Source organism: Amphiprion ocellaris, chromosome 21, assembly GCF_022539595.1.
Source record: "Amphiprion ocellaris isolate individual 3 ecotype Okinawa chromosome 21, ASM2253959v1, whole genome shotgun sequence".
NCBI classification, from domain to species: Eukaryota; Metazoa; Chordata; class Actinopteri; family Pomacentridae; genus Amphiprion; species Amphiprion ocellaris.
The window spans coordinates 12,691,614-12,831,941 of record NC_072786.1 but is presented as its reverse complement, the minus strand read 5'-3'; the positions used below and the strand labels follow the sequence as shown (position 1 = coordinate 12,831,941).

At 39.1% G+C, this 140,328-nt stretch overlaps 11 protein-coding genes and 9 non-coding genes across 28 annotated transcripts in view; 3 read left to right on the top strand and 17 right to left on the bottom strand.

Annotated features, from left to right (window-relative positions):
* Window positions 1–22,640, bottom strand: part of bltp3b (bridge-like lipid transfer protein family member 3B) — a 42,957-nt gene extending 20,317 nt beyond the window's left edge. For 2 of the 3 annotated variants that reach the window (XM_023283602.3, XM_023283610.3), the window contains exons 1-9: window positions 22,239–22,639; window positions 8,140–8,302; window positions 6,312–6,350; window positions 4,244–4,335; window positions 3,535–3,724; window positions 3,304–3,444; window positions 2,522–2,689; window positions 1,680–1,860; window positions 1,405–1,488 (exon numbers count right to left, since the gene is read on the bottom strand). In XM_023283602.3, the coding sequence (XP_023139370.2) occupies window positions 1,405–1,488; window positions 1,680–1,860; window positions 2,522–2,689; window positions 3,304–3,444; window positions 3,535–3,724; window positions 4,244–4,335; window positions 6,312–6,350; window positions 8,140–8,302; window positions 22,239–22,282 (1,102 nt within the window). In that variant the 5' untranslated portion in view covers window positions 22,283–22,639. Of the gene's footprint in view, window positions 1–1,404; window positions 1,489–1,679; window positions 1,861–2,521; window positions 2,690–3,303; window positions 3,445–3,534; window positions 3,725–4,243; window positions 4,336–6,311; window positions 6,351–8,139; window positions 8,303–22,238 lie in introns of all 3 variants that reach the window. The other variant, XM_023283594.3, reaches the window with a different exon arrangement.
* A 2,820-nt stretch (window positions 22,641–25,460) lies between these two features.
* ckap4 (cytoskeleton associated protein 4) lies at window positions 25,461–29,486 on the top strand. The gene is made up of 2 exons (XM_023283787.3): window positions 25,461–25,901; window positions 27,924–29,486. The coding sequence occupies exons 1-2, from the start codon at window positions 25,578–25,580 to the stop codon at window positions 29,103–29,105; spliced, it is 1,506 nt and encodes a 501-aa protein (XP_023139555.1). The 5' UTR covers window positions 25,461–25,577; the 3' UTR covers window positions 29,106–29,486.
* A 7,401-nt stretch (window positions 29,487–36,887) lies between these two features.
* Window positions 36,888–43,429, bottom strand: ikbip (IKBKB interacting protein). 2 transcript variants are annotated; one of them, XM_023283866.3, is made up of 4 exons: window positions 42,819–43,429; window positions 42,611–42,728; window positions 39,088–39,309; window positions 36,888–37,579 (listed from the first exon to the last, which is right to left on the bottom strand). In XM_023283866.3, the coding sequence occupies exons 1-4, from the start codon at window positions 43,004–43,006 to the stop codon at window positions 37,013–37,015; spliced, it is 1,095 nt and encodes a 364-aa protein (XP_023139634.2). In that variant the 5' UTR covers window positions 43,007–43,429; the 3' UTR covers window positions 36,888–37,012. The 2 variants fall into 2 exon arrangements, with proteins under 2 accessions (XP_023139634.2, XP_023139624.2); XM_023283856.3 differs by lacking the exons at window positions 36,888–37,579; window positions 39,088–39,309 and adding an exon at window positions 39,466–41,030 and having other exon boundaries at window positions 42,819–43,427.
* Window positions 43,430–43,823: 394 nt separating this feature from the next.
* On the bottom strand, window positions 43,824–55,129 carry arfgap3 (ADP-ribosylation factor GTPase activating protein 3). The gene is made up of 16 exons (XM_023283677.3): window positions 54,964–55,129; window positions 54,058–54,176; window positions 52,105–52,177; window positions 51,853–51,984; window positions 51,562–51,642; window positions 50,938–51,028; window positions 50,795–50,854; window positions 50,646–50,692; window positions 50,381–50,532; window positions 49,990–50,124; window positions 49,753–49,878; window positions 48,780–48,932; window positions 48,401–48,527; window positions 48,035–48,122; window positions 46,471–46,595; window positions 43,824–46,377 (listed from the first exon to the last, which is right to left on the bottom strand). Exons 1-16 carry the CDS (start codon window positions 55,030–55,032, stop codon window positions 46,360–46,362), a joined length of 1,596 nt encoding a protein of 531 aa, XP_023139445.2. The 5' UTR covers window positions 55,033–55,129; the 3' UTR covers window positions 43,824–46,359.
* Window positions 55,130–56,122: 993 nt separating this feature from the next.
* On the bottom strand, window positions 56,123–78,454 carry pacsin2 (protein kinase C and casein kinase substrate in neurons 2). 4 transcript variants are annotated; one of them, XM_023283549.3, is made up of 12 exons: window positions 78,294–78,454; window positions 69,235–69,326; window positions 68,786–68,942; window positions 68,069–68,304; window positions 65,884–66,039; window positions 65,569–65,744; window positions 65,247–65,367; window positions 64,245–64,292; window positions 62,955–63,085; window positions 59,447–59,587; window positions 58,042–58,223; window positions 56,123–57,945 (listed from the first exon to the last, which is right to left on the bottom strand). In XM_023283549.3, the coding sequence occupies exons 2-12, from the start codon at window positions 69,289–69,291 to the stop codon at window positions 57,833–57,835; spliced, it is 1,518 nt and encodes a 505-aa protein (XP_023139317.1). In that variant the 5' UTR covers window positions 69,292–69,326; window positions 78,294–78,454; the 3' UTR covers window positions 56,123–57,832. The 4 variants fall into 4 exon arrangements, with proteins under 4 accessions (XP_023139317.1, XP_023139332.1, XP_023139325.1 ...); XM_023283564.3 differs by lacking the exon at window positions 59,447–59,587; XM_023283557.3 differs by lacking the exon at window positions 64,245–64,292.
* A 2,583-nt stretch (window positions 78,455–81,037) lies between these two features.
* ttll1 (tubulin tyrosine ligase-like family, member 1) lies at window positions 81,038–92,945 on the bottom strand. The gene is made up of 10 exons (XM_023283689.3): window positions 92,582–92,945; window positions 92,319–92,442; window positions 91,229–91,437; window positions 90,909–91,089; window positions 90,506–90,643; window positions 90,158–90,266; window positions 89,616–89,759; window positions 86,866–86,952; window positions 85,718–85,881; window positions 81,038–83,425 (listed from the first exon to the last, which is right to left on the bottom strand). Exons 2-10 carry the CDS (start codon window positions 92,429–92,431, stop codon window positions 83,296–83,298), a joined length of 1,275 nt encoding a protein of 424 aa, XP_023139457.1. The 5' UTR covers window positions 92,432–92,442; window positions 92,582–92,945; the 3' UTR covers window positions 81,038–83,295.
* Window positions 83,561–83,648, top strand: trnay-gua (transfer RNA tyrosine (anticodon GUA)). The gene is given in 2 exon segments: window positions 83,561–83,597; window positions 83,613–83,648. It is a non-coding gene; the product is annotated as a tRNA-Tyr (tRNA).
* trnay-gua (transfer RNA tyrosine (anticodon GUA)) lies at window positions 84,061–84,147 on the bottom strand. The gene is given in 2 exon segments: window positions 84,061–84,096; window positions 84,111–84,147. It is a non-coding gene; the product is annotated as a tRNA-Tyr (tRNA).
* Window positions 84,891–84,977, bottom strand: trnay-gua (transfer RNA tyrosine (anticodon GUA)). The gene is given in 2 exon segments: window positions 84,891–84,926; window positions 84,941–84,977. It is a non-coding gene; the product is annotated as a tRNA-Tyr (tRNA).
* Window positions 85,506–85,593, bottom strand: trnay-gua (transfer RNA tyrosine (anticodon GUA)). The gene is given in 2 exon segments: window positions 85,506–85,541; window positions 85,557–85,593. It is a non-coding gene; the product is annotated as a tRNA-Tyr (tRNA).
* On the bottom strand, window positions 87,731–87,819 carry trnay-gua (transfer RNA tyrosine (anticodon GUA)). Its single transcript is given in 2 exon segments — window positions 87,731–87,766; window positions 87,783–87,819. It is a non-coding gene; the product is annotated as a tRNA-Tyr (tRNA).
* On the bottom strand, window positions 88,159–88,245 carry trnay-gua (transfer RNA tyrosine (anticodon GUA)). The gene is given in 2 exon segments: window positions 88,159–88,194; window positions 88,209–88,245. It is a non-coding gene; the product is annotated as a tRNA-Tyr (tRNA).
* Window positions 88,482–88,568, bottom strand: trnay-gua (transfer RNA tyrosine (anticodon GUA)). The gene is given in 2 exon segments: window positions 88,482–88,517; window positions 88,532–88,568. It is a non-coding gene; the product is annotated as a tRNA-Tyr (tRNA).
* Window positions 88,833–88,919, bottom strand: trnay-gua (transfer RNA tyrosine (anticodon GUA)). Its single transcript is given in 2 exon segments — window positions 88,833–88,868; window positions 88,883–88,919. It is a non-coding gene; the product is annotated as a tRNA-Tyr (tRNA).
* On the bottom strand, window positions 89,161–89,248 carry trnay-gua (transfer RNA tyrosine (anticodon GUA)). Its single transcript is given in 2 exon segments — window positions 89,161–89,196; window positions 89,212–89,248. It is a non-coding gene; the product is annotated as a tRNA-Tyr (tRNA).
* A 1,325-nt stretch (window positions 92,946–94,270) lies between the features above and the next one.
* On the top strand, window positions 94,271–98,001 carry bik (BCL2 interacting killer). The gene is made up of 6 exons (XM_035954566.2): window positions 94,271–94,345; window positions 94,433–94,461; window positions 95,525–95,627; window positions 95,866–96,018; window positions 96,106–96,220; window positions 97,383–98,001. The coding sequence occupies exons 3-6, from the start codon at window positions 95,533–95,535 to the stop codon at window positions 97,497–97,499; spliced, it is 480 nt and encodes a 159-aa protein (XP_035810459.1). The 5' UTR covers window positions 94,271–94,345; window positions 94,433–94,461; window positions 95,525–95,532; the 3' UTR covers window positions 97,500–98,001.
* On the bottom strand, window positions 97,759–103,062 carry mcat (malonyl CoA:ACP acyltransferase (mitochondrial)). The gene is made up of 5 exons (XM_023283703.3): window positions 102,486–103,062; window positions 100,474–100,561; window positions 100,165–100,382; window positions 99,887–100,024; window positions 97,759–98,439 (listed from the first exon to the last, which is right to left on the bottom strand). Exons 1-5 carry the CDS (start codon window positions 102,882–102,884, stop codon window positions 98,164–98,166), a joined length of 1,119 nt encoding a protein of 372 aa, XP_023139471.1. The 5' UTR covers window positions 102,885–103,062; the 3' UTR covers window positions 97,759–98,163.
* A 1,999-nt stretch (window positions 103,063–105,061) lies between these two features.
* Window positions 105,062–116,364, bottom strand: def6c (DEF6 guanine nucleotide exchange factor c). 2 transcript variants are annotated; one of them, XM_035954472.2, is made up of 12 exons: window positions 115,928–116,364; window positions 113,958–114,098; window positions 112,446–112,628; window positions 111,258–111,488; window positions 111,028–111,174; window positions 110,839–110,947; window positions 108,059–108,288; window positions 107,858–107,974; window positions 107,447–107,613; window positions 106,930–107,128; window positions 106,728–106,818; window positions 105,062–105,513 (listed from the first exon to the last, which is right to left on the bottom strand). In XM_035954472.2, exons 1-12 carry the CDS (start codon window positions 116,021–116,023, stop codon window positions 105,305–105,307), a joined length of 1,920 nt encoding a protein of 639 aa, XP_035810365.2. In that variant the 5' UTR covers window positions 116,024–116,364; the 3' UTR covers window positions 105,062–105,304. The 2 variants fall into 2 exon arrangements, with proteins under 2 accessions (XP_035810365.2, XP_023139402.2); XM_023283634.3 differs by having other exon boundaries at window positions 107,858–107,965; window positions 115,928–116,353.
* A 1,257-nt stretch (window positions 116,365–117,621) lies between these two features.
* LOC111568367 (tetraspanin-7-like) lies at window positions 117,622–121,271 on the bottom strand. Its single transcript, XM_023269997.3, has one exon. It carries the CDS (start codon window positions 120,958–120,960, stop codon window positions 119,866–119,868), a length of 1,095 nt encoding a protein of 364 aa, XP_023125765.1. The 5' UTR covers window positions 120,961–121,271; the 3' UTR covers window positions 117,622–119,865.
* Window positions 121,272–124,380: 3,109 nt separating this feature from the next.
* Window positions 124,381–130,898, bottom strand: LOC111568373 (zinc finger protein 665-like). 2 transcript variants are annotated; one of them, XM_023270004.3, is made up of 9 exons: window positions 130,752–130,898; window positions 130,042–130,244; window positions 129,858–129,959; window positions 129,678–129,773; window positions 129,493–129,603; window positions 129,299–129,416; window positions 127,629–128,376; window positions 126,498–126,556; window positions 124,381–126,402 (listed from the first exon to the last, which is right to left on the bottom strand). In XM_023270004.3, the coding sequence occupies exons 1-9, from the start codon at window positions 130,783–130,785 to the stop codon at window positions 124,898–124,900; spliced, it is 2,976 nt and encodes a 991-aa protein (XP_023125772.2). In that variant the 5' UTR covers window positions 130,786–130,898; the 3' UTR covers window positions 124,381–124,897. The 2 variants fall into 2 exon arrangements, with proteins under 2 accessions (XP_023125772.2, XP_035810381.2); XM_035954488.2 differs by lacking the exon at window positions 130,752–130,898 and having other exon boundaries at window positions 129,678–129,768; window positions 130,042–130,077.
* Window positions 130,899–140,328: the final 9,430 nt, after the last annotated feature.

The window sequence follows — 140,328 nt, the reverse complement described above, 5'->3', positions numbered from 1 at the left end:
AGGCAAATGTGGAGAGAAAGATGCAGAGACACCAAGAGAAAGAGCACTAGGAGATACAAGTCCAGAACAGACAGCAGGTTGGATATAGCCAGGCTTTCTTTGTGTTAGCTGGCTCGACAATAATGGCTATCATGATGGGGGTTATCAACTCTCTTTGTTGACAAGGTTTCCCTGCAGTAAATGGACCGATGGCATGCCGCCCACTTCAGCCAAGATGAAGAGTTATGAGGTATATAAAAAAAAATTAAAAATATGACAACAAACAGCACTGCAGATAATGCAGAAGAGGAATGCTGATAGAAAATTGTAAATCCATCCATCCATTATCTATACACCGCTTAATCCTCACTAGGGTCGCGGGGGGGCTGGAGCCTATCCCAGCTGACTCGGGCGAAGGCAGGGGACACCCTAGACAGGTCGCCAGTCTGTCACAGGGCTACATACAAAGACAAACAAGCACTCACACATTCACACCTACGGGCAATTTAGAATAATCAATTAACCTCAGCATATTTTTGGACTGTGGGAGGAAGCCGGAGTACCCGGAGAAAACCCACGCATGCACAGGGAGAACATGCAAACTCCATGCAGAAAGATCCCGGGAAAGCCGGGACGCGAACCAGGGACCTTCTTGCTGCAAGGCGAAAGTGCTAACCACTACGCCACTGTGCAGCCCAAAATTGTAAATCACGTTGGAAAATATATTTATTTTACCACTAAGTGCACTCTCAAATAAGTTGCTTCTTTTCTGGTGTGGCAGCTGCACATAAACATTGAACCTCATAGATTTAAATATAAATTCAAGAAATGCATGCGAGTCTGACACTGTCCCCTAATGAAGGATTCATTGAATTCATTTTAATTGTTGGCTCGATCAAAGAGAAATTAATGTTATTGATTGAACATTCTCTGGGATAAATACAGACTAATAAGTTTTCAAATTAGGACCATCTGCATCACCAACTGAAAGCATGTAGATTTCCATGTCAACATGATGCATAAAGTTTGCCTACTGTAACTGCACAGCTTCGTTCCGTAGCATCAGTAACACACACCTCAACAGGTTTGCAGATACAATGTGTTCCCTCAGCTGAGAGTCTGTATCGCTTATAGAGAACTTGGCCAGACAAAAGACTGGTGGAAGGGAGCTGCTTCTCCATTAAATCCAAAACTCCAAACAGTTTTCAGAGTTTTGGATTTCGCACAGGAGCAGCAGGTGAGCTGTGTAGAATCAGTTGCCATGGTGATCTTGTCGTTTAAAGGAGAGCCACCTTCATGCGACTAAAAACTCTGGCTTTAGGCTCAACATACCTTACAACTTAATAATCTCGCTTCACAGTACATCTCTCTGGGAGAGTTACACAAAGAAAGCAGCAATGTTGATTCTAGCTGTAGGATTCCTACCTGCTCTGTGGAAAGGGTAGTAGTCCAGAGTGATGGAGCTGAAGGAAAGCTGCATGGCTCCACCTGTTACCCGCTTATTGATAACTGCACAGCAGGAAGAAGAACAGTCAATACTTTTTAGATAAATATTTCAAACCAAATAAATTTTTGGTATATATCCCTGTGGTTTGACAAAAAGGTGCTAGATTTAAGCAAGCTAGTGCAAGTCACATTATGTGTCTGCACATTAATAAATATATATACAGAAATGTACAGGAGGTCTAGGTTTGTGCCACCTTTGTCCTTAGCGTGGATGTCGTCACAGATGTGCAGGTCGAGGTGTGTGATCTGAAGGTGGTGGGACGTCTCACACACATCGTAGGCGCTGAACAGCTTGGCCATGGTTGCACTCTGGTCAGCGGCTGTGGACGCCTGTTGGGTGCGCACCTGCTGGGCCGAGGGGGGCGCCGACGACACCTGGTGAACACAGATGATATTTTCAGCGCTTTTTCTGATACTAATGATTGAGCTCTTTGTGTTTTCAGTATCTGGTCTTGGCAGTGTTGCTCCTGAAGAGGTTTCTGTTTTGTTTTCATGTCTATTTATTGCATCGGAGAAACAATAGCCGGTCAGAAAGGCAATCGGTTCAGTTACAGCAGACTCATGCAGTACTCAATTCCTCCACCAGATGGCACGTCAGGCCAAATTACAGATAACAGAATGATTACTGTGTAGGGAGTCTGCTGGGACATGGAAAGGTGGGAACCTGTGTGGGCGATAAATGTCTGTACATTCTATGCGTGTTTAAATGACAAGAAAATAGGGCACAGACTGAAAGATGGTGACAGCAGCAGTGAGAGACAGAGATAGTGTAGGCAGACAGACACCATATGGCATCAGGGGAGCCATACAGGGGAGGGCAGACATGACTTTCATGAACACAAGGACAAACGATTAGACTGTAGCTCATCCACAGAGGGTGGAATTAGGGCATGAACAGGGAGGATGGGGAAATGTTAAAAATGGGATAAGGGGAAGGAGACAGAGAGAAATTAACATTTAGAAAGTGTGTAAAAAAAGAAGCTGAGAAAATGAGATTTTTGCTGTACATGTGGATGAAGTGACTGTATCTGTGCACCTGATCTTCTGTGGCCATGCTCTTCCTCTGTTGTGCAGACTTCTCCATGGCCTCGCTGAGGGACTTTGCATACTGCACCATGGCTTTGAGCTGGGAGTCGGTCAGCACCCACAGCAGGTCGTCCAAGATCAGAATCAGCTTGGAGGCCACCACGTTACAGTCCTTGATCTGTATCAGATAGAGATGTTGTTCTAAACACGCAATATGCAGGTGGAGGTTGCCGGACAGCTTCTAGTAACGTAACACGACACTTGAAGGGATATTTTCTTACTGTTTGAGCTCTTTGTTCACAACTGGTGAGTACAAACTGAATTCAATGGAACTGTATTAAGCTCTACAGCTACAATCCAACACCGGAGGCAAACACTAAGCTCTCTATCAGGAAAAAAACACATAGAATAGACAACATTTGGGACAAAAATGTCTCCACCAATGAAAAAAAAAAGTAATTTTTTTTTTTTTTTTTTTTAAAGCCTAAAGAAACAAACAACAGAAATTACCTCCCCACAATGTACTCAAAAGCCCTTTGTGCTCATAATACAGCATTATATTTAATCTCCAACACTCTGGTTGTCATTTTTATTGAAATAAACACTAAGCTGTTTAAAGAAGCAGTGCTCCTGGCCCTGCAGCCTGTGAGGCCAAACAGAGGGATCATTGTTCAAAGTGGAAGAGAAGATGTTGCTGAGAGCAGTCTGTGTTTCACGCCTGGTCCATCAAATTTCATCAAGTGAATGTCAGATTCTATTTAAAGGGTGTGTATTTGTGTGTGTGTCTCTTACCCGTCTCTTTAGAGTGACTCTGATCTTGGACTGGTTGGTGATGAGGCGGATGGGGGCGCTCAACATCTCGTGCTCGGCACTTTGGATAGCGTCAGCCTCGATACGAATCATCTGCCAGCTGATCTCTTTAAATGTGAGAATCTATAGCAAACAGCGAGGGGTTATGAATTCGAACGTGTGGATAAACAGTAAACACGACCTCCGTTTACTTTAAGAACAGCAGATACCGACCTCTCCTCTCTGAGGATCCTGGATACGAGTGAATCGCAGGTCACTCATGCTCCAGCTGGTGTTGACGCTGTAGACCTGCAGCTGGGAGAGCTCGAAGGAGGCGTTGAAGGCCTTGGCACTGATCCTGATGACGATGGAGTTGATGGAAAGGGACATCCCCTCTACCACCTTCTCAGCAAAGCCATATTCACTGTATATGCAGCAAACAGGTGGACAGCAGTGTCAAGAGAGTAAGGCAATTAAGGTGACAAGAAGTGCCGAGCAACAGGTAAGTGCTGTACATTATTAAGACTCTCTCTTGTGAGATAAGGTTGGGATAACAAAAGATTTCTTTCAAAGAAATAATTACTGTAAAAATGATCCCCCAGATTATGTTAAAGATAAATTTTCTGCTTCTCTCCATATATTTTTAATGTGTTGATCACTCGTAGAGGAAATAAAATATCATAGCAACAAAGCAGGAAAGTTTAAATGTGTTTCATCCAAAAAAAAAATCTTTTTTTAACAAAAAATTTTACGTTCAATATTCTGCAAACCACACGAGTTTAGAATCCAGGCTGAAAACAGACGACACTCCAAGAGATTAATGTATCTGGTCAATAAACAGTTCAGCACAACCCCCGCATTGTTGCGCTTCAAGTTTTGCATGTATTAAACAAATAAGGCAGGACCTGTAAGAAGTATAAAGAAAACAGCCCCAAAAGCCCACCTTTGTCCTGATGCTGTTGCTATGGGAGACGGACCATTGGGAGGACGGGGCTCATCACAGGTACTCATCTCCATCACCACCTTATCCAGCGTCTGAAAGAGGAGACAAGTTAAACACCAGTGCCATTGGAAAACTATTTTTCTTTAATTCAGTAGTAGGTCAACAAAGATGTTGAGAGGTTTGCCAAAGTTGGAAACCTATTTAGAAATTTATTCTAGTGAGTTCCCCACTGTGAAGCATTATTCACATGAGATACTATTACCTGGAGACCTCTAAGAGGTTGTATTAATTGTAAAGGCAGTATGTGATCTTAATCATGTGCAAATTTACCATGTCTATCATTTGTAAAGGTAAAAGAACTCCTCCTAGATCTTCCTCATTGAAACACTTTCAGCAAAAACTGGCAAAAAGTAAAAATTCAACCCCAAATTACCTACAATATTTTGCCAAACCACCCTTTGACTGACATCTTGGTGATCTGGGGACACTTTTCTTACTCCCTAAAAGCTTTTTGTTTTTTTGCACCTTTTCCAGCTCAAGAATTATGGCGGCTGTATTGGAAAAATAAATCAAAGTATAGACATTTTGGAGGTCATGAAGATTCATTTAGAGAACAATCAGGCTCATATCCATTAGAAGAGTAAAATCTTGAAGGATGATTAGATGAATGGCATGCATGCAGTAAGAACAGTTTTTCTGTCTTTCAGCAGGCTCAACAGTTTTCTTTCTATTAATATTATATCCAAGGCAATGTCATGAAAGTGGAGTAAAGTCCAGACTTTGCTTACACCACAAAACACACATATGGGGGTGGGGGACTTTAGACTGTAAAAGGCTGAGATTTTCAATTTCATTTAATTGATCCAAATGAAAGAGAAAGACATTTGTTGGCATCTGCTCAGCCGCCGTGACCCAGATAAGCAGCAAAAAAAAAAAAAAAAACATGGAGGATGGAGACAGGAAGCTGCCTACACATTGTTCACTTACACACAAGCGGCAGCCTGTTTAGTGAGATAAAAATCCTTGAAACGCTGTACATTATGCTGCTACTATTCTCAAATTAATAAAGGTCCTGACACAACAGGCCTTTTATCATGTACATAGCACATACAGGCAGTAGCTATATTATCATACACGCTTTCCATTTTCACACCGTTTCATAATTTTATGGTTCAAAAGCGCTGCTACTGTTGATGCTGTGATAACATTGTGTTTAACAGAATGGAGACTAATAGTCCATTCAACAAAGCACTTGCGTGCTACCATCTAACACGAAGCTCAATAATAACCATGCTTAAATATTTATTAAACAACACTGACATTGTGTGTTCCATTGAGATTCTTTGTTGTAACAACCTGTATAATATATTAATCAAAACAGCACGTGGCAAACACTACAAAACACGGGGTGTTGAAAGTATAATTGAGATCTAAGGATTGTGGAGACAAGTGTTAAGAGAGGGAGCATCTGTCCCTCCTACTATTGCTGTTTCCCAGCAGCCTGTGTGCTGGGAATTCCAGCTACCTGGGGACTGGGACCAGCATGGGAGTCTGGCAACATGACACCTGCGCCCTGCTCAGTGAGGAGGGAGCCACGATGCAGAAAATGGCCACCGTCTAAGCAACCTGCAGTCCTATAAAAGCCACGATGAGGAGGAGTGAAGGATAAAGCAGGCTCAGGATGAGCAGCTAAAGACACTTGAATGCATCACATCCACAAGCGGATCAAAGGTGGCCTCCATCGCTGCATCAGGAAGCTAAGTGGGTCTGATTGAACAAGCTGAAATACCAAAGAATCTTCTCTGATATCAGAAGCAACTCATCCAACCATCTTCACTGCCATGTTCCAAGGTCATTTGCTGCTAATCTGTGGTATTTCTGATGATTAACAGTAAGGAAGTGGTTTTTATCTGAGACAGTTAGTGAGAAGAGCCAGGACGGTGCAACCAGGCTGCTTTACGACGACACCTTTAGTGGTTTTCATCATTTAACACATAATGAATAGTAGGTAAATTATGAAGGAGAGTGATTGATTATGTAAAAAAACAGAGATGCCATGTAAACGTACCAGAGAGATGGGGTGAGTCTTCAGCTTCGTCCATGGTATCTGTCAGTGAAAACAGAACAGTGGCTCAGCATTCTGATCTTTACAACAACCATTTATCATACTGGCTCTCCAAAAACTGGATTACCGGTGAATGGGATGCTCAAATCAAATTACATTCAGCTAAACTGGGCAGAATTAAATAAAGTTAAAATGGCAGGAAAGGTAGAAAGGAAGAAAAAAAAAGGAAATCAATGAGTCTGGACTGACTGGCAGCTCATTCATTCAGCTCCAGAGCTCCATTAATCCTCAACATGAAGCCTCTTTATTCATGTCAAATTACATAGTAAAAGAGATTAAATGCTTACGCTCATTTGCAGTTTTTTTTTATCCGCAGAGCGCTGTGTTCTGTGAGACGTCATAAATCAAGAAGTGAGAAATGCTCTGGATTTGCAGCTCTAATGGAATTCAACCCATTTAATTTGCTTCGACGCTGTTGTAGAAATGCTAGTAACTGCCAGTAGGAGGTACTTTCTCATGTCTGTCACTCAAAGCAGATATATTTACAGTAATACGCGAATTTACAAATACGTAAACCCCATGTAGGTATAGATTGTACAAACCCGGGCCAATCAATGACTTGTATTTGGTTTAATTAGTGGGTTAAACTGAAGAGGTGAGAGTACTGTGTTTAGCGCCTCTGTAACAGGAAGATACAAAGAAGATGGGGATCTAACAAGTGAGGAAGTGAGATACACATCTGTGTTCTCATTTTTCAAAGCAGTAAAACAGCGCAGGACACTGCAAGTTGCATCCAGGCAGCACTAAAGGTGTTAACTCCCCAGATCTGTGTCCTCTCAGAAATCTAGTTCTCCACACACACTTAGATGTAAACAATGTGACTATTTTAGGTGCGACACTGCCTCAGTATTACACACACTGTCACTGACATAGCTAATGATTAAAGTCAATACGAGAGCCTGCATTGATAAAGCATGCGGAATGATTTAGATAAAGTCAGCAAACAAGGGCACACAGAAAGTGTTTACTGTGTTATTCAGACTAGAACTGACCACTGAAAAGGAATTCAAACATGAACACAGGAAAGGTTGAGGAGTGAACACGTCAAGGACAGAGAGACAGTAATGAGGCGAAGGAGGAAAACTAGAAGCGGAAAGTGGACCTTGATCGGAATAAAAGTCCAGTCATGAAGAAAATTATACAGCTCCATTCACTGTTTCCAGGGTGTGTCAGAGTCTGCACTCAGACATGACACTTGGTTGACGATTGTGCCCACATTGAGGCTTCAGCAGAGAGGGCATGTGCAGAGCAAGCAGTTACTGAAGGCGTAAAACACACGTGATAGGTTCGCCTGTACACCTGTATGAAGGATTTTCATTAAAGTGTTTGTATTCATACAGAGGGCAGTCGCACAGTATTCTAGGTTGCCTTTACTTAAGGCCTGAAAGAAAACCATGTAAAATCAGCTCTGTGTAGGATTTTAACTCTGATTTGGTAAAATAAACCCTAGCATTATACTCTGGTTTAAACAGGATACTCCTCTCACATTCTATTGTTGAATTACTATTAATAGTTACTGCCAGCAAATGGGTAGCTTAGCATCAAGGCTGGAAAGAGCAAAGACTCAAGGAAGCTAATGTGCCTGGTTGAATAACGCTCCATAAAACAATATGCCATTTGTACGCTTGACATTTTGTATTGATTAAACAAAGATAGCATTTTTGTGCCCAGTCTTTATGCTAATCCAGGCTGCTGGCAGTAGCTTCATATTTACCGTACATAAAAGTGGCAGCTATCTGAAGATCCAGCTGTATGTATCAGTGACCCTCACCCTGATGGCAGCCTTGTTGCAGCCCACACGGTTGATGGCGAGCCAGGTGGGCAGGTCCAGCAGGCTCTGGAGAACCTCCTCATCCAGCTCCAGGTTGGTGAGCTGGCCCTCCCCCTTCAGCGTGCTCAGGTTGATCTTGTCCGGCGACAGGTTCTTAGCAAACCTGCGACACACAGGAGAGACGCTGTGAGCCTGGAGATATTTATATAAATAGCTTGTCGACAGACCAACGGGCCGGCCAAAGAAACCAACAGTTATGCTTCTGGTGTGTTGGACTGCACCACACACATCACATTTTCAAATGCATGTTTTTAAAAATAGATATAAGGCAATATGTTTTGCTAATATCAGTTCTGTAACTAGCCAAAGCTATTAATTTGAGAATGAATCATATTTAAAAACAAACCCTGACTTTTTAATAACACACTCAAAAATATGCCCTAATTCAGGGTTATACACTGCTGTTGAAGTTGTATTAGACAATAAATCTGAAACTAGCATTTAGAACACTGTTTTTCTATTGCTCGAGGCCTTCATAGTACTTCTGTTTGCTTCGTTTCCACAGTCACTACTTAATCTGTTTGAATAATGAAAAAATCTCCTCAGCACAGATATAGATTTAAAAGGCAGAAACAAAGAGAGTCGAACACTATGTTATATGTTGTAGTTCAGGATAGAATTTCTGAAGCAAATGTACTCAAGCCTCACACTGCATCCTAGGAAAATGTGCCAAAGTCATCTTTAACTATAAGCCAATATTGATATTTCTAACCTCAGTGTCTTGCTGTAATGATTCGGTCAGGTTAGTCTATTTGCTTAAGTAAGTAAAGAGACACATAAACACGATGTCCATGACCCGTGTGTTTTTTGCCCCCCTTCGCAGTTTGACTATTGGTTAATAGTTAGCAGAGTGGTCAGATGCTAGATGGCTTATTGAGCGATGAGTCTCAGCAGACCAGTCTAATGGAATCTCTTAAAAACAGGGGATAGTATCGATTTCACATTCTGCATCTGTGAGGAGCCACACAGCCTTGACTGTATGCATTCCTCATCTTACTATAAACTATGTTTACATCAATGGAGTGAAACAATCAAATTCAACAGATAAAGCCTCACAGAAGGGCAAGATCATAGCTAGCAGTTTATCTAAAATTGCATAAACAACAAGGCCTAAGTCTCTTTTAAACCCACATACACGCTACAGGTAGGCTTAACTTCGTTATTTAGCTAATCTCTCACATAGCAACAGTGTCTATGTGTTCATTGGTCAAATCAAACTTCACACACAGGTCTACCTGTGAGTATTGTGTGAATATCAAGGCCACAACTTGAAGTCAATAGACTGGAGCTTTAGTACTTTACAGGCCTGCTAACCTACATGTACACTGTGAGGAACGTGTTCAACTGTGGCTCCTGACAAAACAGTAGGGCTCATTTGGGACCATCATCTGATTTTCACGACATGATTCTTGTGGCCAAAAGAATTCATGACAATGATACTACTGCGATATCAGTCAAATTCATCTTTAACTTTGTCTTTAAGCTATTTATTTTTTGCAAAATATAAGTGTAGGGAGGTGGAGAGAGGGAGTTTGTAACCAAATCTGTGCTGCATGTTGTTCCTGTGTTGGAGTGTCAACCAGATGTTTACTGCAGCTGGTTTATATACATTATCTTATATGTATCATTAACATGATAACAGTATATTTTTTTAAAAATCAGAGTTATCCTTAATACCAGTACTGAATGAGGTAGTTTAAAGTAAAAAAAAAAATTTAGCTGACTTATGGATCAATACCAATATATCAGCAATGAGCTAAGGCTTTATGGATCTTTTTTTCCTACAGCACTTTTCATTTCTTTAATAAAATGCGCAAATATCACAAACACATCAGTAGTTAATGGTACCTTATCACAAGCAGATGCATGAGAATTTCAAGTACAAAAGGGTAAAAAAAAAAAGTCTAAGTAGATTTAGTTATTAAGCTATGACTGATTCTGAAAAAAAAAAACCAGCACAACATTACACAACACAGTTTTTAAAATTGTGGTCAGCAGTCAGAAAGTACCACAGCTCAACATCCAGGTCCTTTGAACTATTAAGATAAAGAACACACAGTAAAAATAACATGCAAAATATTTCTTGCAAGTTTTAGATTGAAAGTCTTGAATGAAATAAAGAAACAAGGAAGCAAAAGAACACATTTTTTAAATTTTAGTTTAACAAGCCGTCAGTATCCGCTTTAATCACCTTGGCAAGGTAGTAGAAAACCATAAAAAATACAAACTACTTCAAAAATGAAGGCTAACTTTATAAAAAACGCGCATTCACACAGCAATGTAGGACGAACAAAGGTCAACGAGTTCAAGAAAAAGACCGCTTTATAATTAGACAAATGCAAAAGCCACAAGGTGACAATTTGCATTGTTAGTAATTATAAAATAGTGATGTATGACTACGGAGCCTTTCAGTAACTAGATAGTCTCAGGAAGACAAAGGGTTATTGTTCTGATAGTCAGGCTCTTCAGTGATGGAAAGCTACCTGGAGACATTGCAAGGTGTACAGACAGGCAGTAGCTTCAGTCTGAAAGAAACTCTGCACAGTGAATATTGCTTTGTGATTTGGTAGCCCACGTTTTAAATGATTCAGTCTGTCAAATTCCTGCCCCTATCCACTCAACACCTTCTCCTGGCAGCATTAGATACTTCTCTAATTCACCGTCCTGTAAATTATTCAGCAGCAGAGGCATAAACAGACTCTGAGCAGAGCAGAACAAGACAAAACAACATACCCTCTGCCTAACAAAACACAAATAATCTAATGTGCACATGCATTCACATGGGCACACACACTCAGACATAGAAACACAGTTTGTTTCTCAGAGGTGGATGCTGCTGCTGGAATGTCAGTCTTGTGACCAGTGAAATATTCATTCCTGCTGCTGATCAAGTGTCAACCAGCTAGCCAGCTAGTTTCGCTCTCTCACTCCTTATCTGGCGTCTCAGCCTCTCTTGGGGCACCTCTTGCTTCCTCTCTCCTTCTTCCACCTTCATAAATAAATCAATACTGTAACCAAATAAAATTTTGTTAATCAGCAGCCTAATATCAACTCTACCACAGATAAATAAACAAAATTGCACAGACTGATCGTAGGCATCACTGAGCACAAGAGCAAGAGGTAGAGGGTATTAGGTTCACAACCGTCATCTTTCCTTTCATCTCTCCTCACCAGACCACAACCATTATTTCAGTCAGCAGGGCCGAGTTCACCGGACCAAATCCAGGTCCATAAAGAGATTAGAGCAGCCAACTGGCTGGAGGGCAGTTTGTCTGCTACACAAACCCAAAATTAACCACTCAACAGTAAAGGTCATATTCCACTCAAAAAGTTAGCTAGTTTTAAGAAGTTTTATTCACTTTCTTGCTAAGAGATGGACCAACAACATCCTCGAGTCCTGTGTTGTGGCTGTTTTCAACATCGAAGTGTAAAGCACAAACTTAAAGTAAGAATTTTACTGAACGGCAACATTTCAATCAATAAACCAATAGTTCTAGCTCCAACTTTCTATATTCCTGCCGCCTCACTCTCCACTGTTTCCAGGTGAGTCATTCATAATAAGTAGCTGGCACACGGTGAGCCACGGTAATTTACTTTCCAAAACTGTTTCTGCTAACTCTGCAATGTCTCAGCCAGGAGCAAAGCACACCAAATGTTCTGATGTTGGCTGCAAGAGTGAACACAGGAGTTGTCATGCACTCCGAGCATCTGAGAAAGTCAAAACATACTCATAATAGAAAAATCTGGGGTGTTTGTACATTGTGTGGCTAATGTTACTAACAGGTCAGAGATCTGTAGAAACTACAATGTGGGGGGAATATTCAGAGAAAATTCTGAAAACAACAAACAGTAACTGGCTGGGTCACTGAGACTTCAGGTTGCCTGTTTTGCTTCAGTGCAACCTGACATCAGCCAGTGTTTACATCTGCTTAGTTCTCTCCTGCTCCCTGTGCTCACATATATCGTATTTTAATACAGCCGACTTCCAATTAGAGGCTCTCATTTACAAATCTTTCTATTGCTGCTGTCAAACAATGGAAAAAGTATGAAGAGCCATTTCCAAACTGCATCTTTGCACCACTAAACTACGGATTTCATAACCACAGCATCAAGTAATAACTCACCATAAATGAGAGTTAAAGACAATGGCTGTGCTGTGAAATCGGCTATATTACTAGATCACATGATCGCTCAAAAAAGTAGTAAGTAAGTATGAGGTGATAGAAAGTCATCATCTCACATATTCACATCTGTGTTAGCACAGGGAGAGTCTTCTTCCTGAAGGGGGCATGGGCAGCAGGAAATGAGCTGTATTCAAAGCTACAGTCACTAAAACAGCCGATCAGAACAGGACTAAAGCCAGGGATTATAAAGCTATGGTGAAGTTAACCACCTTTGCAGTATTTTGAGTTGAAAAATTGAAAGACACATTCCTAGGTCATGTCAGACTTTTATTAATTTGGTGAAAAGAGGCACAATGTGGGACCTTTAAGGCAGCTAAAAATGTATAATAAAAAAACTGAGCAAATGAGAAAACATTTCTCATCTGAATCTGCAGCTCCACCCACGTTCACAGAGTTTCATGCTAAGTTTCACTGTTAAGCTTTCAGCGTTATGCTACTGGTTCACTCTAACCACTCCCATTGCACTGTGGCAAAATTAGCCACCTCCAGGCTAGTTGTTTACTCCTGTTTGCAATCTTATGCTAAGCTAAGCTAACCACCTTCTGGCTCAGAATTCCTTTCTAACAGACCGATATGACAGTTTCATCAATTTTCTCACACGTCTCACTCAATGTATTCAACAAGGCCAAAAACATGACTCTGTTTTTCCACACCAACACCTGTCACTAATAACTTTGTCTCATAGTTTCTGTGTAATTTTGCCAAATTCATCTTGAAGACGGCTGATCTTGCAACTTTTCCTTAAACCACACACTGACAGCAGGCTTTGGCCAGTCGCATGTAGGCTAATGTCTGTGGATCAAGTCAATGGAAAGTTTCTCCCTGCTCCGTGATGATGCGTTTGTGGCGCACCTTGATGACATCAGTGCCAGAAAGAGAGGTGCCTGAGGGAAGATGGTCGGAGTGACTCAGACGACACCCAGCCATTTTAGCAACCAAGACTATGGCAACGTGAAGAAATAAATAAGGAGAGACACAAACAGTGAGAGGGAGAGACACAAAGAAAGGACAAAAAAGAAGAACAGAAGAAGTGAAAGCATCCTCGGGGAATTCCTGTGGGACTTGGGAATGTGGTTTTCCAAAAAAAAAAATTAAAAAGTGGGATCTGTTATCACATTTTTTCCTGCTGCTCTGACCAAGTCAGCTTGGCTTAACAACAAAAATGGAGAACATGACATTTAAATGGGCCTCAAACTCCTTCACTTGCCCATTAAGCGTCAGCAGCAGAGTGTACTGAGTCTGCTGTAGAAACACAGCATGTGCTAAAGCTTGCAGGATGCTTCTGGTAAATGTAACACACCAAAACAACTCAACAAATCACACATTAAATGCCAGGAAAGTGTGAAACATTAGCTGACAATATTAAAATGATGGTCGTCAGCCGACTTCATATGAAAACAAGGCTCTATTTATGTGGTGCGAAGGAAGTTTACCAAATATTAAAACACATTTTATCTGCTTTATATTTCTCGATTGCACTCATCATAGAGGCAGCATGGCAGCACAGTAAGAATGTTCTGTGTTTGAACCTGCTGGTCAGCCGGGGGCCTTTCTGTGTGACGTTTCCATGTTCACACAGTGCAAAGACATGCACGGTTGGTTAACAAGCAAGTCTAAATTGGTCATAGGTGTAAATCTGAGTGTGAATGGTTGTCGCTTTGCTTTAGCCCTGTGATGTACTGGCGACAGGTCCACCGTGACCCTCCATCACCGTGCGACGCAGCCTTAGCTAAAGGAAAAGATATTGGACAGAAGCACTGCAGTTCTTGGAGACTATCTGCCTTCTGTGTGGGTTTGTTGGCAAATCAATGGAAATCCTAAAACGACCAAACCTAAAAATACCATGCAACAACCCACATGTGTGAACCTGTTCTTAATAACCAGTTTGTGTTGTCTGCCACCTTTACCCAGTAGTCACATTGCATAATACATATCTGAGGATATTGCCTTTTATTGGCCTGCTCTAATGACAGATAACAAAAACCATCAATGCTGCGTCTCCATTTTGTGTTTCAATATAATGGATATTGGATAATAGAGCACAGGTGTCTTTAGCGGCATGTCTTTATCTTTTTATTGCTCAGTGTCTGTGTGGCTATAAAACTGTAAATTGACGAACTGTCACAAGATGCTGTAAGACATTATTAGGCTGTTTGTATTTTATTACCCTGAGCTACCTACTTATTTAGCATGTTTGATGTAAAATGAATCTGCAATACATTTAGCAAATCATTTAAGGCATTTTTAAGCATGAACACGATGCATTGGTGAGGTGAAGTGAGGCAAACTAACTCAAACACATCATGCTTTCTATGCTGCTTGATAGAAAAAGAAAACCTGCACAGTTCTCATTTTCCATGATGATTCTACAAGAGAAATCTGTCTGATGGAGCACAATTTACTCTGATTTAAGGGTTCTGGGATGAATTAAGTTTTATTATATCTTTATTGATAAGATATGGAGTTTGTTGACATGCAGGCTCCATGTGTGCACAGTAAATTGAGTGAGAAACAGGAGAGAAACACTGAAAAGGAAATTTGGTTGCAAAAAGAAATGCAATGTCGGTGTATGGAAATATTCACATCTTTGTATTCTTTATTCTGCAAATTAAATGATGAATCAAAAACAACACAAAGGTTCACTACACCAGGTTTCTAATAGGGTGTCATTTTTTTTCTAAAAATATTTTATTAAATTATTAATTAAAACAGTAATTATTAATATCTATATAGCGCCTCCAGTTTTTCCAGTGTTGGGAAACATCGTAGACATGTTGTTTCAATGTTTTTATTTGTTTTTTTTATTTTGTAGAAGAAGAAAACATAAAATTAAGGAAAATAAAACTAACCCTACTTTAACCCTCCTGTTGTCCTCATTTACGGCACCAAAAAATATTGTTCCCTTGTCTGCAAAAAATCCAGAAATTCAGCAAAAAATTCCACAAATTTCTAAAAATGTTAATTTGCAAAATCTTCAGAAGGAAAATTCCTTAAAAGTTTCCCTTAAAAGTTTTATTTAAAAAAAAAAAAAATCCCCATATTTGGCAAGAAATAAAAAATTAATAAATAAAAAAATAAAAATTGTACATATTTTCAAAAAAATGAATGAAAATCTTCCAAAAAAAAATCCAAAAAATATCTAAAGTGATTCCATATATATCAGTAAAAGTTCTAATATTCTCTTTAGGAACATTCGGGAAAAAATTTTAAAGAAAAATTTTTTTAACATTTATTTTTTCCACCAAAAAATTTTCAAAAAATTTCCCAAAAATGTTGAAAATGTGGAAGTTTTCAATGTGATTTTTTTTTCTCCACATTTTCAAACTTTAAAACAGATCAATTTGACACGCAGGACAACACGAGGGTTAAAAGATGAATCAAAATCAACACCAAGGTTCACTACACCAGGTTTCCAATAGGGTGTCATGTTGTTTTTGTCCGTTCAGCTACATAAAGGACGATGTTGACCAAAAACAGGTTCTTTGTCAGCAGCGTCTCGCAATTCTTGCCACCACACAAGGCAACATGACTAATTTGTTTGTCCATTTGAATCAGCACCACAAAGCTCTTTGTGATGAGTGCAAAGCCAGATGTGAATGCAAGCCAAAGCAAAAAAATGATTTGGGATGCCTTTGCCTTCATTACACTATATGAAAAACTGCTTCCAAACAGATTTTGCTATTAAAAAAAAAATCATTTTTGATGCACATTTACTTCCCAACAAAATCCCCCTAATTATTCTACAATGATTACTATTTTCCCAACTAGAGTTCAAGTGATCTGGTAATGGATCCCATACTTTACATATGGTGTCACTTAGAAATGCCTTTATTTTTGAATTTTATAACATGATATCAATCAGAAATGCAGTCTAGACATTGTTAATGTGGTAAATGACTATTCTAGCTGGAAACAGCTGATTTTTAATGGAATATCTCCATAGGGGTACAGAGGAACATTTCCAGCAACCATCACTCCTGTGTTCTAATGCTACATTGTGTTAGCTAATGGTGTTGAAAGGCTAATTGATGATTAGAAAACCCTTGCGCAGCTATGTTAGCACATGAAGAAAAGTGTGAGTTTTGATGGAAAACATATAGCAGAAAAAATATTAATCGCAATGCCAGCTTTTTGGGGTTTTTTTTGTATAATGCAGCCCTTAAAAAATGCTTAAAATTATCTGATCCCAGTTATTTCTTCTGTAATTCTTACTGTTTTATGAGAGTAAACTGAAAATTCGGGACATTAAAGCGAAACAATACAAGCAATTTGTAGACGTCGTCTTTACGCTCAGCTATTAAGTGCACCTGTGAAGTTTATTAGATTTGATCATTCAAGGTGAAGATGACAATAATAACATTATATTATAAATATAATATTTTTCATTATTTAATTAATTAAAATGTGTCGAGAGGACAGAACATTGTTTGAATTATTTTCTATTCTACATACAAACACCTGCAAACACCTCCACACCAACACGGCCCTGCTAAAGCTAAGTGAGTTTGTTTCGGCGGTGAGGAACCCACAGTCGTGGAATATTTATGGCCCTGTGGGGGCAGCAAAAAGGTTAGTGTGAGGGAGAGAACAATCCAAGACCCAGGTTACACAGCAGCAGAGGACGCCAAGGCCTGGAGGGACCCCAGCCAAATGTCGCTCTGACACACACGCTGCAAAAACGCAACCTACACACTAGAAATACTTCACAGCTACACACCGATGAGACACCCACAGCTCGGCACTCAGTCATGACTCATGCCATAATAGCCTGCCCACCAGCAGTGAGTGATAACACTGGGAATAGTGGAGTTCATCATCGCTGTGGCGCATCATCACACAGTTACTGCAGCACGGAGAGAGTCAGGCCAAAAGAGGATCCTGATGACAAACACAGCAGAAGCAATGGATCCATTTCTAACACTGCGGTTAGCGCTAAACGTCCTGTGATGCAAAAGACAGACACACACACTGCACGTCACAGCAATAGTCAGATGCAATCTCTTGTGCTCATTCTCAGCCGATGCAGAGTAAAAAACAATTCCCAAAACTGTCTCCTCTTCACTGACTGAAAGAGAAGATGAAATTCTGGTGGGATCATCTTATTGAATCATATAAAACAACCACTAACAGGATGGAACCTTCTGGCTTACTACTAAAGTTAATACTACAAATTCAACATTAAATCCTAGAAAGCAGACATATGTGCCATTGTGTCAACTCTCCTTTTACGTCAATCTGTAAAAATGATAACGATGAACTATTAAGTAAATCACAACTTAGGATAACCGATTAATCAGTTTTAATAACTTTCACAATTTAGAAAGTCAAAATTATACGATTCCAGCTGTTTAAATTTGAATATTTTCTGGTTTCTTCCGCTTTTAACACAATAATCTGAATATCTTTGGGTTGTAGAGAAAACAAGATACTAGGGGACCTTATCTTAGGCTTTGGGAAACACTGATTGACATTTTTCATCATTTCATATACCAAACAACTAGTCGATCAATCAATAAAATAATCACCAGTGTCATCAACAATGAAAATAATGGTTAGTTGCAGCCCTAATGTTGGGATTTCACGGGTCCTCAAATACCAGCTTGGCTTTAAGCCTAATCCTTAAGGCCGTGAACTCTGTCTATTAGACGACAGTGATAATCTTTTCATTCTGTGCAAGTTTGCCTATCGACTGCCCCGTAAACACACATCAAGCATCCTCCTCTGCTGCTTAAAATTGCTGCATTCCCATGTGACTGAGGAGGTGAATTATGTCGTCTACAATTAGCAGTAATGCTGCGGTCCTGTGACTTTAATAATCAACCATTTAACTCTGTAACTATGACGCTATGGAACGGGAAACGGTCATTTTAAAGCAAAATCACATTTTCTGGATCAAAATGTCAACGACCCCTCACCCTGCAGGTATCTGTACCAGGACCAGCCTGTATCTGTTACAAAAACTCTTAGTACATCTTGTACTGCTGTGGTTACAATGGATGGAACATCTGTTGTGTGTCATTTGTGTTGCATTAAACTTGGCAGAGATGCAGTTGGGAATCTTTTGAGCAGATTCAATGACATCAGTGTTTACTGACTGTTATGAGGCCATTATTCACCATCTAATTTACAGTTTTTAGTAGGCAAAAGTAAAATATAATGTTTTGCTGGAGTTGCTTAAATCTTGCCCTTGCCTGGTGAGGACAAGTCGACTTGTTTGTCTTCCAAATGTCCACAGATGATGTTGAGTTTGACCTTAAAGTTTTGCAGCAGATAGCAGTTGAATCTGAGGATGTTTTTTTTCAGGTGGAGGTTTCAGTAAATAGCATGAAGAATTTAAAAGGTGATTCTGAGTGTGTTAAATTGAATAGTTCATTCAAAGAAAAAATAAACTCCTGCAACATTACTCTGGATGATTTTTGAAGGGGACTGAGTTTCCCAAGCATGAGATGAATGAAGGTAGCCAAATTGAGTATCTATCCAAAAAAAGAGCAGAAAAGACATTCTATCAATGCATTTAAAGTTGAAACCGTTAATTTGCTAAATTCATCTTTTCATATATGCAGACTTGTAGCTTTTCTCTAGTATATTTTTTGTTCATTTAATATATTTCGGTTTTTGCAGCTGGTAAAATATAACAAGACGTTAAAAGATTTCTGGGTATGCATTTGTTTGTGTAACATTGCATTTCACTGGATCACAAACAGGGGCTAAGAAGGATGGAAAGAAGAACAACAGGAGCAAAGAAAGGAGAAGGACGAGAAGGAGGGACAGAATAAAGATAATCTCATTCGTTAACTCAAAAAACTGCATTTAAGCTCCTTTACCAGCTCCATGTTCCTGCTCTGTAACTGAGTCTGACTTTTCACCTCACTGTGAAAGCAGGAGAAAACTTCTCCAGTGCGACTGAGCATATTAACACCTACCACCTACAACATTAAGACAGCTGACAGGAGAAGTAAAAAAAAAAAAAAAAAAAAACACTAATCGTCTCATTACAGTGCATCCAGCTGGGAAAGTTTGGGTCCTGGCATTCATGTTGGTGTTACTTAGACGTGTACCACCCACCCAAACGTTGCAGCAGAGCAAGCACAAACCCCTCCATGGCAACAACACTACCCAGTGCCAGCGGTCTCTCCCAGCAGCACAATGCACCTCACCACAACACTCCACAAAGCTCATTTGCCAGCACCATGTTTCTGCATATCTGAAGAGTCCAAGACTTTGACTCAACAGATCCCAATCTGATCGAGCAGCGGGGGTTGAGCCACAACAAGCCCGATCCACCACAGAACACCCAGGACTCAAGGGATCAATTGTCAACGGTACCAGACACCACAGGCAACCGTCCAGTCAGGTCCCGCGTCCATGGCCCGATGGGTCAGAGCTGTTTTGGAGGCACAAGGAGGACCTACACAATGTTAGGCAGGTGGACTTCATGTTGTGGCTAATGACTGCATAATTGTGTGTGTGTGTGTGTGTGTGTGTGTGTGTGTGTGTGTGTGTGTGTGTGTGTAACAGGATCTTGCCTTGTCTGGCTCAGAGCCAGAGTCCTGTCGATATAGAAGCCCGTCTGTAATGCAGACGAACACACACTGTCAACAACTCACCCTCAGGGGCTGCCTGAGTCTATGAATCACTTCATCGATACACATTCACATTAGGGCAACGCATGTACGCCAGCAACTCCCCAGCATCCATATTACATTCATCCTTATGCATGAAAAGTCACACACACTCTTAGGGCTCACATTGTACAAAAAGACCTCCTCAACTAGTTTAATATCTCATGCACGCCTCAGTGCACTTGTCTTGGCCAGAGGAGGAACAGTCAGTGCAGACTTCATGGCCAATGAGCTGTAAAGATGCGGTGCTGCCTGACTTGAACACTCTCGTCCTGGTCACAGATAATATTGTGTCCTCTGCAACAGTCAGGCATGGAGGCTGAGCTATGATGTTGACACCCACAACAGAACCTGTAGCTGTGTAAGCACACCTACAGGGTGTATAAATAAGCCGGATTGCAGCACAGCTACTCCCGGCTGATGCTGATAAAGCAGCACAATGCTGCATCTGAGCAGACAAACTCTAGTCTGAATCATCCAAGCATACATAATGACACTCTTCCAGCTGGAGTCTATAAGGTAATGCTGCTTTGGCATTCTGATACCAGCACTTTTATGGTGACATCACTACACCGAGTGGCGCAGGATTGGCCGACCGTCAGACGGGTCGGCTTCCGCACGGCGACAGACCAATCAGACCAGGACGAAGATCAGATGACAAGCCCAAAGACGGATGACATCACTTTTCTTCTAGCCATTTCCTGTCAGTGGTGATGCTAATGCTGCTGAGGGCAAACAGAGTCATGTGCAGAAACGTGCATTATCTCAACACACACTTAAATGCACTAGGACACTGAAGGACAAGCAACCCATGGGCTGTGTGTTGCAGACATTGCATTTTTCAGCCGTGACATTGTGTAAGCATTTGAATGACATACTAAACAGTCATTAAGGTATTAACCACTGGATGACAAATTCATCACAACTCGGCCGCCACAAAGACTTTCCTCACTAAGCACCATCACCTTTTCTATTCAAGAACACAAACTGGTCCAGTGGCATACTGATGAGCTTTTCAAACACTAACTCATCTATGACCTGCAATATAAATATGACAGCTGTCACTTTTTTTTAAACACCACTTCTGAGCTCTGTCCACCTTTGAGTTTAATATACTGCCCTGCAACTATCATTATTATTCAATGCATTCTACTGTTTGAAGAAAAGGTGTTCTAAATTCAGTTTGCTGTATGTTTCAAGCTCCCCCTGGTACAAAACGAGGAAGCAGCCCACTGAAAGTCCCTTGAGGGACAGTGGAAAAGAATAAATAATGCATGTAAAGCAGGGTAGAGCTTAATGCTACCCATAACAGCGAGACATAAAAAAAGAAATGGAGCCTTGTGCAGCTTGTGGCAGTGCCAATAAACACATCCTGAACCTACATTAAGTTCATTCATCTCTAGGTGCATAAGAGGGAGCTTAAAAGTGATGCAACATGCTAATATGTCTAATATTGTCTGTGTAGATTCTTAGTCATCCAGGTCATGGTAATCATAGGAGTAAAAAGCCACTAGACTTTTCTTTATGGTTCGTGATGATGTGTTTGATGTTGATGAATCATCCTCAAGAACCAGAAATAAAAACGCAGTAGCTACTACTGAAGCTCTCAGGCTGTCTAATATGTTCAATCAGGCGGCAGTATAGTGGATTTCCCCTTCTAAATTATATCATCTTGTGTGCTGAGGACTTTGAATGTCCATGTTTACTCTGATACCTGATAGAGGTTAAATTCCCAGATAAACAGGGTTTAAACCTTTGTAAACAAACCTACCAGCACTAACCCTGCCCCTGACTTCTCATTATTACTTTTTATAGCTGCTGTAATGTGTCCCAGTTCAGTGGTTTGTGCTGATTTTATTTGCTGCCGGTAACTGGGGGGTAATTTGTCTATATGGGAATGCTGAGATTGTTGTTTCAAACAATCTGACTCAACCACTCGCCTGGTTCAACCTGCCTTTAGCAAGTGTCGAGGGATTAGCCGGAGCTAACCCCGATGCTAACACGTTAGCAGCCACGTCCCAGGTCAGAGGCTGCATGAGCCGAAAACGCGGCTGACAGTCCGACACACAACACGAACGTGGGCTAAACAACAAAACGGTTCACATTCACACACAACGAAACGCACTCGGAACATTAAAGTGTCATTTAAGGACAGCTAGCTAACTGACAGCTGTATCCCCCGGTCGTCCTTCCCTCCCCGCTCCCTGCCCGTTAGCCTCCGCTCGCCACTGACCTGGAGAGATGCTTCAGGATCTGCTTCTTGATGAGCCCCGCCATGGCCGCGGAAAACCGATATCCGAGCCGCCGCTGCCGGGTGTGTGAGCTGTCTGGGCTAGCTGGCTGCCGAGCCTCTACCGCTAGCTTTTCCCACTCGAGGTATAAACAGCTCAAATTCTGATCCCCGTGTCAGTCTTCATGGTAGCGGCGTTCCCGCTCTATTCTCGGAGAGGTGAGGGAGGGAGACGGCGTCCGAGACGTCCGAGAGACAGCCGGGCTCCGAGACAAAGCATACCGCGTTAGGCCATTTCATGCAGATCCTCTGATAAGCTCCAAAACGGTCCAGATCTCTGCAATATCACACACCGTTCACCTGGACGGCGGAGCGGCGTCGGTTGTCACGGCGTCTGGGCGGAGTCTCGTGAGGCGTTCGTGTCCACTGGGAAAATCTGCACATCACTTCCAGTAAACCATTCCCTCATCCTGGGTGCAATTCATGTCCGTTTGTGTCGATTTTTACAGTTTATGCCCATATATGTGTGTCTCCTGTATGAATGAATAATTTAGTCTTATTTTGGCCATAATTGTTATTTTCTTTTCAATAAAATGGGGCTAAATGAACATAAAATTAAATTCCACTTGGTTTTATTTTGATGTCAAATGTTGTTTTATCATGAACTTGTCTGTAACTCAGTGTTATATTGTTATATTGTCTAGTACAGATCCCTTAGTGTTGTTTGTCAGTGACTCACTGTTGTATTGTTATATGATTTGAGGACAAGTCTCTCTTTAGAATGAAACCCAAAGAATCATAACTGGAAGGGGAAACAGAACAGTTTATCTGGAAGAAACCTCAAGTAGAACCAGGCTCAAGAAGGCTCAACTAGCCAGGGTAAGGGTAAAGGGAAGAGACAAAAGGACAGTAGATTATTTTTGAAACAGACAACAATGGTAAAGGGGAAAACATGTAGCTTATTAACCAAACATACCTGCAGAGAGAACAAAACACAGACTACAGGAGAGAGAAAACACGAAGTTAGTGACATGCACTTGTGGCATATAATTGCATAGACAGAGAAAGGATGGAGAGTAGAGGAAAGGTGCTCAGTGCATCATGGGAAGTCACCCAGCAGTGTAATTTATAGCCGCATAAGTCAGGGATGGTTCAAAGTCACCTGAGCTGCCATAACTATAAGCTTTATCAAAAAAGAAAGTTTAAAGTATAATCTTAAAAAAAAAAAAAAAACTGGAAGCTGAATCCACAGGAGAGCAGCCCGATAGCTGAAATATCTGCCTCCTATTCTGCTTTTGGAAACCTCAAGGGAACCTGCAATCTGAGAGAGAAGCTGTTAGGATAATATGGCACAATAAGATCTTTAGGATACAACACACAGGTGAAGATACATATTAAATTTGTCAACATGAACCAAAGAAATGTCAAAAAATTGTCAAAAGCGGACAAATACAGAGTTTATATTTTTGCATCTTTAATTAATTTATTTATTTGATTTCTTTTGCCATTTAAACTGGTGTGTACTCCACTACCTATGACAACAGGTGTCTAAAATATGTTGACACTCATTCTTGCACATCACATACCCTTTTAAATATCATTTCATTTATGCATCTAGAATGTTTTTTTAATCTCTTTATGGTTACTTAAAGTCCTAAAAACTCAAGTTTGACGTATTAGTTATTATCTATTTCTTTTGGAAATTCTATATTTGTTTTATCTTTTCATAGTTACTACATTTATAGTCTAATCTGACAAAGCATTTGTCTTGTGTACATAATTTATTTGTGTAGTGTACTCATAAAAGAAGCTTTATGCTGCTTTCAATGACCATTTTGTACTGCACAGAACTACTGAATAACAAACTTGTGTCACTTAACCTCTTTTTAAATAAACACCAATAATTAATTTAGACAATTACACATATAAAGCTATCATTTCATGCAAAACAAAACTTTTCATTATTATTTTTTTTTTTTTTTTTTACATTTGTTTATTGTAAAGAAATAATCATCTCATGCAGTAAACGTGCACTAAACGCTCTTTTAGTGACATCTAGTGTTTAAACTAAGAATATACCTTAAACGGGGTACAAATAGTTCTTGCAGGGTAATTGCAGTACACAATTGAGGCAGGGGAATTTTTGCATCCGGGGATATTTTTCTTTTTGTGGGTTGTAAGCTGGATTTTAGGATTTGCCCTGAACACAACACCCGCAATGCAAATTGTGGAGTTTAATGCTAGAAGAAGTTATGTCAAATTAAGACCTAAATATTGAAAAATATCATTATTTAATAGTAAAGAAGGCTGTATAAAGAAACGTGAGAGCATTATAAAGCAATTATTAGCATTTATAAGTATTAATTCCCAGTGGTTTGGGGTGTTTTTCATTGATTTACTGACCTTTAAGTTGAGGGGCAAACAAGCACATTTACACTGAGCAGAAAAGTGTGCATTTACTTGCAAACTGAATTTTAGTGTGACTCTCCTCTTTTGTATTGGAATGCAGTTACAGGAGGACTTTGGGTCTTTGACTCCTCAGTCTGTGGACACAACAGCTGTGAGTTTTCTGCTGTGCAGCTCTGATCCTCAGATATAAGATGTGACAGTCCGCAGTGCTGAGGCTGCTGCTGCCACGTATGAAAGGAGGAGCGAGCTGGAGGGAAGAGGAGCTCCTCCCTGCACTGCTCTGCTTCATGTGAACAGTCTGCGGCAATTTTGCATCAGCATGTAACAGCATTTGTGTGTCAGATCAAGATTAGAGTGAAAATGAGAAGTTTGTGCCTGTGATACACAGATTGGTGAACTTTAAGGAATGTTGGTGCAACTTTACGCACAAATGATGCGTCTTTTTTTTCTTATACTGCAGTATAAAATCGCTGGGATTCACTTTAAAAGTTAAATTCCGTGGTTTTGCATTGGTTAAACGTTGCAAATATTAACTGAAGTTCCTCAAATGCTTCTCTGGATACGATCAGAGGATGATGCTCCTGCGCAAACTTCTTTCTTATCTTTGTTTGTATGACCAAATAATTATGTGATCCAAAGATTGAAACAACCTAAACACTCAGCTCCAAGGATAACACAAATCATTCATTGTTTCCTAGTGGTCTGAGTCACTAAAAAGGCTAATAAAGAGGCTGGAGCTGAACATGGGACGGCCCCCATCCGCATACCTCAGCGCAAAAAGCCCCGTGGAAAGACACGACGCGCTCACTGATACGCTGCTGGTCCAGCCAGTGGGCCTGGACTGGAAACCTTCTCCATCCCATCCACGACTGCAAAACCAAAAACTTCTCTCTCGCATTCTCACACGCACGTCCGACCGAGCTCCAGCTGACGATGACTGCGAAAAACCGACAGAAGAACAGCGAGAAAAGCGCCGCATCCAGCCAAGAAGATGCGCCAAAGAAAAACCCAAAGAGCAGCAGCAGCAGCAGCAGTAACGGGGTTAGTGGCCCCGCAGCTCAGGGGCCACGATCAGGAAGCTGCTTAGGGCTTCTTGTGACGACAGTGTTTTATATCGCGTTGATAGGCGCTGCAGGGTTTGCTGCTTTTTATTTACAACAAGTGGTGGAGGAGATCCGTCAGACTAACGCAAAGCACGAGGAGAGCGCAAAACAGAGCGCAGAGCTGAGCAGCAAAATGGAGAGTGTCTTTCAACAGGTAGGTGGAGAAGGATGGGAATCAATGGAGAGAAGTGACAGAATGGTTCAAATGCTTCCAAACGTTTCCAGATCTTCATATTTAATATCATAGTATGTGCACACTGCTGTTTGTTGTTGGCGAATTTGACTTTGTGCAGAATTACACAACCCTCCATCATGTTGTTGTACTTTATGTTCTGTTGGGGGTTGGGTGCATTTACAAGGATGGATGTAGGGAACTCTATATACTTCTGAAGCAGCAAACTTTCAGCGAAAAGTAAAAGATTCAGACTCACTGAATTTTAAGTCACTCCTATATTGTGTTCTTTTTTTCATGGTTTCTTTTGTATAGAAAAAAGCTGGAAAAAGCAGAAAAGGATGAGTTGTCACTGTCAATCACCTCAATGGAGTCTTAGAGAACATGAGATGGTATTATGAGAAGTCATGTTATCACACAAAATCTTTACCAGGACTTAAAATTGCTGAAATTGCTTTTTAAAAAGATTTTTTAAATAATAATAATGATAATAAAATCCTTGTCCAGTGTTATCACCAGTAAAGTGCCTCTAAGAGTCTCATACTACTGAAGCCCTCCCCTATTTCATTCATTCCTCACTCCTGTAATGATTTCCCTTCATGCACATTGCAAAGTGTATAAGCTCTCTGCATTTTCTTCACTTACTAATATTTACCAGCACTGATTCCAGCTTTGTGATGAGTCATCCTTTACAGAAGCTTTAATCATTGCTACAGGTTCAACTTGTTTATTAAAGTTGGATGACAGCTCACCACTGAATGTTAACTACAAATTTTCTGTTTTCTATAATGTCTTTTTTTAAATTTGTAATCATTTTAGACATTAAAATATTCTACTTTTGCTTTACGTATCAAGCCAAAAGTAGAATCTGGTGCAGGGACAACACAAAAATGCTCTGTTCATGATAAACGTGATAAAAAGCTACGGCTCCAAAAACTTTCAAAGTACATATACATTTTGTAATTTACAAATAAACTTTCAAATATTACATTTAAGGAATGTTCTATAAAGCACAATCATTATATTAAAATGTCAGTTAATATTAAGTAATTGTAATATTTCAAAGTACATTGTGTAATTACAGCACTAAAAAGAATAAAAAGAGATAAAAGCAGCTTGGTAAAAATAATCTTGACTTAAAGTTAAGTTGATATCATTTTCCTGAGATTTCAACCACAAGCCTCAATTCACTGATGAAGACCATTAGATGGTACTGAAAGCTCAGGAAAAGGTGAGTAAGTTGACTATACACTGTTAGTAATTAGTTTTTAAAAATGAGAATCTGGCAACAAGCGGAGGAAAAATATGTTTAAAAAAGGTAAAATACTTTAACATTCAAAAACTCTGACAATAATGACGCATACCTATTTTATTACACAATAACTGTAACTTAACCAAAAGGGGAAATCTGTCAAAAAAACAATTTAAAAAATCTATAAATTAACAAACAATAAAAAACTGTAATTTTATGGTCAAACTGTTTTAAAATGATGAATTACCATTTATAAAAATACATACTTTTTGATGTAGACAATATTTACAGTTTTTTATGGTTAGCATGTAAATTCTACATTTTTTCAGTGGTTTTATTATTTATTATTTACCAACACTGGATATGTTTGTAAAATAACACCAAATTGTTTCCTAAAAACTTAAAAATGTAGTGAAGAATATTTTTTTCAAACTTCAAAATGGAGTTTCAGTTGCACTTTTGTTTAGAATTGTACAGCTGTTTGGGTCATATTTTTATATTACATTTCAGTTTTTCCATAGTTTTTTCCAACTTTGGTCATTTAGAATCATTCCAGGATAAATAATGAGTTCTTTTGAATAAAGATAAGTGTTTTTAAGCTAAAAAAGCATAATCACAAAGCTGAATTTAGGGCATTTTTTTTTCTTCTGTCATGAAAGCTGATGTTTTGGAGATTATGAACAGCGACGGTGTTCATGTGTAAAGCCGTATTGTGTAGATGTCAAAGCCGTGTGTTTCCATGTGTCGTACAGGTGGAGTCTCTGAGGAGCGTTGTGGACGGACTGGAGTCATCACTGGGCATCACCCGGGTGGAGCTGGAGGGAGCCGTCAGCCGGATGAAGAGGGGCGAAGTGGAGACGAGGAGGGTGGAGGAGGCCCTCCAGAAGCTCCAGAACGATCTACTCAGGGACCTTTCAGAGGGCATCAACGAAGTGAAGGAGGCTCGAGAGAAGGACTTCTCCTCTCTGGAGAAGACTGTGGAGGAGCGTCTGGCTGAGGTGAGTCAGTCCATCAAAGCCAGCGTGGCCGAGTTCACCGAAGCTCAGGGCGAAGCGCAGAGCCAGCTGGCCGACCTTAAAGCCCGGCTGGGCGACGTAGAAGACCCTTCCCTCATCAAACAAGAACTGTCCGCCATCGTTGATGCTGTAGCTGAAATCAAAGCAGCCAAAGTAGGAGCCGATGCTTCAGCTGATTCACTCAGAGAGCAGATCGGTGCAGTGAGGGAGGAGCTCCAGACTCGCAACCACGAAGTAGCTTCACTGTCTCAGGAGATAGAAACGGTGAGGTCAGTGGTTCAGGAGGCGACCGGGAGTCTGAAACAGTCAGTGTCTGCTGTAGAGGTCGGAGTTCAGGCGCTGAAGGACAAAACTGTGACACTGGAGAGCAGCGTGGAGCAGCTCACTGATGCTGTTCGTAACGTGGAGAAGCAGGTGAATGAAGCAGCTGATCAGGCGCAGAGAAGATCCGAAGACATAGAAACCAGAGTGAAAGCATCGGAGGAGAGTGGAGACTCACTGTCAGCATCGGTGTCAGACGTCACCTCCAAGGTAGAGTCGCTATTCGCCAAATACGACGCGCGTGAGAGTGAACTGGCTGCTCAGGGGGAGGCTGTGAACAAAGCCACGGGTGGTTTGGAGCAGGAGCTGGAGGCCGTGAAGAGCAGAGTGGAGGAGCTCCAGTCCAACATGGCTGCTTCAGGGGACTCCAGCCAGGTGGAGGATCTGCAGAAGAGGCTCGATGCTCTGGAGGACAGCAGCAGCAGGATGAAGCCGGAGCAGCTGGAGAGCTTGAGTAACATGGTGGCTGGGTTGGAAAGCAAAGCAGCCAAGCTAGAAGGCCACGATCAGGCTATTGCTGCTCTCCAGGAGGCTCTGCAGAAGACCACACAGACACTCGCAGGTTTATCCAAAGCTCCCGAGAAGAAGGTAAAGTAGGTTCACATCAGGGTACTGAGACATCCAACAGCGGGGACGATACTGAATCCAGACAGGTGACTACAACCCACCTCTCTTACTTTCTAGAAGGAGCATTTCTCAAACTTGAGGGTTGATGTCATGATGTTGCACACAGGAAAAACAGAGAGAGGGACCGAGCTGGACTGCTGATCTGTGAATCCAAACCCACACTCATTCTGCACTGTAGTTTGTATTTTCTAATGTTTTTAATGTTTTGTTCAACCTTTTTTTCTGTGCCAGGGCTGTTTTTTGAACCTCCAAATGCAATAACAAGCTCTTTTTGAGCACTCCTTTGTTTACTCAATACATGATGTTGGTTGTTTTCTTTTTTACAAGAATAAAAAATCTTGTCGACTCTAAGCTGTGCAGAATTATTTTGGGGTGTGAATTTTATGACGAAATGATTCCTTAATTTGGTTCAGCTGCTTTTACTGTTACATCATAGGGGATATGTGCATGCTAAGGGTGGGAATGAAAATCTACAGTTCTTGAGAGATGTGATTAAAAACACAGAAATCTCTCTCAACTGAACAAATGATTCTGGAGTTATTGAGCAAACCCACTAATTATTATATCATTACATATAATCTGTAATAAGACATATTCTACGTGTGCAACTGCTGTGAAGTCAAGTTGGTGATTATCAGCTCTGCAGCAACTGAACACATGTTGAACTCTTTAACAAGTGACAGCTAACAGATAGTTTGGACGCCCTTCCAGGTGTTCAGTAAAGTCGTGCCGTCTTGTGCAACACCTGAGGCTCTAGTTGTGCAACCACTTCACCAGAACACTTCAAAGATTTGCTGGAAGGCATTTGGACACGAATAAACTCTTGAGGTAACACAGAGGGGACCAGGAAATGCTCACGTCGCTGTGGAAACAAACTGGAATGTCAAGTTTTATGAGACCAAATTGGTAGAAATGAGGAGCTTCTGTGGAGGCTGGAACCATGTCAGTGTCAATCATGTCCGTCTCTCATCTCTATGCTAAATACCAGCAGCACATTAGTTGAGTTTAGCACGGCTCTGTCAAAACATCTCTGATTAAAAAGCGTCAAAAGTGACATTCTGCCGTTTCACTGGGGCCAGACTATTTCCTGGCCCAAACCACTAACTGTAGCTAGTGATGGCTGATCGAGGCTTTGTTGAAGCTTCGACACTTCATTCAAAACATGGTTCATTACTCGAGGCCTCAATGACACACAGTGCTCGAGTAGGACATCTAGTGGTCAATAATATGAAGTGCAATCAAGACGTGGTCGTCGGTTCATGGATTGTTTTGGATTTGATTCGCCATGCACACATTCCTGTTTGACTACACTAGATGATTGTATGGGTTGTAGTGGACACAAAAATAATATTACTAATAATAATAATGACAATAACTATTGAAGAGCACGTTTCTTATTTCCCATGTTTGTCTGTATCCCTATATACTCTTTGCTTATATTCTGTGTTATGAAACATTTAAACGGTGCTGCTACATTCATGAGATGCTCTACAAATACAGACTGATGTCATTTTCACATGGGGCTGGTGCAAATAAAGATTTTATGGATTATTATGGATTTTGGCAAAGTATGTCTTGGGGTTTATTGGTAAAGAGGTCAGTAAAGAGGGTGTGCTTATGTAACTGGTTATGAGGTTTTATTGAGAAATAATTTATCAACAGTTTTGGGACCACTGTTCCCTCTAAGCTGCGCGCGATACTTGTTTTTTTTTTTTTTTTTTTTTGTTTTGCGCATTTATCATCTATTTTTTTTTTTTTTTTTGCCATTTTCGAGTTTTTTTTAACTTGAGTCTCGACTCGATCGTTTTTCTCAGGAGGTTGGACTTTAGCCTTTGTGCTGGAGGGTTGAACCCTCAGTTCCAAGACTTTCAAAGCCTCCAGACCTCCCGAGTCCTCAGGACCTGAGCTTTCACACAGTCTGAGGGCTGAAATTTTCTAAGTCCCACAGTAGTTCTCTGTTAGTTTGAACCTTCAGACAGTCCAAGGACTGATATCTTCTAAGTTCCTGAGTACTTCTCTGTTAGTTTGAACCTTCAGACAGTCTGAGGACTGAAATCTTAAAAGTTCTTGAGTAGTTCTCTGTTAGTTTGAACCTTCAGACAGTCTGTTAATGTTTTGATTAAATCTTTAAGGTTTTTCTTTTTAAATGTTTTACCACCTTTTAATGTTTAATTTTCTTTTTAAATCCTTCATTGTATTTTCAGTGTAATTCCTATTTGAACTTTTATTGTCTTTAAGATATAATTTTCTAATTAAACATTTAAATTTTTAATTAAGTGTTTTGTCTTTTTTGGCCTTTTATTGGATAGGTGTAGTGAAAGACAGACAGGAAAAACGGGGGAGAAGAGTCGGGGGAAGACTTGCAGCAAAGGGCCACTGGCGGGACTCGAACCCGGGACGCTGCGTCAGGGACCAGCCTCTGTACATGGATCACCCGCTTAACCCGTTGAGCTATACGGGCGCCCATGTTCTTTCTTGTTAAGGGTTTAATAATCTGATTAAATGTTGTGCATTTTTAAAAATGTTTAACATTCTTCTTGTTTAATTGTATTTTTTAAATGTTTAATGATGGAAAATACTTTATCTGTAATTTCTAATATTTGTATTTTAAAAATTTTGTTTAATTTCATAATGACATGTATTGTATCATGTTGAATGATCTCATTCCATATTTTGTCTGTTTAATATAATTTAATGTAATTTAATGTTTAACTCTATTAAACAGACAAAATATTGAATTAGATAATTCAACAACATACAATACATGTCATTATGAAATTAAACAAAATTTTTAAAATACAAATATTAAAAATTACAGATAAAATATTTTCCATAATTAAACATTTAAAAAATAAAATTAAACAAGAATATTAAACATTTTAAAAAATGCAAAACATTTAATTAGATTATTAAACCTTTAAAAAGACAAAACATTTAATTAAAAAATTAAATGTTTAATTAGAAAATTACATCTTAAATTTCTTAAATCTTTTTAACAATAAAACTTTTTAAAAGTTTTATTGTATTAATTTTTTTGTTTGATTTAATTGCTTTTTTTATGTAGTTTATTTCTTTAATCTTCTTTTTCTGTCAAGATTTTAACCCCAACCTTAAAAATGAAATAAACCCTTAAATCACAATGAAAATACTTCTGTTGTCACAATCATGAGTTAGTCAATTATTCAGTTTATCAATTCAACTTTATTTGTTTAGCACATTTTACACAGATGACAAAACTAAACAAGCAAAGAGAAAAAACTATGATTAAAACTCAAAAACATAAAAAAAAAAAAAAAACAAAAAAAACCCAAAACATTTAACATGGTAATAAAATATGTGGTGTCCAGGGGATGGAGGGAGTTTATTGAAGTCTTCTTGGGCTCACATGGGAAATCATTTAAAACATAAACTTGATATTCAGTCTAAGGAAACTGCAGAGCGACAGAAGAACCAACAATATCTCCTGTTTTCTCCTTTAATGAGTCGACTCTTCTTGTGCTTTCAGACCAAAGAACTACAGACTCTTCACAACCTGCTCAAACTCCTGGTACAGGACCTCACCACACGGGTCAAGAAGGTTTCCGTCTCATTTCTACTCTGAAGCTCACCTTCTCCTGCTCAAACTGCTGACAAATGTTTCTGCTGCTCTAAAGTCTGGTCTCCAGAACTTCCTAAAAACTCTCAAAGTCTCTTCTGCTGCAGGTTGCTTTGTAGAACTGTTCCAGAAAACCTCACTAAACCACATGGAGGGGCCTCAAGATAGTCGTCCAAATGAAACCATACAAAAACCAAACTAACACAACCCAAATGCTAAAGTCTCCTGCAGCCTACCAGAGAACCTCTGAGAACAGAGAATCAGGACAGGAACTCTTACCTTCTGGACAACCAACGTTGGTTCTCAAACAAGAATACAGAATGTGTCTGACCAAAAACCTCTGAAGACTCACTACAGCCAAGATAAAGACACAACTCAGCTGCACCAAATCCACTAATCACTGCACACATTAGCACCATGTGCTAACTGTGGCTAAAGAACCACATTTACCAAGACAACTATCCAGTACAAAGCCCTAAAACACACCAAGAAACACATTAAAGATGATTTTACTGCTGGAAGCTGCAGGCCAACGCCTAAAGAACAAACTAAAGCAATGGAGCCAAACCCGGTTCAATGGTGAAGAGAAGCAGAGGAAATGTTTGTCTGCAGCTAAATAAAGCAGGAAGACACTGAGCTGCTCAGGTGTTCCTGATAACACTGAGCTGCTCAGGTGTTCCTGATAACACCAAGCAGCCACCTGGACAGCCAATAGGAACACAGCTTACTGGAAGTCCAGAGGGCTGGGTTAGTGAAGTAAATTTAGTTTAAAGTTGAGGCAGAAAGTTAACAAAGAAAGTTGAAAACCACCTTCTGATACCTGAAATCTCTGAGTTTTCAAACAAAGAACACCTGAACATGTCAAACTGGTTTCATAGTAGAACCCTCATTGTAAAAACGTCATAGTATGGTGTGTTGCTCAAAAAACATTAGGACCCGGCTGTCAGGGGACAAACATGTAAGAAACATGAGAACAGAGAGAATCCAACCAGTAGGTCACAGTTTATCATCCCCCAGTCATCTCCTGAAGTCCATATGGTGAGAGACATCAGTATCTGGTTGTTAATTTACCAGAGGATGCTTATAATCATGCTGATGTGGTCTGTACTCTACAGTATTTTAGTGACTCAATAAATGCCTAAGTTGTTTTGTTTGTTTTTTTTAATGCTTTTCAGTTTTTAATAAACATTTAAGAGCCTATATGTAATCAATAAATGGCCTTTGCCTATCTTAAGAAAAATTCACTCAGAACTCTGATATGTTAACAGTATTAAATAAATCAATAAATACATGCATACACACAAAAATAAGTTAATACATTAACTGTGTTACGATAAGATTTAGATTTTTTAAAAAGTTGTTTATGTTTTTGCAGAATCCAGTATTGCTCACTGGTTGGTCATTACATTTTGTTAGTTTGATTTCACTGTTTAAAATGATGCCACCTCTTTTCAGACAGAACCTGTGATAATAAAACAATACAAAATTTTTAGTTCCGTGTTAATAAAGCACTTAAAGCTTTAAGTATGGCTAAATGCTTTTTTCAAAATTAAATATATCACTCCTTAGGTGGTAGTGGCCCCAAGTTCAGTAAAGTTGGAAAGATATTCACAGATTCGGACTTCCAGCATCAATAACTAGTTAGATATAGGTTGTCAAAACATAAACGGTGCCTCTTTCCCATTGTTGCAAGGCAGACAATGTGCTACAAGCCCAGTTTTATCAAAAGTAGCTGTCTTTCAAGCTACAGGAATAACATTGGTGTCTATGGAGTGAACAGGGTCCATCTGCAATTTGCAAAACCGCTGCAACAGTAAAGAGAGACAAATATTCAATAACTTCACTCTTATACATTGTAGTGTCACTAAAATCACTGCAGCCTTCAACTGGCTCCTGTTGACAAAGTGTTTTAACAGAAATGTAAATGCTGTAATTTGATTCTTTTAATGAACCATGTAACTTGAATGGATGTGATGCTGGTGTGACCACAGTGCACACGTCTGATGTTGTTCACAGTGGTCCAAGGGACGCTCAGGGAGTTTGTGTGTTTGCTCAGACTCATGAAAAATTACAGGGAACATTGTTTGGGACTCAAGCAGTTCCTTCTTTTACTCACTATCTCCCCAGCCTTAGAAAAAAAAAAACCTGTTCACACGGCACAGATGAGGCTGAGGTACACAGGAAATGTTTGGCTCCATTGTACAAGTTTGGGTAAACGGTTTTGTGGGTTGTCCAGTAAGCCAGTGGGTCTGCCGTTCTTTCTACAATTGCATTCGCTGTGGCGCTTTGCATGTGCCAGGCTCTACTTGCGTCTTCGTCTAATAGGCTCCACAGTTGAACTGAAAAATATTGAAGATCATCATCATCATCACCAGAAATGTCAGTCATTCCCTATTCAGAAGAGAAAAAAAAAATACCTGTGGAAGGTGCTGCTGGTGGTGGAGGACGAGGCTGTGGTGGTGCTTGTGACGTAGATGACTGCTGCTTGGCGTTCTTTATGTTAATTGTTGTGCATTCTGTTATTAAACGTTCTTTCACACTGGCTGCCACTCTGATTGGTGAATCCAAAAGTTTTGAACTGCAGAGCCACAAGTGTAGCAACAGTCAGTGAACTGTTCTTTTCTTTGGTTTGTAGTCTGTCAGCTAAGCACCTGACAAGGTTCTGTGCCAGGTGTTGTGGCATGGGGGTGGTGAGTTGGGAATATATATATATATATATATATATATATATATATATATATATATATATATATATATATAAAATCCATCTATCTATCTATCTATATATATATCTATTCTCTACAAAATACGAAATCTGACATACTACTAACTCTCAAAGCAAAAACAACAGCAAAAAAACAATCTATTCTGCGAAAAACAATTCAAATGAACAACACTAAATAGGGATCTCCTATCCCGGAACACTCGATCCCGCTGAGTGATTCACATAACAAACCGAACCAATCAGGTGATTCGAAGCAGTTGAGTGCTTCAAACGTCACTGAAGTGATTCAAACGTCACGAGTCATGTGACCAAACCACGCCTCGGCACAGTGGCTCGATACGTTTGCTTCATGAGCTACAGCGCATGTGTCGAAGCCTCGGGTATCAGAGGAGCATCACTAACTGTAGCTAAAACCCAGTAACAGCTGTTTCCTAATTTTCAGTTTGATTGCTGAAGCTTGATTAACCTTCAACTGTGGTTCCTGTTTTTATCTAAAAGCCTAAAAATGTCCTCCAACATTTTTTTTTTTAATCAATCACTGAAACTGAAAGGGAGGTCAGTTATTAAAAGAGATTGAATCAAGCTGGATTTTAGTGAACAACATCGCTCCTGGTGAAGAACTACCTCCAGAAGACCAAAGTGAACGTTACTTACTTACAAAGCCCTGACTTGAATCCCATTGAAAACCTGTGGGGTCGACTGAAGACCAGGGTTCATGCCAGAAGAACATCAAATCTGGAGGAGCTTGAGAAATTTGGCAAAGAAGAATGGGCTGGGGTTCCTCAGGAGAAGTCAGAGACTTTTAACAAACTACAACAAACGACTGCAAGCTGTTATCCAGCAAAAAGGATACACAACTGACTATAAGCATCAAAGGGGCTGGTAGGTTTTGTTTTTTGTTAAATAATCTTGTTTCTCTGTGCAAAGTAAAATAATGTAAGCATCCAAAATAAAACTAGGATGTTTGGAAAAGCGGTGTTAAAAATTTCTTGATCTATTTAATGACACTTGGGAATTTTTTTAAAAAAACAACAAAAATTTCATAGGGGGGCTAATAATTTTTTCTTCAACTGTAAATTATACTAATTCAGCTTAGTTTCCACACATCCCTACAAACATAAGAGTGGCATTTTCATCCTCTCAGCAGGAATGCAAATAAGCATATTCCACCAAAATGTCAAACTGCACCCTAAAAAATGAATTAGAATGAATGAAAATATGACATTTTTCTATATTTTTAAAACTCTCACTCACATGACACGTGAAAACATTGAAAAATGGGATGAACCAGTCACATGCCCACCAGGGAAGTCCAGCGGAACAGGAGAGGAATCTCTGTCATGAGCTCACACAAACAAACCTCAAAAACATGTAGGAATGTTGACAGACCGGCTGCTAAATTGTTCACACTCATATTTATTAACAGTTGGGATTACTGGTTTTGTAATTCCCTTTATTTCATTTGTAATATTTCTTTGAGTAAATCCTCAAACAGCAGTGCGACAGGTGATCAGATGAAATGGTTAAATGAAAGCCAAAAAATGTTATCAGTGTTTTTCATGTCGGTCTGTGCATCTCTCCCATGTCAGATAAATCGGCTATTTCACTAACCTGTTTAGTCGCAACACTTACATCTCCCTCAACTGCAGTGAGGTTGGTTAAAGTCTGTCGGAGCTCAGAGATCTCCTGCTCTCTCTTACCGAGATCTTCTGCTAGCCGTCCTATACGAAGAGTCAGATCCGACAGCTGAGGCTCAAACGCCCCGAAGTCTCTCTTAATAGCAGCCACCTTCGGCTTAAGGTCGCTGGCAAAGGTCACTGTTCTAAGGAGGCGAGCCCGGCCGCTCTCCAGCTCCCTCAGGCGCTCTGAGATCTGCTTGTCGGCGGCGGCTAGTTCAGGGACTCGCCTCCGGAGCTGTTCTATGGCCTGAGCGTTGCGTTCCGATGCAGCTCGGAGATTGGAAACTCGGTCGATGCTGCTGGCGAGCACGTCTCCGATACGTTTGACCATGTTGCGCTCCACCTGAGCGGTCTTGTCCTCCAGATCCCCCACCTGAGCCAGCAGAGACTCCGACTCCGACTGCAGGCCGTCCATCCTGCGCACATCTGTCCTCACCGACGCCACCTGGAGGGTCAACACAGGAGGACAAGATGTCAAACTGCACCTAGGAAATGTTTCTATTGTTAAAAAGGAAGGGTTGGTATAAAAACAAAACAAAAAACACACATTTTCACCCCCAGAAAAGTGAGCTTCTTTTAACATTTATTGGCCTTTTAAAATTAACAAAAGAGCACTGTAAAAAATAAAAATCTGTAATTTTTTATTTAATTTTCTTTTTTATTTTACAGATTTTTTTCTGCATCTTTGAAGGAAACAAAAATATCAATAAAATTACAAAAACAGACAGCGAATTTATAAGTAAAATGGAAAATAACATTAAAAACCTTTCCTTTACCTGTGAACAACCATAGTATTTTCATTTTTGACATAAAAACTGTGAAAATACACTACCAGTAAAAAGTTTAGACAAAACTTCTCATTCAATAGTTTTTATTTAATTATTTTATACATTGTAGATTAATACTGAAGACATCAAAACTGTAAAAGAATACATATGGAATTATGTTGTAAACAAAAAGATGCTAATCTTCAGTATTAACCTACAATGTAGAAAATAGTACAAATAAATAAAAAGCACTGAATGAGAAGGTGTGTCCAAACTTTTGACTGGTAGTGTACATTTGCAAATTTATTGAAGATTCGCAAATATTTCCTCTTTAATAGATAAATAGATAATAGATAAATAGACAAATTTAACTTCAATATATTAAATATATGAATAAAAGTAGATACAACTATTATATATTAAAGGTAATTTCATGTGCAAAAATCATTATTAAACATTAAAAAGCCAAATGTTACACATGATCTCAAGTAAAATTCAGACTCAAAGGTGTATTTTAATTAAGTGATATTGAATTTTTATGAGATGGTTATTTTCCACCATTTTACTGTATTTTTTTAGCACCCCAGCTGCACAAATATTACCATTCTTTACTGTTTTTGTTTTATTAAGCAGATAGATTTACAGATCTGACATATTTATACTGATTGACATCTGTGGGAATCCATTCCACACCCAATGAAGGTAATAAAATTGTAATAATTAATTTGCACAACAGAAAACATGACTTTAATTCAGAAACATGGACGTACAAACTACTCATTTACCCTTCACTACTAATTTCACATCTTGCGTATTTGTTCTCGGAAATCAACGTGGAATATTTTGGAAACATTTAGTATTTTTATGGAGCTACAATGATGAGCTGATCAAGACAAAATGAATCATCAATTATTCTAATATTCCAATAAGCCATTTTTGGTGATAGTAGTTTCTCAAAGCTCAGGATCTGAAGTTTATATGTGTCTTATATAGCAGTAAATTGGATACATTTTCACGGTAAAATCAAGACGTAAGAGATTGTTTCATTAATTGATTATTCCAGATAAGAACTGCCAGCTTCATCAACAGAAATGATTTTTAGTTGCAGGCTGTAGTTGAATTTTCTAACCTGCATCTGCAGTAATAGAAACAAGGACAGAGTCTGCAACAAAACAAGTGGACTCACCTTGTTGGTAAAGTCCTTGGTGATGGCTGAGGTACGTTCTTCAATCTGTCCCACAGCGTTTCTGAGTGACGTCATGCTGCTCTGAAGCTGAGCTCGTTTCTCCGTCAGCCCTGAGGCCCACTCCTTCAGCCGGCCGACGTCCTGCTCCAACGCCTCCAGCTGAGGCTGCAGAGACCCTCGCTGACCCCCGAGACCCTCCAGCATCAGCTGGACGCTCTCACACTGAAACACAACATACGGTACATGGAGTGATGGATAAAACGGGCGAGTTTAGGCAGGAGATGGAACTACTTGAGGTTTTTTTTCCTCTCTTTAAAAAAAGATTAACATGAGAGAAACTTGTGCCTCAAAATAAATTCAAACAAATAAAACATTACATGTATAAAAAATGTGATTTTATTAAATAAACTCCATGCTGTGGTGGAAACAAATATCAGATGGAAATGTGAAAGATATCAAAAATGTGTCGATTAATTTTCAGATTTACAAAAGCCACTCGGATATTTAGCTGAAGAGCTGCAACTAATGATGATGTTAATTATTGCTTTTCTCTGATTAATCATTTTCTTCATATTTGTATGTCTGTGTCTGGACATTAAGACAATGCCATTTACAACTTCCTAACATGCCATCAAAACACTAATTTTCAACACTTCGAAACATAAATATATTCAGTTTACGACTGAATAAGACAAAAAAACAGAGCATCACCTGGACAATGTTTACGTGATACATTAAATAAGAGACTGTCTATCATCTAATGAGCTAATTAATTATTTCTGTAAAGATCTGCAGTGATTGTTATAAAACTGCAAATGGCCAGCTACAGAGTAATGGAGTGTGTTTTATAAAAATGGTACAGGAAGTTAAATGTCTGTGCTGTACTACAGTGCATGTTGACAACTTTCACAATGACATTAAACTGAGGTACAAACGTAGCAAAACTTTTATACTAAACTTCATTTAAGGCTTTTACAGCACATAATAAGACATGACATCGCTACTCCTTCTCCCTAGCTGACAAAACAATGACATCATTCAGTGAAGTCATCTAGAAGAGGTTGAGTTGATTCGTCCTGCTCATCTTTTTCCCACATCTCCTCCTCGTCTTCGTATTTCCATCCCTCTTCCTCCAGAGTGTCAGTGTCCCCTTGGCTGTCCACTCTACTTTCCCTCAACACCATGGTGAGTTCATGGACCGCCTCTTTAACCACGGACAATTCATTCTTCATCTTCAGGATGCTGTTGTGAGCCTGCAGAGTGTCCAGCTCCTGCCTGATCTCGAGGATTTCGTTCAACGCTTTCAGCATGCTGTCCTCGGTCCCGAACACCTGCAGGGTCACCTCCTCCAGCCTCTTCTCCGCCGCGTTCAGATCTCCGCCCAGCCTGAGGATGGAGCGCACCGCCTCCTCCACCTGCGGCAGGTGCTCTTCACACTGCTGTGCTCGGGGAATGTGCTCCTGCAGCTGAGAGTTCAGCTCAGCCTCCCTCTTGCTCAGGCTGCCGATCAGCTCCTCCAGCTTGTGGATCTGTTTGGTGTTCCAGTCCAGCTGACTCTGCGCTCGCTTGGCGTCGTCCTCCTCTGTGCGCTCCAGAGCTCGAGTGTTCCTCTTGGTGCTGTCCTCCAGCTCCTCCAGCCTCTCGGCCAGCGACCGGGCCCTCCGCTCGGCCTCGTTCACCCGCTCAGTGGCTCCGGCGTGAGCCTCCCTGGACTCGGCCTTGAGGGCAGCCAGGTCTGAGGTGACGACGGCCAGCCGCTGCTGCCACGTCTCCGTCACGTTGAGGAAGTGGGCGTTGACCGTCTGCAGGTCCCGGGAGGCGGAGTTCTCGTCGGCCTGCATCGCCATGACGGCGGCGTGGAGGGTGGAGATGTCCTGCCGGAGTCTTGTTGCCAAGGAGACGGTGGCGAGCGCCGCCTGCAGGTCGTCCTCAGAGGCGGCGAGCTGCAGCCGCAACACAAAACAGGAGGGCTGTTTCTGTGGGAGCTCTATGATCCTCAGTGCTCATATCAGATACATACAGTGAAACAAAGTCATGCAAACACGAGGCAGAGCAGAGGTGAACTTTAGAAGAAAAAGCAACGTGCTGAGAGCCATGAAATGCTTACTGAGATGTAGGAGAGATAGTCCGTGCTCAGCTGAGAGTAGTTTTACTGAATATTTTAAAAAAATGAATGTGGTAATTCTCAATATTTTTCACCTGTGACCCCTTGAAAACAAAGCAAAATCTACTTGCAACCCTTATTGCAAAGGGCTGTGCGTGTTTATAATGAGCGAGAGATCTTTTGTCCTGAATAAGTGGAACTATCCAGAATTTCTCAAGAAAAGCAAAGATATATAAAAAAATCCTAAAAATGTGGAGGCTTTGTTCAGCAAAAACACCACACTAAAACGTTTTTTCTTCTTTTCTATCCTGCGAATCATCTCGTGTGGCTTACTGGGGAATCTCATCCCCTACCTTGTGAACCAATGATGTAAAGAGACTGCTTTTTTCAGGAAACGTGAGGGCGAGACATGCAGTAAATCGCCGTGGGTCGGACTCGAACCCATAACCACTAAGGGACTACAGCCCCTGTTTATGGGTCACCAATTCAACCTGATGAGCTACGGAGGTGCCCTCAAAACTTAATTCAAAATGATATGGACTACTGTAACTCCCTGTATGTGGCTAGACACAGTCCAACCTTATCTAGCTACATATAGCTGAAAATGCAGCAGCCAGGCGTTTAACTGGCACAAAGAAAAGACGGCATATCAGTCCAGGTCTGTAACTGGACTCATAATGTTTGTATTTGCTTTGAAGGTGCTTTAAGGTTTACAGCCACAATATGTACTTTATGTAAAAAAGTACATATACTATATGTACTTTTTTGCACCTAGGTTTTTTCTTAGTTTGTTTTGTTTCTTTGGAGATTTTTGGTTTTGCACTAAGACTTTGAACAATTTCCCTATTAACATGATATCTTGTCTCTTCACTTTTTGTGTCCCTTGGTTTTATTTCTTTCTAAAGCTGTTCTAGCCATAAATAATTTGAGTTCCTTTTAATCGACTGCTGTTTTGACTGCTTGTGTGATCTTAATCATTTAGGTAAGTTTGCAACATGAGTTTTATTTCTCTGTTGTAAAGCATGCTGACTTGACATGAGAACTTTTCCAACTTTAAATTAAGAAGTAAAAAAAAAAACAAAAAAACAAAACCCCCCCTGAAAATCCAAACTTAAAGGATCATTGCACCTGATATAAGAGTAACTATATATTCTAGCAAATACCTCAAGTTGAACTGAACCACTTTTGCAGAAAGTTTCAGTTACGTTTGCCCAAGTTCTGCAATATCTGTCCTCCAATATGACTGATTAGAGCACACAGCAATGGAATTATTCTGTATAATATGAAGAACACACTGTCAGTGGTTTAAATAGGGAGGAATGTAGTTTTAGTGAGTTACATTCAGAGCTAGCTGCATTGTCTGATACTAAGAATCTGTGTGAATTGACCCTTTAAAGCTTCTCTGAGGCTCAAACGTACCTTTTTAGAAACTCTGACAATCTCCTCCTCCATGTCGAACAGACTGGAAGCTTTTCCATGCAGTGATTTGTACTTTTCTTCAATTTGGGAAAACCTCTCATTCTGCTGGAGCACCATCCTGAAACCCAGAAGAACTTTAGTAGACAGAAACACACCACAAACACCCACAAAAAAAAAACATTTATATCATGTTCATATTCTGACTTACCAGCTCAAAGCTCCGCAAGCAGCAAGCGACATTAAACACATCACACTTTTAATGTCCAGACCTGAAGACGCTTTGTTTCCTCCCGTCTCTTCTTCTGTCTTCACTTTCTGCGCTTCGTCTTTTGCGGTTTCCGTCAGTTCATCATTTAGTTTCTGAGTTTTCTTCCTCTGCTTTACTTCTGTTGGCATTTTTAGCAAACTAATAAACCGCTGCTTAACTTTTAGAAAACAAAACACTCCTACTACCAGATAAATTTTTAAAAAACGGGCTATTCGCTACTTTGCCGAGTAAAATAATGTCCCTGCTTCGGATATAAGTTCATAGTGTTGAAAATGACCTAAAAAGGTTTAAATAAAGGCTATTTTTTCGCATGTGTTACCGCTATAAGTCAACTTTAGCTGCACTGTCCCTTGGAGAAGTGCTGCCTTCAGGTGCTCCTCGTAAAAAATACAACCGTTCCCAGAAAGAAGCATCAAAACTGTAAAGCTGTCACAAAAGCTGCATGTGTTAACTTCAAACTCATGCGCATACAAATATTTCAAACGCAAATGACTGCTTTCAGTCTAGTTTCGCATGCTGTTTCACGGGCTCCATCCGTGACTGTCACAATTCCGACAGCAGAGGCGGTACCTTAAACGCGGCAGTCAGCCACGTAGGCGGCTGCCAGCATTTGGTGGATTAATAATGTCTGCTGATAGAACTGGGACATTTAATGGATTGCCCGATCAATCGATTGGCAGAAAATTACCCTGCAATAGCTTTTTTTTTTTTTTTTTTTTTGACTGATTATGTCACCCATATAACAAGCCATTAAATACATAGATTAAATAAACAAACACACAATCCAAAGTAAGGATTTACTATTTTTCTCTGATTTATATAACTGAGAGTTGAATATCTTATGTCTTGGATTGTTGTTCGCACAATAAAATGTAAAATCTACTTAACTGGGAAATTTTCCACTATTATCTGACAGAAGTAAGAGGAGTAATTAAGACAGGAGAGTTCAGCCACAAACCATTTATTTGGCATGTTTTCCAAAATTCTTACCTACATTTTGAGTGTCAAAAATTGTCAAAATTTGATTATCAGTAGCTTCCTATAAATGGTAATTCAAAGCCCTAAACAGCATTGTTTGTAGCAGTTTGTAGCCTACTATACAGCTTTTATTAAACATCTTCTACTCAAGATGTGTATCCTACTAACTACAAGGGCCATGCAAATTACACAAGCCGTTATTCTTCTACGTAACATTCAACAATATTCCACAGCAGAAGACACGATCTTACAAACATCAACAAAACTGAACATGGACACGCAAACTTAGAGGCAACAATTACAGTACATCCAAGCAAAAGCTGCCACATGCAATTTCTAACAAATTATGTGCAAAAAGGTAACTAAAAGACTACACAATATTGCAACGTTCGGGTGTGCTAATTAAAGATCTTTGGGCTAAGGCATAAAGTGATGGGAGTAAACAAATATTTGGTCATTAGAGGATGTACAGCTCTTACTTTATGATCTTTTAGTGTTTTATATTTAGCACGTCAAATCAAACTCCTGAGAGATGTCAATGGTACAGAAATTGCTCAGTAATACTTCATCCTGTGTGACGTCCGGCCTTGAAAAACACTTGTCTCCTAACTGCGCAATCGTACACCAGATGTAGAATTGTTAATACCATGGCAAGCCTTACTGAAATGCTAAAGCATAAGCTGTGTGTTTTAATACCAACACCCGGAGCAGATATCAGCTGCTTCCCTATTGCTATCAAATCCAAAATCCCACTCTGGCGCCACCCATCGTACTGTTCCTGTTTCATCACCATCTCCTTTATTTCTAGGAAACACCTTGGCAGTATGAACTCTGAAGGTTTTAAAGGGACTGTTCACATTCACTTTTGAAGTGGAAATGAGACCTAAAAGCTACAAAAAAGGTCTCACCACATCTGGAAATCCTGGCGTTCAACAGTCCTTAGAGTGTGCCACTAGATCATATATCAAAGGCTACATTTTACAAATTCACTACAAACATCTACATACAGACTGCAAGAAAATGCAAACCAACACCTCATTAAAGGCACCCCTAAATGCAATAAATCTCTCTCTATATATAGCATCATTGACCATATTCTTCATAGTGTCTAATTATAAACAACTGGACTGAAGAAAAATAATAATTTAACAAATAGTGCAACTGACCTTCATCACGAAGGTTCATTCTGGCGCAGTTAAGTTGAATCACCAAGAGTTTCTTTTTCAAGGAATAATTTTAGAGATTTCTCCTATTTCTATTTTGCTGAGAGTTAGTTAAGAAGATGTGACATCCCTTGAATGTTTTAAGCTGATCTATCTCTCATCGGTGAGTAGTAATAGGCAATCTTGTAAATACAACGTTGTATTTTGTTTGGACTGAATGAAGAATATACAATCATATAATCGGTGAGCTTAAGAGACGGTGGCAGGCAGATTTTGCTAGCTTGGCAAGGTTTCTCTTTGATGAGAATAAGCCTTTACTAGTAAATTAAACCCCAATAAAACAAAAGTGGTCTTTGGAGGGCACCGAAAAATTCCTCTATGTAGGAAAACTCTGCTTTGGACAAAGCCAGGCTACGCATTTCTGGTCTTTATGCTAAGCTAACCAGCCATCCTGACTGACATGTGAAAGTTGTGTGGATCTTTTCATCTAATTCTCAGCAAGAGCACATTATTATTCCTTCTGTAAAACTTCCTATTTAGCTGCTTCCACGTGTCATCCTGGCTTTTTGTAACTGCATCTGCAAGGCCAACAAAAACTATTTTAAAAAGGTAGCTATTCACAGAATGAAGCTTATATGCTAAACAGGCCATCAATCATCAGTTTATATAACTGATAGTCAATTAAGAAATATGTATCTGGTCCCCCAAGGCCTCTTTATCAGCTTTTGGTCTTGTCTGTGGAAGAGCAAACATAAGTGCACTTTGGGGACAGAAAGGACACTTTTAAACCTGCATCAACGTGCACAAAAAAAAGCACAAAACAACACTATAGATTGCATGTGATGAGCGAGAGTGTGTTGTCCAGTTAAGTAATAACAACAGAATTGTCTCCCATTTAGGTTTTTATCGCCTCAATGGAATCAAAAGGTATCCCCTCCTTCCAAACACCACAAACCCTCTCTGCTACATACATTTTCCTAAATATTTAAACCCCCCCAAACCTCAAAGCAAATTAAGCAATATAATGTAAACTAAATATTCTTCATGACTGTACTATATACAGAAATCTCTCTTCAAGATGTCTGCAGGAGGAAATAATTCCACTGAAAATATTGTGCTTTGCTCCTTTTGATTTGACTCTAGCATCTGTTGAGTATATACATTATCTAAACTAGATGTAGATATATACAGAGTAATTTTGGGGTAAATTTTGCAGACTGGCTTATCACACTGATCTTTGTTTTTCTGTCTCTCCCAAGATGAGCTCCCATCACTCACTGGATGTGTTATTTAACTCTGAAACAGAGGACGACTACAGATCCAACAAGAGACACTGGGACTCAGGAACCGTAGTGATCCTAAAAAAAAACACACAGACACACATTGTAAGAACTAGTATTCAAGCAAGATGTAGATATACATGATATTGTTTCATACGATGTGTGACTGACCTGAATCGAGCTAACTACGCCGCTGGCCATGACCGACAGCTTTCCTGCGACTGAGCGAACTCCAAGTTTGAGCTGCGACATGTCAGGAGCGCTGGGCAGCACGTCGGTCAGACGGTAGGAACTCGCTGTGAGACAAGACAAAGAGTCGTACAGACAAGTAGATTATATGACAGAATTGTAAGTGTCACCATTTTCTATGCATTTAGGATTTCCTCTTAGTTACAAACAGAACACAGCAGTAGCCAAGACCATACTGTGCCAGTACTGAGTAGACAGTTTGCCCCCATCCTCAAGAAAAACACATTTAACTGAAAAAACACATTTAACTGAAACCTGTAATGCACAAACACTATTAATGCAAACTGATAATGTATGCCTTGCTAGTGGTTTTATTTCTTTTATAGACTGTAATCTTTCCTTTGAATGCTGAGTTTCTGTGTTATCTGGGGCATTAGAAACTTTTCTTGGACACCTACTAGGCTCTTCCCACCATAGACTCCATCATGCTGTAGCCTCCTTGTCTCCAACACAACAGCTGCTCCTCTCTTCTGCTCTGCCAAACTAATCAATGCTGATTTAAGTACAACTTTTGCTATCAGTGCACCAGCGTGGGAATGTCTCCACAAACACCAGATATATAGCAGATATACTGAGAAATACAGAGAGATTTATCTGGTGTTGATAGGTTAAATCAGCACTGTGTGAACTATTTTGGCAAAGACTTAAATGTAACAGATAGAAATACACAATTAAAGAGACAAAAATATAATGATGGTAATAATTTGGGAGTGTAATAAAACCATATTAATAAACTGTACTCAGGATAAATGCAAATAAGAAAAGGCTGTATGGGTTAGTTAGATCATGTGACTCATGAAATAGATGGTCAGTATGTGAAGTCTGAAAAAGAGCTTTTACAAGGATGTTCTGTGAGCTTTCTCTGCATTGTTGTGCTTTGATAGGCAACCTCAACATTTAGTTCACAAAATGTACCGAAAACAAAGATTGTACAGTGTTTGAATGTAAACAAAAGCATGCGAGGATGATCACCCACCTCATAACAGGAGGTCAGAATCAGGTGATAATTAAACTTTGGGGAGAATGATGACGCACGTTGGGCAGGGTGAAGAATTTTATTTACTTTTAATGTTTTCTTCAACATCTTCAGCTGACCTCGGGACCAGCTCGGTTTGTTGTAGGCGACTCTGTGAGGTGTGTGGATTCTAGATAACAAAACCTTGTTGCAATTTTCCTCCTCTCAAATGTGCTCTGATTATTCGGTGTTAAGAGTAATTCAGGGAGTGTAGTAGTCAGATTAAAAATTAACAACAGTAGTATCCTCAAAAGGTATTCATCACATTGAAGCAATCTTTTTTTTTGCTCCATTAACAGATTGCTTGTGACTTTATACACATGCAAGAAAGCTTCACAGAAAAAAATTTACAGTAACAATTGCAAAATGTTCTTGCATGAGATTCAACATTTATTTATCTTTCTCTATTATTAAAAATTAAAGTGTACATGACAGTTTTTTTTGCAAAGGGATGATGTAGATGTGTCTTACCGGGCTGCTTCTTTGGATCATCAAACAGGTCTGCTGAACTTATAGCAGCGCTCCCAGCAAATCTCTCCAGTCGTGTTTTTGCCTCATACTATAAAACAGAAATTTAGAAAATATAAATATACTTTGAAGTTTTGGCGAAAACACATCCTTCATCTACGTAAATTAATTTAAAGCTGAGAAATAAAACCACAAGCAGTGTACTTTTCAGTTTTGGTCATTTTTATGTGACCCAGGTTTTCCAGCATCACCACTATTACTGCATGAATATAAAAACCCATGATAATCATCTACAATAATCACATACTGTATATTTTAATCATGCACAAGATAATATAAGCAGTATAGGATACAGCTGTTATTGTGTACCTCAGAGTTGTCTTGTTTTCCAAAGTACATGTCAGACGAGATGGCTTTGACTTCATTTCCAAACTTTTTCCGAGCTTCTCCTGTGTCTGAGACGGGTACTGGTTCTGGTTTCCTCCTGGAAGTGGGCCTGAACACAGAAAATTGTTGCAAATAAAAACAGTGCATGGAGATTTTTCAGTCGCCCAAGTCAAGGTAATCTTGAGGAGTGTGGAATTACTGAACAACAGAAACCATAAGACAAAATGATCAAATCCTCTCGATATAACAGTGCGGATAAATTGCAACTCCAAGCTGCCTGGTGTTGAATGTTACAGTGCAAACAAGCAACACTCCTGAGCCGTGCAAAGCTCCTGAGAACTATAATGAACACATATCTTACCTGTCATCAAGTGAAGAGATGGTGGAGGACAAGTAGAAGTCCGGCTCTGGCTTCTTGCTCTCTTTCATCCAACCTCCTCCGTCAAGTCCTTCACTCCACCGCGAAGAGAAACTATCTGAAGTTTCTGTTTGATCCTCAAACCGAGACAGAACCCTAAAGAAAGAAGCAGTTTACAATAATGTTCTAACATTACTCTAATGCTAAAGGGCTTTTTGGGCAATAAAAGAATTCAGATACAGTATAGAAATGGGAAAGCATGGTATGAATGATGACATTAATTCAGAATTCACGTTGAAAATATTCTTAGGGGAAAAAATAAATAGAAAAATGACATATATACAGCACAATAGTTGAGATTCTTATCCATCGTACATCTCCGTCAGGGAGCTGTCTGACAAACTATCTTCAGTTTGTTTTGAATAAGTCTGGTTATGACAGAACCCTGATTATAACACCATTGCATTCAGACAGAAGACAATGACACGCTTAAATCCACAAAAAAAACTGTGGAAAGTTTTCCAAGGCTAAGAATGTTAAATACTTTTCAAGGTAAAAGCTGCTTGATTCGAGTTTTTCCTGTTTTTGTTTACGGCATTTTGTATGAAGTCAGCTGTTTAATAAAAACTACTCATGCCATTATTTTTGAATCTCCTCACTTGACTTCAAGAAAACTTCTGCAATACTACATTTAATACCTAACTTCACAATATTTTAAAATCAAACTGCACCAGTTGACTGTTTTGTAATATTTTTTTGAACAGGATAAAAACTTGCAGTAGAGATTATTTTATGTTAATTGTGGATGTGCATAGGTGTTAGTTACCAGTGAACATTAACAACAAAACAAAGAAATATGTAAGACATAAGAATTATTTATGCAACTGCAATATTAATATTAATATTAATACAATTAATATTAATTGTATTAGCAATATAAATTGAAAACACCACATTTTAACTTTCTTTATCTGACCTAGAGCTGAAGGACCCTTCATCCTCCTCTTCCTCAGTAAATCGTCGTCCTTTGTTGGTCTTTGCTCCAAGTGGACTTTCCTGCTGGATGATGTGCATGTCTGACATCACAGAGTGAGAAACTCCACTATAGAGACAAACAGAAAATGAAGCAAAATGAGAGCAAGACTCAGAGAAATGAAAACTATTTCTTAAATCAACTACAGGCTTTTATTAGTGTTGATTTTTGCCATCATACCTCCTGATGCCCAGACCCATGCCCAGCCTCTCAGCCTGCTCCCTCTTCTTCCCCTCTAATCCCTTCATCAATTTCTGCTCCTCACGTTTCCTCTGCTGCTCAAGATCTTTATAGGCCAGTCGCATGGAGGGAGTGCTGAGAGGAGAAGAAAAGCAGAACAGACAAAAAAAAAAATCCAGTAACAGGTGAGCCAAATGTAGCAGATGGGACATGTGCTGATTATGTTCAAAGCCTTTTTCTGCTGAGATAAAGAGTTTAGGGCTATAAACAGACTGAGAGCTGCACTACGATCTTCTTGTAAAGGATGCAAAGTGACTTCCTCTTTTGGAGATCAAGAGATTAATATATGAAAGATTAAGGTTGAACATTTAAGAACAGTAACTCCTCTCACATGGACTCCTCAGGTGGAATATTCTTCTTGGCAGCAGCAGAGTTCTCTTCTTTCTCTCTGAGTTTGTCAGCAGCCTGAGCTTTCTTCTCCAGCTCTGAGAAACTCCGGCTGCTCACCTTCTGGGCGCCCAGACCGCCCTTCTTAGAGGCCAACTACAAACAGACACAATTTAAGAATGCACAGTCCTGCATCCAGTCACAGATACACATTAATATACACAGTTTTTTTTTTTGTTTTTTTTTGTTAAATATTGCTTTCTACATACTGTTTTCTTGGCACCTGCTGGTTTCTTCTTGAGAAGAGAGGAGGGCTCTGGAAAAAGTGAAATACAGTAAAGTTACATCTCCCAAAGAATTAATTGAGATAGAACTCAATTAAGGCAGAGAATCCTAAACATGAAGAACACAAACGAACCTGGATTTGCTTTTGGAGACACGCTGAGCATTTCCACACTAGGTCCCTCCTCTAAATTACCTGAAAATTGAGTGTATGTAAATGTGGTAAGCCACAAAACTGCTTTAAGTGTTTACATGCTACAGTATTTATCAGTAACATACCATTTCGGTCTTCGTCTTTTTCCGTGGTCGAAGGATTCTCTGATGTGGACGAGCTGAGACTCATTTTGGCCATGTTCAAATTTTCAGGTGTCTGGTCATTGCACAGACACACAGTCATTTTATGAGTATTTATAACTTTACAACTCTTCCAGATCAGTCAGCAAGATATAACACGATCCTCTTACAGCTCTTCATGTGTAATAACACCATGTAAAGCTCTGGTCTTTTCTGCCAATAACATTCTTTTGACTGCAATAACAGAATTGTGGGTAGATTATCCTCTATGTCATATCTGTATATATGTAAATTCATCATGTCGTATGTATACATATCCATAAGTAAACTTAACATATCCATATGTAAGTTTCACGATGTTAATGTACTTATCCATATGTAAATTCATCATGCCTTGTATACTGTCCCTGTGAGATCTTTTTTATTATTATATATTATTTTTTAGTCCTGTTGTACTTTTTGTAATTCTTGTGCTTCTTTCTGCCTTATCTGATCCAGCTGCTGTAACGTGAATTTCCCCAGTGTCGGATCAAAAAAGTTTATCTTATCTTATCTTATAAAGGCAGTTATGTGGATAAAAATCACACCTAGGTGAGCACACTCCTGTACCTGTGAATGCAGACTGAAGAAATCCACCTGCTTGTCACCTGGTGATGTCGGAGAGAGAGGAGCCTGACTGTCAAGCCACAACTGTGGAGGAGAAGAGCAGTAAAACTAATTTAACAACCCATGCACTTGCAGATATATTTTAGGAGAGTTTGATAAGACGAGAGGTGTAACACAGGAAGCCAGAGCTTGTTTCGTTCTCTACTTCAGCATTTTTCTTTTGCTCTCTGGAGCAAGTTACAAGTGTTCTTTGTTCTGTTGTTTTTTTACAATAAACCATAATGTTTGCATTACCTCAGTGCCGTGGCGTTTGGTAGCTTGTGTGGCTAAAGTCTTTATCTTCTCTCTATACAGCTGGGCAGCCCGACTGTTGTACTTGGCATTGGCAGCACTGGCTGTGCACCCATGTTGGCTGAAAAATGTGATCTGCCAAAGAAAGGTCAAAAGAGACACAGAAATGCAAACAGGAATCATGAATTTAAATCATTTGAGTTCCACGCAGCGCTCTACTGACAGCGTGCTGATATTTTGTTCTCAGGTACTCACTGCGCTGGCGTTGCCTCCAACTTGCATACATCTTAGCTGGAACCACGACCAATTATAATCCAGCTCAGTGGACCTGTAGAACATAACAGCATTAGGGTTTAAAGAATATGTGATTGGACAAGGACAAACTGCCCCTCAGGTTACACAACCACATCCCCCAGCGTTTGACTACTGAATTTTCTATTCATATGAGGACATTTGTGTTTTCAGCAGCAAATAAATATCCTTAAGGTGAGACATTTTGATTTTTTGAAAGTGATAGACTAAGTGTGTTTTATTAACTATCAGGGGTCAGGTGACACTGGAAGTGAAATTATTAGGTATGCTGAGACTAAAGTCAGAGTTTTTAGGGTCACAAAGGTGGCTCTCTTTTAACCTGCCAGATCACCATGGTAACTTACAATGTTGAGCAAAGCACTTCCTGACTCTTATTTATGACCGACAGAGATTCTCAGCTGAGGAAATGTATTTGCAAACATGCTGAGCTGTACATTACTGAAGTCACTGAATGAAGCTGTGTAGTAACAATATCGGACACTGTATACATCGCGTTGTCATGGGAACCCAACATGTATCTAGTTGGTGATGCATAAATCACATAAATTCAAAAATTCAATTGATATCCTGCATTATGGGACAGTGTCAGACCTAAATATATTTCAATACAATAACAATAAGTTTAACAGCTCTAATGTGCAGCTGTCTGTTAGATATAAGCGGCTGCATGGATCGGTTAAATAAATATATTAATGAACGTGTACTGGTTTTCCACCAGCATTCCTGTCTTGCATCATTTCCAGTAGCAGCGCTTTCTACCATCGCAATGTTTGTTTTAATTGTTCGCCATTAAAACAACCTGCTGATTGAAGCAGCTGCACGGGATCATTTTGTTTTGTGCAGAAGAAGCATCACATGAAGCTTAAATGCACACTGGGGTTTTAGTTTTTGTCAAGGCGACTTACACAAAGAAAGCCCGGCTTTGTCAAACTTGCTTCGTAATACAGCCCTCTGGTCATTCCAGATGTTCCTGCCTGGGGCAACGTTTTACAGGTCCTACTGGTAGATCCAGAGGCGTTCTCAGGCCAGATGAGAAACGTAATCCATCCAGTGAGGTTTGCCCCGGGGTCTCCTAGGTATGCCCGATAAAAGCTTGAAAGGAAGGCGCCCAGGATGACAACCTGATCAGATGTCTAAGGAACCTCATGAAGGAGCAGCAAATTTACTCTCAAAGCTCCTTCCGGATATCTGAGTTCCTTACCCGATCTCCAAGACTCTCTAAAGAGGGGAATAGGGAGAATGAGGCCCCCTCCTGGAGAAGGACCACGAAGGAAGCTTAACAATGAGCGCCTGATAGCCAAGACTTCATTCACGGCCTGAAGAAGTGAAACGGAGCCATAACCCAGGAAGCCAAACACTTGCTGAGATGGAGAGCGAGTGCACTGCAATCTAGACAGGATGTAGGGGTGGGCACCTACATATGCTGACCTCTTGCATCACAGACTGACTCCAGAAACATAGAGCGTCACCTCTCTTGTGTCTTCATTACTGAATTATTGTAGTTCACGATACTGTTGTGTCCAACAATGAGCTATTGCTCATCTGCAGATGGGGAACACATTACTTCAGTGTGGATTTCTCTATTGGCTGCCATATTACTTGAAATTTTGAGTTATTATTTGTCAGACAACCCGCTGAGCACATTTGTACATATAGTGACTTAAAATCTGTGAAATTGGTATGAGTCTAATACAGAGCTTTGTGGGCTAATCTGTGTCACCAAAAAACACTTTTCATGTCTTTTTCATTTTGTTTCGCTTGCCTTACACTAACATCATGTGGTTTTTTTGATTGTTTGCTTTTTAAATTTTGTTGTTTTTGGGTTTCTTAGTATCCTAGCTGTTTCTGCTAAACGCCCTTTCTTGTAAAACATACAATAAACAAGTTGTGGCTTACCTGATGAAGGACAGGTGCACCCCCAGAGATCTATGAGTCCCAGAACAATCTATACAGAGAAATACTCCATAGGTGATGCTGGCCCAGCTGGGGTTTTTAGCTGCACAGTCAAAGCAAACCTAAGAGACAGACAGCAAAGAAGACATGCAAGAATAAACCATTTTTTCTCTCTCTCTCTCTCTCTCTCTTTATATATATATATATATATATATATATATATATATATATATATATACACACACATACATACACATAAGGTAATTGACATTTTAATACATGGTCTTCCAGCTGTCTCCTCTTTCCATACCACAAAACCAAAATCAATAGAATAGACGTGGAAGCCAACAGAGTGAATCGTGTTTGTCGGAGTAAAACAACAGCTGTGAGGGTTTGAAGTGCAACATAATGATCTGTGGCTGCACTGCTGCTGATTCAAACAGCTGTTGACTAAATGGTTTGAATTTCGCAATGAAATTAACTGAAACTAGCACAGCAGCAAGCTGTAAACACTTTTTTTTAATCACTGAGGCCGTCTGTACTGTTGTCTGACATTATTCTGAATGGACCAAAGGCCTTAAAACTAAGCCTAAACAAACACGGCTAATGTAAACTGTCAAACTGCAGCTAGCTAGGCTGTCAGCCTCATGGCTAACGTAACGTCTGCTTACAGTTTCTAAGTTTGTTGACAGTTTATTCTCCCAGAAATGTCACCAGGGCACTATTCACGAGTTTTATTACACATTTTACACGAGCCTGACTTATCTTCAACAAGACACGTATTAGAAAATGGTAAAAATGAAGCTGGTAAACTGAAGCCAGCCTTGTCGTTTCACAAAGTGCGACGTGTCAGATATTTAGTTCAGCTGACTTCCTTGTTAAAGGCAGTCCGCCGTTTATTAAACTCACCTTGTTCGTAGGAACTGAGCGGAGCCGCTTGAAAATAGCAGAAATGTCGTGCTTGCTGGGTTCTGCCATTGTTCTACCTGTTGGTAATAATACCTGGCCGGTGGTTAAAGGTGTAGCATCAAAAACGGCTCCGTGTTTTTCCTCAATAACTGACTGCGACACGTCAGTGGCAGAACATCATGGTCGGCCTCCGATTGGCTGAAAATGCCCCGTGGTTATGTTATTGTAGCAAAGGCTTCTGGGTAATAGAGTTTATGTCGATGTCTGCCGCTCCAACTAAGTGGGGGCTCTGCGTAAAAGAAAGCCATTCAATTATGTACATTTTCTATAATTTTAATTACTGTAGACGGTTTAATCTATACATATTTTATGAAATATGCCACACAACTCTCCTTAATGTGTAGTTACATCTGTCTTAAGTCAATGTATAAACACATTTAGTTAAACTTTTAATCAGCTTTGAATGTGTTTTATGTCACCTCATGTTAGTCTACTTTTGTTAAAATACGCTGTCTATATTTTTCTATGTACATACAAATATAAAGCTATGTAAAACAATTAGCCCCATGCTTTACAATCTGGGAGGAGATACAGGGTACATATGGGTTTGAAGAGATTTAAAAACTCCTTCTTGCCAAATTCGGTAATGCTTTTAAATAGGGACGCCTGATGTATGATGTATGGAATATGTATTACTTTTTTTTTTTTTAGGGCACTTTGGCACAAGTCCAAGACAAATTTCCCTACGGGGACAATAAAGTATATCTTATCTAATGTGCATAATTTTAATGCTTAACTGCATCCAATCAATGTCAAAATTTTTTATTTTTTTTTAAATCCCCCTCAAAAATGTGTGGAATAGACATAAGAACTGATTCTGGGATAATTTTAAATGCATCACTGTGTTAGTACAGCAACACATACGTTTGAAGGACCTGTGTATAGGATTTAGAGGCGGTAAACAGGGAGAAATATCAACTAAACTTTTATAATCATGTTTTCTTTGGGAAACAAGAGTTGTGTTTGCATGGACTCCATACCACTTCAACATTTTTTCAACAAGACACATTACAATCAACTGCCATTAATTACTTGATTAGTGAATCCTAAGTGAGAAGGAAAATTAATCACAAAAATGATGTGCACTCAAGACAGTAACTATTTTTCCAATAAATTCATTTATTATGTTGTGGGACAACATTTACAAATCTTACTGTGCAAGTACAGTTGTTGCTGCGTTTTGACAGCAGCACGCCCTGAAAACATGGCAAGAAAACCTTTTTCTCACTGTTAAAAGACAACCAAGTCGTCTTCCTCTCCTGCTGCAGTTAAAGGCATGAAATAGCACTTTCTAAAAATGTTTTAACTCATACATTAGGCATTTATGAATTTAGAGCTGTGAAAAGTCTGCAGTTCATCTCTGCAAAAACACAATCTGATAAAATATCTAATGATCAAAATGTGTATTTAAGCTAGGGAAAAAAGTTGTATCCATTTATGTCATAGCTCCTAAGAAAAAATTAACAATTATTCACATAGTATTTGCTGATTAATTAAATGCATATGGCCCGCTGGGAAGGAAGAAACATATTTACAATTATAACAAAATAATAGATTCAAGGGATATTTGTCATAAAACATTCAATTAATGTACAAACTGATTCTCAATCACAGCATTCTAACAGGAGTAGAACAAAAGCACTTGTGGCATCATAAATTAACAATCATCAATTTCCAACTGCATATCATCTGATCGCAATGCTTCATTTGTTCTGTTAAATCCAGGCTATTTACATGCATGTATGCAATACCATTGTCTGTGGTTTTATTGCTATAACTTGTAATATATCTTCGAAGCACTAAAATATTCTCCCATGACGTGACATTTGTCAAGAAGTGAGAACTAAAACATGACAATTCAAGTCAGATAAACTTTCAGTGTTGCATGAGAAAAATCCATAAAGTTTTACAATCTATCATCGACAGAAAGTAGAGATTTATGTGAAAGGACAGTTTTTCAGGAGGGGGCAGGTCAGTGGTTGCAACATCAGCAACAGTGAACAATCAATAAGTGAGAAATACCATCAGTAAATATACATTCAACTGCAGGGACTACATGATACAGCCTAATGAATGAAGACGATATAAGAAAAAGACCCAACTGATCATCACTCCTTCTAAAATAACCAGAACAGTAATGGATTGAATGAAAAAGCAAAACCCCGGAAGGAACAATGTAAGGACTCGTTTAAAATCAAGTTCTGACAAACGTCTCAACATAAGGTTCTATTTTTTCAAGAAAAATCTGACATTTATTAAACATTTATGGACTGAATTCCATCAAAAGAAATGGTTTATTATCGTGAAAAAAAAAAACCAGATTCATCTCCCTTAATGAACTAAAAAGTCGCTTGCATATTAAGGCTGCATGGAACATTGCAAGACGATTTGTCAGACTGTCATCCCAGTGTTTTGTTTAAATATAAATTCACACATACATTTCATTGAGTCTCATCTAATATATACTTGAGTAGCAATTTCTGTAACAGCATAAATGGATTCAAAGTAACATATATCTTACACTGACAGCAACTGTTCTCTGTGATCATCCTGGAATCATCTGGAAACTCGTGGTTAATTTCCACTTTTGCACGAGGGTCAATCTGTAAGAAGCAACAATATCTTAAGTGGTCCTTTTGTCATCTGCTACCTCTCTTCCCTGTCCTTCTCCCACTCCAATCCAGTCTTCACCATCAGGGAGAAAAGAGGTGAAAACAGGTCTTGAGCCTCACGTTTCCATCTGCACTGTCAAGTCTCATATAACATTATCGTCTTCTTTCTTCACATTTATTTCATCCGTGATGATTCATTACTGGATGTCTTCCACATAGTTAGCAGGATACAGGCCTATTTGTCCAGCCTTGAGTCGGCCTTTGCACCAACCCTGATCATCTTCCTCACCAATTTTGGTAAACTCATCCCCTGGGAAAGCAATGAAAGGGACCAATATTATTATTCCAGAAACAAAGATATCTGAAAGAGTAGCTTTTGTTTTCAGTCATTATTCCTATTGTGTACCTGCTTTGAAGCTCAGCTCATCCTGCTCTTGTCCTTCATAGTCATACAGGGCTCTGACAGGCACAGATATAACCGGAGAGGTTGGCTCCTCTTCAAACGGGTTACCATCACCATTGGCAGAGAAAGGGTTACCGCCTGTGTCTTCATCCGACCAGTCTGGAGTCTTTTCCATACTGCTCGCGCTGGACAGACAGACAAAACATTCACTTAGTAAAACCAGTAGGAGCTTCACACATCGACGAGAAAACCCAACATGCCAGGCGTAAAAGTTTAAAGTTAGAAAAGCAAGAAAAATAAATAAATAGACCACATACAGTCAGAACACACAAAAGCCTAGAATGCATCTTCAAATCCATATATAGCTCTGTGATTCATCCTGAAAACATTCTCCTTTAGGTTCAGTCCAAACAAGTGGAAAACATGCTGACTGAAGGCATTAATGCTACAAGGCAAGCTTTTGGTTCAGGAATGATAAATGATTTAAAAATCGCTTTGATGCCACTTAGAGATCAAGAACTTCTAGTGAAAGTGCACACAATGCTGAGGGAAGGCAAGGCAAACAAAAAAGAAAGAAAGAAAACATGACAACTTATCAAAAGGCTGCTGAAAAAATAGCAACGTAAGACCAAGCAAGACAAATAATCATCATGTATGTATGATTGGAGTTTACACTTGGACGGCCAGCAGAGGGAGCCACCTAAACACCAGAGAGGACTTACATTGACAGACAAAGCTGAAAAACAGCAAATGCATATCAGCGCACACACACAAATGATTTACAGTCAGACCGGTTGACAGTTGCAAATCTACATTTGGTTTACTGGTGTCTCCTTTTAGCCATTTAAGAAATACTGGAGTTAATTTTCACACAAAACAATGCAGTCAAGATGGTTTATCTAAAAGCTAAATTCACATATTTGTATCTTTATTGTTTTTGATGAAATTGTGTTTGCCTGCACACTTTTTGATGTTCTGAAGACTATTAATTGTGGGACAATGGTACAAAATCAAAATGAAATAAATGATAGAACTATGAACATGCGTTATAAGTATCCTAATATTCAGATCTGACTGTAAGACAAACACATATTGGATTTCCCACAGCAGAGACATGCGCCTCCATGCGCATGACATTTCTGTAAGACATGAAACTGTTAGGAGTAAAGGACAGACACACACTGGCTTTGTGTGCAAAGCCATTCAGTGACCATGCAGAGCAACACAGCAACCTGCCACCTGAGGGGGAACAGAGGAGGAGGAAGAAGAAGAAGATGAGGGGAGAAAAGTAACCAAGACAAAGAAATGGCAGGAGACGCGGCACGAACGGCGATCCATGGAGCAAAGATAGAAACAGAAAAGGTGAGGATGCTGCGGGTGTGCGGAGTGTTTGCTCCTGTTCACCAACGTTTTTATTTCCTCTTTATTCACACTGATGTGGTTGACTGTGGTCTGCTGCTCCACGGCCTCTTGCTCCTCCTCCTCCTCCTCATCATCATCTTCAAACGGGTTCGAACCCGCTGGCGCTGTACTAGCGGGCACAGTCAGGCTGACAACATGGGACACAGTGAGAGATGGGTTGTTGACACACACACACACATGACTACACACCTGTAATGAATGTGGCCTGTTGACAAAGTCAGAGAAGGAGAGACGAAAATGGGGACGAACAAGCTTTTCAACTGCATCTATTTGATATTCTGACCTTGTATAGTGGGAACGTACAGTGAAGCAACATAACACTATTAAAGTGGAACATACCACATGAGCTGAAATGTTCTGTTAACCATTCACTAAATCCCTTGACTGAACAGTTATTGTTCAATCATAGCTTAACAACCAGTTGGCCTTTAAAGGGCTGGATTTCACCACATGCTGAAGTGGTCTGTATGTGACTGCGGTGATATATACACCTGACATGTAAAGAATTTATGAAACGAAACATACTACCTAGTGTCAGTTTGCAAGTACGGCAATGTTTAAAAGAAGTAAAGAAAACCAGACCAATACAGAGCCCCTCTGTAGCGAGACCTCTACAGAGTCAACAGAAGAGCTTCAGTAAAAGGCAAATGGATGGGAGGTGAGGCTTCTGTATATAGCATACAGATGCTACATTGATTGACTTAAACCATCATGCATTGTGGCCTGTCTCTCCGTTGTCAGAACAAGATGAACTGTTAGATTTGATGCCAATGAATGATTTATAACAATAAAATGCCACCCAGAATCATATTTGAGATTTTAACTGCTCTGTTTAACCTGTAAATGTGTTAACAACAGATTGATGAGTAGCTTGTTTATGAAATACTTGCATGTGAGCTTTAATAGGAATGGGGGCACTGGTGCTGTAAAAACCATGATTTTTAATGTGTTTGACTGCGTTGTCTGGATAACATTAAATCACAGTTAATTTATTGAAGAATTGTCTATATTAACATAGTTGCAGCCATCACGCTCGTGTAGGTTGATATTGTATAGCCACAGTATGTATAAAAATATATGCATGCAAAGATTTGTGTTATAATGGTTTGATTTCAATATTGTGTTATATTGAAATATTCCAATTACAATGTGCACTTATCCAAAAATAGCAATATGGTGGTGACTATGGACAGAGATATTTACAAATATCCAATTAATAATTATGTAGCAGCATTATATCTAAGTAACACCTGAAATGTAGCAAACACTATATGGTGGGTAAAAAAAAAAAAATCTGTGAAATGAAATTGTAGAATTGTAAACGGATAATGCAAACACAGCTCTTGACTCTTTTCATCCATTCGCTTATACACATGTATAGATGTATATACTATAAAATGTATATATACATTGTATGTGTGTGTATAATTAAGTATTGCATATGAGGAAAAATTGCTTTATAAATATATGTAAGACCCTCATATGGAGTAATATTTGAAAAATTGAGCCGTTTACAATTGTTTTTTTAAACGAACTAGACAGAGACAACTTTATCTTAATTAGGTGATAAGCTGATAAGAACTGCCATTAACAGTTGGCAGCTGACGGCCAGACAGGAGAGGCTGTTCCTGAGGCATCAAAGACCCACTGCTTTCAGAAATTACACACATAAAAACAGTAACTAAAGGGGGGAGGCTTAGTGGATGGTTACCCTTTGACCCAGCAATTACTGTATTTATTTATATGTAATTATAAGCATGAGTGACACCAACAAGGTATTATATCCCGTCAACAAAACAACACATTAGACTCCACATTAAAAAGTCTGCACTTCTTCAACTTACAGGCGTTGTACCACATAATTAATACAAAGCCACCAAAACACAGAGAAGACACTCCCTGTGCAACACTTAATTGTCAGCTCTGGATTGTTTAGCTGTAAAACCCTTCTGAAGAAGTCACTCAAGGGCAGTTTACTTCCTGCCATTGTGACTTTCCGCATCAAGGAAAAAACTTGCACTAGGCTTCCACCTGTATCAGAGGAAACGCAGCGTTTCTATCCCCTGTTTATAGATTTACTGAACCATGCACAGCAGCAGCTATCAGTTGGCCCCTGAGAGTGTGAAACAGAGAAAAGTCAACACCTTTGTTTGCATAGTCATGCCATGGTCTCTGAGTTGATCCGGTGGCATTATTACACCAAACATTGCTCTAGTGGGAGTCTGGCAAACTGTAACTTTGGATGGTTACAGTCAACAAACAAAGTCGATGTTATAACTATGAAGCAAAGTTTTCAAAGAGCTGTCTTACGGCTTTATCCAGTTTGTGGAAAAACCACGTTCGTCCAAGCTTCATACTTAAAAATGCAGAAAAAAACAAATTGCATAATTCACATAAAATCACTAAGCATGCCCTTATATGTTGGAAATGACAGGAAAACAATGTGCTGTAAATGCTAGTCGGAGGAGCATCAGTCAGCCCCATGAGAGTCAACTTCGTCAAGTTCAGAGGTCAAATGCTTTCCATGCCTGACATTCCCTTTGTTGACTCCTCTAAACACTCCTCTAGCACTCTCATAATTTCTGAACACACACCACTTCCTACTGTGTCTGGATAAGGGCAGACAGCAGGTGTTTGCACATTAAATTAGGGAACCTCATTACAAAGCTACAAAGGAATGTGAAGAGTTAAGGCCAAGACACAGGCAGATAAAATCAAATAAGTGACAACATATGACGTGATTTATTACCGTGTGAGTGTGTTCATAGCTTTTATTTTAATCAGACTTTTGTTGTCATTTCCATGAAAGATTGTTAAGTCCTTGGTGCGGTTGCCACAACAACCCAGACAAATATCTCAGTAAGGAAAATTAACTTATCTTATCGGCTTAAAAAAATTACATCATGTCATTAAAAACTGCCAATCAAACATCAAGTGGAGCTAAAGACTTGTAGAAGGTTTTAATCCCATTATTCTTTTTTAATTAGATCGTTAGAAGATCAGATTACCTAGCATAGACTGGAAGATAACGAGATGTTTTCCTGAAGTCTGTGAATGCTGTTTTTCTGACATAAAAATATGTTTGTTAACTGAAGATTTTTTTTATTTGCTGCCTCCAGCATAGTACCAATATTAATGTTATAAAGGTCTCTGTGTGTGATTAATATTTCCACATTATTATTGGCATGCTTTCAGCTATGTACCAGCAGACTCAGTCTCCCGGGGATGACTTCTTCTCAACAATCTGTAACAAAATGTTTACAGTTGCCAAGGGGACAGTATATAACAAGACGTCATTCCTGGAGCTTCCCCTTATGTAAGGTTTAACAGGCATTCCTTACGAGGAAGATGCCATATGCAGTGGATTATCTCTGGTGTGGGGAGCATGGATACGTAAAATAGAGTGTTTGTGTGTGTATCAAACACAGACGCTCAGTTTTCAGTGTGTTTGTTAGAGACAGAAAAAGTGAGTCAGTGAGTGATCAGATATCTACCTGCTGCTGGACTTGGCAGGCTGAACAGGCTGGTCTGACCCAGTTTGACTGATGCCTGTCAGCGTGACGCCTTCTGACGGTTTCTTCTTTTCTCGTCTGCTGAGGGTTCGGTTCAGGTCTATGGACCAGTCCTGGTAGACACATGCAGATACACATTACCGTCAAACACTAAACCAACACCAGTGCCAATCCTGGGCAGCTGAAAGGTTGAGTGTAACTGAAAACATGCCTCACAGCTAGTAGTGGGAGAACATCTCGCAGACATGTGCACAGCATCATACACACACTTCAGCAAAATCCAGGATCAGTAAAACATTTTTAGAGTTGTGACACTGACTCTGAAGTTTAAAACTGTGCATGCATTTGTGTTTATAGAGCACAGTGTAAGCTGGATGAAATGAGAGATATAACTAAGTGCAGTATCCATCACCTGGTGAAAGAAACACAGCACCAAGAGATCACAACCTTCACCAGAGGATAACCAGGGAGAGTGGAGCAAAAAGGAGCACTTCAGTCAGATTACAGTGATTCTGTTACAGTCAAGTAAAGTAACCCTTTTTTGTTTGTGTATGGATATGGTCAGAAATTTAGCTAAAATTCAAGTTTTCCTTGCTGAAACAATTTTGTGTTTTCACAATCATTAAAATTGTAAAAGCTTATTTGAAAGATAGTGGAAATTACCAATATTCATCATTATATGGTGATAATGTTGAAGTTAAATGTCTCAAATAAATTAACATAATTTAGACAATTGCCTTAATGTCCTTCATAAAATATAGATAATATATTGAACTAGTAACCGCAACCCCAGAGCTTTCAAAAGTACTTGTCTGACCCCTCATCAGGCCTCTCAAACTTTAAAGATCAAAGGTCCTTCTGTCTGGTAAATGACAAGGGCCATGGTGGCATCATATGACACTGCAGGGTTCACAGGAACAGCTGTAAAGATCAGGAGAAAGTGGGCACTAAGGTGTCAAACGTTAGACAGAACAAGGTAATTCTTGCAATGCTGATTTCCAGAGAGAAGCATGTAAATGTCCCGTAGAGAAAGAAAACAGACGTGGATATGTGACACATTTTCATACAAAGTCACGTGGTTTCTGTATGTACAACAGGAGAATTTATGCCGATTAACAAACTCTGCCGCAGCTTCAATTCAAGACACAAACATAACCACCTCAAACACACAAACACACAAAAGGAAGAAGAAAGGAGTGAGAGTGTAAATGGGAATAAAGGATCTTTCCCCATGGCTGCTGTGACAGAACAACCCTCCCATGCAGAACTCACTACAATGGACCTTCTCTTAAAGGAGCGAGGATGGGACCAGTCCAAATTCTGTCAGACATGAGGAAAGGGAAGCAGGCGTAGAACAGGGTTAATGGGGGCATCACGGTCTGATCTAAAAGCTGTAGAGCATGTAGAATCACCTACATAGCTAACATAAGCAATAGCCCACAGGGTAATTAAGACATAAGCGTGCTGTGTTCTGTTCATTCAGATTTCTTGTGTCATGCTGTGTGATAAGTTCTGACTTGTTCTTTGAAGCTGAGTGGAAACTGTTAGAGAAAATTTTGTCTTTCCTGTAAACGTTCTCCAATACCCAAGATGTACTCAAGAAGAAAAAGTAGAAGAAGTCACTTCACTGGAACAGCTAAGCCTGCAAGAGCACTCAACAGCACTATAAATTGCAGCAATGCAAGTAAATGCAGCCTGTCTTTGCCTTTTCCTCTTCTTTTTCTTATGTCACCTCCTCCGGGGAAAAGGACATAAACTACATTCCTCTCACTGCCACTCTGACTGCTGAGGATAGATTTACCTCTACCCCTGCTGCTAACCACTATATCTCAACGACAAAAATGACATTAAGCTATAACTCCTGGTGGGGCTAAATCTAACGGGAAAAAGCTATGGGAATGCTGCCCTTGAAGTGTTTTTCTTCTTAAAACATTTTTCAGTAGCACATATTTCTTAATTTCTCGTCGATGGTGGTTGTCCCATTTGGGGTTGTGAGAGCACCAGTGGCTCTTAAGAGGACATGCTCGGCATCAACACATACATAAGAACTTCAATACTTCAATTCATTGTTAAGTACCCTACTAAATGATATATAAGAACTGTTACTGTATGTCTTCATCTCATAAAGTCAACAACAAGGATCATAACCCAGTGTGTTTGTTTGTAATGAGAAAACTCCTGTAGAGTCTCTCTGGTTCTTTATAGTTTCTAATCTGCCAAACATTATTTTTCTATACTCTTTCATTATTGTAAATCTAAATTATAGTACAGTACCTCAAACTGGGGCCAGTTCATTGGCATTCCAGGGCCGTGATTGGACCGGAACCATTTTAGGTCCTCTTCAGCATCCGTAGCAGAGATTGTGTCTTCAAGCGTGTGATAAACAGTCTGGAATCTACAGTGACAACACAACGCATAAAATACATTATTTTATGTGTATTTATTGAAACCCTAGACCCCTCACAACTCCCACAGCCTAATCTGTCTATCTATGGCTTCTTTTCCCCTGTATTTTGTATACATTCTATATTGGTAATCCCTCTTTCGTTAAAATAAGGAGTAAATTCCAACTACCAGATAATGTCTCATATCTGACCTGTGATTGGATGAAAGGTCCAAGTGCTGTTTGACCTCCAGCAGTAGCTCTCTGAAAAAGCGAATTCGTTTGTCTTCAAACTGCTGCCACTGCTCGAACACCTGCTCCATGTTCTCCATGTACTGAGGGGTCAACTTGTCGAGCTCTTCAAGCGATTTTTCATAGCGTTCTTTAGTCTGAGTGGAAGCAAGGAAAAGACACATCACATTAAAAAAACATGAACTCATAATAAAATGGACCTTATATCTATCTAGATCTGTTGGTCATGTGTTCTACAAGACGCTGGACCTAGTGTGTTTCCACAGGAAGCCCTACCTTCTGCACCTCCTGCTGACACTTCTCCACCTTTTCCTGGAGTTTCTTTTGGGCTTCAGGGTTGTTGTTGTTCTCCAGTTTGCTGTTGGTCTCCCTGCTGGCTGCCAGCTTCTCTTCTTTGCAGGCAGAGTGGTAAGATTTCTTCATCGTCTCCACCTGTGGATTCCATCAATAAAATATATGACAGGAAATACAGCCAGACTTGTGTAACTAGGTAATTTAGAACAACACTTTTAAGGATATGTTTTCAGTGGCTTTTGGCTGCTCTTACTAGTTCTAAAGATGTAGTATGTTATATTTATTTTTTTGGGAGAATTTGATCTTTGATCTCTTTCTATCCTACCGTGTTTTGTCTTATTTTGTTTTTTTATAGTACATTATACATTTTAGTTTACTAGTTCTGATCTAAACAAGATTTGATCTTACAAATTATTATCCTGTTTTGTCGTTATTACATTATTATATATTTAAATTATTTTCATAATTTGATCTTTGATCTTGCTATCCTGTCCTCTTTTCTTAATTTTTCATTTTCATTTAATTTTACTTTACATAAAGATTTTACTTTTTTTACACATTTTATTTTTGTTTTTGTCTTATCACATGTACAGCACTTGGCCAATTTTTCAAACATGCTATATCAATAAATTAGATTTGATTTTAACAAATTATCTGTGAAAGCATAGAAATAGCTGTCAAAGGCTGGTGCCTAGCTGAGGACTGTAAAAACAAAATTGGCTGTTTTTTGGCCTACCTAAAAAGTAACTTGTAATTGAACAAAAGATTAAAGATGTTCATTGGTATCAGTTAACCTATGTATATCCATATTCTCCCAAAATGTTTACCTCTTTTTGAACTTATTAAGAGACTTATTGCATTTTTATCAAGTACAGAGTGAGGAATATATACATTCACTCAGGAAAACAGCAGGGTTTTTTAATGCCATTTGTTGTTTTTAGGATCATTACATTCATGTTCCATGGACACATCATGAACGTGAATGAATATTGTGGATGACACTTTATATATAACCATAGAGAAATGTGGGAACAGTGATGCCTGCTATGTTTATTATGTGATTCATTTATGGCAAAAGGTATTAACCACTCCTGTACTACTTTGTTATATTTACACAGCAACAGATAAAAATTGAGGAAGCACACTCATCCACTGTGGTTATATTTCAAGAGTGTCTTATCCAACGTGAGGTGTAACTTGGGCCGAGGCCAGAACAGCCATGTCCCACTGAGCAAACAATGCAGTCATAAGTAGATGACACTTAGAATACAAGGACAAAAGCCTGTTGTTCATTTTTACTTGCTATAACAGGCAGTTACATATTTGCAAAAGGGCTTATGTCTATCAGTCAAATGCTGTGTTCAGTTTATAAGTTATGTGTCTGTGACATGCTGCCCACATTAACTATGTCAACTTCCCAGTTAATTAGCCTCGTTTCCCCTCTGTCCTCCACCACCACCACTTGCCCTTGTCTGTCTGACCAATCAATAAATCACTATGACCGCAGAACTGTTGTTCTGCCTTTGCTCAATGACAAGCCAGGATGTCACCACCCCCTGTGACATCACACACAGAGGAAATGGGGGAAAGGAGCATGAAGGTTGCAACAACATGTTGAGCAGCTTTCAACAAACGTGCACTCATACACATGCGCTGAAACAGAAAGGAATGTGTGCAAGTAAACAGGTTTTTAAAATGAAAGCCATAGTAGGAAATACAGTGACCTGATTTTGAACTAAGAGATGCCCGACGTCTCCCTGCAAACCCTCACTGCTTCCTTCCCTTCTATTCACAATCAAAGGCTGACAGGATAAGTGGTTGGCACACTGTGGCTAAAGCCCAGCACTACCTTCTCATTTTAGATCAACACTAGGAAGGTTACAATTGTGTTTCTGCTGCATGGTTGTTTAGTACAAAGGTAGTCATGGAGAGAAAAGAAAACAATGGTGAGTCAGTAAAATGTAATCATGAGAACTGAAGGGTAAAATTGATAGTCATGACTATAATCAGTGAGATGAAAAATGTCTTGCCCTGCGGTAACTGCTCAGATGTTTATAATTTGAAGCACAGTTGATGGAAATGTCTTGCAACATGCCACTACTACACTACACATCATCATGAAAATGAACAAAATCCCATGAGTTCATGAGAAGTCTGAAATTCACACCTCTTTGAGTTTCTTAGCCCAGGGTTTCTGAGCCTTGCGAAAGCCATCCTCTGCCTCTTTAGTCTCTTTGAAGCCACCGATCATCTGCTTGTGGTAGGAGTCTCTCTGCCAGTTCTTCAGCTTCTCATAGTCTTCTCCCATCAGTCCTGCTTTCACCTCCATGTGGAGTTCACTCACCTTCTCGGCCTCGGTGCATAGAGCAGACCACGCTCGCTCCAACGTACCATACTGAGGGCCTAAGAACAGAGTTATTTAACAGTCTTTTGAAAATCATGCTTTGATTTAGTTTGAGATCTTTCCTGCTGATGCCAATGCAGGTATGAAATTTTAAAGAGCACAAACAATGATTTTGCGGTTTATCCCTTTCCTTTAGTGTTTTACAGCTTTTTGTGCAGTAAAAGATCTACAAAGCCAAAGAAAACACAGCAAAGGGAGTTATTCTCAGAAAACACCGCTCCCTTCTGCTTGAAATGGTTTATTTGAACGTGCGCAACACTGGCTCTTTAATATTTTGCATCATTGCTGTACACTGTCGTCATGTGTCTTAGTGAAATGTATTTTCCCTAAGAGAGCAGAGAACAATACCTATGACTTTTTACCACTACAGTTAGCATTCTTAATAAACAAAGTCTTATTATAATATTAAACAAGTACTGACTTTGATAATTAAAATTATGTATCCATCTCAGAGTAAGACTTGTGTTTTTATGCACCTACCTTTCTCTATGAGTTGCCGCCAACGCTTTCCCCATTCTGTGAGCTGCTGTGCATAGGCTTTTTCAATACGTGCACGCTCATGAAGACAGTTCATGAGATCATTGCAGAGCCGATTGCCATCATCTACCCGTTTCACTGTACGTTTGTAGTTACCAACCTACAAAACAGCAAGAGAACAGACAGATGAATACATGGGAAAGTGCCAAATAAATACTGAAAAAATGAGCCAAAACATTAGTTATTAGGAAGGATAGTGTATCCGATAGACGTTACCTTATTTCTGAAACACAGGCTAATTCACAACAGGAATATATTGTGCTTTATATATGAATTTAATCAACTTGTTTTTGTCTGTTGCAGCACTGCAATGTTGTAGAAGTGTGCCCAATGGAAGAATTATGATTCTGGATGTAGTACCAGACAAGTGGAAAAGATTTTAAGCATCTCACCTCCCAGAAGCTATCACTGGAGACATCGATCATGGAGTCATCATAGGCGCCTGACATCGCTGCTGCCCAAAGTTACACTCAGTGTATAGGGCCTAAATTAAAAAAAACGGAAAGAAAGAAACTTAAACTTAAATATCAGGATATCTGAAAGTGATTAACACCATTTCTTTACACAGTCAAAAAGTTATTGTTCAAGGTACATGGACTAAAACTAAAACTATTTTGTCTATTTTATAATACAATTTTTTTATTCAAGAGTTGTCTGCAGAGGTCCAAAATTCAACAATAACTTTAATGATGAACTGACTTCTTCTATGTGTATCAGGTAGAAAATTCCTTTGCATATTGATTGTATTTTAATATTGAAAACAAGAACAGCAAAACAAACAAGAAGTAATGTACAGGTCATGTGGTAATTTGATATCCTTCACAGTAAATTTGGAAAATTGCATCGCTTTCAATTAATTGGCTATGGTATGTGTTTAAAGTTTGCTTTTTCCTGCAATAATTTTATCATACTGTAGGAATACTGCATTAATATTTTGAATTATATTTGACATTTTAAGTTACCTAAATGAAATGAGGAATTACAAAAGAAATCTCCTTATGAAAACTAGTTGCAGCTGCAGCATAAACAGGGTTGTAAAAGAGGGAGGGCTATGTTTTAGTAATGTACAACATTCTAAATTTGAAAAGAAACAAGCCAAACATTTTAAATGAGTTACAAACTGATCAAAATTTGAATACATTGCAATTTTGCCTGTCATAAATATGTATTGGCATATATGTGTCTAGTATTAAAACTTCTTTTTCAGAGCATAATGCAGAAAAAGATCCATCCATTTTCTATACATTTGTTTAACTTATAAAAGGGACAGGAAAAGATGCTTAGGATAATTTAGAAATAGTGTGATCACACAGGTTGTCCAGTCGAGTATATTCTTTAGGATATTCTGCAGCACATGTAGCAGAGTATGTGTGGTAACCAGATGGTGAAGTCAAGTGATGTCTTCACAATAGGTTTCCAATTTGTGAAATACATTGCTGAAAAGAACAAACAATGACTCTATCATTTTCCTTCCTGATAGTACTTCAACATATATATGCATCTATATAAATAATATCAGTCTCCTCAAAAAATCTGTATCTGTCCCAGAAACCCACTGCCAGTCAGTCTCTTCTCTAAATACGGGGCATTTAAATGTAACAAAGATGTATTATTGTTGCTTTCTCTGCTTTGATACAGTCCTGTTCAAGTACAACAGAAGATAAGCTGACATTCAAACAGCAAATTTTAATCTGTCCTTTACACACCGGCTCACACTTGTTAATTCTAAACGTATTCTGAATCCAGCAGCTGAAAGACAACACAGCACAGAGTCAACATCGTTCTGTCACAGCAACATTCCTCAGAGACTACAGCTGTGGATCATTTACAGATAAGAGGTGGAAGACTGTGAGGAAAAAAAAATTGAAGTAATTCAGAGAGTGAGAGCGTGTTATCTGGTTTGAAAATCTAGACAACAGGTGGGTATTTTTACACATTTTTATAACCTCATCACACAACAAACTGCAACCACTTTGGTTACTGGGAGCATACTGAGTCTCTGTTGTGGCAGAGATGAAAGAAAAAGAAACTGTCAAGAGCCACACTGCAGGCAGCTTCCGTTTCCTTCAGACTGGTACGACAGTCAGTCCTCTGTTACTCTTTTCTATTCACGTCCATCATTTCAAACTAAACAGCCCCCCCCAAAACAGGCCCTCTTTATTCATCCCCTCATTCCTCTCCTCTGTCGTCTCTGCTCAGGTTCTTAGTCCTCTCCTGCCTGCCTCATCAGCCTGGAGTTTCTCCTCACTCTGCAGCTCTCAGACCAAGTACCTGAAGTAACCATATATTTTCAGATTGTGGTTACATCTAGCTGAGACAGACTGCCTTCAACACTGCATCAGGATGCAAATGCTTCTCAAGTAGCCACTAGAGATCAGATTTTACACTGCACCTCGTTTGTGTCTTTAGGCGAACCGCAACCACAACTAGGAGGGGGACAAATTTTTCGTTCAGTAATAACAAAACAATATTGATTAGTGATACGCATTCGAAGGGTGTAAACTATCACTAGTCCCACAGTATGCATTTCCATCTATTTTTAAATCAGAGCCGTATCCACAAGTGAAGACACTGAGGGTGTCAGGTTTGTTTTTCCAGGGAATGTGAGAGTTTTAACCTGCATCAAACACAGCAGTAGTTTTTATTCTAAAATCAAAAAGGATTTGGTGTTCTCACTGTAGATTTCTTAAACTTAGAGTTAACAAAATACATTTTAAAAACAACAACCATGGTCTGAATGTTTCTAAAAATCCTGGCTGTGGCCCCATTTCAAAAACGGCTTCATGATCAGGTCAGTGTGCTTAAATTTAAATCAAAGAATTTTTAATATAAAGTCTTTGTGGCACTAACCTATTTTCTTTTAAGCAATATTAATTAATCATGTATTATATCAGGTCGAATTAAAATGCATGTCTATATCTTCCTCTCCATGGCTCACCTAATTTGTTTTTTAGACTGTTCTGAACATTTGATACAATTATTTGGAAATACATTTTGAACAGATAACTAACTAAATTTCCCTTCCTAATTCAGAGCTGTCTACTTGTGACTGGAACACACAAGATACATTTTAGTGCCAAGTGTGATCACACAGGGCCTCTTTCATTTGAATGAGACAGTGAGAGGATGAGGGCTACAGCTCTGAGTGTGGGTGTGGGTCCATCAATGGTCAGTGGCCCATGGCCTGCAGGGCAGGACATGGACAGAGGGTAGCTTTGTGGTTACTACAGGCCAAGGGAGGCAAATGAACAGTCCTCCCTTTAACTGTGTTTGAAGTTTACAGTCAGGTCAGTCAAACAGATAAATACACATATGCACCCATGTCAGTAAACACACAACAGAAGTTCTCTCTCACTATTTGTAGAGAAAACCAGATATTTCATTTTACTCCACTTCCTCAGAAATGATAGCTGTGATAACAGACACGATTGTATATGTAGAGCATTTTATATGCATCACATGCTATGCTACAAACATAAAGTGTCTGACAGAATACAGTAGTTTGATATAGTTAATGTGGTGATCATATTCAGGTTTTTTTCTGGAGGAATTATTGGCTCTCCCCACAATAAGTTCAAAGATGACGATTGGAATTTAAGAAGAAAATGGAACCAGTCTGGGGAAATTAAGATTTCGTTTACTCTAGTAAAATAGACATGTATGCTCAAATGTCAGAAATAACAGGAAAATACACAACTCTGTGTATAATAAGATAATACAAAGTCGCTGCCATTACAGCAATATATAGTCACTCCCCAAAAGCCCATTCTTACCCAGGAAAAAACAGGATATTCGCATGAAAACTTCCACTAATTATATGTTTCGTTTACTCTAGAGGTGGGCAAGATAGTGCATGAGTAAAACATTAGACTGATTGAATTACAGCCCTAAAGACCCACTGGCAAGTGGGTCTTTAGGGCTATGAATATTATAATATTATGTAATACTATAATACATTCCCACGATAATAATTCATCTCCAAGGTCTCCTTTGAGTTGTGTTGCAGACTGACAGATTTAAAAGTCTAAACATTCATATTAATGTGCACTACAGACTACCATAGTCTCCAAGTGACGCACCATCAGAGCAATCACTGATCAATGAGTGTCTCTGTCCCACTGGTGTGTGTAATACAATGTGTGTGACACACAAACATTGAATCCATGAGAAACTAATTGACTCTCTCAGCATGAAAAATCACACATTATTTAGGCCAGCATGGTTCTCTTGTTGGTCCTGCTTTGTGCCAACCAGCTGTCCATATTCTTCATTCACCTATCACTGCTCTGCCTTACAAGAGGGGACACATGGAACGAGCCACAAATATCTGCTGTCCACATGGCAGCAAGTCTGCTGACATCAAACACTGCAAAGCAGAAACCTCCACTGACAACACAACCACATCAGGCTTCAATGTAAGCAAACCAGTGACAACTTTGCATGTGCATGTTCCTGTTCTGGTACACACCAAGGAGGGGCTGAGACTGACAAGATCAAAAACATGTTTGACAGAGGACCATGATATGATTAATGTTATACTGTTCTGATAAGATGTGCACACTGAGAGTTCATGTGGTGATGTAGATATGATAAATCAAATGTAATACAAGACAGCAATAGGACAATGTTATAAAGTTCCAGATGTTATGACACTAAGGCTTGTGAGCAGGGGAGACAAGCTTCTAATAAAGTGGCTTTTCTGGTTACATCTAACATGAAAACACACAAATTTGGATGAATGGAAACTGGCATTTTATAACCAAAAGAACTTCAATCAGCTACTATTTTAGGGGGAATTACTTCACTACAAAAGCTCTGTCTCCAGTTGAATGCAATCAACAACAAAAAAGGAACAAGGGTCTGCAAACTGTTGGTTCTGTAGGACATTGAGAGGGGGGGGCTGTGTTAAACAATTAAACGCAGCTTGACCCAGAACTGTAAACAATGCTGTTGGCTAAGCTGAGGTCTGAAGTCCACTCAGTCTATCACTCTGCAGGAGAACGCTGGAAAGTTCAACACTGTGTGCTGCTATGAACGAGCAAAAAACACACAGGAAAGAAGTGAACATGAAGAGATTGTAGAGTTAAGATAGTGTTACTGTATCTGACATAGTGCTATTGTCATTGAAATTTAAAGTGACAAATAAATATATAGGACAGTCTGTCAACAAATGTGTGATTTAATCAAAGCAATGGAAACATGTTTGAAAAGTGGTTCTTAGATTACAGACTTATAGATTACATAATCAAGCACAACAATGATATCGACTAAAGGCTGATAAGTAAATGTACTAAGCATGCTGGAATTTGGTTGCTGACAACAGTCTTAAGATAGACGGGAACAAATGCATTCCTCAGTGCTACCATGTCCAAACTGAGACTTGGTATGTTCAGCAGGCTCCCACACTATCACTACTCATTTAACCCCTTTAAGAAACACACAAATTTGGATCTAAATTGCACAGACCAGGCTGTCGTTCTAAGTAGCAGGCAAAAATGAATAGTTTCTTGGTTTGTGAATGATGATTCAGAGAGCAGCAGCTGTCTGTGACGAGCGCCAAGCTTAGAGGGGAGAGATTGAGGGTGAGACAGCAATAGCAAGAGATGATCATGGGTGTTATTAAAAGCACATGAAGGTTTACTGTAGTATTCTGGCTGTGAGACAACCTGAGTCATGTCTAAGCAGCAGTCATGTGATTTTCCAGTGACTAGGAGTCTACTGATTCTAAAAATTTGATTTATTAGTTAATTTTTCCAATTATTAGCATGTTTTTTTAAAATGATTCCTGAAGAAATACGTAAATTATTAAATGTGCTGTGTCTCTCCAGCTGCGGTCACTCTATGGTGTTTAGCAGTGTCACACCCACAGCACCATAAGATTGTTTATATGTGGCGAGTGATAGCCTATCAACGCTGAGGCATACATGTTGAAAAGTTAGCTTTTAATTAAATACATGCAAAAGAAATTTTGACACAAAGTTTTTTTGTTTTACTGCAAATGCATTGGTCCCAAATACTGGCTATCAGTCTCCTGAGGTTGCTAATAATTGTTATCAGCCTTAAAAAAACCCCAAAACATATCAGTCCACACCGAACAGTGACGTCTGCAAATAGAGACTGATAAAAAAAAGTTGCAGCCAGAAAAGAATGGGCAGTCTCAGCAAAACTTAGGAAAGATGGCTGCAAAAAACATATTCTTCCCCAGAAGCCACCAGCAAACCGTCTATTCATCCCATGTTTATGTTTCTCAGAGTGTTCTGGGGGTTGTCACACAGAAAAAGTGTCATGAATGGAGTCGAAGAACAGGAAACAACAGGATATACACAACGCAGAGATGAGCGCATACACAGCTGACAGGCACATGCATGCCTGCCCTAAAGCTGTGTGTGTTCATGTCAGTGAGTGAAAATATAATGAAAGCACTAGCAGGGTAGTAAAACAGCACTTTGTCATACAGACTGCAGTAATGGAGTTTCATGCTTGTGTCATGACAGTAGTTTTCCTTGTGTCTGCTACTTGACAAGTTAATTTAGAAGTAAATCTGGTTACTTAAGATCAAACTTTTATCAGGAGTGTGCAGCAAGGACATTGCCACATTAATGTCACACAATCTGTTCCTGCCTCTATCAGCACTGGTAACTGCTGGGGAGGGGAAATGTGTGCAGTAAGTGGAGTTATCCTGAGGGTTGCTGTGCCATATTTCATTTCCTGATAAATGTGGAGACCTCCCAGCTTTGTCTGGATGAATGTCAGTGTGAGCAAGAACCCACACATACATTTCAAATGGAAGAAAATGTCTGACTGCCTTTGCCAGGGATATAAATACTTGCTTTACAGCTGCATATGGTTCAGAAAATGGAAAACCTGATTAAAAAAATGTTCTGCTGACCATTAGGGGTAAAACAATCAGTCAGTTTTGATCAACTGTGTCAGTAAACGGAATATCTCTGGGATCTTTTTCAAGATTTTATTACATTTTATATTTGAAAGTATTTGTTTAGTCTGGAAAGTAATCGTCAGATTAATTGATCAGAAAATAATGGAGAGTTAAAATTTATAATCAAAGCCATACTTAATTCAATCATCAGTAGGAGAGTGTGATTACATAACACCCAAGCTTAAAAAAATACTCCACAATAGTACACTACTTTTTCAGTGTCTTAATCACATGAAAATTGCTTATCTGACATGGGGAGATTTTTTTGTCAGTTTCCATTTCCTTCATTTGTTGCATAAAACGCCTGCAATATCTCAGAGGCAGGGAGTGCAGCTGAGCTGATCTATCCGTTCAATATTGCGGTTTCACAGCAGGACATTGCTAAATCCTGACTGGGCTACGGAAGAAAAAAAATACAGTGATTGTTCTGGTTCTTTCTCTCTCATGCACTCAAGCTTCAGGATCAGAAGTATCCATAGCAATCACAGGTCATGACCTTGACTTTCTTCACTGTCAGCCAGTCACCTCTGCCCTCCATCCTCATGTGAGCTCAACAGCTGCTCGGGACTGCTGATCTCACAGGAATATGGTCTGTCCAAGGTGGAGCCTCTCCATTACAAGCTCCCACCAATCCAGCTCTTATAGGGATCACTGGCAGAGCTTCAAACTCTCATTAAGAGGCTCCAAAACAGCAGACAATGAAACCGTTGGTCCATCAACACCAGGTCAACTGTAGCCCGACGTGACGGACCAGTCCGCCTGCTCAAAACCCAGTTGCTCCATGGACAGGGAAAACAAAGGCATTCGTTCCACACTTTCAGGCACTTTCCACCGGGCACGCCAGCAGCATGGAGAGGAACATAATGGAGGGAAATTCAGTATTACATGAAAGGGAAGGGGAGATCCTTACATCACCGACAGGCAAATTCTGCACTTTTTCCTGCGGAAGCCCCAGTCTTGCACTATGAGCAGTGTCTCGTGATGCATTTAAAGCTGCAGACTTTTCAGGAAGGCACTTTATAACGTGTTTTTTCAGTGCACACCTATTTGTAATCATTTGACTCGCATGTCTGAAGCTTTCTCAAATTATTGTATTTACAATGGCAGAACACAAGGTCAAGTAATCATTTAGTCTATAAAACTACAGAAAAAATACCATTTATTATTTTGATAAACACAAGAGGATGGGTTCAAATATCTTGATTGTCTGAGCAACAATCCTAAAACCCATTTGTGAGTACTATAATAGCATGTAAAGTCTCTTAGGGGAGTTTAGTTATGAGATATTGAAGCATACAACACCGTGCTTCCATTCTGAATTCCAACTTTGGCGGCTGTTCCTCATGCATACTGATATGAATCAAGACAATCATGAGTTTCATGATTTAATTCTGAAGGCTCATATCCCTTTAACTGCTTCATGTGCATTCTTGGTGAATGCCCCAATAAAGATCCGTCTGAATGGAGAGCAGTGCCTTCAGCCTAAATTGGAAAACCCACACTAAGTTTAGCTCACTTCTCTGTGACTGTGCAATCGGTTCACATGGCCTCCCCCACAGATTAAAAAAAAAAAAAGAACCAGCCGCTTTTTCACTATTGCTTTACAAACCCAAACCACACCAATCTCACATCTCCAGGTTAGTATCACTAGGCTTATCTCCTGCTGATGACTGATAACTTCCACTGATTCACGGGGCAACATAATGGCTATTGACTGTTTGTCATCCTCATAAAAGGCCAGCTTCCCTGTTCCCACATTCACATGATTAATGACAAGGACCAGATCTAAATATTCCAACCACCTGACTCTGATGGAAAGCTTCTTTCTGTGAATGTAGCTCGGGTTATAAGTGCAGTAAAGGAGTCAGGACTGAACTTGGCAGTCAGCTGGCACTGCGCAAATTCAAACAGCGACAGAGCTGAACACAGGGCATGAGGGCAGCTCTGAAACAATAAGACTGCATCTCTCTCCATAGAAAAAGACTGAATTATGTAATGCTGTGTGCATACCGTGCAGGATGATATGACAGGAACCAGGAGGTTATCTTTACTTGCGAAATCTGCCCCGCCCTTTATCACTCCCGGCAACGAAACGCTGTTCTCTCTCGACGAAAATGACACAGCTCAAGTCAGCTGGTTGAATTAACCTGCTTTTTACCAACCCAAAGTCCGACATTAATTCCTGCGCCATTGACCAAACTATCACCTAACGGTTCTAGCTTAAGTGTTAATACTCTGAATTGCCCAAGTTACTGTAGCCGTCAATGGAGAACCAGTTCAGCTTCAGTTTCATATCTTACCGCACAACTGATACCACTCCAGCACTGCCATTAGTACAAGTTTCACCTCATTAAATAACTGTAAGGTTTTAATAAGCCAACCGTCTTCCATCGAGAAGTTAGTTAACTTTAACGTTAGCCCCCAGTTAGCTCCGATGTTAGCGAATTAGCCACAGCCCCAAGAGCAGAAAAGTTAGCGCAGCAGCACAACACAAAAGTGTCATTGCAAACTTACCTAGAACCGGTTTATTCCTCTTGAGGGTTTATGTTTAATCGAGTTATTTCTCTTTCTGGTGCCAATTTACAAGTCTTTTCTCCGTTTTTCTGCTCAGCAGCGGCACCATGGATCGACAGCCCGACTGACAACGTCAGTTACCCGAAGTGCGACACCGCGCAGCCGGTCAGGACCTTCAAAATAAGAGTCACAGCCGGAGAGACGACTTGTTTTATCTGTCCAATACATTCAGATGTGATGTAATCTGATGTAATCGGATGCGTTGGCAAAATCCACACAGGAATTATTACAACACACTGTATGAATAAGATGAATAAGTCTTTCATCTGTTCTTCTTTTAGTTAATTTATCTGTTTAAAAACCTAAACACTCATATGAAAGATATATGTGTTAAGTAGAGTTTTGAGATGAATTTTAAATTAAAATTTTCTATTTTCTGCTTCTTAAATTCAGTTCAATTCAGACTTTATTAAGGAAACAGCTCATGGAGGATCACAGAGCAATAAAATAATGAAAAGAGAGAAAAAAGAAACAATAGGAAAGGAGAGTAAGCATCCCACAACTATTTATATCGTATTAGAGCCTTTTTGTACCATCACACATCAGTGAAAAATACAGTCCTTTTTGCTCTGCTAAATTTAAAGGACACGTTGCAATGTGAGATTTTGGTACAGATTAAACTGACCTAAAGAACATGGAGTAAATTAACCTATTTCCACCTTGAACAGCTAGTATAACAAAATCCAATAATTTAAAATAATATAATACTGACAGCGGCAACTATGTGGCAAAGTGATCATAGCTACTTCAAATACAGTGACAGTTTTCTGTACTTTTACTAAAGTACAACTTTAAATGCACAGCTTTTACTTATCTTGAAGAATTTCAGCATATTTGTAAGCAACATTTACATAAACACAAATTCTACATTATACTCCATTAAACTCCTTCTTCTGCCTTGGCAAAGTCCATGCAGAAAATAAATAATCATATATACTGTGAAACAAATATGTTTCACCATGTATCACTGCTTTACAGTCTAGAATAAAGGCTGACACGGTGAGAAGTCAGGCTTTATTTTGAAATCTTGTGATTTCGGATGTTCGGCTAGTTGAGCCTGGTTAACTTTATATAAACTAGTCAGAGGCGCGCCTTCTAACGTCACATCCCCCTCCTTTTTTCAGTGCTGGTGCCCAGTATGAGGCCTGGGGCCCTCCAGGGGCCCCAGAGGAGTTTTCAGGGGTCATTTAGCACAAAGAGGAATAGTTGAATTTAAGCATGTTCAGGCTGATTTCTGACTTTTAAACTCCTGTGTTCCTCAGTTAAGACAATAACTAAAATTAAGTTCAGTTTATTTAAAAAAAAAAACAATATCAGATAATGAGGTATAAGGCCATTAGTAAATTAAATAATCTGCCCTTTTGGGTGTTTTCTGGAATCCTTTGGCCCACTGTTCCTCATGCTTTGTGTGCTTTGTGCGTGTACCCTTCAAATATCATTGTAATGCAGATCAAGTACTACCTGCTCTGCTGTTTGCCAGATAGTATTTTTTTTTCTTCTTGTGAGTGATAACAAAAACTTTCTATCAAATTTAAACACCTTATTGATTTAATGGTAGGATGAAGGACTCATAAGGTTCCAATCATAGTGACACATAAAGAAACCATTTACTGCAAACCAGTCAACACTTCAGTGGCTCTGGGATTATTTAAGCCACGGTTCACATAAAGGTCAAATAAGGAAACATATCAGCCACATGGATAGCAGCAGACTCATTTGGTGCTTTGAGACTTGTCTTATATAAGTAAATATATATTTGCTTTTATATTTATAAACCAGACTGCACAGATGTGTGAACCAGACAGTATAAATGATGCAAACACATACTCAGGTGCTTTTAAAGAAAAAGGAAGTGAAAACCTTCTTGTGTTACTTGTAGGAAACCCCCTCCACTGCAAATATAGACTCTTGATTCACGCAGAGTTCTGTAATCTGAACTGAGATAAATTTAATGCAGAGTTATGTAATATACATGTTCATAGCTGATTCCTAAAATTGCTTTCATCACTTCATCACTTACAGTTCCAGATGACATAAGATCTGAAAACGAATTAGAAAAAGAAACTTTTTTTTTTTGCAACCGAAACTTTAGTGCATCATAAATGCAATAAATAAAGTCTCTTTTAAAGGGCCAGTTCACCCAAATGTTGAGAAAAATGAACTTTAATTATTTAAAGGCAGCACCAATACGGATGTTTATTGGAAGGAAAAAGAAACAATGAATATCTCATACAGAAAAAGCTCATTACTGCACAGAGAAGCTGCTTATGTCTCGCTGTGCTGGTTATGATCACATTAAAGAAAACCAACAGTGGAAACGTTCGCCTCAGGGTGACCCAGAATTATATCATCTCTCAGTGAATTTTCGTCTCTAGCTCAGGAGCACGGTGACGTCTTACTGCCCAACAATGACTCAGACAAGAGCAGAACTTGTATGGCTTCTACACCTTGATATTAAAGGTAAACCGGCTCCAGGAACAAGGTGGTGGAGGAGGAGTGAAGGTCGAGGAACAGTGCCATGCAGGGACCTACTCTGCTGCCGTGGTAACAGCGAGAACACAGAGGTCATTCGTCTTTGAAGGATTGACCTCCGATTAATCTAAACTCCAGACAGATTATGTTCATTAAAGCCCCTAGAGACCCTCCCACAGAGAAATAACAACAAAAAAAACCACACATTTAAATAGAATAAATTTAAATTTTATAAAGAAAGCAAATAAAGAATCCTGTCACATAATCATTAGAATCAACAAACATGTACAGTAAAAGCAGCATTTAATTTCACAAAATGCCAAACTGGATCCATATCAGACAGTAGGGCTGAATGATATTGATTTACCAATAAGTTAAAATATAATTTGGCTACAGAAATGCTTACTCTGACCTCTTCTGCTGTGATTTTTTCATCCAGCAACAGAGGATGCCCCTGTTTTGAGAATGAATACGTGACATTATGACCATCATAATCATGGACTGCAGCCTTGATTGACAGGTGAGTCCACTGACTGAAATGGAGAGAAACTAAAATCATCTTCAACATTGCAAATAAGTTATTTCCAAATGGCCTGACACTAACCAGAGCTGCAATGATTAGCTCACTACTTATCAAGTCCGACTGAAAGTTAAGCTGTATTTACAGATAACCAATTCATTGCTCAAGGATTTTTTTTAAAAGAAAAAAGCATAAAATGTCATGACTTGGTGCTTTATTATTGACATTTCCCAGACAGAGTGGGGAGAAAGTAATAAAAAAAAAAGACTGATCGATAATGAAAAAATTATTACCCACAGCTCACAGTTGAAATTTGGGAACATTGTATTAAAATCTCACAGCCTTAAAGAATTTATCAGTGCTTTTTCTAACATCATTCAGCCCCACTCCAGTGTATTAAAAGGGTGAACGTCCGCTCATCATCAGCGTTTCAGTAGTTGGAGGAAATAAATAGGAAAATAGCTAAGAGGGCATACATTCCCAACACATAGTAGCGCTTTTTAAGATCTGAGATGTGCAGCAGAAGTGACATCAGGTCCAACTCAAAATGCAACAGGAGAAAGATACAGAAAGGTGACAAATTAAAGGAAAAAAACAACATTAAGTGTCATAGTAACTGGTGTTTAGATGTTTGGATTCTTCAGTCCTCCTTGGCATTGATTCTTCAAGTCTCTGAAACTCTGCTGGGGGGATGAAGACAACTTTCCACCTAAAAATCCCTTATTTGGTGCATTGGTGATAGTGGTGGAACTGTTTAACACGTTGCTCCAATGTCTTCCAAAGGTGTTCAGCTGGGTTGAGATCTGCTGACTATGAAGGTTGTAGCAGATAATTACAATCATTTTCATACTCATAAACCATTCAGAAAGATATAATGGCCTATGAATGGGAGTACTGTCATCCTGAAATGAAACCGCTTCCATTAGGACAGAAATGTTTCATCACTGGACAAAGATGATCACTCAGAACAACTCTGTATTGATTTGCAGCAACTGTTTTCCTTTAATTTGTCACCCATCTTTGTTTAATACCAGAGCACAAATAAAGAAATAAAGTGCAATAAAGTTCAGCACTGAATACAATCAATATATAACCCCTCTCCTGCATATACATACTGATAACGAACATGTAAAAAAACATTATTAAATTCTATTTTGGGGTCTGTTCACATTTAGTACTGCTAATTCCTCATACCTCATCCTCTTGTATATAATCTTCTACATATTTATAAGAAGAAAAAAATCATCTGTATATAATGTTTTTTTTCTGCAATTTTTGCACTGTGTTTCTTTTTCTTATCTATTCCTGTACTGCCTTTATACTTTTTCTTTGGAGCTGCTGTAACGGTGAACTTTCCCCACTGTGGGATCAATAAAGTTTATCCTTATCCTTAATTCTGCCTATCAAATATCATTCGCCCCTTAGTAAATTATATCTTTAACCATCATTAGTGTCATTTTTTGTCCTTCTTAATATTATCTTATCACTTGATTTCCATACAGCAAATCTTCTTATTAGCACCTATGTGGCAGGTCAAGTTAAAGTGTCGGTAATCATTAATCATGCATAGCATCTTCTTCTTAATTCCCCTGCTAAGAATTTATCCACTTTTTCCTTCTGTTTGAGTTCTCAGGGTAAAGAGTTTGGTCTGCTTTGGGAACTGCAGCTGTTGTTGAGACCTTGGATGTGATGTTGGACGGACTTTGACTTGACCTTCAGTCCTCGCCAGTATAAATTCTTACTTCAAACTCTTCATTGCTGATTCCTCTCTCCTCCAGCAGTAGTGTTTTTGTTCCCAGTACCACAGTCAGTGAAATGTGGAGAGAGAGGGCGCAGTCCGGTGGGCTAAATAAAAAAAAAGCCTGGGTGGTCCCTTTTTTCATTCCCCGTGCTGCACAGGTGGTCCCTGTAGAAATGTGCAGGAAGTCTTTATGAGTCAGCAGTGTTGCTTCACTTCCAGGTGGCGGCGGCAGGGCGAACGCCTGCACTCCCTTTGGTGCCCTTGGACCCCAGCGACTGACCCGAGCGGCTCCTCAGGTCGCGCTCAGTGTTCTCGCTCTGCGCCTGCTCCTCGTCATACCTGAGGACACAGAGGCACGTGGTGAGGAGACTCATGTGAGGGAATTCCTGCTGCCCCTGTTACGTCAACAAGCCCCCCCTTGTTAGCCACTCTATTGTGCTCCGGATTAGCTGTGTGAAAGGGAGCTGCAGCAGTCCTTCGATAGCTCAGTTGGTAGAGCGGAGGACTGTAGTGGGAAATACCAGGCATCCTTAGGTCGCTGGTTCAAATCCGGCTCGAAGGAGTGTTTTTTTTTCCCCCCCCTCTGAACTATGAAAGATGGAAAACACCTGAAACACGTGTACAACACTGTGACCACATGGAGTTGCTTTACAGGGTACAACATACATTCACAACAAAACATGACAGAAACCAAACAGCATTAGGAAAGAGTCAAAGTTAACTTCAACCAAACTTCAAACAAGCTAAAAGTAAGGAAGTACATAGATGTTTTGTTAAGTACTATTTTATGAGAGAAGCAATTTTTAAACACTCATGTATCAGATATTTGTGTAGTTAGCATCTATATACTGAGTAGAGATAAGCTAAGGCTGTTGAACTGCTTGTTTTAGCAGATTAACTATTTTTTTATGTAGTTAGTGAGCTATCTGAGTTGATATCCTGGTTCTATTCAACACATCGTTATAAAACGTCACTCCTTCGAGCCGGATTTGAACCAGCGACCTAAGGATGCCTGGGATTCCCACTACAGTCCTCCGCTCTACCAACTGAGCTATCGAAGGGAGACAAACACCTCTCACTGACCAGCAGAGTTATATTTACATGGTGTATTTACAAGCCATGAATGACTTCATGTTGTAACTTAACAAATAATATCATCACATAAATGAGTACAAAGACAGAGTTTTCTTAATGTTTAACTCTCTAGGTTAGGAAAGGATAGGATAATATAAGCTGTTAGATAAGAGTGTGAGCAGAAGTGTTCGTACCTTTGGAAGAGCAGCTTGTTTTAACAGATCAACTGTTTTCTATGTAGTGAATGAGTTACAGATCCTCTGGCTCTATGCAACTTGACAAGTAAAACTAACTTCTTAGAAAGTGTAATTAATAAGCTACAAAACCAGTTTTAACATATAAATCTTTCCCTGCTCACTAGTGGTTGTTTACTAGCTCTATTTGCAGAAGTTAATGAGTTATAGATCTCTGCAAGATATTTTTTGTTTACCGTTTAAAGTGACAAACCACCACATCCCTCAAGAAAAAGTTATTTCTCAACTCTTGAATTTAGCTTAATCTACAAAACTTTAATTACAAACTCAAAAGAACACAATGTAGTTATTAGTGTGTAGTTAATTAGTTACAACACAGCGTAGAAGTGTTTGCAATTTTTCTGAACAGTGACCGGAAGAGAGAGCGAGTTGTGAGTTGTTTTATTAGATGCAATCTTCTGTATGTAAATGAGCTATCCATTTCTTCTGTATAGTTAACACTGTTTTTCACTCCTCCAACCATTTAAAAAGCTCTCTCCTTCGAGCCGGATTTGAACCAGCGACCTAAGGATATCTATTATCTCCACTACAGTCCTCCGCTCTACCAACTGAGCTATCGAAGGGCTGCTGGAGCTCACTTTGACACAGCTAACCTGGAGCACAATAGAATGGCTAACGGGCTTGTTGACGTAACGTATTGAAGGGTGACGTTGTGAGCCTGTCTGGTGTCCACATGTGGAGTTGGTGGTGTTTTTTCAGTTTATATCATCGCAAAGCACAGCTAAATAATAATATAATATCAGGTGAGAAAGGATGTGTGTGGTTGTAGTGAGTGGAGGCACACTGGACAAATGTATAACCATGTGGATGTTTTCCTGCTAGCACATGAACTCCTGCATGTCTACACATGTTTCCACTCCACGCTCTGCACTGGTTCATACTCTTTTTTTTTTCCGACGGGAAAAACATACATAATTTAAAACATGTAGAATGTCCTGTGGTTTAGGCTGCAAAAATTTACATATATAACTTGTAGATGAATAAGCACCAGTAGCTTTGTTTATCAGTTGACTAACACAGGAATACACAACAAGGATGGTTATACAGAATATTTTCATGTGGAGTATGGCTTCTAGCTTTTAAAATGTCACTCCTTCGAGCCGGATTTGAACCAGCGACCTAAGGATTGCTAAGTACATCCACTACAGTCCTCCGCTCTACCAACTGAGCTATCGAAGGGCTTGAAAACAGACACCAACACCATCAGCAGGGCAAACCTAAACTCTTGACACCTATTTTTATCTCCTGTGTGGCTCTGCTTGCCTGTTGATGGTGTCTGAATGTGATTTTAAATGTCACTCACAGGACTTGATAGTTGCCCAGGGCCTCTCGGGGAGGGCTGCGATTCCAGCGGCAGTCTGGGATGTCCCCGTTGGGCGTGACAATGTTGAGGGTGTCGTTGATGAGGTTGTACTTGAGGATGCGGTCGTTGGCTGTGCTGGAGGTCAGCGAGGGAGAGGCGTTGACCTGAGGATCCCAAAGACAAAGAAAATGAGATTAGCATTTGAGGAGGAGGAGGGTTGTTCAGCATCTATACAAATGGAGATTGAGTTAGCAGTAAACAATAAAAAGGTTCACAGCAAATGCAGTGAAGTATCCAAACAGGCATATTGTTTATTTTCCTGTACCTACATAGAAGCTTTTAGCGGGAAGGAAATGTAGCTGCTAATGTAACATACATTCAGGAGAGCGATAGATACACCCTGGAAAACTTTTATGGGCGCCCTGGGAGAGATGAAGTCTGATATCAACACATTTTCTTCCAAACATCAAGACTTACTTCAGCTCCCCTGCTATTTATATGCATTAGCTGTTACATACCTTAGTTCCACAACACAACAGAAGAAGCTGCAGGATTAATGAACAAAAGAGATCTGAGTAGGACTGAGTAGGTTTGTGGCACACGTTCCTCACTGAGGAGCGTTTATGTCCCGCAACCAACTTTATGTCGCCCAAAATAGATCAGATTGGTGTCTGTGAGCAGAAATAGTTCAGACCTAGCCTGGAAACCTAGCAGCACATTGTGCAGCTGTCAAAATGAGTACGGGAAAATATGACAGTCTCATTACAAGTGGACCATCCAGAATGTTAAAACAAAAAAGCCGGAAACAATCACAACAAAACACCAGTGTACTTGGTACATGCTCAGCTCCTACCGTATTTTTAGCAGCATTAGTCAGCTGCACTGAAAGAAACACCTTCAGCACATATTTGAATACAGAGAGGCACACAACTGAACGTACCTCAGGGACATTTAAAGCTGCTAAACAATCAAAGGAAAGGAATGTAGAGTCACTGTGCAAGCATGTTAAGTATCCTTGGACTTGGTACAATGTGTAAGCAAGGCAAAGAAAAGCAAGCTTTCTTTTGCAGCGGAACTTAATTTTAGGCAATCAAAAGTCACTATATTTAAATTTGTACATCTGTGATAACTTCTGGTAAATGACTTACCTCAATAAGCCATGGCTTCAGCTTGTCATCAATAATGATGTCATACCCGTAACACTCAAAACAGTGCTTGTCATTGTTCATCACAGGCTGTAAGAAAAGAAAAAAACAGAGAGTGAATTAGGAAGAGGAACTGACCAGAGAGTGATTGGGAACTTTTTAATGCAACACAGAATGATTCATCAGGGAAGGATGTTAGCAAATAATCAGAGTGAAAATAACTCTGGTGATAACTATTAGCACACAAAGTAGCCTGGGTTTGGAGGGGAAGTGAGTCAGATCACTTAGTCGAAAAGAGAAGTGTGCATTAGGTTAAGTGTACTGTTGTGCTAAAAACAAAAGAAGAAATCCAGGTGCTTTAACAGTTGTGCAAGTGTTAGCCTGCGGAAATGATTGGAGGCCTTTACTCTGACAACTACAGTTAGCACTTACTTTGTCAGACTGAAAGTTTCATTCAAAATACCTAAAATGATCAGCTTTTAAAATAAGAAGCATTGCATGGATTAAAATAGCCACAAATATATAAAATAGTGAATATTGACCATGTCAAATGAAGCCGCTTTTATGTTAATAGATCAGCAATAATGCTATAAATATTAAATTTGACAGTGAAACGGGGCATTCCTGCATTCTTTTGGCATTTAATATTGCACTTATGTATAAAATAATATACATTAATGAAAATATCAATGTATAAATGTCAAAGTAAAAACAATGGGAGTATATGAAATGGTCACACATTTATGTAACCTGTAGCTGAATAAGCACAGTAGCTTTGTTTATCAATTGACTAACACAGGAATACACAACAAGGATGGTTACACAATATTTTCATGTGGAGTACGGCTTCCAGCTCTTAAAATCTCAGTCCTTCGAGCCGGATTTGAACCAGCGACCTAAGGATTACTATCTATAGTCCACTACAGTCCTCCGCTCTACCAACTGAGCTATCGAAGGGCTTGAAGTCCAACACCAACACAGTCGGGCAGGGTAAACCTAAACATCTGACACCTATTTTTATGATTAATTTAACGTTATCTTCATTGAAAAAAAATGCTTGTCTTTCAAGAATAAGGACATTTCTAAGTGACCCTGAACTTTTGAATGGTAGTGAAAGTGCTATAACAAAGTCTTTCTGCAGCTCATCAATTACTGTTGTAGTATGACCACAGCCAAATGAGCACAGTTGCAATGTTAATCAGGTGACTAACAAACGATACACATCGGACATACAACAGGGATGGTTACACAGAATGTTTTCATGTGGAGTACAGCTTCTAGTTTTTAAAACATCACTCCTTCGAGCCGGATTTGAACCAGCGACCTAAGGATATCTGGTTGCACCACTACAGTCCTCCGCTCTACCAACTGAGCTATCGAAGGTCGACAACAGCTGGGTTAACACATTTTTATTTTTGACTGCAGCGATGTGTTAAACCTAAACAATTTTAAACGACATGTATCATACTGTGTTTATGCTGCAAAAAACAACATATATAAAATGTAGCTGAATAAGCACCAGTAGCTTTGTTTATCAGTTGACTAACACAGGAATACACAAGGATGGTGATACAGAATGTTTTCGTGTGGATTACAGCTTCTAGTTCTGAAAATGTCACTCCTTCGAGCCGGATTTGAACCAGCGACCTAAGGATGTCTGTTATTTCTACTACAGTCCTCCGCTCTACCAACTGAGCTATCGAAGGTTGACAACGACAGCCCAAACGCAATTTTTTTGAGGCTGGAATAACATATTCATCCACACCAATTTTGCTGATAAAAACAAAGACAGAGTGTATCCAGTGCAGGTGCAGCTCAATAGGTATTATTCTAACATGACTGTAGCCAAATAAACACATCAACTATGTTTATCCATTGACTAACAGAGGAGTACACATCCTGTATACAACAGAGATAGTTACACAGAATGTTTTAATGTGGAGTACGGTTTCTAGTTTTTAAAATGCCACTCCTTCGAGCCGGATTTGAACCAGCGACCTAAGGATGTCTGTTATCTCCACTACAGTCCTCCGCTCTACCAACTGAGCTATCGAAGGTCAGCAGCACTTGCTCAAATAAATTTTTTTTTCTGACTGGAGTGATATGTTCAGCCTACATAATTTACATCAACATGTAGCATATCCTGTGGTTTAGGCTGCAAAAATTTACATATATAACTTGTAGATGAACAAGCATAGTAGTTTTGTTTATCAGTTGACTAACACAGGAATACACAACAAGGATGGTTATACAGAATGTTTTCATGTGGAGTACGGCTTCTCGTCTTTAAAACGTCTCTCCTTCGAGCCGGATTTGAACCAGCGACCTAAGGATTGCTACGTACATCCACTACAGTCCTCCGCTCTACCAACTGAGCTATCGAAGGATGACAGCTACGAGCTAGAAGCATTTTATTTTTGACTAGAGTGCTATGTTCATCTATAACAACTTTGCTGATAAAAACAAAGACATAGTGTATGCAGTGTAGCTGCATCTCATCAGTTATTTTTGCAACATTACTGCAGCTGAATGAGCACAGTAGCTATACTAATCAGTTGACCAACACAGGATGCATATCCTTCATACAACAGATGGTCATGCAGAATGTTTTCTGGTGGCATGTATGTCAAGTGCTGTAATCTGGTCCAAAATTTGACATTTCTGTTGTAGTCATGTCAGAATGTACAGATTAACTGTCACACATCTGTAAACACAATTTTACAGTCAAAGATTTTATCATCCCATCCACTTACGGCTACGGCCTTCAGCGACTGCACTACGATCCAGTGGATCTGGTCAAACAATCGACTGGTCACCTCCTTTCCTCTGGTGCTCTCCAGGTACAAACGCAGGTTACTGACGGTCCACTTGCCTCCATGGACGTGGTTGTAGTCGTCCTGCATTAAAACACACACAGTCCTGTTAAGTAAAAATATTATTGTTTGAAATTCATCAGTGAGTGTCTTTGGATGTAGTCAGCAGAAGATTTAGCAGTTTTGGAACTGTGAGGTTAGTCAGCAGGAGACTTGAAAAATGTACAATCTGCTCTGCACTGATTTTAACTCAGCTTTTCACAACATCTGAATTACATCTTCTAAAGTCTGGATATGGCTTGAGACTTGAAAATTTGGACAGAAAGCCTGTGGCAAAGACATCTACCAGTTAGGGAAGGTCTGACAGCTACTGAGCCGCATGCAGAAATAGAAGCTCCAGTGTTGCTAACAGCAAAGTTTATGCCTTTTTCATTACAACATGAATTTTCCTGTGGAGACTTGCAGACATGACACAGACTTACCCCGTGTTTCTGGATGGCAACATTAGTGAGGTGAACAAACATGTTGTCCAGTTCACTGGTGCTGGGTGTGTACTTCACTGTACAAAACCTACAGAAGCCCAGTTTGTACCTGAGAGTCAAACACCAGAGAGAAGGATCAATAAACACTTTCTTTACAATTAGAAACAGAAATAATAAGAGTTGTACTATAGCATTGTGATGCATTACTATTATCAGCTAAATACCAAAGCCTCAAATGAAGGAATAACTTGTGACAGAATGATTGAATTGTTTAACTACAGATAAATTCAATAAAAACCCCGCCAACCTGACATTATTAACCACCGTTAAACACATCAAGCAGCTTACATATAGCATTTCAAGGGCCGATAAGTGGTCACCAGAACGTAGAGACGCAGGTCAAACTTCTTCCCTCCTATCAGCAGAGGATTGTCAATGTAGAGGGAGATGACATAAGCCTCTTTACCACTAGATGCTGCTACAAACCTGTGAGCAAAAAACAACCAAGCATCAGCACCAATCTGATGTTTTGCAGCAACAATCAGAAACAAACAGAAAATTTCACAGGATTTCATGTGCATTTATATCCAAAATATCTGACTCTCTCCTTATAGAGAAGATGTCACAGAGAAATGGGTTTTAGTTTTCAGAAAGACATGAAAGCTGGGCTACACAGTCAGTCTTAGTTTATTATTTAATCATTACAAGCTCCTCTGGCTGTGTATGGTAGGATAATGTCTTGTTAACTCACGTTGAGGTGCGGCTGTCTCTCGACCACTTCTTAATCTGAGACAGTTTGTTAATGAGGAATATGCCTTTGCCCTGAGCCTTCCCACAGGGCTTCATGATCCAGGTGCTGGATGGATTCTTACGAAACTCCTCCACAAACAGATTGTAATCAGCGGGGAGCATGAATGTCACCGGGACGAAATCTGTCCAGAGTGCAAACATAATCAGATTTCTCAGTTAAAATAGCGTGCCTCTCCATGCTGTGTATGGGGGAAAGAAACAGAATGTAGTCTGTGTGTGAATTTCCATACTCATCTCTCCTCTCAGTGTTACAATACGTACCCAGATAAATGTATTTTCCATTCTCATCCTTCTCTGCTAGTGGACTGCCTTCCTTCTCCAGCTCCTTGCGGTAGCGTTTGATGTTCTTGATCATTAGGTCCTTCCTGGTCAACTCGTAGTGGTTGGGGAAGTGATTAACCATCTGCTCGTCTGACAGGCGGTAACCGGTATCCACGCTGAACACATTCCTGATGGTCTGGATGCTCATCCTACAAGTAGGCACAAATTAACTTGTATTATGGTGATGTTAAGAGTCTGAGGCTTCGAAATAAGCATGGTGATTAGAGTAATACAATAATTAATACACTAATGACATGTCTAGGGTCGACATTTACCTGATTTGCAGTAGGGGAGGGAAACCTTGTAAACTAGTTATATGACTACTGTATGTAACTATGGGTTGGGGGTACTTGTACTTGTGCTTGGAACCACTAAAAAACATAACTGTATCCTGTAGGGCAACAATTAACAACTGTTTCCTTTGTCAGTTAATCTGTTGATTATTTTCTTGATTATTCAACTAATTCTTAAGTCTATAAAATGTCAAAAAATTGTGAAAAATGTCAATCAGTGTTTTTCAAAGTCCAAATGATGCCCTAAAAATGTCTTGATTAGTCTGGAAGCCAAATATGTTCAGCTTACCGTTATAGAGAAGGGAAGAAATGAGAAAATATTCTACTTTAAGAAGCTAGAATCAGAAAACTTTAACTTTTTATTCCTAAAAAAAATCCCTGAAGCCAATAAATTATTACCAAAATAGCTGGTGATTAATTTAATAGTTGATTGATTGATTAAACAATTAATCATTGCAGCTATAAAAAGCAGTTAAAACTGGTATCTCACCTGTTAACAACCGAATTAAGTCATGTATAATATTTAGGTCAATGGGGCTATTTTAGCAGAAGAAACTTTATGCAAATTTTGCTTATTTGCAAGTAGGAGTTTCAGTGCATGACCTTTACTTGCAAAGAACATCTACCACCACTGCCTGCCTATATATTAAACATTTATAACATATATTTATGTGGAGTTTGCATAAAATACCATACAAAGAGTAAAGGTGCAGGTGTAATATATACAGAAAGCCTACCAGTAGAAATTCCAGTCCTCGCTCTCTGTAACTTGAATCCATTCTCTTTTCTCAAAGTTGTTGATGAGCACTGATTTCTCAATATCTGTCACCCACTTCACCTTACCGGCCATGGTGCCTCCCACTAGCACAAAACAACAGGTTAACACATATTAAAAGCACATGAACAAGCAATGCACAAACAGGTATTTTTACAGATGCATGCTGTTACTTTGCACCGGTGCCTTTAGCATTGTCTCTGCGGTTTCCATCTAGTCAGCTACCTGCAAATCAATGTCAGGAAACAGCCAGTCATCAGCAGCAGCTAGTCGGGCTGGCTCAGTTAGCAGGCTGCTGGATCCTCTCCGGACTGCTGCAGAGGTTGGGCGGACATCACCCAGTCACTGATGCAATCTCATCGCACTGCCGTTAGCGACTGAACTCACAAAGACACAGTTTGTCATCGTCAGCAGCGTTAGCAGCAGCTAACAGCTAACAGCTGCCTCCATGCTAGCTGTTTAGTAGCTAACGAGCTATATTTACTGCTCCGGTCGTCGTGATGCTGGACAGCGAAGAAAACGCCCACCGGTGGAACTACCACTCACACTGTAGTATCTGTTAATAAAATATAATAACATATACCGACAGACATTAAAACAAATGATATTTAAAAAAAAAAAAAAAAAAAAAAAAAAAAAAAGTCATAAAAATGCTTAAAGATGTCGTAACGGGCTTGGTCCTTCCGGGAGGATAACCTAGCAACGGAGGACGCAGTGATGTCACTGCAGGGTGTCGTTACAACAGTAACCAGCAGGGGCAGACCGGAACACATTATACATAAATAGGTGTATAATATACAGAAACCTAAACAAATAAAGAAAAAATACATACATTAAGAACATTTTAAAAATATTTTAAAATACAAACATATACATTTGAAAATTATCAAAATTTTTATAGCATAATATATAACATCTTATTATATTATATTATATTATATTATATTATATTATATTATATTATATTATATTACATTACATTACATTACATTACATTACATTACATTACATTACATTATATTATATTATATTATATTATATTATATTATATTATATTATGATAATGTTACAATATTAGGTAGTATAACAACAATAATAGTAACTCTAATATGTAATTTATTATTATAATGCCATCATAATAGTGTTTATAGACTTTTTTTTTTATTTGAGGAAACCAGAAAATGTTTGTAAACAAGGAAAGTGTTCTAACTTTGTTGCATCTTTTTATTTTTAAATAGAAAACAATCAGACAACCTTGATATTTCTGCAAAAGGTATTCTGGTGATCAATCCAAAAAAAAAAATGTTGTGAGGACATCTCAGGTTTGAAAAGAGCTTTTATTGAATCAGCAATGTAAAAATGTCTTCATAGCATTGTCATAGAATTATTACTGTGTGTAACACATTCAAGCACACCCTCTGGACTAAATATTATTATTAAAGACGAACAACAAATGTATATCAATAATAAATTAAGAAAGAATCATTGCACTGTTACTATAATGTACAAAATAATTAAGCACTATGTACTTTGTAAAACAAAACACACATAAAACAGGCAACAACCAAAAATTTAATGAACTGTTTTGAACTATGCAGAAGAGTGCCACAACCATACTATAGCCAATGATTTATAATAAATCCAAGTAAAAATAATTTGCAAAAAAAAAACAGTAAAATAATAAAATGTAACATAAAAAATAAATTAAGAAGAACAAGCAAAGGTAACTACTAATATGCTAATACTAGTACTGCAAGTAAAAGATAATAATAATAATAATAATAATAATAATAATAATAATAATAATAATAATAATAATAATAATAATAATAATAATAATAATAATAATTAAAAAACGTTAAAGCGAAATCCCATTTTCCTGCTGCCACCGTCGCCCCCTGCTGGTCGCTGTGGGCAGCAGCAGGTGAAGGCGTGGCCAGTCATATCTGCGGCAGTTACCTGAGAGCAACAAGATTAAAGGACGCTGCTGTAAGTACAAGAAAACAATTTACGATTTTTTCTTTATTTTATCATTTGTGAGCAGTGTTAATTATAATGCATTTCCACTTATTACAGGGCGGCGTCCGTTTTAATCTACACAACAGGTACGTTTACTTTCTTTTTTGTTTTGCATGCACCTGTTTACTGTCTGGGTGGGAGCATTTTATACTCGATTAATATCTGAATTATACTTCTCCAATATGATGCAGTGTAGTAGTGAAATTGGAAATGTGGTTATCTTTGAATTAATTGTTATGTTTGAGGTTTAATGCAATATGTGTGATCTTCAAAACGACCTTTGTTTGCTTTGGGTGAGAAGGATGACTTCATCTCTTTGTTATGACAATATGGCAAACCATTACTCTCACCTACATGATTAATGCTTTAAAGCTGTCCTCTGGGGATAATTTTTATTATGGTGTTGAGGTTCCCACATTCAGGGCTACAATTTAATGGTATTTTGTCATCAAAATGTTATAAATACTGAAAAGCTAATTCCATGGATTTAAATACAGGAAAATATCTATATAATAATTTTTTGCTAGATTTTTATTTTTGTAAAGAAATAAATATTAAAGCCTTTAAAGTAGATTTTCTTAAGTCAGTGTTAATGTTTTTTTGTTCTTGGTGAGGATAAAGAGGCCGTTTGGTTGATTTGAGTTATGGAAATGGAACATTTGCATTAAGGCACATGACGGCAGGTACAACAGGAACTGATCTCAGGACAGGTGCACGTAGGAGGTTACAAACCGGTTTCAGCCTGTTTGTTGGGGCAAAACAGAAAATAACAAGCCCGACGGAGTGATAAAAGCAGACTAGATGTACAGTTTGTGGCATAAACCAGTCCTAAACATTAGGGAACTGAAACTCACCTGATCGGCAGCATACATTAGATTACAACCGTTGGACTTCATCCAACACGTGATGTCATCTCTTCAGACCTACAAAGGCCTGTTTTCTTCAGCCTGCATCCTCTCCACGGTTACACAGCCGCCACCTATCCTGGTCACGTGACCCAGTATTTACACAACCTGTTTATGAACGTTGAGAGTCGAGCAAAGATAACACACAAACATCTTTATGCCACAGAGCCTTTATCTGTCCTGCATGTCTTTGTCTCATGTGTACAGTTATGATTTATTTGCATGATACCGGCTGTCTCCTCAGAAAACACAATGGTGGAACAAACAAGACAGCCAAGTCGAGTCGTGTCCTTCCAGGCTGGACCTGGTGAGGTGGACACTGGTAACCTGTTCGACGTGAACCTCAGGTACAGTACAGACTCTAAACCTTAAACAAACACACCGTGTGGGGTCTGATGTACCAGAAACAAACACTGTCCAAAAGAGGTTTCTGTTTGTTGAATCTCCCATGTCTATGATACATTTATGTCTTTTTACTTCCCTAATGAAAAAAAAAGACCAATATATTCATTATCTAGCTTTTTGTTCCCCCACATTGCAGCAAAATCTTATAACTGAACAAATCCGTGCCTGTTCCTTCTTTAGGATCAGAGACCGAGCAGCTCGGGTCGTCGGCCGCCAGTTGGCTGTAATCGGAGACCAGCTGGACCGGGAGTGGACCAGCAGGCTGCCAAACATGCGACTGACTCCTCTCCACCTGCTGAGACCTGCCCAGGCTCTGACACGGAACGTCTATCGGTAAAAAACTCATAAATTCAATTTCCCTTTTATTTCACTCATCAAATATTTATTTGAGTGGCTGTAAGCGGTTGCTGTTCCTCTCAGGGACATCCACAGTCAGTTCTGGGGCGTCCAGGGTCTCTCTGCTGCAGTGAAGGACTGGGTAGCGAGCGCTGCTCCTGGGCAGGTCATCCTCAGAGCTGAGGCCTTTACAGCCTGGGTAACTCTCTCATCTGTCTCCGTGGTGTCATGTTTGTGTCTTTAACTGAGTTCCAGCTCCTCTAATTACATACTACAGTTCACAGCAGCAGATTTGTCACTCCAGATTTGTCCCATTAACACCTCATATTAATAGGATCTGTATTAGTACAATTTATCTGAACAGAGGAAAATTTATATGCAAGATGTAAATACAAGTAATAAGTATTGGGATTGGGGGAGCTATTTGGAGGTGATCAGCTTCACATCGTGATAAGAGCCTTGTTCTCCATACATACTATTTTTGGTTTGATCACTTTAAAATGCATCAATAAATCCTAAATCTTAATTATGACCTAAAAGAACAACCAGAACATAAAATGGGAATTTGTCATGTTACTACTAAACCTGTAGAAATATGTTTATTCATTCAATCCTCCTTTTTAAGCTATAATTTAAAACTCTAATCAAACTAATAATTCAGTTTAAGTTTAAATGAGTGGAAACTGGGTACAATATGGGTACAAACAGCAATAAAATGCAAGATCATGCATAAAAAGAGACTTCTATTGCCTCAGTGCATGCTTCAGCACACGCCTCATCTGCAGTCACATGGTCAACACTCAGCCAATCAAATAAATGCAGATCACGGCGTCAGCTATCTACTGATTTAGCTTGTGAACAAATAATTCAGCTGGATGAGAATTAATTAGTATTTTAGCCTGGAATTAGATTATAGGGACAGTCAGGATAATCCAAATGCATTTATGACTGCTTGTAAAAGTAGCTATCCAGAGAGAGATCACATTTTAACACCAGGTGTAAATGAGATGGAACTCATTTTAGTGGATATGTGGTACCCTGGAGTTGGATATCCAGTTCTGATCACATATTATGTTGTCTCAGCAGCATCCTCACTAGCTGATCTGTTTAAAGAAACACCAAGCCGCTTTGTTAGCTAGTGTATGGAAGTGTCTTATAAATACATGTGGAGAAAGTTTAACACGCCTGACATGAAGGACCTAGCTATGATTGCTAAGCTATTACTGTCTGATTTAATTTGTGTATGTGCAGAAAATCGTTTCTTGTGCTCAAAATTTCCCAGTGCACGCTCCAAGAGACGCAAACATGATTCCTCACATCTGTGCTTTTCTAAAATGTTCTCATCGCTTTTCACTTTGCAGGTGTCCAGTCTGAAAGCAGTAACCTGCACTGGCTGGACCAGAGGAGCACTTGTTGCTGTGGCACTGGTGGCTGCAGTGACCATTCTGGGAGCACTATGGACGGAACAGAAAGCCTAAAGGGCCATGAGCAGGTCTTTTCGGCCGTTATATGTTTGACAAAAAAAATGTTTGCAAATGAGTGACAATTACTGCTATTGCTGATTTTTTTTCTGCCGTTTACTTTGACTTCTCTTTTTATACTATTTTATGGAGCGGTATTGACAGCGAAGACTGTGAACAACCTCTTGGGCAACAGAACTAGAAACAGAAGGAAAAAAATAGACAGTAAAATGTATCGAGGTAAGAGAGAATTGTTTAAATTAGTTTTACAGCGATGCCCAAGGAGGAGGGGAGTTTATTGTAGCAGGGACATGTTGGTTCACGGTTGTATTAAAAGCATGTTTTCCATGAGTGGACTGTTGCTGGCCTGCAGTCTTTTATATGCAGATGGTTAAAGAGGCCAAGATTTTTACAAAGGAGATGTAGCTTTGCTTAATATAAAATGAAGGGAGCTGGACTTTCTGTGGCAGATTTGAAAACGCTTTTTCATGTGACTTAAATAAACTTCATAATGACAAAATGTGATGGCCTCATGAATTAAAAAAACATTCATTTCATTACACATCGATACATATACATGAGCATTAAGAAGCGAGTTCAGGAGATTGCAGGTTTGACAAGAGCTGTTTTTCTCTTTTTCTTCGCCTGCTCATCTGTTTTCATCGTCCACGTCTCTGCATCATCAGTCGTCATACGCGCTGCTGACTACCACATTAGTGTATGTTTTGAAGGCTTTCCGGTTGCACTTCTGCAGCGTAGCGCCCAGCTGCTTTCCAGGTCCCACCTCGTAGGTGTCGGGGAAGTTCTGACCCTGCGTCCTCTCGTAGATCTCGTGCAGAGTTTGCTCCCATTTCACAGGCGACACCAGCTGCTTGACCAGCTGCCGTCGTACGTGACTCTCGTTCATGTAGCGTTTTCCATCCACATTGGAGTAGACGTTGATCTCAGGACGTCGCACCTGAATGGGAGGGAGGTTTAGATGTTAGGCGGCCAATACTACATCAGACAAGGTGCACAACTTTTTTGAGAATTGCAGCTGAACAGAATAGCTGTTGGTGAGGTTGCAAATTATAATGAGAAATGTGGATGAAATACATTGTTAATAAAGGAACCGTGGATATAGATTGTACTCTTTCATAGGACATAATGCTATGCTGATAATATGTTTGTTTCAGGGCATTTTTAAAGTTTTTTCACCATGTGATAATTAGTAAATGTTTGTGTATATAATGTCAGAAAACAGTAAAAATGCATTTCAAGATCAGTGATCTAGTCTGATATTGTTTTATTTGATCAACAGTTCAAAAATCAATTAAGTGTAGTTAGTTTCCCATTAAGAACTGTCAGATTCTTACATTTAACCAAATGTATAGCACTTTACACAGAAAAATAAAAAATGCCACTTGAGTAATTCAGTAATAGTTGCATTTCTACTTTTTTCAAATGAGTGTTGATGAGTGGGGAACTCCAAAACTAGCTGGCAGGTTAGAAAGGACTGTTACCTTGAAAAAAAGATGTCAAAATCCCATAAAACAGAAGCAACCATCAGATTTTTAACTTTTCTCAGTCCTTGAACTAATCAAGTGTGATGTGAGGTTCAATCGGTAAATTAAATCATAGTTTAAAATTGTGATATTTAACAAAATCACTTTAATACAAGTGTTTCTTTTTTTTTTTAATGCCAAAAATGGTTGCTTTAAAAAGGTTCTGTAGAAAACACAAGATTCTGCTTTCCAGGAACAACTGGGAAGCAGCCACCAAAAGTTACATGACGAAAATTCAGAGACTTTTGCTGGAAAGGGCTGAACTGCAGGCTGATAGGAGAAAAGCATGAAAACAAATTTAAAATACTAGCTGTAAAATATCTTTTTGCAGTATTGGACACTTAGAAAAATGTTGTGCATGAGAAAATGCATGAGGATATCATTAAAAAAAATTATGTAAAATAAATAAAATCTATTTTTGTTTTTTTAATAATTCATGGCATTATAGCTGTGTCATACGTCACTTTTTTTTTTAAACATTTTTGTCTACTTCTAGTCATAGTTGTGCTGTTTCCACAGAGGTAAAGGACTTTATACTGCAGTGGGAAATGAGCCCACGGTGAGTAAAAATGTGACAGGAGCGAAACATGTCCAGAAACTGCTTGGAGGTTAGAGGAATTTTGTTATTTCTTCCCTTTGAAATGAGTAATAAAGTGATGGCTAATATTGTAATTCTAATTAGATTATTAATGTCCATGGTGTGATTTTAAGCTGAAAAGGAATGCACCTGTTTTGTTTAAGTGAGTATGGAGGGTTGGAAGACAAAACATCTAAATGAAAGGCCGACGTGGCTTTTGAAAGTTGTGAATCACTGTTTTAGAGAAAAATCCTGCTCCTTATATGATCTGTTGGTGGACTGACCTCCACCTGCCTCAGCACCTCTCTGAGGGGTTCAGTAGCCAACGCCATCAGCTCGGTGTGAAAAGCTCCACTGACTGGAAGAGGTTTGGTCCTGATGAACTGTAGGCGTCTTGAGTTCTGCTGGAGGAAATCCAGAGCCTGGAACGACAACATAACTAATGAAAACAGCTCTGACATGGACGGATTTCCCTCTACGGCCTTCATTACACAGTCACTGTAACTTCAGAAAAATGTCACTACAGTGGGTTTACATCAGCTCATGTCCTCATGCTTCATACCTGCTGGTGTCCTGCGATGACCCTGCCGTCAGGGAACAGGTAGTTGGCCACGGCGCACACCGGCTCTTCCACCCCCAGACTACCGCAGTGCTCTTTAGCCTGCAGACAGGCATATTTGTACTGAGCCTGAGGTTTACCAATCACTGACAGCATCCCACTGGGAACCAGCTCTGATGCTTTCTGCATGGCCTCCGCACGAACCTTCACCGCATACAAAGCTAGAAGATCAGCAGCAGTCAGTAAGGTACATATTATCACAATGATTTTAACTGATGTACATGTACAAAACAGAAAACATGTCAAGTTTACCTTCTGCAAAGTCCATGGCACCAGAAAAGACGAGAGCAGCAAATTCTCCAACGCTGAAACCTGCAGCAGCGACACACATCTCAACGGCCTGCGGACAGAACAGGAAAACAAATGAAAGTGTCAATCAGCACAAGGTTTGTTGCTATTTCTGATATTTTACATACCTAGTGCTTGACAAATAGACATATATTAGAATAAAAATAATCATCAGCTGTAGCCAAATTTGCTTAACTAATGTGTTCAAGTACAATTCTGCAGCGCTTAACTTTGAGCATTTTCATTCCAAGCTACTTTAAACATCGTCTAAACTGCACACATTAAACCAAAACGTCAAACAGGTTCACCGTACAATTATGAAGAATATATTTTCAAAAAACTACTCAAATTATTATAAAATCTGTATTATTATAAACTAGCAAACATCATCCGGCTGTTAGGTGCACCTCCTTGCCTTGTGTATTTTTTCATTTGAAAGATGTTTAGAGGCCTGAAATTGTATCCAATACTTCATAAGAAAACGCAAGAATAAGAAAAATGCTGAACAAATCCCTAAGTTTTAGTAAAATAAAAAATCTTATTACCTTTAATAATTTTAGAGCAGCTTGAAAGATCCAGACTTTGCTGCTAAAATGTATGCACTTGTATTTTATTGCTACTTGAAGTGATAAAAAAAAGTCTTATTTATGAAAGAATTTTTTCATTCTAAGTTGTGTTGGAGACTGCTGTGTAAACAAGTGAAAAAAAATATCAAAATGACAGCTATATTATTGAAAAGAATGAATGCATAACTAATGCATATTTTTATTATCAATAAATGCTTCTTTTATTAAATCAAAGTTTTGTAAATAAAATAGCAGACAAAGGCGGAAATGTTTATTTTTATGGCTGCAGCTAATGATTATTTACATTGTTGATGATATTAGTTGATTTTTGCTCTAAAAAGCATTTTTTTGTTTGGTCTATAAAGTGTCAGAAAATTTTGGGAATAAAAATAAATGTAAATATTTCACAAAGGCCAAAGGACTAGTTGTATCTGCATCTCAAATATATTCAACTTAGTGTCTATATTCTGAACAGAGAAGACAGATAGTTTGAGAGGGGAGTGAAGGAAACCAGAGAGAAGGAAGAGAAGTCTAGTTGCTGAATACTCCTGAACTCAAACCACCTGTCTACCTGAATGCACAATGCCACTTTTTGCTGCTTACCTGTAATTTCCTGACCATATTCATTATATCGTTTTTTTTCATTTCATTTACCTCCCATATTGTATATATCTGGCTTCCTTTGTATATGTTGTCATTTTTAATATTGTCTAGTTTTATATGTAAATTTGATTTTATTATTCAATGTTGATATTGTATTTCTTATTGCTTGTTATTAATGCACCGTCCAGCGAAACCTATTTATATTTTCATCATGCCCCTACGTATGATGACAATAAAGCCATTCTATTCTATTAACCCTCGTGTCGTCCTGCAGGTCAAAATTGACCCGTTTTAAAGTTTGGAAATGTGGAAAAAATATATATTTTCACAGTAAAACTTCTGATGTCCACAGTTTTAACATTTTTGGGAAATCTCTGATTTCTCTTTTTTGTTGGAAAAAAGAAATGTTAACAAAATTTCTTAAAAACATTCAGGACAACATCCTGAATGTTCTTAAAGAAAATATTAGAAGTTTTACTGATATATATGCAATCACTTTAGATATTTGTAGGATTTTTTTTTTGAAGATTTTTACTCATTTTTTGAAAATATTTACAAGAATTTTCTTTTCCAATTTTTTTAAATTAAACTTTCAAGGGAAACTTTTAAGGAATTATTGGAATTTTCTTCCTGAAGGTTTTGCAAATTTTCTGAAATTTGGGTAATTTTTTTGCTGAATTTTTGGATTTTTTTCAGACAAGGAAACAATATTTTTTGATTCCCGTAAATGAAGACAACACGAGGGTTAATAGTAAAACTCCTCTTAGTCTTACCCTGACCCGGGTAACTAAATCCACACAGACCTACCCTGGGGTTTTCCTGGTGGAGCCTCTCCACCGCAGCCAGAGACGTGACGAACACGGCCGGCTGGCAGTGCACCGTCTTCTGCAGCTCCTCCTCGGGCCCCTGCAGGCACAGAGCCAGCAGGTCGTAGCCGAGGATCTTCTCCGCCACCGAGAACATTTCCTTGACGTTGGGGTACTTCAGCAGCCCCCTGCCCATGCCCACATACTGGCTGCCCTGGCCGGGGAACAGGAACACGGAGCAGCCGCTGGGGTCTTTCCTGGCCCTCCGCTGCGGTTGTTGACTATCCGGGGGAGAAGCTATGGGCCCGGCCGGAGGAGGGTGAGTCCCCCCCTGGTCGGTGGTCAGTCTCCTGGTCAGAGGGAGCAGAGCCCTGACCTTCCCCCTCCAGACTGCCGCCATGCTGACACACGCTGTCGCCAACACGAACCGTCCCTCTCCTCACAGCGTCTTCACGAGTTAGAACTGACCCACGACCCGCCTGGACAAACTGTAGTTAACAAAACAGTCAACTTTGTCTCATCTCCGCTCGGCATGACAGCTCACTGGAAGCCGCCATGTTGTTTGAGTTCGTTCTTCTACTTCCGGTTTCCTGTCAGGCTGCAGCGCCTCCTCAGGCCGGAATGTGTCATGATTTCATTTGGGTTATTTACTTTTTCATTTTCCCCCAATTTTTTAAATATACAATATTCTTTTTTCTTCTCTTTTTGGGGGTTTTTGTTCAGTTCTTTTCTTTTTACTAATCAATATTTCAGCAAGAACATGCAGGCAATAATTCTGTATAAATTGAGATATAATCAAAAAATAATACCATATAACAAAGAAAGACAGAGATACTAATAATACTAATACTATAATAATAATAACAATAATAATAACAATAATAATAACAACAACAACAACAACAACAACAACAACAACAATAATAATAATAATAATAATAATAATAATAATAATAATAATAATAATAATAATAATAATAATAATAATAATAATAATAATAATAATTATTATTATTATTATTATTATTATTATTATAACAGTAATAACTAGATAAGCAAAATGTGTGCAGGCTTTGTATTAGAAAAGATGTTGCCTCCTAAGATTTTTTTCATATCATCACAAGGAGATTTTTTTTACAGCTGGACATTTGCAGTGGTGACATTATTGTATGTATGGGTGCATTAAACAATACAGCCTGTCTAATAAATATAGTAGCTACTAAAGTATGGCAATGGGAAGCAAAGGGTGAATAAAAACTCATTTTATTGTACCACAAGCTACTGTAATTTTCATAAATTTGCACCATACATTGACAGAATTTTTAAGATTAATTATTAAAAATATTTAGCTACTGAAGTTTTGCCTCAAATACTTCCAGAGTTTCTTTTAATGAGCGCCTTTGAATGTTGCATCAAAGATATGTAGGTGCATTAAATCTCAGAAACTGATTAATCTACCTTTAGCAGTAGACCAGAGCAGTTAACATGAAATGATGGGTTCGTCTGGGATCGTTAATGTCCCACTGGGAAAGAAAATGTCTTTTTAATTACAATAAAACAATATTTAGTCTGATCCAGGGTTTAAACTGTTGTGTCAGTGGTTTTACTAATCCATGCTGTCATCTCGGTGTGACAGTCATGCCTTTGATGGTATCTCATGTGGTAAAGCTGCGTGTTTCACACTCTGAATGTTGAACTACTTGATTATATTGCAGATGAAATTGCAGTATCTGTCAGTGAAATTGTAATTTGATAGTTTTCCAAATTGTTCAGCCATAAAACACAGTAAAATCAATAAACAGAATAAATAATAAATGCAAATCAACATTAATATATTGAATATTAAAAAATACACGTTTATGTGCTGTTTTTTCATTATATTGTGTTCACATGATACATGATGAACGGGATTCCCTATATGTCCTTTAGGTTATCAGAGATGTTCTGTAGATTAATTCTGAAGGCCTTTTTGGCTTTTATTGCAGCTAAAAATGTATAGAATATTGCAGTAAAGGAATTTTTTTGTCATTTATTTGTTGTTTTATTGTATATTGTGAAGAATTTTTTACATAGATTTAGATAAATGGGCAGTACCAGGTTTTACAAAACAAAAAAGACAGTGATTAAGAAAAGATATCCTTTAAATTAAATTGGATGTATGCTGAGGAGGACTTCACACTGTAAAAGTATGTTTATGCTCTGTGGTGGACCAACATGACGGTGACCTTGTTATTAAATTGACCTCAACAATAAATGGTAAGCTAACATCAACTGAAATATTTTCCTGCACAGTATTTAGCCTCATCAACAATCTAATTTTGTACGTAAAATACTATATTTGACTGAAAATAACAAAAGGTTCAATTGCAGTATGCTGCTGACTTTATACTTTTCATGTGCGTCGCTAACATCACTTTCTGTGGCTTCATGCATCAGATTGCAGGAGAGGTTTGCAAAAGAAATCAGATAAAAAATAATTTCAGTTTCCTCACTGGTCTCTAATGTAAACTTTAGCATGAGAGGAGTTGTATTAATTCACATGGATTTACGTGCAAAATGACAAATATCACAAACAAGTTTAATTATTCACCAATAAACTTTATTGTACAAAAGTGTAAATCTCAATTAGTCTTAGATCTGTTTTATTTAAATCATGCATCACATTGTGCTTGTTGTCATCATCACGCTCCATCTTTGCGTGCAATTCAGAATATAAACATAATACAATGCTTTTTGTACTGTTAATATCTTTTCTCTGTGCATTCAGTCTGACACAATTAAAGAATTTCATTTATTATTTTTGAACCGTCAGTGCGGCGATCATGCCTGTCCATTGGGTTTTCCCTGCGATTCGTCGGATTCATCAGACAGGTTTATGGCCTCCAGCTGTCCTTCCAGTCTCTCACTGTCTTCTTCTGTCTGGCTGTTCTGACCACTGATCCTAAATTTAGTGATGAATTCGTTGCTGGCCAGAGCGCCCTCCTTTTTTGGACACATCCGTGTTGATGATAGGCGATGTTCCAGACGCTCTACAACATAAATTGCGATACAACATCTTACTTTTGTTCATGCATTCACTCAAAGATATGCCCAGTAAGAAATTATGTAGAGGGTTAATTCCTATTTATTTGATAGCAGGCAGATTTTAATTAAATACAGGAGAGAGTTAGAGAATTAATCAGGAATCAGTTTTTGAAATGCACATATTATCCAGAATTGTCTATCATCATGAGTGTTTTAGGGAGTGCTAGGATACAGATGTTCGATAAAAGCAAACATAATATATATAATATAGTCGATTATGCAAATGTGAACTCTCTTGATCAGTAAACACAAAGTCATTATAGGAAGACACATAATGAAAGTGCAAACCCATTTTCATTGCGTTACAGTGAAAAAAGTCTTAAAGTCTAACTCATACAGATGGAAAACTAGAATTTCTGGCTTGTGGGTTGGACGCCTCCACCCCACTTTCAAGATGTGCACCTGATTTTGTGTCACTGATGCAGAATCAGACCAAATGTTAAATATCTCCTGTTTTGTTCTTGTTTTTTTGCAGATCATGATGCCACAGACAGACCACATGGATATAAAAAAGTTATCATTTTATCCTCTTGGACATTTGTGTGAATTTGTGTCATCATTAATGTATGATTTTTTGAGTTGTGGCCAAAAATGTGTTTTGTGAGGTTTGTGCCCGATTTGACAACATTTGACACAGCTGTTGTTGATGCAGAGGTACAGTGAGTCAAAAGATTAAAGTGAGTACTATCAGAATGATTTCTTCTTAACAATACATATTTTCAGAGGAAATAAGACATTTTTAACCAATATTCACACGTCAAAATTAAAATTAAGTGGCGATTCAATTAATTTACCAACACAAAAATAATGCAATGCTTAAATGAAATCTCTTTAAATTTCAGCCATGTTTTAAACCTTATTTTCCTTAATTTTTTGTATTATCATTAATGATTCACAAGTCCTATCTGCTTTTTTGGAAGTCTAAGGATTTTACTAATTGCTGTTATTATTGGGCAGGCACCATGAGGAGGAGTATCCATGGAATCCTGCAGATTGAGTACATCTACATCTCGCACATCCTTGCATACTCATGGATGTGGAAAGTATAACACTTACTGGCCATACTCTTATCTTAGCAGCTGGCTAATATTTGCTGACACTGAATTTCACTGCACCCCTTTAAGGTGAAATTTTAATTTGTCATAAAGCTGTTGTGTACCTCCAGGACTGATGGGCGTCATCAGGCGGTTCAGCTGCACGTTCCAGTGCCGGACGTATTGACTGGCATTCCTCAGCTTCTCCTGAACTTCCTAAAGCCAGAAAGTCAAACAGACAACTGTGTCAGTGTTTGATTTGCACAAGCATTAAATGTCACGCTACACGCTGATCCAGTTAAAACACACTGTCTCGCTCTGTCTCACCTCCAGGTGCTGGTGGCTCCTCTGGCGAGACGCCCGCAGATCCTGGAGCTCCTGAGAGGCTGAGTGGAGGGCGGAGGGCGTCTCCTCGTCGGTGCTGCTTTCTGAGGCCTCCTGTATGGGGCTGAGGTTCAACATGGCCCTCTGCTGCTCCTGGAGGAGCTTGAACTGCTTCTTCTTCTCCTCTTCTGCCTGCAGCAACCTGGGGGAGGAAGGAAAGAGAAGAAGAAGCTGCAAATGTTTGTAGTTCTCGTCCTAATACTTGGATTTTCCACTGATATGGTATAACTCTCCAAGATGTTTACCATGAATATGAGAACTAAACCCTCCTCACTACTCAAGAAGATGTGTGAGGAATATCATATTTTTTAAGTTTTTCAGCAATACATTAATAGATATTCTGCAACAGTCACTGCTAATAGCTAATCCTCCTAACTTTCACTGTTTCGGGTACGAATAAAATGGCTCCTTGACCATTATTATTCCACAAAAAGAACAGGAGTTAGACATTCACTGTTACCTCTCCAGCTCCTGTCTCGCCCCCTCCTCCTCCAGCCGGGTCTGGATCTCGATGGCGAGAGCAGCTTCCAGCTTCTGCTGCGTCATCTCCAACTCCTGGATCCTTTTCTTCTGCTGCTCAGCTTCCCTTTCCTTCATCTGCATCTCAGCCTGCATGCTGTCTCTCATCTGGACACACACACACACACACACACACACACACACACTGAGTGGACAGACCTGACCTATTCTTGAATCACCTTTTCCAGGAATGTCATAACCGTTTCCCCAACTCATTAAAGGTGAAGCCTGATTTTTATAATGCCAATGTCCTGCTGCAGTTTTCACACATCAGAGTCAATGAGATGGACTCTAAATCCTATTTCAGAAGAATTGTAAATACGTGTTGTCATCTGGAAAACTTTTTTCTTACCATCTCAGCCTCTTTCAGCTGCCTCTGCAGCTCCATCTGCACCTCCTTCTGCTTCTTCCTCTCTCTCTCCTCCGCCTCCCGTCGACGAGTTTCCAGTTCCCGTGCGTGCTGTGACACATGTGGTATGTGATGTAAACACATAAATATTATAGTTTATTTTTTGCCAACGGTTGTAAAAGTATTTAATCGTCCCTTTCTTACTTGGATGATGCTTTCAATCTCTAAGTCCTGTTTGTCTTTGTCTTTTTCCATCTTCTCCATGTCCTGGATGTTCAGGTCGTCTGATTGGCTGCTGCGGCTGCTGCAGCTGCTGCGAGCGCTCCTGCTGCGCTCTCTATGGCTGTGTTCCCGCTGGACTCGTCTCTTCAGTTTAAGTTCGTGGTGAAGCAAAGACTTTCCCTCACGCTGAAGACGGAGGGCTGTTTGGATGGCTGAAGAAGTGGCAAAAACACATAAAGATGTTAATATAGGCAGGATGGTTGGAAATAAACACTTTTAATTTAAATTCACGAGGAAAAACAGGTGTTCCTTCGTGGCTCAGCAGCCTACTGCTGCTAGGAATTGCTTAAAAAGAAGACAAGTACAGTCAGAAGTGAACATACATTGAATAATACATGTATTTATTTTTTTGTTTTTTCAAGTTATTAAAAATCCCTCTTTAGAAAAACCTCTCGCTTTAAATTGAATGTTTTTTTGAATTTCCCTTGTCTTTTGTTCAGCCACCGCCAATGACCATAATGTAAGATAACAAAATGTGCTTCTATAAATAGAAGAAGTAGTCATATCCACTGTTTCTGGGCTAGACTATGCTTTGCTTTACATACAAAAACTTGGGAATTTTTTCTGCCTAACCAGAAGTGTCAGTGTCACAAGACAAAGCTGTAAAATGTTATTATGGCTAGAAGATCAAGATTACGTTCAGGCAGTCAGCCTAACCCAAACAAAACCTTGTACTGCTTCTTATCTTTCTACCCGAAGAACTGCTTTTCATGGAGACAAGCTTTAGAAGATTTGACATTTTGCATGCTGCATGTTCAAGCCGTATTCATTTGAAACAATAGGGGTTGCATCTAGTAATTATTCAGTACTGATTAATCTGCAAAACAACAGTTTAACCTATCACACATCTAAAAGTAGAGCTAAACACATTTGACAACTTCCCACCTCCCAAAGTAATGTTTTTAAATTGCATTATATTCAGTTTCATTTACTGTCATATGATACAAACAAGTTCTTGATCCTCATGTTTGAAAAGCTGGAACCAACAAATAACTTGAATGTGCTTGAAATACTATTTATCAAAATATCTGCAGCTGTCTTCAGAGAGTTTTCTTTATCAGTACTGGAATGAATAAGTTCCCAGGATGGAAATGGGTTATTCAAAAGTGACATTTTGTGGAAGCTGTTGGTGACTCAGAGATACACACAGGAAATACTTTAGCATCACCACCACCCACATCAATATTTGATGTCAACAGACGTAAATGAGATTTTCCTGTTACCAATTTTTCAAAAGGTGATATGAGATTAGTGAGAGGATGTTGGAATGAGTCAAAAGGTTAGGGTTAGACTTTCACTGTTATTTTTTCAATTAGATTAATTGTATTTTTTTTTTGTATTCACATTTTCATTCGATGCTTAGTTAGGTTTAGGCACCAAAACTAGTTGATGAAAAGATAAAATACACCCGTTCACAACACTAAGCCCATGTTTCACAGAAAACTTGTCATTGCCTGCAAAAGAGCTACAGTAACCAACAGAAAACAACTGAGTCATGGAGTTTTATTCCTGATGTTCACTGATTTTTTAGGTCTACCAGACTACTGTGTGCTGAAAAGTAATGCTAATATGCACCTTGTCCGTTCAAATGTGACAAAGCAGCTGTTTGTGAAGATCTGGGCACAAGATCGGGCTTGAAATAACTAGAATTACTGACTTGTGGTTGTCAAGTCAAGGCTTTTCTCCTGTTGTTGAGTTATAGTTAGAAAAGTATTTTTGCGGAACGCTATGATGGAACAGTCAAGTTGACCTTTTACCTTTTGAATATAAAACATCATCACTTCATCATTTTATCCTATTAGATGCTTGTGTGGAATGTTATGATAAAATGTAATCAGTTCATTCACGAGTTCAAGTGAAAGTGAGACAAAAACCGAAGCTAACAGATTATGTGTTTACAACCCGGGGTGAATGATTAGTCTGAGCCTGCTACTGTTGCCAACTCAAACTAGAACCACGCCAACAAGTAAAATGGCCATTTACAGTCATGATTGTCCAGACTCATGTAATATTTAGTATGTAGTAAAGACTGTGAGGAAATTTAATAGATTAATGCAGTGTGACCAATGAAAGATAATCACAATCTCTCCTTCTGTTCCTGAATTATGATGTTGAATAACAACCAGAAAAGTGAATTTGCAGAACATTATATGGTCACATTGAAGTTGATCTTTGGGATATAAGATGTAATCACTTCATAATTTTATCCTTTTAGATGTGAAACTTTGTCATAATTAGCACATAAATTCTTGAGTTATGGCCAAAAATGTGTTTTGTGAGGACACAGTCACCTTTGACCACCAAAATCCAATCAGTTCAACTTTTGTCCCAGTGAACATTTGCGCCAAACTGAAAGAAATTCCCTCAAGATGTACAAGAGGTATTGTGTTCGCAAAAATAGAAAGGCTATATAGAAATATCTGAAGAAACCCAAAGTTTGAAAACAGAAAGATTAAAAAAAAAAAAAAAAAGAGCAACAGCCCTGAAAACAAAGACTGTTTGAAACAGATGCTTTGGAACATGGAGACCTGAAAATGGTGAATACTTGGCACTAAAATAGCCTCTAAAACCAACAATCAATAATGCTGTGGCTTCATTTATGACAACTGTGTTCCAGGAAATTAAAATGACACCACAACATTGTAAATCAGGTCAGTTAATCTGTGACTAATGCATGTTTCTCTTTATACACACCAACACACCTTGAGTCCACTCCACCTTCTGCCTCTGGTCCGGCGCGCTCATCTCAAACGTTTTGTTGTGGGTCTTCACACAGAACATGCATCGCTTCCCCTCCCTGTCTGGAATAGGCTGAAACAGAAGGAAACAGTGTTCACCGTCCTACCAAAGGCTCAGACACGCGGAGTTTACTTTACGTTTTCCTCACCAACCTCTACGATGCAGCTCTTGTCTAGCTGGATATCCCCCTTCTTGTCCTTCAAGTCCTCGCTGACGTAGTAAGCCATGGAGGAGGGCTTCAGCACAAACCAGCGCTCAGTCCAGTTCCTCCGCATGTGGCCCTTCTTCCACATGTAGCCCTGCAAAACAAAGGTTGGATTGAAGAACAAAGAAAAGCAGAACAGAGCAGACGAAGTGGCTCCGAGGATACAGACTGACTCACCCTCTTGAGGACGTTGTGATACATCTCCAGAAACACCTCGTCCAAGGCCAGACTGAAGGCCTCTGCACTGGTGACCCTCAGGAGCCGGCCGGCTTCCATGTGCTCCAGGAAGGTCCACACCGACATGCCTTCCTCCCGCAATGTGGCATCCTGGAATATTAAGTCCTCCAGGGGCTTCCCATCCCACTCCTGGCTCATTGCTGTGGAGATCTTCTTGAGGAGATACTCCACCTAAAGGCGTTCAGATTTTTAAAAAAAAAAAAAAAAAAAAAAAACGCCGTCAGAGAAAATATCACTAAAAGCAAACACTGATAGTAAATTTAGTGATTTCGTAATGTGTAACACAACTTTACAGGGGACGGCTACCGTGCAGTGTATTTTCATCTCTGTCGGCAGGAAACCGACAGCATTATGGAGGAAGTGCAGGAAGGAAGAGCCTCATTAACTTACTTACTTGCACTTGCTTTTTTTCTGCTCTGAAAAAATGTAACATTATGTGAGCTGGTTAGGTCTCAAGCTGGGTTTATGTGGAGCATCATATTTCTTGCTATTCATAGTGAAAGTGTTTTCTCTAACAGCCTAAAAACCTCATGTCTTGTGTGATTTCCTCCTCTGGTCGTCTTATGTTATCTAGAGAATGTTCAGGAAGACTTTGTTTGTACATATTGCTTCTATATTATGGTCAGTGTGAGAGTGAAAGTTTTATTAGAATTTTGTGGAAGACACATCAAGACATATTAAATCAAAGTGGCAGAAGCTTCATTTCACTCCTTTTTCTGCGTTCTTGTGAATCTTTATGCACCAAGTTGTACATTTTCTGCATCAATTTATGGTGGAAGTGTGACAATTCAAAATATAATGGAACATTTATAAATCTGATTATATTTTCCATGCAAATGTATGCATTTAAATATTAAGGATGATTTATTCCAGCATGAATATTGAAATCTATGCCTCTAGGATGAGCTAATGGCCCCTTGTGAGGAATTGAGAGAACTTTCTTGACTGTAGTTTTGTGTTTAACACAGACATAGCTACAGGAATTACTCCAGACCCTGTCCTTACCACCAATGACTTTACGATTATTTGAGCAATCAGGAAAAAATCTTTTTTCAAAATGTTAAAATGAAGTCCTTCCCAGCACAAATTCCCATTTCACACATTAAACTCCCCCTCAGCTTCTTTTACCTCCTCTGGTATCATCACCAGTGGGTAGCGGTCCTCAGACAGGAGGTTGAATAAACAGAAGAGCTTGAAGCTGTCTCTCTCTGATAGCAGCGATCCCGGCTTTAAAACTTTGTAATTCTTCTTCATGGTCATCATCCAGCACAGGTCATCAAACTTCTCCTTGTCAAACATGCCCTCCTTGACCTAGAAATACAGAAAACCACTGAAACTATAGAAACTATATTGAACCACATCAGTTTTGCACAACAGGTGTGAAAAATCTCCCAACTAATGAGATTATTATTTTCTACAAACCCAGAATAATGGAAAGCAAATGGAGGTTCAACCTAAAGAGTAATTTCTGCCTCCAGAGCAGCTCTACTTTTCTTGTAAAAACAGCTCATAAATTATTAGTAAAATACAGATTCTGGAAAACCTTAAAAGTGCTCTGAAACAACTGGGTTATTTTAGAGGGAGAAGGAAACCAAAAATACACAGCTGCTGATTTTTTGCATACAATAAATCCCTTGGAAAGACATGAACCAATGAGTTAGCCCAAAAAAACTGAAACTTTCAAAGAACAGTTCACAGATGTGCACTTTCATATTTTATATCAATTTCCCAAACTAGCTGGGATCTGCAGCTTTTTGCTGATGTTACTCAAAATGGAGTAAATCCAGCATTTTTGGGGACTATTTTCAACAGCGGATTAACAGACAATTGAGAATATTTACAGTAGCAGAAAGATGTTTGATCATTAGAAACATGACAGTAGACTAATGTTAGCCACTTAGCATTATCATTAAATAGCTCTGATAAATATAAGCTATACTTTATTGACATCAATTGACAAAATCAGTCCTCTCATTGTTTTTTGTGACACATTCAAAATAATTAGTGTTTTTGCTGATGTTGCTGCAGCTTGATTCAAACCTGTGATTGTGATATTTAGATTTTAAAGGCTCATTATTAAGATTTAGTATTTTTCTGTAATGTAGCACGGTGTTTATAATATTACTTATAACATTCTCTCTCAGCCCACAAAAATATATTATTGAACAACTAAATAAATATCATAAATGTGCAATGACTAATTGGCTAATGACTTGAATTAACAACGATTACTCAACTAGAAAAATTATAGGACGGGAAAAAGAATCAGTTCAGTCTTGTTGTTTGTTTCTACTGGATTTGTAAACTTCAGTGACAAATCCCAACAACTTATTTATTATAGAATAATATCACATAGTCTCTTTCTTCAACTACAGCCTCGCTAATGCACAAACAAGCTGATATCGTTTAAGTTTTTAAAAATATTTGCATGTGTTTTCCCTTATTAATTCATGTAGCATGTGTTTAAGTGTTACTATTATACTATAACTTATGAGATAAATATGCCATTCAATAGTCTTGTGCTGTTTATGCTCATTTTATTAGCATTTTCTGCCTGTAATTTAGAAAAACCACACTAAAGTGCATCAACATAACTGTTGTTGAGGAACAAGGTGCCTTTAGATGCCATTTCAGCAGTACCTTGTCCAATATATATTTGTTGAGGTAGGGCATGTAGCCATGATTAGACACCGGCCCGTCATCATCGTCCTGGAAGTGCTCCTCCAGAGCCACGGGATCATGTGGGATGTTCAGGACTGTGTACAGGTTGTGAGAAAGCACCTGAAGAACAAGCAAAGATGTACAGACGGGTAAGAACTTGAAGAAAAATCTAATATAACGTGTCTTAGTAAGGTGTTGGACCACGTTATGCCACAAGTATAGCGTCAATACTCCTCAGTATGGATTCAAAAAGATATTTCCGCATTTGGTGTTTTGATGATGATGGGGGAGAACACTATGTAACACACTCCACTACCCCCCATATGTGTTCAATTGGGTTGAGATCTGATGACTGTGAAGACCATAACATATGATTCACATCATTTTCATACTCATTAAATCCTTCAGTCACCCCTGGTGTCCTATTAATGGAAGCCCTGCCATCCTAGAGGAGACTACTCCCATTAGGATAGAAATGTTTCATTGTAGAATAAAGGTGATCACTCAGAACATTTTTGTATTGATATGCAGTAAACCTTCCCACCAAAGGAGAAAAGTAGACCTGAATCAAGCTAGCAAAAATGCCCCCCACAGCATAACAGAACCACCAGTTTCCTCATTCTAGGAGTCAAACTTATGTACTCTTACACTTGTAAATATGGTGAAAAAGAAGAATTACCATTGTCTACTCTGTAGACTAGTACTTACGTTTTTTGCACCACTGAACTCTTAAACATGCATTTATATTTGTAATGGAGGGTTCATGAACTCCAATCCTACTATGATATCCTTCTCTTTGTAATTGTTGAGGAAATTGTTCGTGCTGACAATATGATCAGGTCCTGCACTGACATTCTCAGTCATCCAAGGAGTTTTTCGTCTTCTGTTGTTCCATACATAGCTTGCTAATGCACACACGTCAATACCAATTTACAACCATCTTTACTGATGTATTTCATATATATATATAACTGCAAATGTCACTATAGTTATTTTTTCAATTGAGGCCAGTTCAACAGTCTTAGGAACTGAAGCTCCTGCCATCTGTTCCCCAACAATTAACTCCCTTTCAAAGTCATTTGGATCTTCTCTTCGTGCCATCTTGATCCAAGATCTGATCAGTTCAACCTGCTCAGCATTTTTATACCAGCTGCAGACAAGGATTGGATGTTAATTCCTTAACTGTTACCTGTAGTGCGCATGTGTGGAAACATCAGCATTCGTCGTGTTTCTCCACTCGTTTATTCAAGTTTTTTCTCGAATGTGTCACTCTTCTGTATGTGTTATTTTGAATGTATAAAGGTGAGCACCTAATCTTTGTGCACACTCCCTGTTTCTTCATATGTCCACAAACACACAAACACAAGCTCAAGCAGCTAGTCCCTCAGTGGCTCAGCATGTCAGGACAGCTTTCTGCTATGTCCCTGGATTCTTCTCACCTTTAGAGGCTCAGGCAGGCATGTAGGGACTGGATGGGAAGCAATATAACAGACCAGAATAATACTCACTGAGGTGGAAAAATGGAAAAATAAGATCTCTACGTGTTGCTGTTTTATTGTTAAAAACCCTGAGAGTAGTTGTGTTATGGGAGTATGTGTTTCTAGGCCACAGGAAAAGGTTGGACTTTGAGCTTGAAGCTGAAACTGGTCTCACCTAAACTGGACAGTGCTGTGTGGAAAAAGTCTTACAGCGTTTGCAAATATTTGGATTTGTGTCTAGCTTTTAGGTATTTTATGTTCCTCAGATGGCACAGTTGATTCACATATTACTACATAATTTGGTACAACTTGTAAATGCAACTACTAGTGAGTTCTGGCTTGCCTTTTGCCAGACAATAATAAGACATTGGAAATAAATGAGAAATAAGCCCTTTGGTTGTGTCGGTGTGCTGTCCAGTGGACGCCCCTCGGTTTCCTAATCTCAAAATGTCTCTCTGCCTTCCTGCTTACCTTTAGCTGCGATTTGGACACTTTCCCGCACTTCTCCACGTCCAGCGATGTAAAAGCGTACCAGATGGACTTGAGGAGTTCGGCTTTTAGGTCCATTTTGGAGACCGCGGTTGCGCGTAAAAACAACTACATTTCCAAGCGGTGCGCAGCGGCTTTTACGCAGCGTCAGGCGAGCGGTGGCGGTGAGAATTACCAAATTAAATGTGGGGCAGAGCGCAGACTGCTGTGCAAACTACAAAGGACCAAAGTAGTCAGATGTAGGTCGGACTTAAAGAGGCGGAGAGTTGAGATAAAGCGTGGAGTCCGACTAGTTCCTCCACAGCAAATAGATCCGATTTAAACACTTGTTTGAAAATGGTAAAACTGTTCCAAGACATATTTTGGATATACTTCTGTCTATACACTCTTAATTTCATTTGGACATATTTGATTTACAAGGTAAATCCAGACATATTCCAAGCTACATCTGCAGTAAGATTTTCCAGACAGCACAGGCTGGATTTCTGAATTCCTCACAGTGCTGGCAGCCAAAAAAACAAAACCAAATAAGAGGGATCCGTGTTGTTATCAGAGTCAGGAGGCCTTACAGAGAGTTCAGAGACACACCCTTTTGTGTATAGAGCCTAAAGCTATATTTATCTGAGCGGACTGAATATCTGAAGCTCAAAGATGCAAAAATATGCAGCAGTTTTTACATTTTTAAACAACTCTGAAAGTATTCTGATAATTTTGTAATTGAGTAGGTTATCTTTTTGAACATTTATTAAATGATTTAAATTGCATTTCAGTGGTTTATTTTAGGATTTCTAATTATGTTAATGTATTATTGTATATTTCTTCACATTTCCTGTGTTTTGCCTGACATCATTTGCACCAGTCTGCAGCCATTTTTATTTTGGAACAACAAAAGTCATGAGTAGTGCACATTAAATCTTGCACTTGACCTAAAATAGTTTGCAAAAAGCCCCCCTGGAGTTTCCCTGACTTAAGGTGTTGATCAGAAATCTCTCATAACTCATCTATCCTATGAAGCTGTTCGTGCAGAAATAGTTTAACCTCAGAATAAGGACAGTGTAATCAAACAGAGCATTCGCAAGCCTCGTTAGAGCCTAATGTAGGCTAATCAATAGCATAATTAGGTCATGAAAACGGTTGTGATTGTTTAGGGACAGAGCAGCTTTAGGCTGTTGCCTCTAAATGTTGACAAATTTAGGCTTTGAGTACAATTTGTGGTTAAACTTTGATAATCTTCATATTATCCAACTGTATATTGCGTGATTTTGCATTCCATAAACTAATCAATGCTGGGTCAGGCTGTATCATCTTGCTCAGTAGTGCATATAAGCCCATGTTGCAGACGATCTATTGTCTCCCTTCAAGGGCAGATCTAATCACCATCGTCTCAGGTGCTTGGTAGAAATGAGATGTCATTCAGTTACTCATAATTCAGAACTGCTCGGCCAGAGGTCTCTGTGGGGATCAACCACTGCCAGCAATGACAATTTACCACTCTGGCGCACATCCAGCAGGGCCTTTCTCATAAAATAAGGATATAGAGTTGTTTCTAAAGCTGTTTAAAATTCAGACAGGAGGCTAAAACCTAACTCTAGTTAGAATTGGATGATGTTATTCCCTCTTAAACTGGAAAAAAAAACACATTAAAACCCCCAAAGTGCTTCACAAGATGTTTATTAGACATGATTCTGATCAGTACTGTACCCCATTGCATGTTGCTGCCCTCCATCAACAGGATATTACAAGATTGCGGTTGCCATTTTAATATATTCAAGGGCAGCAGACCTTGACATTGCCGTTCCCAGTTTCTAATCAATATCAAATCCTGTGATGAGATCTTTTGTTTATTGTCGACATATGGTTTACAGTCTCAGTCATGCTTGCTTGCCCTGTTGGTAATTATTACAATATATTATACATTACTGTGTTTGGATGTGTATCATATGTTACAGTTACATAAGCAATAATAAGGCCTAACCAAAACATGAAATATGTACGATGAGGAGGCTGGAAGGAAGGTTTTGTATAATTTGTATCATTTCAATGCATAGTTCTCCTAAAATATGTACAAAAACAAGTTCATATGAGACAAAAACACTTTAGCGTTTATAGTTTTGTGAAATACACCCATTTGCCTTCTTGCACAAATTCATAAAAAGATCAATACTACAGTCATATGTTAGATATAAAGATAAGTAAGCCAGCAACTTGTTAGCAGAACCTAGCACAGTTTCCAAACACTGGAAACAATGGGAAAGAGCTAGCTTGCCTGGCACTATCCACCTGTAACAACAATTAACAAAGTATATTAGCACAGTAACAATACAGTATCTCGTTTATCATCTATTTTATATGTTTTTAAGGATGAAACAAAAAAAACAAATTCTTCCACCTGCCAAACTAGCTTTCTCTCTGCTCTCAGAATATTTCCCAGTCTTAATGCTAGACTATGCTAACTAGCTTCGCCTAGCATAAAGACTGCTGGCTGCTGGTTGGAGCTTCATATTTTGCATACAGAAATTAGCTAACTAGCTTAGTCTTGCATAGATTGCAAACTGCTGGTTGTAGCTTTAGTGTGCAGAAATGACCTAATTAGCTTAGTCTAGCAAGACTGCTATCGTCTGGTTGTAGCATCCTATTTAGTATACAGAGATGAAAATAAAAAGTGAAAAATCAATACTTTAATGTAATTCTCAAACAACAATAAAGATATCCCCCTAAATGGTGACTCTTTATGTACTGTAAGTCAACTTGAGGTGAGAAAACTCCAGACTTCTTGATGCTTCATGCTAGTAATAGGCTGCACATTATCTGGGTCATGCACTACAACTCAGTATTTCCAAAAATGTTATTCATACATTTCAGTGATGTGCCTCAAAACATCTAACAACACACAGACATCTGTATGAAACAGTTTTAAAGCAGTCATAATCTTACAAAATATCTCACCAAAGCACTCTACACAGTGGAAACTACTACAACTACAGTCCATCAGCTGTATAAACAGCACAAAATACCAGACAGCACTACATAAAGATGTTTTCAAAGGATGTTTAAAAGCACCATTCGAACACAGCGTAGTCTTTGTGATGGGAAAACTAAATGATGTAGATACAAACATCTGTTGAACACAGCCAGACTAAATAATCTATGTGGAAAAGTGCTGGTGAACATTCCTGTGCATTCAGTGCCGAAATGTACTAAAAGAAGATCAAATGACTTGAAAATATTACATTCAGAATAATTTTTATACATTATATATAGAGCAGCACATTATTTCATGCAATTAATTAAACAATCCATACACTGAAAAGGAAGAAAAATCAAAGTCTCATTGTACTACCATTTGGTGGTGCAAAACCAGTTTTTTTTTAAAACATACAATTTTTTTGCTTGTAAGAAACAAAAGTTAAACCAAACAGACACTTTCTATCCATGCTGAATGTAAGAAAAAAAAAATGTCATTATTGTGCCATAGTGTATTCAGGCTCAGACCATTGAGTGTAACAGAGACAAGAAAGAGCATTCATTTAAACTGCAGATGGTAATATCAACTTTCTGCAAAATGTTAACTTTAAATCTCCATAATTTAATGCTTCTTAAAGAAATACTCAACAGGAGTTGAAGTAGATTTATTTCCTTGTGTTTTATGTACGCAGGCTTGTCAGAAAGTCATGTGTCACAAATCGGGTTCTGGGTTTGTTTACTGATATTTTTAGGAACGTTTTACAGCTATGTGAACCTTTGAATGCCTACAAATAAGTGGATATGAATTTTTCCTCCAGAAACCTGAATACACCAATAACAACTCCACCTGCCTCACAACTATATTACACTCAAATGGCATTGCTCATTCCACTTCCTGTTTATCTACAAAATGGCCAATCCCCAGAGATGCTAGCTAAGTTTTCTACACTTGACGATCAATGTGCTACAACACGTCGGTGCTGTCTGGGTGTCAGTTTGTTGGCCAGTAGACAAGCCAGGGCGATGCCTCCGATCTGCAGGAAGGCTAATCCCAACACGGTGGCAGCAATGTGGAAGACGTTGTCGTTGACCAAGCTGAAGACTTTGCGGAAGCAACCGTGTGGATGGATTCTTGCAGCAGCTACTCCTTCAATATCATCTGACAGAAGAGGCCGATTCTTGCAGCCTTTGCGCCTCACGCAACAGCTGTCTGGCAGGGACACCGAGGTGCCATTCTCGGAGGGCAGGAAGGTCATATGTTGGATCGCCCAATCCGACGTGAGCCAGTCGCGCCAACCGTCGGCCCCGCAACACTCCAGGGCCCTCTGCAGGCTGTCTAGAGCGTCGGCGCGGCCTTCATCCTCCGTGTAACCTGCCACCGCTCGCTGTAAACCGCTGCGAAACCCTCCTGCGATGTCCTCACGGTAGAAGAGGCCTGAGAGTCCAGCTGCCAAACCAGCAGTAAGTGCCGCGAGTTGGAAGAACCCGTAAGCCCTCAGCACGCAGGGCAGGTTTGCAGCAACCCCTAGACAACCCAGGAAGCCCCAAGCAGTGATGGCAGCACCTGTAGTCAGGAGGATGAGCGGGGCATTGGGGTAGCGGTTGGCAGACAGCAGCATGTAGTCCGCCAGAGAGATCTGAGCCCAGACACCCAGGGTAAAGATGGCTAAACCAGCTGCCCAGAAAAGGCAGCTGAAGGCCAGGAGCCCCAGACGTAGGAGGTGCATGACTCCCACTGGACGGCAGCAGGGTGGGGCGGCGCCCACAGGTGGAGGTGCTGGGGGCGCCAGCGAGGCCTCTGAGCCAATGGACAGGGATAGACGTTGCTGCTGGTGTTGGTGGTGGAGCTGCTCCTCTTGCTCCTGGTATGGAGGCAGCAGGTATCCAGGGATGGCCGAGGGTCGACGAGGAAGAGGAGGAGGAGTGAGCAGGTCGAGACCTCGTGGAGAGGACAGTCGACGGACAGCTAGCTGCTCACGCTCCCAGTCCAGAGCTCTTCTGCAGGGACTTGGCCGGGCTGACAGCGAGTCGTAAGGCAGTGCGGAGCTCATGATCCCGGCGATGGTTTTATTTACTCCCCTCCCTCTCTCTCTTCCTCCCTCTATCCGTCGCTTCACTCTCGTCCTCCTGCAACACACAATCCTCCTCCCACCTCTTTATGACTGGTTATTAATCCGCCACCAACAACACCAACGCCGACCGGACTGTAAATCACACTGATAGGTGTTGCGTTCTGTCGTTATCTGCATCCACAGCTGCCTTGTTTCCACCCTCTTCATCGGTTTATTTCAGGTGTTCTTTCCACCTGCATGGTCACCAATACTCCAAATCCCTCCGCTGATAGTCACATCCCGGCAACTGCCTGCCCGCTGCTGCCCCTCACTCTGGTCATTTCAAGAGGTGATTGCATTGGGATGAACCGGGAATCCACCCATGCACACCCTCTTTCGGTGTGGAGGAGGCATCCCTTTGAATTTTACTATTTTCCATTTGTGAAATAAATGAGCTGCGGGGAGAAACAGTGTCTATGCAGTGAATGTGTTGACATTTAGTTTGAGTCAGCACAGTAAAAGCTTATCTTAAAACAGAATGGCATTCTCAGGTCGTCTGAGGTCGTCCCTGCACAATCAATACACCGGACAAAAACATACTTAGATTAATAAATAAGCATCGAGTAGAGTTAATGTGAAGAAAACCACCCTTATTTATTATTTATTAAGACTCAAAAACCCCTGTTAATCTGCTTTATAGGGACTGTGCAGGTGTTTTTTGATGTACAGAATACAGATCCCTCTTGTGTGAAATAATCCAAACTGTTCCAGCTTTGGCTGAAAGGTTTAAGTTCATGTAAGGTTTTTCCGCTCACTGTAAGAAGCATTTTAAAAAAAATGTATCTGCAGGATTGTTAGCAGTTTGAGACCGCAAATTTGCTCTTTATCTTTTGTAGAAATACAAATTTAAGCATTAATTAGTGGATTTAAACAGGATTTAGAGTCAAACTTATACAAATTAAACACAATCTAGAGTCACTGATTAGGTTTTTTGAGATGCCATCTACAATACTGTTTTCTCATTGAGCACGCTTTATCAGTTTAGTCCTAAGTGTGTGAATAATGGTTATTTAATAAATAATTCATTCATGCTCTATAGATCTGTTAGTACAGATTTAAAACAACTTTTGGGTTGCTATGTTATTTAAAAAAAGAAAGAAAAAAATAAACCAACAAATAAAAAATCTCCTTTTTTATTCTCCTACATATTCCTGAGATAATTAATCGTAAATAGTGTTTGACTGCTTTATCTTTTGTATATATGATTAACATTTTAAACAATAGCCTTAATGGATTATTAGAAAAAGCTTCTATTAAATTAAGTTAATTTAATTTAAAACTGATATGTGTAACTACAGAGTTAATTGTTTAATATAAAATAAGAAAGCCACAAATTTTGATTAATTATTACTAATTCACTAACATTTCTAACTGTATTATTTCCAGATAGAAAGTAGGCAACATTACTGGCTTATGAGTGATTTTAGATCATCAGCAAATGATTTATTAACACTAGCTATATAATAAGAATCCTTTATAAATAGTGACTTACTTCAAAGTGGTGCCACATTAACAGTTTGTGTTGTTAGTATGACTGTGATGCTAAATTTGCATGTGAGATGGATTTTGGCCATATTGCCTTTTAGAAGTAGATGAATACTCAAATAAAATAGAAATTTGTCCAAAGAAATCAACTTAAAAGTGTACATATTGACCACTTTTACATCATTTTTTCCTAGCGATGATAATATAGACTGTCTCAACAATTCAGAATAAATTCAAAGCATGAAGCCAGCTAAAAATAGAAAACCATTTTCTAACCAGTGAACCTGCTCCCCTTTACTGCACTTTGCCGTTCCCAGTTAAACGATGCAGCCAGTTTTATTCCGGTGATTCCTGCCTGGCGTCGGCTTTCCCCCAATCAACTACCCACCTAGTCGGAGCTAATTAAAGCGTCTCAGGTAATTAAACACATTCAAATGCCTGATTTAATGAGGACACCCATAACACTGACATGATGACAGAGAGGGGAATACCCAGAAAAACTGACCATAGAAAAGGATACTGGTGTGGGGCTGCAGTCTGCTTTCGTGACACACCGTTTACGCCTCAGTTCTGATACTGAAGCTGCACACAATATGTTTTCCTAGATTCCAAAATGACAGAAAAATGAGACCAGACTGACCACAAGGCTTTTCATCGGTTCTCCAGTAGGCAGGGGGAGATTGCTTTTACTGCAGACAGCTGGGGGTCTGTTGAGGAAATTAGTTCATGTTTATGATGTTTTATAATCAATCTTCTACTATAACAGTCAGTTTGAATAAATCATTCAATTTTATGTGCACTGTGGACAGAAATGAAAGAAAACACATCACCTGACCTGCAGGATCAGACTTTTAAGATACAATTCCTTGAAAATTGATGTGTTTGGAGAAGTGGGCTGCGGAGTCACCCTTTTAAAACAGTTCATTCAATATATAAACACTATACAGCAGTATTTCCACATATAACCGGCATAAAACAAAGGCACATCTACTTGTTGTTTGGTACAATTTGCATATCTTCATGCGTTCAACCAAGGATTTCCTAAATTGTTTCATTTTGTTTATTCAGATGACAGAAGTATTTGCATTTTAATATTTACTGATCTGCTCCAAATATAAAGTACGATTTAGATTGATGGGATTGTTCATCCATCCATTATCTATATACCACTTTGTCCTCATGAGGGTCGCGGGGGGCTGGAGTCTATCCCAGCTGATTTAGGGTGAAGGCAGGAGACTCCCTGGACAGGTCACCAGTCTATCACAGGGCTGCATATAGAGACAAACATGATGGGATTGCGAGAGGTTAAATTCCACCTGATGACGGCAGTAAACGAACGTTATGTATTATAACTATTATTACTACTGATTGAAATGTGAATGTGTTTACCCAGTTTCATGTTGATGCATCCAGTAGTTAAAAGATCAACCTTATAGTGGCATAGTTGGAAAAAAAAAACATTTCACACAAGTCATATTTTTTGCAGCATAAATGTTTTTCTGATTTCCTGTCCTTGTTGATGATCTTATGACTTCAGTTCAGTGTAATGCATTTGAACACTGCTGAATCTCACAGCAGAAACTGAACATTATATTCCACCTCAAAGTAAGATTTATTGCATGTCTCTCATTCTGGATTGTATATTATACTGCTCCCAGGTATATAATTTGTCCCTTGAACTGATGCCCCAACACTCGTGATCTGTTCACCGTAAAACTTTACTACATTTTCTCAGATGTTACAGCCTCTGATCAAGACATCTTTTCTTTCATTTGCACCTTGCTCGTCTCTTTTTGAAAATGATGGATGTTCCCTTGTTTTCATTTAAGCCCACAATATTACAGCTACAGCACAGAGAAGGAAACAGACAGTATATTGATTGAAAAATCTGTTTAATGAACAGTTTTTGTTCACTTGTGAGAACAGTCAAGCTGATATGTCAGAAAGATTTGTGTTTTACATTCATTTTAATAAGACGGATCCGACATGAGAGACAAAGGGAGACCAGAGGGACGTTGTAGATCCCTGCTAACAGCACATATGATAGGAAGGACATTCATCTTCCAGAGATCAGATAGACTGAAGGTAAAGCCCAGGCTTGACCAACAAAAGGGGAAATCCTAGCAATAGGAATTGCCTCAGATTTATCAAAATTCACCTTGTAACCAGATATGTCACTAAATTCTTTTAAGTGTCAGTACCGCTGAGATTGAATGCTCAGGCGAAGAAATAAAAAGCAACATATCGTCAACATACAGTAAGACTACAGAGACTCAGTTCATTTCCACTTCTTAAACTTGATAAATCTAAAAATGTAAACGTAAACATTCTGAAACAATAAACATTTCCACAGTTTAAACTACTGAGAAAGTCTTTTCTGCATTTAATTATTTCACTCCTTTGAGTCCACAGATTGTGCTGCGTCTCCCTCGTCCCTGTGCGTCTCCATGTGTTTTTTCAGTTTGGCCTTGGAGGCAAATGCTTTCATGCACTGCTCACAGTACGGCTTCACCCGCTTCAAGCCAGAATGGCTGCGTTTGTGTCGTGCCAGTTCTGATGAGCTTTTGAACTTGAGCTCACACATGTTGCAGGGATACGGCCGTTCGCCCGTGTGAATTCTCTGGTGCAGCTGAGCCTCGCTGAGAGTGAGGAAGGACTTCTCGCAGTGTCCGCAGGGGAACGGCCTCTCTCCTGTGTGAATGAGGTTGTGTCTGGTCAGTGCATACGGTTTGGTGAAGCCTTTGCCGCAGTAGGTGCATGGATACGGGCGGGCGCCTGTGTGAGAGACGATATGTTCTTGTTGGGTTTTCTTACTCTTGAAACGTTTATCGCACTGAGAGCACGCATAAGGTCTGTCATCCACATGTGACCTGTGATGTTTTGAGAGCTCTCCCTGTGACAAAAAGCCTTTTCCGCATTGAGAACAGAGGAACGGTTTCTCCCCAGTGTGCATCCTCTCATGTCTGGCCAGCACAGACACCAGAGTGAACCTCTTGGGGCAGTGGGAACACTGGAAAGGCCGCTCGCCTGTGTGAACACGGAGGTGTTTAATGAGCATAAATCGAAGCGAGAACTGTTTGCTGCACTGGTTACACTGATAAGGTCGCTCTCCAGTGTGTGTGGACAGGTGCCTCTTCACGTCAGACCTCCGGGTGTATGTCTTCTCACAATGTGGGCATTTAAACTGACGCTTCACTTGATGCATCTGCCGGTGTTGGGAGCGTGCGAGCAGAGAGTCGAAGCCTTCGCCGCACTTCTGGCAGATGTAGCGTTTGGTGGTGACGTGGGACTTTCTGTGCTCGAGAAGCTCCGAGGGAGAAGGGAAACTCCGGCTGCAGATGGAGCAGATCTGAGGGAGCTGGCTCTCCTCTGAGTGAGCCTTTTTGTGGTGGACGGTCAGCGCTCTAAGATTAGCGAAAGAGCTCCTGCACAGCTGACAGGAGAAGGAGATGGCCACACCGTGATGTTTACTTTCATGCTTCGCCAGATCCCACAAGTGCTGGAAGGTTCGGTCACACTGCGAGCAGTGAAATGGTCTCTCTCCGGTGTGAGTGAGCTGGTGTCTCCTGACGTCTGACGTCCGAGTGAACGTCTTCCCACAGGTTTCACATGTGAGCGCCTTCTGTCTGCCGAGTGACTGAGAAACATCTCCTTTGCTTTGACTCTCAGGCGGCTCCGCTTTTCTCTGCTCTGTGCTTTCATTGGGGAAAAGTTTAATGGATGTAAATATTTCATCAGTCCTGGAGGGAGACGGTGTAAATTTGGCTCCTGAGAGGTTCATGTACACTCCTGTTTGAACACTCTGCATGTGGAAGTGAGGAGGACTGTTTACATCCGAGTGATGGAAAGGACACTGTGAGCAGGTGAAGATGATAGATGTCAACTCCTCTGAATCACCTGCATGTAAAAACAGAAAGAAATAGGTCAGCGGGTAAAATCTGTGGATTGTATTTAAAATGTCCAACATTAGTCTCTTCTTCATGTCTTATCACCTTTGTCAGGTCCTTTGATGGCTATCACAGACGGGGCAATGGGTACATCAGCTGTGCTCCTGGAGAAATAAGAAACATCAGTTCAGTCTTTAAATAAAGAAATCTTTCAACATTCCTGGAAATAATTGTCTGCCAAAAACAAATACTTGTCTTCTTGCTGTACAGTAAGGAAGTTGGAGACAGCAGCCAGTTAGCTTAGCTTAGCACAAAGACAGAAAACCAGGGGAAACAGCTACCCTGGCTGTGTGCAAAGACAACAAAATCTGCCATTAACACAACAAATACATGTTAATTAATGAGCTTTAGCAGTGCAGATTATTATCTTTACATTGACAAGGTGTTCCAGGCTGCTGGCTGTTGCCTTATATTTACTGTACAGACATGTAGGCCTGTCACAGTTATTACATAATCACCTGACAGCACTCACATGGAACTGACTACAAGCACCTCCAAAATTATTAGGGTCGTTTCCATTCACCTGTATAAAAACAGCTGCAATAAACTAACAGAAATGTCATATTTGAATCAGCACTTTCACATTGTTTTCCACCATTTGTGCCCCTAACCTCTGCTTTGGTTTAATGGCACCAACTGATAGTCTGTGCAATATTTAACCGACTGCATTTCGACGAGCATTTACAGACATGAGCATGATAAATTTAGTTGCAAATTCAAACACCACAGCACAGATGTGAGAATATTTTGGTTTTATACTAGTTAAAGGCACCAATACATCTAGTTTAAAGCTAACAGAGGCGTTAAATGAACAGATACAACTAAATCGTTAAATATTTAATACTAAAATTCCATGATTGTGATGGCCCTACAGATGTGAGAGTAGTTACTGAACTTCTCATCTAATGCTCAGCATGACAGCAAATAAACAAATACCCTAAATGTCAAACAGCTGTTTTATTTAACGCAAAAACTGACATCTACTGTATCTTTAAAGTACAATAAGTACAACTAGAGAAAAGGACTCCGTTTAAGATTCAAAACAACCAGTTATTCCAAAAACACAACTGTCTTGTGTAATGTTGCAGATGTTTCGGCATGAGAAAAGGAAATGAAAAAAAAAAACAATAAAAAAGGGAAACATTTACAGGATTGTAGTATAAAAGGTTTTTATACATTTTTGACTCTCCATCAGCTCCTCTCGTCGTCCTCTTGATCTTCCATGTCGGTGACGTCTTGGTTTGCAGACGTGAGGATCTGCGTATGTTAGCTGAGGAGTCGGACTGTGGAGTTTCAGAAACCTCACTGGAGACGTTTTCCTTCAGGTCTGTGCATGACTCCGTTTTACTCTCTAAGCCTCCAGGTTGTAAATCATCCATCACCTGTTCTGTAACGTTTTCTCTTTTCTCCTCAGTTTGGTCACTTGTTTCGTGTCCTTCATGCATTTGTCCCTCATCTGGTCCATTTCCTGACTCCAGCTCGTCGCTAAGGGACGAATCATTGCTCTTTCCTGTTGGAGCTTCTTGACCCAGACTCTCCTTTCTTAAAGCAAATGTTTTCGTCAGAGTTTCCAAAGCTTTCGCTACATCCACAGTTTCACTCGGTTCCTCAGTCCTCATGCCGCTACCCTCCTCATTGCAGGTGTTATCTGCACTCACAGCCACAATCTCCTCTTCGTAGAAATCAGTCTGAACTTGAACTTCAGCCGATTCCATAATTTCCTCGTCCGCCTTGGATGCTCCGACTTCCACCTCAGTGTAGACGGTGACGACACTGTACTGGTCTGCTCCAGCAAAAGTGACGGGGTTCAGTATGTTGGCGTAGTTATGGATAGAGTCTAGTCCAACTGATATGTTTGCCTTTTGTGAGGGAGGAATCGATAAAGCTGACATGATGCAGTTACCAACAGTGGAAGACGGGCCATCTGTAAGAAAAGAAACATGAAAAAAACACATTAGTTACTACTGATGGTGGCGTCACTGTTTATAAAACGTTACCTCAGAACACAAATGGGTGGAGTTAATGATTATTTTTAATGAATTATTAAAATTATTGAAATGTAAACAAATCAGTGAAAACATATTTTATAACCCTTATTGCAACTATACCATCTGTTTAAAACCTAAATATATTAAATTTACAGTGAAATACAGACAAACTGGACATTTAGCACAGATTTTTCTATTTGATTTTTTTTAACCTAACCTAAATAAATGGTACATGTCAGAAACTCCAGATAAATACCATTACTAACAATATACCCAGTCCTACACAGATAAGAGTGTTTTATTTCAAGCAAACTCGAGGCAAAATTTTGACATTAATATACTTTAAAACCGCATGACACTGTAACGCACAATTAATCTTCATGTAAATCTTATTTAACCTGTTATATGTGTGTAAACTGTTATATTGACACTTTTATAAAAGAGCTTACTGAGCTCAGCAGGACTTTCCCTGGATAAAAAATAAATGAATTAGATAAACAAAATGTAAACAAATGTCCGTTGTGAAAATTTACAGTTTCATTGAGCTTTAATCCAAAGCTAGTCACTGCTCCAAAGATTTGAATAATTTAACACAAAATTTGTACCTTTTTACACAGAATTGGGCACAGATGCACTTAAATCTTGAATTTGAAATTATAAGAAATGATAATTGATAGTAAAGTCATGATTTTCTTTGTTTAAGCTACTTGTATTGATGTAACAAAGAGAAAACCAGCAACGTATTATGTGTAAAAAGCTGTTTGGTGTTCTTGCTTCAAAATTGTCTTAAAAGATTAATTGATCAGGAAAACTGCTGCAGTTTTCAATCAATTGACGAGGTGTTCCAGCTTCACTTACACGTCATTTTCAGTAGTCCTGAACTTTTGTAGTGCTCGAAGATGAAGCTCAGCTCTTCGGGTGACGTCTGAACACATTCCTCCAAAACAGACGGAGCAGAACCGAGCCAGGCAGCAGTCTGCAATCACAGAACATCTGTTTTTAAATTCTTGTTAAAGTGGTTGGTAGAAAAACCTGACGGACTGAATGAATACCTGTTTAAGGTCTGGAACTGGAAGCAGCTTCTCCAGCCTTGACAGCAGCTCCCACAGCAACACATGCAGCGCTGCATCATACTGAGGACCGTATTCCACCGGGAAAACCTCCTGGCAGAGATAATCAAACTTGAGTTTATTTTCTCGCAAGAAAAGAAATGTTTAATTATTTAAAAGCTTCTTACCTGAAAGAAATACGCCCTCTCTATTGGATCTTTCAGCAGGCTCTGGACAAGTGCAATGAAAGTAGACTCTATTGTTTGTACGTCTGCATCCCTGTACTGCCACAAATTAGATTCACGCCATTAAAAGAGGACTGATCACATCATTACTTGTTTTAATCCGTTTTCTTTTACTGTACTTACATCTGTGTTTGTGGCGGTTATCGGGAGCCTGTCCAAATAGCTCTGAATCACTTGACAATCAACAGAACCAGATGAGGAGCCTTTGCACAGCTCAAGAATCAACTGAAATATCAACAAACTGAGTTAGTGCTGAACTTAAACAGCTAAATTAACACCTTTTTACGTGACACAAACCACTGCTTACCCTTGCCCTGAGGCCGAGGATGAGCTGGGCTTTCTGTCTGTGGTTGATCAGGCCGGGTACCGCCTCCGTCACCATGAACACAAACTCCTGCAGCTTCTCGTAGTTCATCACATCTTTCTGCTTCGCCAGCTGCCACATAGCAGCAGACAGGAGCTGCAGAGGAGGAACCAGGAGGCGAAGAGAGGACAGAGGCAGGCTTGGATCTGAAACAAAAGTGTAGTTTAAGAAATGATCTCTGGAGGGCAGCAATGGGCTTCTAACGCAGAGAGGACTTGCAGAAATAAACTCAACAGCACACATTCAGTTTAAACTAGTTTTAAAGTGTTTAAATCAACACCCACACATGCAATATAGGTAATAATTTGCTAATCACAGCAATGACACAGCTACTAATGAATCTATTTGTTATGCTTTATATTTAAAATACAAGCTATAGGCCAATGAACCCGTATAATTGATGGAAAAAACTATAAAATGGGAGTTTTAACGTACAACCTGATAAACTGTGCTTTAGATACCAGAATAATGAAGTGGAACATTTAAAATCCTATTAAACGCAAATATAACGTGTTTATATCTGATGTGACAGCAACAGTCTGGCAGAATGAATGTATTGATTCCTTTAAATAGACGGGTCCCGCTAACTACACGACTGGAATAAAAGCAGCTAATTTAATATTTCAGCAGCAGCAGGCTGTTCATATACGCACCGTTTGGCTTCTTTATCGACCCAAGAACCTCCATCGGTGCAGTCCGCCTCTTGTAGGGATGAATAATTAGTGCAAAATTGAGTTGTTTGACTTGGTGGCTAACATGCGCTGTTAGCACGCAAGCACCGTTTCCTCAACTCCCTCCTGCGTCTGGTTTTTCAAAATAAAAGACTCAGAGCGGTGGCTGATGTCCCCCATCTGTAAAGCACTTTCAGACATTCGTTTGACATTTATTACAAACCGAAATGTCCGCAAGAGTGACATTTTACTGTCATAAAAATAAACACTAACAACTTAGATAAATGATGATCACTAATAGTTAATGCAATCTCGGGGCTGAACCCCTACAAGACATTAACAGGAGCTGAAGTTTAGTTTGTTGCTCCCATGTTTGCAGGATATTTTCCTCTGATTTTATTAAATTCCTGCAGCATCTGACAGCAGCAGGATCCATATGAGGGTCTCAGAAGCATTGATGACAAAGCGTTTGTCCTCAGGTTGAGCCTTAAGCTTCAAAACAGCTGTCAGGTTATTTTTATGTCACTGTTTGTAAACCACTAGTTAGATTGTCGTTAATAAATAGAAAAATGTTGATGTTTAGTGTTTAGTTAATGGGCCACTTTGGTAAGCTGTAACTTTAGATCTAGTTTTTTGTTTATTAGTATATTATAAATATTATCAGGGTGCCGTGGTTCTCTGTGTCACTATGTCCAATTGACTATAATTTTTTTAAACAAAACTATAATAAAAATTTACATAACAATTTCTTACTACTTTTTCTGAATCGTTATATTCAAATTTAAATTGTGGAAAATGTCATTTTGACCCTGCTGTAATCACAGACACAATACAGTGGATTTGCGGCTAATTTCAGATGGAGCACATCTAAAATGTATTTTTTTGACATGGCAAAATGTATGAAAGAATCATTTTGATGTGAGTAATAAAGAGACAGATGTTATTGTTAAACTGGCTCTTATTTCTGCATTCTGCTTGTGTAGTGAATGTTCTTCACTCCTCTGCTGATGCTACTCTGATGTTCATTCTAGTTTCATATTTGTCATACAATAAAACGTTGTGTATTTGTTTAGACTCTTCAAAACAGAAAGCTAGATTTCAAAATAAGAGCTCAAACTTTTTTCCTCACGCTGTCAGTGACGTCATCACGCAGTTAGTGATGGCTGATCGAGGCTTTGTTGAAGCTTCGACACTTCATTCAAAACATGGTTCATTACTCGAGGCCTCAATGACACACAGTGCTCGAGTAGGACATCTAGTAGTCAATAATATGAAGTGCAATCAAGACGTGGTCGTTGGTTCATGGATTGTTTTGGATTTGATTCGCCATGCACACATTCCTGTTTGACTACACTAGATGATTGTATGGGTTGTAGTGGACACAAAAATAATATTACTAATAATAATAATGACAATAACTATTGAAGAGCACGTTTCTTATTTCCCATGTTTGTCTGTATCCCTATATACTCTTTGCTTATATTCTGTGTTATGAAACATTTAAACGGTGCTGCTACATTCATGAGATGCTCTACAAATACAGACTGATGTCATTTTCACATGGGGCTGGTGCAAATAAAGATTTTATGGATTATTATGGATTTTGGCAAAGTATGTCTTGGGGTTTATTGGTAAAGAGGTCAGTAAAGAGGGTGTGCTTATGTAACTGGTTATGAGGTTTTATTGAGAAATAATTTATCAACAGTTTTGGGACCACTGTTCCCTCTAAGCTGCGCGCGATACTTGTTTTTTTTTTTTTTGTTTGTTTTGTTTTGCGCATTTATCATCTTTTTTTTTTTTTTTTGCCATTTTCGAGTTTTTTTAACTTGAGTCTCGACTCGATCGTTTTTCTCAGGAGGTTGGACTTTAGTCTTTGTGCTGGAGGGTTGAACCCTCAGTTCCAAGACTTTCAAAGCCTCCAGACCTCCCGAGTCCTCAGGACCTGAGCTTTCACACAGTCTGAGGGCTGAAATTTTCTAAGTCCCACAGTAGTTCTCTGTTAGTTTGAACTTCCAGACAGTCCAAGGACTGATATCTTCTAAGTTCCTGAGTACTTCTCTGTTAGTTTGAACCTTCACACAGTCTGTTAATGTTTTGATTAAATCTTTAAGGTTTTTCTTTTTAAATGTTTTACCACCTTTTAATGTTTAATTTTCTTTTTCAATCCTTCATTGTATTTTCAGTGTAATTCCTATTTGAACTTTTATTGTCTTTAAGATATAATTTTCTAATTAAACATTTAAATTTTTAATTAAATGTTTTGTCTTTTTTGGCCTTTTATTGGATAGGTGTAGTGAAAGACAGACAGGAAACGGGGGAGAAGAGTCGGGGGAAAACTTGCAGCAAAGGGCCACTGGCGGGACTCGAACCCGGGACGCTGTGTCGGGGACCAGCCCCTATACATGGGTCACCCGCTTAACCCGTTGAGCTATACGGGCGCCCATGTTCTTTCTTTTTAAGGGTTTAATAATCTGATTAAATGTTGTGCATTTTTAAAAATGTTTAACATTCTTCTTGTTTAATTGTATTTTTTAAATGTTTAATGATGGAAAATACTTTATCTGTAATTTCTAATATTTGTATTTTAAAAATTTTGTTTAATTTCATAATGACATGTATTGTATCATGTTGAATTATCTCATTCCATATTTTGTCTGTTTAATATAATTTAATGTAATTTAATGTTTAACTCTATTAAACAGACAAAATATGGAATGAGATAATTCAACATGATACAATACATGTCATTATGAAATTAAACAAAATTTTTAAAATACAAATATTAGAAATTACAGATAAAGTATTTTCCATCATTAAACATTTAAAAAATACAATTAAACAAGAAGAATGTTAAACATTTTTAAAAATGCAAAACATTTAATCAGATTATTAAACCCTACAAAAGACAAAACATTTAATTAAAAAATTAAATGTTTAATTAGAAAATTACATCATAAAGACAAAACTTCAAATAGGAATTAAACAGAAAATACAATGAAGCATTTAAAAAGAAAACTAAACATTAAAAGGTGGTATATGTACATATAATTTAATTGTATTTAATGTTTAACTCTATTAAACAGACAAAATATTGAATTAGATAATTCAACAACATACAATACATGTCATTATGAAATTAAACAAAATTTTTAAAATACAAATATTAAAAATTACAGATAAAATATTTTCCATAATTAAACATTTAAAAAATAAAATTAAACAAGAATATTAAACATTTAAAAAAATGCAAAACATTCAATTAGATTATTAAACCTTTAAAAAGACAAAACATTTAATTAAAAAATTAAATGTTTAATTAGAAAATTACATCTTAAATTTCTTAAATCTTTTTAACAATAAAACTTTTTAAAAGTTTTATTGTATTATTTTTTTTTGTTTGATTTAATTGCTTTTTGTTATGTAGTTTATTTCTTTAATCTTCTTTTTCTGTCAAGATTTTAACCCCAACCTTAAAAATGAAATAAACCCTTAAATCACAATGAAAATACTTCTGTTGTCACAATCATGAGTTAGTCAGTTATTCAGTTTATCAATTCAACTTTATTTGTTTAGCACCTTTTACACAGATGACAAAACTAAACAAGCAAACAGAAAAAACTATGATTAAAACTCAAAAACATAAAAAAAACAAAAAAAACAAAAACATTTAACATGGTAATAAAATATGTTGTGTCCAGGGGATGGAGGGAGTTTATTGAAGTGTTCTTGGGCTCACATGGGAAATCATTTAAAATATAAACTTGATATTCAGTCTAAGGAAACTGCAGAGCGACAGAAGAACCAACAATATCTCCTGTTTTCTCCTTTAATGAGTCGAGTCTTCTTGTGCTTTCAGACCAAAGAACTACAGACTCTTCACAACCTGCTCAAACTCTTGGTACAGGATCTCACCACATGGGTCAAGAAGGTTTCCTTCTCATTTCTACTCTGAAGCTCACCTTCTCCTGCTCAAACTACTGACAAATGTTTCTGCTGCTCTAAAGTCTGGTCTCCAGAACTTCCTAAAAACTCTCAAAGGCTCTTCTGCTGCAGGTTGCTTTGTAGAACTGTTCCAGAAAACCTCACTAAACCACATGGAGGGGCCTCAAGATAGTCGTCCAAATGAAACCATACAAAAACCAAACTAACACAACCCAAACACTAAAGTCTCCTGCAGCCTACCAGAGAACCTCTGAGAACAGAGAATCAGGACAGGAACTCTTACCTTCTGGACAACCAACGCTGGTTCTCAAACAAGAATACAGAATGTGTCTGACCAAAAACCTCTAAAGACTCACTACAGCCAAGATAAAGACACAACTCAGCTGCACCAAATCCACTAATCACTGCACACATTAGCACCATGTGCTAACTGTGGCTAAAGAACCACATTTACCAAGACAACTATCCAGTACAAAGCCCTAAAACACACCAAGAAACACATTAAAGACGATTTTACTGCTGGAAGCTGCAAGCCAACGCCTAAAGAACAAACTAAAGCAATGGAGCCAAACCCTGTTCACTGGTGAAGAGAAACAGAGGAAATGTTTGTCTGCAGCTAAATAAAGCAGGAAGACACTGAGCTGCTCAGGTGTTCCTGATAACACCAAGCAGCCACCTGGACAGCCAATAGGAACACAGCTTACTGGAAGTCCAGAGGGCTGGCTTAGTGAAGGAAATTTAGTTTAAAATTTAAGCAGAAAGTTAATAAAGAAAGTTGAAGCCACCTTCTGATCCCTGAAATCTCTGAGTTTTCACACAAAGATCACTTGAACATGTCAAACTGGTTCCATAGTAGAACCATCATTGTAAAAACGTCATAGTATGGTGTGTTGCTCAAAAAACATTAGGACCCGGCTGTCAGGGGACAAACATGTAAGAAACATGAGAACAGAGAGAACCCAACCAGTAGGTCACAGTTTATCATCCCCCAGTCATCTCCTGAAGGTCCATATGGTGAGAGACATCAGTATCTGGTTGTTAATTTACCAGAGGATGCTTATAATCATGCTGATGTGGTCTGTACTCTACAGTATTTTAGTGACTCAATAAATGCCTAAGTTGTTTTTTTTCTAATGCTTTTCAGTTTTTAATAAACATTTAACAGCCTATATGTAATCAATAAGTGGCCTTTGCCTATCTTAAGAAAAACTCAGAACTCTGATATGTTAACAGTACTAAATAAATCAATAAATACATGCATACACACAAAAATAAGTTAATACATTAACTGTGTCAAGATAAGATTTAGATTTTAAAAAAAGTTGTTTATGTTTTTGCAGAATCCAGTATTGCTCACTGGTTGGTCATTACATTTTGTTAGTTTGATTTCACTGTTTAAAATGATGCCACCTCTTTTCAGACAGAACCTGTGATAATAAAACAATACAAAATTTTTAGTTCCGTGTTAATAAAGCACTTAAAGCTTTAAGTATGGCTAAATGCTTTTTTCAAAAATTAAATATATCACTCCTTAGGTGGTAGTGGCCCCAAGTTCAGTAAAGTTGGAAAGATATTCACAGATTCGGACTTCCAGCATCAATAACTTGTTAGATATAGGTTGTCAAAACATAAACGGTGCCTCTTTCCCATTGTTGCAAGGCAGACAATGTGCTACAAGCCCAGTTTTATCAAAAGTAGCTGTCTTTCAAGCTACAGGAATAACATTGGTGTCTATGGAGTGAACAGGGTCCGTCTGCAATTTGCAAAACCGCTACAACAGTAAAGAGAGACAAATATTCAATAACTTCACTCTTATACATTGTAGTGTCACTAAAATCAATGCAGCCTTCAACTGGCTCCTGTTGACAAAGTGTTTTAACAGAAATGTAAATGCTGTAATTTGATTCTTTTAATGAACCATGTAACTTGAATGGATGTGATGCTGGTGTGACCACAGTGCACACGTCTGATGTTGCTCACAGTGGTCCAAGGGACGCTCAGGGAGTTTGTGTGTTTGCTCAGACTCATGAAACATTAGAGGGAACATTGTTTGGGACTCAAGCAGTTCCTTCTTTTACTCACTATCTCCCCAGCCTTAGAAAAAAAAAAACCTGTTCACACGGCACAGATGAGGCTGAGGTACACAGGAAATGTTTGGCTCCATTGTACAAGTTTGGGTAAACGGTTTTGTGGGTTGTCCAGTAAGCCAGTGGGTCTGCCGTTCTTTCTACAATTGCATTCGCTGTGGCGCTTTGCATTTGCCAGGCTCTACTTGCGTCTTCGTCTAATAGGCTCCACAGTTGAACTGAAAAATATTGAAGATCATCATCATCATCACCAGAAATGTCAGTCATTCCCTATTCAGAAGAGAAAAAAAAATACCTGTGGAAGGTGCTGCTGGTGATGGAGGACGAGGCTGTGGTGGTGCTTGTGACGTAGATGACTGCTGCTTGGCGTTCTTTATGTTAATTGTTGTGCATTCTGTTATTAAACGTTCTTTCACACTGGCTGCCACTCTGATTGGTGAATCCAAAAGTTTTGAACTGCAGAGCCACAAGTGTAGCAACAGTCAGTGAACTGTTCTTTTCTTTGGTTTGTAGTCTGTCAGCTAAGCACCTGACAAGGTTCTGTGCCAGGTGTTGTGACATGGGGGGTGGTGAGTTGGGAATATATATATGTATATATATATATATATATATATATATATATATATATATAGATATATAGATACAGATATAGATATAGATAATCTATCTATCTATCTATCTATCTATCTATCTATCTATCTACCTATCTATTTATTCTCTACGAAATACGAAATCTGACATACTACTAACTCTCAAAGCAAAAACAACAGCAAAAAAACCAATCTATTCTGCGAAAAACAATTCAAATGAACAACACTAAATAGGGATCTCCTATCCCGGAACACTCGATCCCGCTGAGTGATTCACATAACAAACCGAACCAATCAGGTGATTCGAAGCAGTTGAGTGCTTCAAACGTCACTGAAGTGATTCAAACGTCACGAGTCACGTGACCAAACCACGCCTCGGCACAGTGGCTCGATACGTTTGCTTCATGAGCTACAGCGCATGTGTCGAAGCCTCGGGTATCAGAGGACCATCACTAAATGCCAATAAACAAGTAATATACTTAATATAGTGTCTGCTTTTCCTGATAGCAGGGACAGAGGGGGAAATGGAAACAAATTGGAGAGAGATTTGTAGCTTGACTGCTTGATTGATGTCAGGTTCTGGCTTTCTGTAAAGTGCTTAGATACTTTTAATTGTATTTATATAAATAAAATTTATTGTGCTTTTGCTACTTGTTGTTTTGTGACTGTGTGTGGTACCAGTGACAACCTGTAAAACAAAAGTAGGGACAACATTTTATTTGTTTTTATTCAAAAGCATCAAATTTTCCACAGTGCTGGGATCCAGGCGGCTTCTTTTTTGGGACAATATTTCTTTAGCTCCTTGGAACACAACAGACACTTCACCTTTTAAAATACCAGAAAAAAAATTAGAACAAGCGGTGTGTGGTGTTGTCGCAGTTATTCATATTACACTTCACTTGTTATGTGCCTACTGTATTAGGAGAAATCAGGTCAAAGTGTTCCCAGACAGGGGAGAATCTTCTCTTTCTGGCTGGTTCTATAAAAAAAAACAGTCTCAAACCGATTGAATGCAAAGATACAGCAGGTAAAAATCCAACAAATGTGAACAGGGAATCCATTGCATTTCGCTGCCCCTTATATTTTGAATTGCACGTCAAACCTGCGAACCACTTCCTGAACCAGTCACGTGGTACGACCGGCTTGCGAGGCTTCGAACGTCATCATTTTGGCTCCTCCCCTAAATGAAGCAAGCCTCGATACGCGCTTCGTGGACACGCCCCCTCCATTACTCGACACACGCTTCGAAGCCTCGGCACATCTCGTAACATCACTTATCTGGTAGCATCTCTGGCTGCTGTTGACCTTGTTTTTGGAGTAAAACACGGTAAGAAGATAAATACTTCTAACCAGTAGCGTTGTTTTGTTGTACGTTAAGTCAGCGACTTGTGAAGAGTTGTGTTTTGTCGTGTTTGAGCAGTTGGTCCGGACGCGTTAGCTAGCTAAGCGGCTAAGTTAGCTAGCGGGCTAATTAACACAGGTGGCTAACTTACCGCTGAACACCTGTGTTAGTTGCTGCAACAGCTGTCTGTCATTATTAGAATGACTTCTCAACCTGTATTTCTCTGCTGTGTATTTTAGCTTTTAAAAAAGTTATTTTACTTTAAGGTTAACTGAAACCCGTTCAGCTGCACTGAAGTTTAACATTCAGCTGGTTTGAATTAAACCACGCTTAACTTAACATTGCGCAACATTAGCTCTCTGAATCTCCATAATTTCATTAAATTCCTTCTCTCTTCCCACCTGCTGAAGTTCAATCCAGTATATAAAGTGACATTAAAGTGAATAAACTTAACACCAGCCATTGTATTAATTTATTATATGTATGTGTTTGTAGTAAAACATGAGTTGAAACATCCAACTTTTGGATCTAGAACTGCACAATACCGTTCATTTTCAGTCACCTGACGAGTTAAGACTCCCCTTTTTATGTGAGGTTGAAGCAGAAAGTCTGAGTTTAACAAAGAACTTTGTTTATAATTTGTGATACCTGTTAGCTCTGACTGAGGGCGTTTAGTTTTTGTTGAGCTGATTTACACGGTAGAAACTTTGTTCAGGAAGATTTCTCAGTAGCTCAGAGGACAGGTGCTGCTTTTTACACAACCTTGTAAGAGAATGTCTGTCAATGCTTTCAGCAGAATTTAGAAACACAACACTTCCTAAACAATATTTTGAGGCTGGAGGTTTGAACGTTTGAGAGTCTATCAGTGTGTTGTTTGTGGTCTTTCTGTTTCTAGGTGGAAGCTGAGATTAGTGAGGGATGACTCCTGCTCCTGTCATCTCTAAGCTCCTCACACATCTTTACCTGCACATGAGGAAAATCACTCCTGTAGAATGCAGGTATGTTTGTCGATTATTATAAAAAGATGTTGCCTGGGTGACCTGTCAGAAACCCATTATACAGAGTCAGCCAAAATAATGTTTACACACATCAGGAAAAGAAAAAACTTGCATGAATATTTCAATACCAAATTTATTCAGACATCAACGAGATTAAGAAAATTTATCTTTGGCCTCTACAATTACAAGAGGTGCTCAAAGTGGTGGCCACTGGCTTCCAGACATATTCTGTTGTGTTGTAGATGTCACTTGTTGATGCTCCATTCATGAGGGTAGCGCCATCTGTTGGGAAAACATCGTACAACAGGAACACAGAGTTATCGTGATTTGATCAAACTTGGAAAGAGAGGAATCTATATGTATAGAAGTACTTATACAAATGAAATATCGATTAAAAGAAAATGATTTTCCTGATGTGTGTACATTATTTTGGCTGACTCTGACTCTGAACTTAATGAGAACAAAACTGTCATTTAATTGTTGCTCTGAAAGCTTCTTTAGTGAAAACCAGCTGGTGTTCTGCTTTGAAACAAACTGCTGTTGAGGTCTGTGTTTTTAGGTTTAACCCCACAGTTTCTGAATGAACTGATAGTTTTTTTT

Bases quoted from the DNA above. Each gene is read 5' to 3' on its own strand.
- ckap4 (XM_023283787.3), top strand. From the start codon at position 25,578: ATGACTGCGAAAAACCGACAGAAGAACAGCGAGAAAAGCGCCGCATCC. The intron at 25,902-27,923 runs GTAGGTGGAGAA...TGTGTCGTACAG, and splicing joins TGGAGAGTGTCTTTCAACAG to GTGGAGTCTCTGAGGAGCGT.
- ikbip (XM_023283856.3), bottom strand. From the start codon at position 43,006: ATGCCAACAGAAGTAAAGCAGAGGAAGAAAACTCAGAAACTAAATGAT. The intron at 42,729-42,818 runs GTAAGTCAGAAT...TCTGGGTTTCAG, and splicing joins GCTTGCGGAGCTTTGAGCTG to GATGGTGCTCCAGCAGAATG. The intron at 41,031-42,610 runs GTACGTTTGAGC...TTGCGGCTGCAG, and splicing joins TTGTCAGAGTTTCTAAAAAG to CTCGCCGCCTCTGAGGACGA.
- arfgap3 (XM_023283677.3), bottom strand. From the start codon at position 55,032: ATGGCAGAACCCAGCAAGCACGACATTTCTGCTATTTTCAAGCGGCTC. The intron at 51,985-52,104 runs GTGAGTACCTGA...TTTCTTTGGCAG, and splicing joins TTGGAGGCAACGCCAGCGCA to ATCACATTTTTCAGCCAACA. The intron at 50,125-50,380 runs GTGAGAGGAGTT...TTCTCCTCTCAG, and splicing joins ATTCCACCTGAGGAGTCCAT to CACTCCCTCCATGCGACTGG.
- pacsin2 (XM_023283549.3), bottom strand. From the start codon at position 69,291: ATGTCAGGCGCCTATGATGACTCCATGATCGATGTCTCCAGTGATAGC. The intron at 66,040-68,068 runs GTGTGAATTTCA...TGGAATCCACAG, and splicing joins GGGCTAAGAAACTCAAAGAG to GTGGAGACGATGAAGAAATC. The intron at 65,368-65,568 runs GTCAGATATGAG...TTGTCACTGTAG, and splicing joins GACCTTTCATCCAATCACAG to ATTCCAGACTGTTTATCACA.
- ttll1 (XM_023283689.3), bottom strand. From the start codon at position 92,431: ATGGCCGGTAAGGTGAAGTGGGTGACAGATATTGAGAAATCAGTGCTC. The intron at 90,644-90,908 runs GTGAGTTAACAA...TTTTGCTCACAG, and splicing joins AGAGACAGCCGCACCTCAAC to GTTTGTAGCAGCATCTAGTG. The intron at 89,760-90,157 runs GTAAGTCTGTGT...GTTTTAATGCAG, and splicing joins TTGCCATCCAGAAACACGGG to GACGACTACAACCACGTCCA.
- bik (XM_035954566.2), top strand. From the start codon at position 95,533: ATGGTGGAACAAACAAGACAGCCAAGTCGAGTCGTGTCCTTCCAGGCT. The intron at 96,019-96,105 runs GTAAAAAACTCA...TGTTCCTCTCAG, and splicing joins CTGACACGGAACGTCTATCG to GGACATCCACAGTCAGTTCT. The intron at 96,221-97,382 runs GTAACTCTCTCA...TTCACTTTGCAG, and splicing joins CTGAGGCCTTTACAGCCTGG to GTGTCCAGTCTGAAAGCAGT.
- mcat (XM_023283703.3), bottom strand. From the start codon at position 102,884: ATGGCGGCAGTCTGGAGGGGGAAGGTCAGGGCTCTGCTCCCTCTGACC. The intron at 100,562-102,485 runs GTAGGTCTGTGT...TTCTGTCCGCAG, and splicing joins TCCACCAGGAAAACCCCAGG to GCCGTTGAGATGTGTGTCGC. The intron at 98,440-99,886 runs GTCAGTCCACCA...CCTCCCATTCAG, and splicing joins AGGTGCTGAGGCAGGTGGAG to GTGCGACGTCCTGAGATCAA.
- def6c (XM_035954472.2), bottom strand. From the start codon at position 116,023: ATGGACCTAAAAGCCGAACTCCTCAAGTCCATCTGGTACGCTTTTACA. The intron at 108,289-110,838 runs GTGTGTTGGTGT...CCACTTCTTCAG, and splicing joins GAAGGTGGAGTGGACTCAAG to CCATCCAAACAGCCCTCCGT. The intron at 107,975-108,058 runs GTAAGAAAGGGA...CACATACCACAT, and splicing joins AGATTGAAAGCATCATCCAA to GTGTCACAGCACGCACGGGA.
- LOC111568367 (XM_023269997.3), bottom strand. From the start codon at position 120,960: ATGAGCTCCGCACTGCCTTACGACTCGCTGTCAGCCCGGCCAAGTCCC.
- LOC111568373 (XM_023270004.3), bottom strand. From the start codon at position 130,785: ATGGAGGTTCTTGGGTCGATAAAGAAGCCAAACG. The intron at 129,417-129,492 runs GTATTCATTCAG...CTGTGATTGCAG, and splicing joins CAGTTCCAGACCTTAAACAG to ACTGCTGCCTGGCTCGGTTC. The intron at 128,377-129,298 runs GTAAGTGAAGCT...CTTTTCTTACAG, and splicing joins AGGACTACTGAAAATGACGT to ATGGCCCGTCTTCCACTGTT.